Source organism: Oryza glaberrima, chromosome 3 (assembly GCF_000147395.1).
Source record: "Oryza glaberrima chromosome 3, OglaRS2, whole genome shotgun sequence".
In the NCBI taxonomy this organism is placed as follows: Eukaryota; Viridiplantae; Streptophyta; class Magnoliopsida; order Poales; family Poaceae; genus Oryza; species Oryza glaberrima.
In genome coordinates, this window is record NC_068328.1 from 4460189 (window position 1) to 4596597 (window position 136409).

The window sequence follows — 136409 nt, forward strand, 5'->3', positions numbered from 1 at the left end:
TCTACTTGCTACACACCCCACTAGCTCTAGCTAAAAGAAAAGAGTAAATTTTACCTTTGCTAGTTTTTATTACCGACTGTTTAGTTTGGATCACCTTTTAATCTGGGGCGGACGTAGAATAAAAATTGACTGGGGGCATGCATAACTCATATTACAAGTTAAATCTGAAAGCTAAGTGAAACTCACGTGCATGCATAACTCATATAACGAGAAAAAAAGCTAAGTGTAATTTTTGAGTGGGGTCCAAGGCCCCCATTAATTATACATTAAATCCGCCCCTGCTTTTAATCAACGTTTTTATTTTTGATTGGATAAACTTGTATTTGTTTCACTTTGGACTATCTTGAACCACCCAAACTCTCTTCTCAAGCTATAAACGATCTTAAGTACGTCGGCTCATACTCGTCAATGAACTTCCGTAGCTATATTAGATTTTTTTTTTAACATATGATGAGTTGAATGTAGATGGATAAAATTGTTGAGGATGGTTTAAAGTGACATAGGGATAAAAATATCCGATCAAAAATAAAAGTATTAGTTAAAAGGTGATCCAAACGGAAACATTGATAAGCAAAGGTGACCAAAGTGAGATTTACCGAAAAGAAACAATCTCCGAACAATCAATTCAATCTGTACTGCCGATACTAGTACACTCTACTTGGTGCAACATTTTTTTTTCCGAACGGGTGCAACATGCAATTATGCAATCAATTAGTTGTAATGATGAGATAGATGTAGTAATTAGTAGTACCTGTCTTTTGCTTTTAACAGTACGTTCAGGGTTCACCTAATTGTCCTTGAAATAGCTCGTAAAAGAGATCTGCCCGTAGTTTCTGTATTTGTTTCCAATCACGCTCTTCCCCTCTCCTCGTTGTAAATCTGAACATTGATGACACACACTGATCCAGCGAGTGTGAGGCATCATACACTTTCACTTATGTCATGTTTAGTTCCAAAATAATTCTTCAAACTTCTAACTTTCATCACATTAAAACTTTTTTACACGCACAAACTTATACCTTTTCCGTCACATCGTTCTAATTTCAACTAAATTTTTAATTCTAGTTTAAACTAAACACAGCCAGATTCAGTCTTTGCTAAGACAGGCCATGCAGATGTTCCTTCTACACACCGGTCATTGTCATCCATCAACGCGGAATATCATCAATATTTTGCATGGATCTGAATGAAGGGCGGTGAATTCCGTCCATTGGGATGTTGTGTGCGAGGAAGTGAATGCTGGTACTACAATGAGATGGTGTTCTCCTTTTGAAGATCCCCAGGATGCTAGAACAAGTAGTGTGTGCCTCACTTCTGGATCTGCTATACCAGCTTTGAGAGGTAAATTTGGGAGCTGGACATGTGTCAGGGCCTCAGAGGTGTAATTGCTGGCAGATGGAGACGATCAGAAATCAACAAAATTGGTTGGGCGGAAATGAGAAAAGGACTGGTTTCTACATTACGAAGGTTTGCCATGATCAGAAGCTGCCGTGCAAATACACCCCCATACTTCCAATTAAAGGGGGCAGTACATATATAGGCACAAGTTTTTTTTACACCATAGGGGTACCCTCGCATTAACTGTAGTTCGTTTTATTGGTAAAAACATTTAATTTCGCTTGTCAGGAAAAAAAACCATCCACTTGATTATACTAACATCAGTACACATTATACACCTGCATGGTCTCCACTACAATTAAGCTTGGACCGTTTTGTTTTTATTAATTACCTATGCTCTCCCTGCATGTATCAATCACAGTGTATGTTTTATTTTTAATCTAATCGTCATTGTATTTCATTTCTCAAATATTTGTTTTTAAAAAATTCTAGACCATAAAAGTTGTACTCTCTGTAACTATATATCTGTATGACTGCAACTCGATATACTTAAAAAGGAGCAAGGTTGTTAAAATTACTATCCTAAATTAATTAGAAATGAAATTTTTAGTTATGATTGTAATCATAGAATTGTATATCAAAAATTGTGAAATCGTATAGATGACAAATATAAAATCTTAAAATCAGCCACCTTAATTAAGATCGTAATAGAAGTCGTAAAGTAATCAAGATTTTTGACAACCTTAAAAGGGATTAGAGTAGGTGGGGATGGGAGGAAGAAACAATCTTTAAAGGCTTAAAGTCTACTCTCTCCATAAAAAAAACTCAATATAGGAAGAGATGTGATCCCTCCTAGTACAATAAGGTAGGGCGATAGCAAGCCTTAGGGATAGTCCATAAGCACGGTAGTGAATAGGGATACAAATAGACAGTTATACTATGGAATAAAAAGTCATGATTAATAGTTAATTTCCTTTATAGTAGTATAAAATTTGGAAAAAGGAAAATATTAGAATTGTTATAGACGGGGAAAAAAATTCGTAGCCGTGAACTATATATCTAAAACATGCTAATAATAATATAGCATAGCAAAATCGACCGAAAATGCCATGTGTAGGAAGTTGGCATGAAATTCATCGATGAGGAAGAAGATAGGAGGAGAGGTGATCAGGTATACCGGGACCATATATATGCATATGAGAACAGCCTAGATTTGGGTACAAGTGGGGATATTTTTGAACCTTGCATCCTTACGAGAAAACAAAAGTGTTTAGTTCACGTTAAAATTGGAATTTGGTTGAAATTGAAACGATGTGATGGAAAAATTAAAAGTTTATGTGTGTAGAAAAATTTTAATGTGATGGAAAAGTTAGAAATTTAAAAAAAAAGTTTCGATCTAAACTCGGCCCGTCAAGAGGGGGGAAATTAAGAACTCGACCCCCCTCTCTCGCGCAACATTTAAATGCTGGAAGTATATAGGTCATGGCGTCATGCTGCTGCTCCGAGTCCACCGGCTCCCATTAACTTCCCCTTCAATTCTCGCTTCAATGCGCGTCCGCGCACGCAACGTCGGCGCCCCATTCAACCTGCCAGCACGCAACGCAACATGGCATGGCGACGAGACGATCGACGACGTTGATCTCGCTAACCAGAGAGAGGCAGAAACCACGTAATATAATCCTGACCGTCCGATGCGTCGCGGCCGTCTCAGATCAATAGATCATCGTCGTGGAGCGCGCCCATGCATGTCCGTGCCACGATCGCACGTGCGCTAGCTAGATTTGCTAGCTGCTGCTCTGATGATCTGATCTGATCTGATCGATCTCTCTCCTGATGACTCCTGTTGACGCATGTGTCGAACCGGAGTATATGATGGCGTTGATTGCACTCTCAGTTTCCTGTTCTTGTGATGGATAATAAAAAATTACATATTTTCTTCCACTCATCCATTGTTGCAATATAATACTACTCTCAATGCCATTACGATGGAGGGTTCGATCGCGAGCCTTCGAGGTTATAGATACCACTAACTTCGTCTTAAAATGTAAACATTTTTAATTATAAATCTAGATAAAAATAGCTAAAAATACTTATATTTTAGACCAGAGGTAGTACTATGCTTTTACTGTACGTAGTTTTTGGATGACCGGCGCTTGTGTAGGTACCGACGTTGATCTGAAACATTCATATTAACTGCTGCACGACCTAGCGACAAAAACTAATTAAGCCCTGTTTTTTTTATATGCACACAGTAGAAATCAATCCATAGGAAATTTCTGCGTACGGAAATATGTCGCAAACGCAAGTACTACTCATGCGCGCTAGTACTCTCTATCAATGATAGCTTTGCTATTAGCTAGCCACTGTGTACGCTGGAATGCATGCATGCATATGCACACGCCAATGATGTTCTGTTAGCAAGTCGATCTAGCCAGCATTTCTACTGCATCTAGGGATATATGCATGCATGTACGCGATCGAGCATGAACCTGCCGAACTTAACAGTCCATTAATTAATTAGGTTTGGACTGCCAATGACCTGCCGACGCATGCAGATGAGTAAGTAGATGCCATGAAATCGAACACGATCGACGACTGAATCTCTGAATATGTATCGCACAAACAGGAGACATGATACCGACGTACACTCCGATCAGTTCCTCTCCAAATACAATAATTCCCCACGTACGTACAATACTATTTACTCGCGATCAATTACTACTGCTGCTGCTAATAACTTGATGATAGTACTGTACGAACGACGACTGGTGTGTGCAGTGCAGGAGTAGGAGAGCTCAATTATACTCGAGAGACAATAAATTCGGAGGAGTGGCTAGTTACTTGTCGCCGTTGCTGCACACACTGCATGCACAGCGTACAGCGCTAGCTAGCTCTATAGCTACCGGGTGTGGCCGGCCGGTCAGAGGCTTAAGTTGGGTTGCCGTATTTAAGGCTGCGATAACTACGGCCCCCCGTACGCGTACGTGCACCGGCCGGCCGCGCTCGTCGACGGCGCGCGTACACTGACCCCCGCCGCCCGCCGTAACTTCGTCGGCGAACGGAGCCGGCCGACTAGCACCGGATATTAAGATTTTCTGACGAGGTCACTGGCATGTAAATCCTCTATTTTATCAGTAACTCAAAATTAAGGAGAAGTAATTAAATTTTAGATGATCTCCTTCTTCGCCGGCACCTCCTACGGACCTGCAATGTGTGCCTGCGCCGCACTGTTGATACGGACGCGACTAGTGACTGTGAATCGATCAATCGAGTGCTTGCAGTTGCAGCAGCGGATAATGCATGGAATACACGCATGCATCGATCGATCACCCTCACACCCACTCTCTCTGGCTCGCCTATATCTATATCGATTGTACATCCTGGCGTATCAACATGCGTGGGCGTATAATGTGGAGCACAGTGTATAATGTATAGTACTAGTATTTGTCTAGTAGACTACGTCTATACTAGTTACTCTGCTGAGTACTACTGTTACTGTTGATCGATGGTTGAGATGCCGTTTTGCCCCTATGTTGTTACGCTAACGCACTGTTTGTGTCACTGTTATCAGGCCCGACTAGCTAGTTAAAGTATATAGACGTATATGTGCATCTACTTTGGCGTGCCAATTAATCCACCCGTGTCCGTGTCCGTTTTTATGCTGCACAGTTTATTTACTGTCAAGTGTATCTGTCAGCTGTAACGCTAGCTTAATACAGTTCCCCTACTAAATCAGTTTTTATTGAGACCCGACCAAATCAGTTAAGACTTTTAAGTTGCCAAATCAGTTAAGACTTCTGAGTTAGGCAGGGCGCGCCTCGGTAGTTCTGTTCTGTACACGCCGAGTCGCTGGAATTTTTTTCATTTTTAAATTTTTATTTTTTTAATATTTACAGAAATATTGTACCATCCAAAATATTTACAGAAATGGCCCCTGCCGCTCAAGTGGAGGGCGTCAAGGTGTGCACATGTTGCACTGAGGTCCCTTGCCGCCCTCTACAAGGGTTGCAAGGGGGCAAATGTAATTTCACTATGCCAAAAATGTATTTTTCTAGTTTTTTTTTCATCTTATCCGTCCCTCATATCACCCTGCCGCCCTCCCCGAGGGCTGCAGGGTCTACTTCTGTAAATATTTTCACCGGTACAATATTTCTGTAAATATTAAAAAAATAAAAATTTTAAAATGAAAAAAATTCGAGTCGCTGACCGTCTCGTACTTTCGCTCGGCCTGTTTGACATCCACTGGCATTCTACACGGGCTCATTTTCCGGCCCAGCTAGGACGGTGCGTTTGGACGGGCCCGGCTTAGAGTTTTGGGCTGGCCCGTTTGGCCCGCACGAGTCGTGGTCCGTTTTGGCACGAGGGTTTTGAGTTTATTTTCTTTTTCATGGTATATATATCTTGCTGGCTGAAAAATATGTGCTGGGGTCAGCCATCGGAAGAAAAGATCAACTTGGTCGAGTAGGCTGCTGCGATTGTAGTACACGCAAGCAGCATCTCTGGAAACGAAGAAACTGTCGTCTTACGGCGGTTACAGCTGAAAACCAACTGTTTTTGAAAGAAATTCATGAGAATTCAAACATGAACATGTAACGTTTCGTATGGTTCATAGATAGAGTCAACGCCCGGACTCCCCAAGGTTGAACGTATTCTCACTCTATTACATCGACCTACCAACTCTTTTTTTTATTATAAAAAAAACAAAAACAAAAGCTTCGAAACGCAAAAGTCGCCTCTTTCCTTCTCCGTTCAAAGCAAGCCCACCTCGTTCCTCCTCCTTTACACCTTCCTCTTTTCCATCATCTGCACGCGTTCGTCCAAACTCCGAAACAAGAAAGCTCAAACTCGATTTCGAAATTTTCGAAGCCCCAATTCTCTCCTCCCACACGCGGAATCGATCAGCGCAGCGCAGGGTAGGCTAGGCGTCGGCGTGCTGTGATGGCGCCGGTGGTGTCGGCGCTGGCCAAGTACAAGCTGGTGTTCCTCGGCGACCAGGCGGTGGGGAAGACGGCCATCATCACCCGCTTCATGTACGACAAGTTCGACGCCACCTACCAGGTTCGTTGATGTCGCGCGCGTCCCCGATCGATCGATCTTACGCGCTGGAGAGAGTTCCAGTTTTTTTTCTTTTTTGGGCAAGGTTTGTTCGATGAATTTGATGGTGTTCATGTTGTTGCGGCGGCGGCGGCGGCGTGCAGGCGACGATCGGGATCGATTTCCTCTCCAAGACGATGTACCTCGAGGACCGAACCGTACGGCTGCAGCTTTGGTATCTGAGATTCTGAGAACTCTCTCTCTTTGTTTTTCCCCTATCATCATACTCTGCTTATCAAGCTTGTCCTGCTTACGAGAATTCAGTTGGTGCAGCTTAGCTGCTGTTACTTGTCCGATCACCGATTTTACTCTGCACAACCTGCTTTATTACCATATAATCCTAGTGCCTACTAGTTTCGAAGTCTTGATTTTTAGTCTCAGTTCCACCCTCAATTACGTTGATTTCGTTTTGCTGATGGAGGCAATATTAATGCTCAATTGTTGCCCTTTTTTTATCCTTTCCTGGTGAACTGAAATCACGCGCACAAGACAATTCAGCTAGTGAAAACTGGGAGGTTTTCAGCTAGTAAAAACCGGGAGAGTTTTATGGTGATGATAATGTGCAGGGATACAGCTGGGCAGGAGAGGTTCCGGAGCTTGATCCCAAGTTACATCAGGGATTCTTCTGTGGCAGTGATCGTTTACGATGTGACTGGCAAGTTAACTTCATCTACACCCTTTTCTCTCTGCTGTTGTAACTAGAAAGAATTTGTGATCCTTTGCCCTCCAGTGCTCTTGTAAACTACAGTGCTTTTGCTCTAACAAGGTTGGCACCTATTCTGAACATGTCACCGAATCAGGAATTGGCGAATTGCCGATACCCTTGGAATACAAATTTATCAGAAAATATAATATAATCCACTGTATATTTGTTTTGTGGTCTCATATCGTCCTTGTTTTCAGACAGGCAGTCCTTTTTGAGTATATCGAAGTGGATTGAAGAGGTAAATACACAACGAGGCGGAGATGTGATCATCGTCCTTGTTGGAAATAAAACAGACCTTGTTGACAAGAGGTTAGTATCTGTCGGTATTTAGTTCTTAAATCAGCAGTTCATTAAGTTTACATAAAAGTACCAGCTGCTCCCAAAATTAAATAGATCCTCTGTTCTGTTCTGATGGATAGTATTCACTGATCAAATGAAATAACGATATAACTCTGTCTTCAATTTGACAATTTTAATTCAATCTTCTGGTCTTGGTAATGTCCACACGTCAACAAAGTACGAAATATCATTTTGGCTAATACTCCCTCCATTTTTAAAATACAAAACACTGTTGAGTTTTTGACATATGTTCACCATTAGTTTATTCAAAAGAAATTATATAATTATCATTTATTTTATAACTTGATTTATGGTCAAATGTTTTTTTAAAGCATAACTCGAATTTTTTTATATTTTCACAAAAAAAATTTGAATAATGACTTGATTTATCGTTAAATATTTTTTAAGTATGACTTAATTTTTTATTAAAAATGAATAATGACTTGATTTATGGTTAAATGTTATTTAAGCATGACTTGATTTTTTTTATTTTTTTTAAAAAAATTGAATAAGACGAAAGATAATTATTTTTTTTTGAAAAAAACGAACAGTCAAAAGTATATAAAAAGTCAACGGTGTGATATATTAAAAAATTAAGGTATATCAGTTAACCTACTCCTTTCTGTCGATTGGAATGTCAACAGGCAAATATCCACTGACGAAGGAGAAGCCAAGGCACAGGAGCACGGCGCCATGTTCATGGAAACCAGCGCAAAAGCTGGATTCAACATCAAGGTCTCCAGCCTTTACTTTGTTTCACTTTGACAAGCAAATCTACCACTGTTCTTGTCCATCATTGCTCAAAACACCTGATGGTAACTGATTGAAAACTTGAACCACAGCCACTGTTTCGCAAGATCGCTGCATCGCTGCCTGGAATGGAGGCGCTCTCATCGGCAAAGCAGGAAGACATGGTGGACATAAACCTACGGCCTGCTGCCTCCGGGCAAATACCTTCAGGGGCAGAAGCACAAGAAGAACAGAAAGCAGGCGGTTGTTCCTGCTGAGAGTTTTGTATTCAGGGAAATCGAGGTCGCTTCAGAGTTCAGACTTCAAATTAGTACACACAGTGAATTTCAGGTAGCTTGGATTGTCAGTGCCGATTCGAGTATAGAGAATATTTATGTGTAATTTTTAACAGCGGCATCTAGGTTTGAAACAGACAAAAATTCCCTGAAGTTTCTTTGTTTTATACCGCATAATCTATGGCCAAAGCACCCCAAAAAGGGTAAAATAAAATAAAAATCGCCGTTGCCGGGGATCGAACCCGGGTCACCCGCGTGACAGGCGGGAATACTCACCACTATACTACAACGACATTATGTGCCGTACAAAGAACTGTTTAGTAATTGTCCTTAATTTGGGAAAAAAATAAACATGCTTATATAGAAAACCTATCTGTAATTCTGTACTGAAGTTTTTTAAAAAGTAAATTTCAGAGAACCTATAAGTTGTGCCAAAAGTTTAAAATACCATATATATTAGGATATATTATGATTTGTGGCAACCATAAACGGATAGCTACATATAAAATCAAACTAAAGTGAGTATTCTCTATAACAAAAAAGTGGGCAACAAATTTAACATAACTCTAAATGGTTAGTTGCGTATAAAATCAAACTAAAGTGAGTATTCTCTATAACAAAAAGAGGTCAACAAATTTAACATTACATACCAACTAACTATAAATGGATAGTTACATATAAAATCAAACTAAGGTGAGTATTCTCTATAACAAAAAGACGGAAACAAATTTCATGAAAATTATGATTTTATTTATTTTAGGCAATACTATGATATTTTTTTTCCTTCTAGCCGTATCAAAGCACAAGAACTTAGCTTTAGGATTATGAAATAATATTTCATTTAAATCTCAATTAGTTTTAGGATATATGAAACAATACTTTTTAAAGTAGTGAAGAGTCGTTAAAAACCAACTGCCTTAATCAAGAAATGAATAATTAAAATTTTCATAAACACTTTATATTTTCAAATTTTAAGTAAACAGCTACTGTACTTTACATGTATTGGGGTGGGCCATAATATATAGGGTCATACACCACTAGTCATATTATTTAGGGTGCTATGTAACTATTGACTATAAAACATGGGTTCTCTAAAATATATTCATTCATTAATTAATTATTTTGTGATGTGCTTGACTTGAAAATATCTCACTACATTTTATTTATTAACTATTTGTGCTCCTCCCATCAGCGACTCCATGGCCCAATGGATAAGGCGCTGGTCTACGGAACCAGAGATTCTGTGGGTTCGATCCCCAGTGGAGTCGTTCTTCTTTTTATTCACTCTCTTTATCTGTTTTTTTTTAAAAAAAAAAAATTTCTGTTGTCAACACTTTACATTGTAAGCATTGCCTTTGCATCCAAAGTAGGTGGTTGACTATACACAAAGCACACGAAAGTCACGTTCATCTTGGATTCATTTCCCCATCTATGGCGTGTTTAGATTAAAAAACTTTTAGCCAAAAAGTCACATCAAATATTTGACACATGTATGGGATATTAAATGTGGGAGAAAAAGCCAATTGCACAGTTCGCATGTAATTGTGAGACGACGCCATCATTTCATAATATGATGCTATAGTAAACATTTGCTAATAACAAATTAATTAGGCTTAATAAATTCGTCTTGCAGTTTACAAGCGGAATCTGTAATTTGTTTTGTTATTAGTCTACGTTTAATACTTCAAATGTGTGTCTATATACTTTAAAAACTTTACGCCAAAAAAACTAGGGAAAATTGGAACCATGCCATTATAATTTTGCAAAGTTAATTAACTTTGCAAAATTATAATGGCATGGTTCCAATTTTCCAAAAAAAAAAAAAACTAAACACACCCTATATGCATCAGCCGGCTAAAATGCCAATTCAAAGGGATACCAGAGTGAAACAGTCATGACTCCGTGAGCGTCAGGATTCAGGGTACCTTTGCATAGCAAGAAGTCGTACTTACACATAAAACAAATGCCAAGTCAAAGGGATACCAGAGTGAAACAGTCATGACTCCATGAGCGTCAGGATTCAGGATTTCAGGGTACCTTTGCATAGCAAGAAGTCGTACTTACTCACAAAACACTACTTACACACAAAACACCAGAAGTACGTTCGACGAGAGTGAAGCATGCCAATTTCTCCGACCCACACAACATTTCCAACGATGACTTGAGATGTTTTGGAAAGTGTACTCTTACCAAAACGCATAATTTTAGTTCGTTCGTTCAAAAGAAAAGTTCAAAATTTAAATACCTTGAGATGTTTTCTCAAGTACCTAAAATTTGTCTACCAAAATATGGTGACGAGGCAAATTTCTCTACCAAAATATGGTGATGAGTCACTCTTCACAGTTCAAAGTCCCAATAGCACAAGCATCTATTTCATTTAACCAAATTGAAGAGGAAATGCTCTTGGAAGATGCAACTATGTAATATAACACAGGTATGACAACTTTGACGAAATGTAATGGTCACTCCGTTTAGCACAACCAAAAAGAGTATTACAGAAGATACAGAACAGGCAGTTCAGAAAGAACTAGAAATTTTAAAGAAAATACAACGCTACAGCGTTACCGGCGTGCTGCAAAAACTACATGACGATTCTACAGCCTGGTTATAACCTATAACCAAAACCACCTCCTGAACTCCGAAGCTTGTATGGCAGATACATTATAGTTTAACAGCTAGTGCACATAAATAAACAACAAAGCCTTCTAGGTACCACAGATTGTACACATCTCATCTCCTGGAGAGGGCACTAGGCATTCACTTGCAACCTTCTTGGTACCACAGATTGTACACATCCCATCTCTTTCTTACCTCCTAGAGAGGACTTTAGAGATTCTCTTACAACAGGGATTGGTCCGAATAGCTTCCTCATGGGGGAGGATTGCGTTAACAAGAGCGCTGCGGAGATGGCCCTATCAAGAACAGTAAGATTAGAAGATGTTGAACATAATGCGCTGTCAAATTCAAAAGAACTAGTACTTACCCTGGTCTGCACAAGAGCCGTATGAATGACATAGTTTGCGTAAGGGTCTTGCAGCAGTTGCTCAAAATGGGAGGCTGAGATTAATTCCCATATTATGGCAGCTTTGTCATCATCTGGGAAAACCTTCAAGCATTTCTCCACCACATTGCTGCCCACCTTTTGCTTCGAAAGATACACATAATTTCCTTGAAACAGAGATGCCAGCTGTGCATTTGCAAAAGGAATTTTCAGATCCAGGACATATTGGATCACATAATTCCTGTAATAAGGGGAAACAGGAAAGATTTTTAGTTTGTGGATTTACATGTCAGCGAACATCATAAAAATATCAATAAACTAATCTCAAAGTACGAACATAAATAAAAATCCTTTATGTGGAGTCCTTGACTAATGACTACAAGATAGATTTGGTTGCAGATGTTTTCAACTCAAGTCAGCAAAGAGTACACGTTAAAACATTCAGAGAATTCTTGTAGTGAGTGTCAGTACCGTCATAAATGATCTGTTTGTGAGATGCAACAGATTACGTCAAGCACTGAGAATTTAACATGCATATATACATGAGTTATGAGTAATTTTTCAACAACACGTGTGAATGGCTAAGCTGCTATCAGAGTGGTTTGGGATGTTCAGAAGTTTTGAATTGTTATACATAATTGTCAAACAGAAAAAATAGCTTTTTAATGTGAGAAATGAGCTACAGCATTAAAAAGAAATAAAGCACTGACATGGTATATGGATAATCTACATTTTGAAGTTCTAATTCATATACAAGTGTTGAGGAAGTAGGAACATTTCAAGAAGCTACATACATACTGTAGGACTAACTCAGTACATAGGTGTTAAGAGAACAAAATTTGGCCAAAATTTTAAAACTTCCATCATTTATTTTATATTAGAACAAATTTATAAAATCTATTAATGTGTTTACACTTACCAATTGTTATGTTTTTAAACTAAGTATTTGAGAAATTATTGAAGATCAAAGATTTAAAGGTCATCAAATATTAAGAACCAGAGGGAGTACTAGACAGACAAATACAGTTTTAGAAACAAGCACAAAGTAGTAATTTCAACTCAGCAGTACATTATAAGATGCCTAACAATGAGAAAAGGTTTACCCAAATTGATCTTGAGCAAGATATAAGCCATCAGCACATATTTGCATAATTAACTTGATTTGATATTCACCATATGCATTTGATATGCAACTTTGTAACACACAGCAGCCATGGCGATTTATAGCCATTTCAACACAATGGGTTGCAGCAGCTTCAAATATGAACTGTTAAAAGAGAGTAAAGATCTTCACACATATTTTTTTGCAGAAGAATTTCATAAATTCCACACAGAATAGTGACTTCTCTGAATTTTCAACAAGAGCCAACAACTATGGAACTGAACTAGTGAACTTTATAACACAATATCTGTTCTCTAACAGAAGACATTGAGATATTTATCAATTGTTAAGAGATTGTATTTGCTCCATGAGCAAGTTTCTATGTAAACAGTATGAATATGTTTGTTCCTATAATTTTCTAAGTCAAACTTCTTTAAGTTAACCAAGTTTATAGAAAGATATAGTGACATCTACAACACCAAATTACTTTACTTCAATCTGATAGAGTATCGATGCAAGTTTCAGAACATGATGCTAGGTATAGCTACAGTTTCAGAAATGTTTTGCTCCAGATTGAGAAAATTGTATGCAGATTGAGAAAATTGTATGGGATAGGACACAGCCAATAAATTCCATGTGTTTAGAATGTTGCTCTAACTTATGGTGTGCAACTGTCAAAACTACAACAGATAATTCTCAAATCAATGGCATAACAAGTAGTAGTCAAGAAGAGTTAACAAAAATCAGTTTGCAAACTAGATATTTGCCAAAGTACCTTGTTCTCTTCTGCATCAAAATTTTTCAGGCATTTTTGTATAACATGATTACCATTAGGATCATTGACAAGATGAATAAAGCCTGGTTGTAGAGCCGAAATAATGAGCATGATCTGCTTCCTGGTTTTAACAGTCTCAATCAATTTCTGTATCGACCTTGTCCTGAAATAAATGAAAAGAAATCATCACCATTCATTGTGTCCAGTAGCTATTACAATGTTAGCATCAAAGTACACTTGTCCTGCCTAAAGTTACAACATTCTCCAATCAACAATCGACGCTTTCTTTTAGTAAGTTAATAATGGCAGATCATATTGAAGTACATATCAGTTTTTAACAAAAGATCATTACCCGTGCGAGTTTAGAGAGACTCTCAGCAGCTTCACAGGGTCCTCAGTCAGTACAGCAATGATTCTCAGCCTCTGCTCCTCATCACACACATCTAGTAGTTTCTGTACAAGATAATTTGCAAACGAGTTGGCCATAAGTTCAGGAATGTGGTCGATGATACCTTCAAATATCAGATCGGCTTGATCTTTCCCTTCCTCAAACTTTTGTTGCAAGAACCGGCACCCATTCTGGTCCTTGGCCATGAAGTAGATATAGCCCTTGGCTCCAACCATGTTCTCATACCTCAGCATCCTAGGACTCTCCAGCTCAACTATGTTCTCATACATCAGCATACCAGGACTCTCCAGCTCAACTGACCTATTGTTGACATGCTGCTTAAATCTCCTCTCCTTTGCACGGTTCAGAAAAGGCACATTCTTCCTCCCATCACAAAATGGCTCCATTTGATTGAAACCACCTTTCATGTACCCAATGTCTCTCGCTGCTGCAACACTGTATTCGTAGGGCGATTTTGGCAAACTTCTGCCACGGGAGTCCAGGGAAATCTGACCCGTACCAGCGTACCCCCAGTTGTGTTCTGCACCAGACTGTCCAGGAAGCAAGACCGGCCGAGCATGATCAGGGTGCACTAGCCCTTGTTCCCAACCAATACCGGAGCTGTTCCTAGTCCTAGTGTACATGAAGCTGCCAACACTGGTACCCAAGCTTGGAGGGAAGCCGCCGTAGCCATCCAAGCCGACGTCCACTGGAAAGCACTGAGATGGGGCGACATAGCCGGACGCCATGGCCTGATCAGCTAATACGCCGGGCTCATGGTGAAGCGAGTAACCCGGCGCCCCAAAGTTGTAGCCATTGTTATACGCACCGTGCACCGCGGAGACATCTGGCAGGTACACGTTCTTGGCGGCGGACGCCGGCGAGCCCTGCGGCGGCATGAGCGCTGCAGCGAGCGCGTCCGCGGCGGGCGCGTCCCCGACAAGCAAGCCGTCGAGCTGGCTCGCCAGCCTCTCCGTGTCCTCGTCGGTCGTCGCCTGCACCATCGGCGACGGCGAGCGGCCGACGAACCGGTCCGACCCCGGCGACGGCGCGCTACCGGCGGACGTGCTCGACGCCGGCGACGACGCGAAGCCCCCCGATAGCGGCACGTGGATGGCGCCGCGAGCGCCGCCCTGCTGGCCACCACCATCGTCGCGACGGTTCAAGACCAGGGGGAAGCACGGATCCCCGCCGTAGCGCGCGGGCGCCCCCGCGTGCGCATGGTAACGCGCAGGTCCATGCAAGCCGTAGCACTGGGCAGCACCACCACCACCACCGCCGCCGCCGCCGCGGCCACCGCGCTGCCCATGCGGCGCGGTGACCTGAGGGATCTCGCTGAGCAGCAACTCCATCTCCCTCTCCTCCGCCGCCGCCGCCGCCACCACCTTCGCACACATCATCGCCACCCAAAAAAGAAAACCCCACCGCAAAATCCGGTCAGATCAAAACTCCCTGGACTGAATCAAGAGTGGGGAGACGGCCAATCCGCAGATCGCGTAGACTCGGAGAAGGGGGGAAATCAAATCAATCGGGAGCAAGCAGCTAGAGCATTGGGAGGCGGAGGAGGAGGGGGAGGTGGAGAGGCCGGTGAGGCATGCAAAAGGGGAGATGCGCCGTGCCGCACTAGCGGCGGGGGGGTTTATATAGCCCCCCAACCCCCCCGAGATGCCTGGGGTTGCCTCCGCTCCGCGGCCGATATACGCGTATAACGATACAATCCGTTATTATACGGCGTTGCACGTACACATACGGTTGAGGTGATGAGAACAAAATATCTTAGATCTTTCTATCGGAATTTTCGAGTTTGTAGGAGGCATCAGACCTGAAGATTATTTACTGTTTTACAAGATTCAGCTAACATATGCTTGGCATCTAAAACGTGATTCACGATTTTTGTTTGAAAAAAATATTTACTGATGAGAAGCCTAACATGAAGGAGAGGCTTTTGGCGATAGTATGTGAATAGCCGTGTGCTGAGTTTTGTGCTAAATTCTATAGTAAGAAATAAAAAAAATACATCAGTGATTACCTATATATCAATATTATAGTATTTGGTATCACGTAAAGACTATGTGTGTAGTTTTTGGCGGGATAATTACGACCACTCGTAATTAAGCTGATGCATAACACACGATATGTGGGCCTTTGCCCTTCCGTACCAAGGGGTATCTTGCCTCATACTAAATTGTCTAATATAAATATTATGAGTTCTATCGGACCTAAATAATTTAAGGGACCTTTGATTTGTAGAAAAAATATAGGAATTTTAAAAGATTTCAATCATATGAAAAGAAACCCTATGAAAACCTTAGAAACAAAGGATTGAATTATATCATATCCTTCAAAATTCCTATGAAATGGGCAATCCTCTTAAAATAATTCCTTTAAATCTATCATCTCATCTGATTCATATATTTTTCCTGTGATCCAATCAAAAGGTCATTTATGTGTTTTACAATTCTCTGTTTTATATTTACATTTATATTAGAATCATTTTTTTTTCTATTTCTCGGTTTTTCCATTCTTATGATTCAAAGGCTAAAGTTAGTGTGGAGACATCGAATTGTCCTCTCAAAGGCTCATATAGCATATATCATGAGTTCTTAACCCTGCCCTGAGTATTTTATAGAAGGATTTTCCGCCTAAGTACAGATTATCCAATGATTATTTAGCGCTCCTTAAAATTAGTGGATTATCATGGTCCAGAAAATCTCCGCGAGAAGAGCCTCATTTTCTGGCAATCAAACACAGTACTCCTTTTATATATAACTTTTCTTATATATACAGGTAGCTTTTAAAAATAATGGAACAACAATCCAATTCACTGGACCGTACCATGCGTATAGGTGATGCTAAATCTACTGGTGGAAAATTAGGAGGCGCGGTTGGATATATGACTAGGGTGGTTTACTACATTTCCAACCTATCAATTTATCAATTTTTCGTGAGGAATAACCAATACCTTACCAGGATTCAACATCTATCTATCACCTACATACACAAAAAAAAAAAAACAACAACAAACCACACATACCCACAGATGACTCCTACAGTCTTTAACTTTACCAAAACTCATGGTATGAATCCTTACTAAAATTTAGCTACATTAACTTTTAGAAAGGTTTAATTTGTCCCCAAAACGAGACATACCTGGAGTAAACCCTGATAACCATAGTAAAAAAAGCCGGACCGGTAAGTGATCCGGCCGACCTCTTGGTTCAGCGGTCCGCCGGTCCGACCAGTGACCCGGGCGGTCGAACCGCGGTTCACAAAGTACATGTATATTACATATTCACTTATATACACCTGTTGTTGGATGGCCTGATGGCTAGTTCTTTGCTCTTGTAACCCTTGGACCCGGGTTCGAATCCCACGTAGCGCACCATTTCTTGTTATTTTTGCCAAAAAAAAAGACCACCAGCTGTACCAAATGGGCCTTTAAACAGCCAACTGTGGCCCATTAGTATGGCTAGCCGGTCCAACCAGTGCCGGTTTAGTGTCCGGTTCACCGAAAACCGGCCGGTTCAGAGCGGTTTGATTGCATGTTCGGTCTTTAAAGGAAACCGAACCGTGGTCACCTCTGGTTCCGATTTTTTCCGTCGAACCGCCGGTCCGGTCTGGTTTTTTCCACTATATGCTGATAACAGGACTCAGGCCAGGCACTCAGGCAGACTCAGCCCAACCAACTTTTACCAGATTTCACAAAGTTGGGCTCATCCCTGGATTTACAGCCCACAAGCTTTGCTGGGCCGGGCTTGGTTCTATTGGGCTGGGCCGAAAACGAATTTAGTGAACAAATCCCAAGCTCCGAACCCACCCACCACGTACGTACGCCGTCGGGCGGGCGCCGCGTCTGGCGACATGCAACCCGGCAAGGCGCCACCATCCAACAATAGGAGGGGAGTCGCTAAAAGCGTGTGCCGTTGGCGCGCACGGGCGGTCCCCTTTTCCCTCCAAATCGCCCGCGCGCCACCCGCCCCCGCCTGATGCGACGCCCTCCGCCACCTCGTTCTTCGCCTCTCCCTGCGCCTCCTCCCCTCCCCGCCTCGTCGTCTCTCCCATGGCGGAGAGGAGGGCCCTCCCCCCGCCCGTGCCACCCGCCTCGCCCGACCCCGCCGCCTCCTCCGGCGCCGTCTCCACCGCCTTCGGCTCCCCGCTCGACCCCGTGGCCGCGCGCCCGCACCAGCCGCGCGACACGTACGTCGTCCACGTCCAGAAGGACCAGGTATACCGCGTCCCGCCGCCCGAGAACGCCTACCTCGCCGAGCGGTACCGCGCAGAGGGCGGCGGCGGCGGCGGCGGGAAGGGCGGCGCGTGCTCCCCGTGCGCCCTGCGCACGCTCGGCGCGGTCCTCGCCGCCGCGCTGCTCCTCGGCGCCGCCGCCGTGCTGTCCACCGTCGTGCTGCGGCCGGACGCGCCGAGCTTCGTCGTCGACAACCTCTCCGTCCACACCAACGCGTCGCAGCAGCACCACGTGGCCTACGACTTCTTCCTCACGGCGATCAACCCGAACAAGGTGACCGCGCTGTGGTACGGCGGCCGCGGCACGGCGAGGCTGGCGCACAAGGGCAACGCCCTGGCGAAGGGCGGCGTCGGGGAGCCCGAGGACGGCGGGGAGGACGCCATGGGCTTCAACGTGCTGCTCCACGGGACGCAGCGCGACGGCCGCACGCCCAGGGCGGTGGAGAAGGCGCTCCGCGGCTCCAAGGGCGCCGTGACGCTCGACCTCGCCGTCGAGTTCGCCGTGCAGGTGCACGCCGGCGCGCTCGGCTTCGAGCGGAGGACGCTGGCCGTGTCGTGCCACATCACCGCCGCCGGGCTGAGGAAAGACGTGCACATCTCCTCGCAAACGTGCAAGAGCCGCTTTGGAAACTGACGACATGTACAACGAGCTTGGATAGGGTCATACGAATTCGTGTAAAAATTGCCAGACTCTTGATGAGATTTGCGTGTAAATTGTTTACGAACCAAATTCTGGGACTTGACTTGGCGTGAATTTTGGACAAATGTTCTCAAGCTTATGTTCAGCTCGGGGACTAAAGCATCGATTCAATTACACGCTGGGCTAGGCTGGACTCCGCTCCGTTTGGAAGTAGCTATAGTACTTTTGACAAATTTTCAGTTAGAAAACCTCTAAATATAAGTATAGTATGATTATAGGTGTAGTTATGTTGTAACTAAGACTCTAATTATATTGTAACTTATATATAAATAGCATATAATTACATGAAAAGCGTTCGTGGCCAAGTGGTTAGCCCATGCAGGCTCTGTATCTAAGGTCGCAGGATTGATTCCCTTCCTCGTGTGGGCAGTGTGATCTTTTTTCCTCACGCCGATCTGCACGAATCGTAGACACGATCTAACGGTCGACAATTCGAAATTTTTTAAGGGGAAAAAATTGCCGTACGTAGTATTAGCAAATCCGCTCCATTTTGGGCTTCTCGAAAAGAAAGACTACTTTTGGGCTGGAATTCTTCGTGAATTCGTGTAGTTTTTAAGTTGGAATAAGCACGTGGGTAGTTCATAATTCGGAAGTTTTTTTTAGCAAAAATGCTGTCACAAGTAGTATAGTTTTGCGTCAAAAAAATTATTTTTTAAAAAAAATGCGTAAAAAAAAAGTAGTATAGCAAATCCGATCCCTTTTTGGCTTATCGAAAAGAAATACTACTTTTGGTTCTTCGTGGATTCGTGTAGTTTTTAGTTGGAACAAACGTGTGGGTCTCACGTACTGACTTAGCACGTCAACATATCACGTGAGCAGAAATTGGTTTTTAAACTATCCAATGAGTCGATTTGTATCGATTTTCAGAGATGCAAGAGGCATTATACCCCTTTTTAGTATTGAGGGAGGCGATTCAATCGGAACAACAAAGAAGGAAAGTAAAATAGACTTTGCTTTTCAGCTCAGTCAGTTCGCGAGGTCCTGAGCTATTGGGCCTGGCATACCAAGTATATTCAGGCCCAACACGAAGCAACAAGAATCGCATGCAATAGATCGATCGATCGCCTTGTCAGGAACCATGCGAGGCCTTGCTCTGCCGGCATGGTGACTGACAATGACAGTAAAATTTATGCGCTGCCGACATGGATGGCTGATGGCTCTCGATCGACGTTGATATGCGTGTATTTGTCCAGGACCATGATAATTGTTAAGATCAGCAGCATGGTACGCACATGATGGCAGGTTCACTGTTCCAATCTGCAGGTGCAGAGTTTATCATAGCTGAGGTTCATGCATCATCATGGTCATTTCATCAGACACCTGTCTCATTCTGAATCTTGAAGCAAATCCGACTACTGAATTTACATTTTTCCCCTTTCCAATGTATGAGAAGGAGAGACGGTAAGGACAACTCTGAAGTCTGAAAACGCATATAAACTGTCTCTCTTTTTTCTCTGACTTTCAGAGTTCGGCTAGTGGAAACCAAAGCTAGTCGACCAGATCAACATTCTCCGGCTGGTGCTCCTCGCAGTTCCGGCCACAAACCTGAGATCAAAATCCGCCGTTTGCTGCGCCAATCTCTCACTGGTGATCTGGTCAACCAGGCAAATCAAATCCAAACAGCTTATGGAGTCCTAGCTTAACAGTTAACATTATGATTAAAAAACTGAAAAGAATGAACATCTCTCCTTTTCCTTTTTCTTATTCGAAGAAAAAGCATGGAGAGCTCGTTCACTAGAGTCAACGGCTACTGAGCTGAGGTACACTGTGTCACTGTTGTTGTAGTGTTATGTCGTGATCAGATAATTTGTAAATTGTAATTAGATACATCATCCCTAAGGTTAGCCTTTTCCTTTGTCAAGTGTATCTTCTTGTCATGACCAACTCATGGCCTGGTCTGGATCATGGTTGGGTAATGGTTTCTCCCTCCATAGCAGCTACCTTTTTCAAGAGATCATTTATTTAAGCGTTGAACTAATCCTTGCATTAGCTCATAACCTTTTCCTTTTTTCATATTCTGCCCTTTGAAATCACCCAACAAGTCAACCCAAAGCTGTGACAGTGGACCATCAGGGATTGGTATGGCAGTGGCAGGTGGCAACATAGTGGACTTCTCTGTCCAATCTCCTTGAGTGCCTCTGCAGCTCTGCTAATATAGCACCGTGTTGACTTTGGGCCATGGGTGATTATGGGGGTTGACCTGACAATGGCTGAGCATTAATGCTTTTCTGCAATCTCTGGCTAGCGCCATGAGAGGATATGCATAAAAAAAACATGAAAGGTTCATTCCATGATGGACTAAAGCATGAAAATGACCACCAAAAGAAAGTTTGAGATAGACCATACTGATCTGTAAAGTGACATATACCAGCCGGAAATGTAAGTTGAGCATTAGTAGTTTACAATTAAGAAAATATATCATCACTCGTAAGGGCCTTGATGTTGATGTTCACACCTTCTCACTTTCTCAGTAGGGCTAGAATTTATGGCTGTAAAATATAACTCTTTGTTGTAGCTAAGATTGTGATTACTGAAAGTAGACACAAGATTATTATGTAAATGTGTTTTTCCTTAATTAAACTATTTTTTTGGGAAGAAATTAAACTCTCCTTTTGATATTACAGATAAGACAAGGGTGCTGATCAAACTCATGTGAAGTCCTCCAATGCATCAAAGATAGAGCTAACAGCCATCTTCACGAATGCGTTTCTCAAGGTTCATGCATCGTCCAAAAGCAAGCAATTGTTTTGCAGCAACGACAAAGTTAAGCTGAACTCTGAACAGTGTACAAGTACAATGAACTAGGAGAGGAACTATGTCCGTTGTGGTTATTGGCAGCTAATTACAACTTAGCTTCTCTCTCCTGTTGGGGAATTGGATTAGCATTATATTAAGCCAAAGCAAAGTAGTGATAACGTGGAGAACTGACTTGCCCACATGACTCGTTAGTCCTAGACAATCATAAGCAAAACAGAGATCCAGATGCTTGCACTTCTCTGCAGTCACAGATAAATATTTAGCACTGTTAATCAGAAAGTAAGTGCATTTGTTACAACGGCCAACAAGCCAGCATTTAGACTAGGTTTTCAGTCTTGAATTCAAATTTTATAGCCTCCATCAAATGTAAAGAAAGCGCAACAATGAAACTAGTCTAGTTGGAATCGTATAGTTCCAGCGGACAGAGATACGGATAGCAGTATAGCACCATAGGAATGACATGCTTGAATCATCAAGGAAAAAAAAGGTAAAGATAATTGCCAAGTGATGTCTAAGAAGCTTACATTTGTAGAAGAATATCAAAGTTTACGTACTTTTGTACATTTCAAAGAACCGCAACATCTCTAGAGAAAAAAAGCAAGCACCTTTTTGTTTCAGAAAAGTTCAGTTGACATCTGCGCAGGTGAGTACTGGGACTTAACTCTATCATACTGAGAAGAAATCTGAATTTGGTTTGTTCATATCTTCAAATAGGCGAAACGGCAAACTGTCTGCTATTTTCTGTGTTAATATAATATCGAAACATATAATTCTCCTGCATATTCTTGTAAATATACTTCATCGTTCAGATACCAGTGGGTAAATACTAGTGCATGTTGAATAGACGGCGGGCAACTCAAATTTGACTCTCTATGTTTTTCTGTTAGGAATAAAACTGCACAATATACTTTTTTACTAAATAATTTCTTATAAACTCGTATATCACATTCGATTTTTCCATCTCTCGTTTGAACTGCAACATATATATGTACAGAATATGATCCATTAGACGTTTGAATGTGCTAAAATGGTTCTTTATTGGATATATGAACTACTACAATGTAGAGTTCAAATATTTGGTATATACAATGAAGAGTTTGCATGCAGGGTTGCACAACTCGCAGAAACCAAAGCACTGAGACCTCCTTCCTGGCAATGCCATTGAAAAAACCAAGCAGACCAGGGGCTGATGCTACAGAATCGATGGCATGATCAAACCCAAAACCTAGATTAACATGTAGCTAATCAAGGAGAGCATCACTCTCTGAGTTGTGAAAATGTTCAGGACACCAAGAGCTGGATCAAGAACAGGGAGAGGAAGAAGATTCAGCCACTGCATCAGGAAAGGATCGCGTCCCAGTCGATCTCCAGCGACGGGTACTTGTGCAGCAGGAAGCTCTCGGACTCGTCCCATGGCGCCTCCGAGAAGTCGAGCAGCTGCATCTCCGGGACGACGTCGGAGGAGCCCGTCGATGACACGTCGCCGTCGGCCGAGGAAGAGCTCTCGGAGGCGGAGCAGTCGGGCTCGCTCTTGACCACCGGGCTCTCCGAGGAGAAGAAGGGGCTTGGGGTGTTCGTCGCCGTCGTCGACATCGTCGTCGTCGTCGCATTGCTCTGGGTTTGGGGTTGGGGTTGGGGCAGGTCCATCCCGTGGCAGATGGCGTGGAGCTTGGCGTCGACCGCGGCGTGGAGCGGCGGGCCGAGGTGGGCGCCGCCGCGGCGGAGCTCGGGGAAGTTGAGCCTCGCGGACTCGCCGCGGAGGCGGAACGCGGCGCTGTCGTACGCCAGCGCGGCCTCCTCGGCGGTGTCGAAGGTGCCCAGCCAGAGGCGGGTGCGGTTGCGCGGCAAGCGGATCTCCGCCACCCACTTGCCCCAATGCCGCTGCCTGACGCCGCGGTACAGCTTGACCGGCGCCCGCGCCGCCGCCGCCGCCGCCGCCGCCACCGCCACCGCGCCATGCCGCTTCATCGGCAGCGGCGGCGCCGCGGCGAGGCAGCCGCTCGCCGCGCCCGGGCGGCGCAGGCGCTGTAGCTGCGCCTGGACATGGAGCACCTGCGCGGGAGTCAGGTAGTTGGCGCCAGCAAGAAGCGAGCTCGCGCTCTGCTCGGAACACGGGTAGGAGAAGGACACCATGGACGGAGCAAGCGCGCCCATTAGCTCCTTGCTATCCACCACCATGTCATACATCGCAGCAGGAAGATTGCTGCCACGGCCACACCAATCCACTGTCGTCGCCATGGATGGATCAAGAAATCAAGAAACGAAACACCGATGATGATTTGAAACGAGCAATCAACAGATTTACTGAGCTGAATTCTAAGCTGTTGCTGAAGAGGGAAATGGTAGATGAGCAAGAGCAGCCATGCCGGGCTCTTTTATAAGCACGCGGAGCGGCGGGAAAGTGGGTGCTAGCCAATGGCTTGACGCCAGGTGTCCACGCTGATTTGTTACCGCCACCTGCCGATCCTTCTCCGCACTAGGACAATGGCTCTCCAGGCAGGTGCCGGTAAAACGGTGGACACCTGGCGGATGCTGATTGGTCGAGAAGTGGTTTTGACCTGGTAAATCACACGGATCTAGCTGTCACATGGTTGTCGAGTATACCAGTGGCCAATGGGCGTGAACTACGCGGCAACCTGCGTGCCACCGGTGAGCTCGCCGAGGAGTGTTAGATCTCGTCGCCGTGATCGAGCTAAAAAACCATATTTCTTCAGCCAGTCAGATCCTAGGATTTGCGAGGCAAACAAAGCTGAAGTATTTCCTCTATTTTAAATCAGCTATCGTTCTAAATTTATCCTAATTTAAATATTTATATTTTTAACGACTACTTTTTAAAAATTCACACAGTTTAACAAACATCATAAGATCTACCAATCACCATTATAAATACTTCTATAGCATATAATTCTTACTACACGATTTTTTAAAAATTAATGGCCAAGATAAGTTTAATTTAGAACAAACCTCTAAATTGATAAGTATAAATTGTAACGGAATGATTACACATAGTCAGAGATGTGTCATGTGTGGCAATATAAAAGTAGTGCTAGTACTCCCTCCATACTCGTAAAGGAAGTCCTTTAGCACAGCGACACGGTCTACAAAATACAACTTTGACTTTTTATTTCTATAAAAATATTTATTGAAAAGTGATATATGTTTACTTCTATGAAAGTATTTTTCAATACAAATCTATTCATATAATTTTTACATTTTCAAACTCAATAACTTAAGAGTTATTTATGATTTATATTCTCAAGGTTTAACTTAAACATTGTCTTAAATGACTTCCTTTACGAGTACCGAGGGATTACGTACTACTAGTACTCTGTGTATTTGTGTATTTTACTCTACTGGCTACTACTACTATTAGATACGATTGCGATGTTAAAGGCAATTCGGTTTCATGATTTGATCCAACAAGGTCATTTATTTATGAGCGATGGCGCCAGCACACATCTGATTTGCTCGTCTGGTTTACTTACTATTCATTCATGACCCATTTCCCTTTTCTTTGTGTGAAGCGAAAAAAAAATTGCAGGCAAACGATTCTCTTTTCTCTTCCAGAAACAACACTGTACACTTGCCAACGGGTTGGATAGTAACGGCCTGGCAATTAGCATGTGCAGCCATTTTTTGTGACCAAGCAAACAAAGCGATCAGCAACAGTGGCTCACTGTTTACAGCCTCTTCCGTTTGGGCAACCAAACAGTTCGGTGCAATCTAATCCAGAGAAAAGGAATACAATAACAATAAAGCAAACATCAGTGCAGTTGCGAACGTTGTGTCGCTGCAGAAAGTGGCTTTTGCAAAATTGGTCATGGAGCTCCTGTTTGGGGGCAAGATGAGATGACAGCACGCGTGTTCTGGCCGCTGCGAGAATGGTCGATCGGCGACGAAGGGGAAGAAAAAAGGAGGTAGGGATCGGAGAAGAAAGAGGCTGGAGCAATCAAGAGCCACAGAATGATTTGGTGAGGGAGAATATCCACGTGTCTGGCTTCCATCGGCAGGATTAGGGCTTGAAAGAACGAGTCGTTAGTGGCTTTCTTTCAGATCCACGATCCGAGAAATTGCCTAACCATGAGGTATGTCTTGTAGTATTGTCATCATCTTTAGCTTAAGATGATAAGATCTTTGTTTGTTGTAAGGTTGGAGAGAACGGGTACCCAAATCTAAAAATGTTTTTTCTTTTATAGAAATGACTTCATATGCTCAAACAATTAGAGGATGAACCTCTTTAGGGCTCTTTGAAACCTAGGCATAGGATTGTTTTTTTCAATTACACGGCAGATGCATACATACATCACTACACATGTAATATCACACCCACACCCCTACGAAACCTAACACATGCTTTAATAGATAAAAACCAGCGACCCATCTCTGATCTCAAAAAAATCCTCTACGAAATCTAACACATGCTTTAGTAGATAAAAACCAGCGACACATCTCTCATCTCAGAAAAATCCTTTTTGAAAGCTCATCCACATGTGTGTAATATTTCTTGTGAGCACTAGGATTTCTTGTGAACCCTGGTGGATAGAGTCATACACCCACAACTCTACCACCACAACGTTGGTGCTTCCTCGTAGGAATAATTCTCCTATAGAACTGGAGGCATAGAAGGCCAATAGGAACTTTAACATCCTATTCCTTTGTTCCAGATGACCTCATATGAAAAAATTTCCAAGGATTTGAAACCTTCAAAATTTTCATGAATCCTTCAATCCAAAGGAGGCGTTAGAGTTATATCTCTGATCTTCTCACGAGGAAGAAATAAAAAAGGTAACACTTTGACCAACTTAGTAGCCATGCTCATAGCCAATAGCACAATAGCCATAATCGAGCATTGACGTTGAAGGGAAAAAACGAGAAAAAGGAGGCAGTCAGACAGGCAATACTTGTCAGTCTAGCGCAGTTGGTCCATCAGCAAGTGATGATAATGTTCTAAACTGGAAACCAAAAAGTATTACACGCAGATGAAATGTTTTAATATAACCGGTGGCTGGTGTTCCACAACGGGAGTAAAGAAGTGGACAAGAATTAGTGGTCATTACGCTGTCCTAGGGGAAATTTTTAAGCCGTAATGACGCAGCATATACCAAATTGGCAGCACCTCTAATCATTTAGTGCAGCATATCTTTAGGTCCTAATGCCCCATCAGGAAACATGTGATAAATTTGATGATGGCATGCGGCTCAGCAACAGTTCAACAAGATAAACAAGGGATTAAAGCAAACAAGCCAATGGCAGAATTGACGAATCGAATTACTGCCGCAGCACTACACAAAGGTCATGTTCACAGCCTGCCCAGAGGCTGAAGATTGAACTTGGTACTCTTCAGGAGATAGATTATAGGACGCCGTTCTTTTCCTCCCACATATAGCAGTACAAACGATCACATGTACGTTTCAAAAACCCCTAAACGCAACGATTTTTTTCAAAAAGAATTATATATAAGGCTAAATATTGTTTAAAAAATATGTTTTCAACCTTGCAATAGTTAATTCATTCATTTATAATCTTGTAAATATTATCACAAAATTAGATAATCTATCATCTATTCGGAGCAAAATAACTGTGCAGTGGTATTTTTGCGAGTAAATCGTACTTCGGACTACAAATTCCTACCAAAGTTTCACTTTGTACCACTCTCACAATGTTTTTTTTACTTTACACTAGGTATTGTCATCAAATGTTACACTTTGGACCGGGTAGCCCATATGTCAATGAAACTAACCACCTCTAATGTCAATGTGTCACTTACATGTGGGCCACCCGGTCCAAAGCGTAACATTTAACGACAATACCTAGTGTAAAGTGAAAAAAACATTGTAAGGGTAGTACTTCACTTTGGTAAGAATTTGTGGTCCGAAGTACAATTTACTCTGTTTTTGCACAGTTAAGAACTGCAACCTAATTAGATGTTTACATTTACGTACACAGCCAAAAAGAAAAGAAACAAACAAAAAGAGCGAAGTGATCAGACACCGGACTACAGGAGCCATTGCTGATATAAACGAAACGCTCACATCTTTAGGTTGGACCATGACAATGACAGGAAGAAGCCAAGATCACGTTGTATAAAATAAATATGGGAGCAAAAATAAATAGATAGATGAATCCAGTGGAAGATTCATTTTTTTTTCGACTATAAAATTACCATGTCACAGAAACCCATGAGATATTCAAAATTAAATATAGCAAACAGAGATCTTTTGCCCTGGTTCATTTCTGTGGGAAAATAGATGAACAATCAAACGTGAAATTGCATATAATGGTTTATTGTTGACAAATAAGAAAAGAAAGCATGTTCCTGTTAAAAAAATCAAAATAACTGCAATATCATGCTGATGCCGACCTTCACATTTCCAAGAAGCAAAGGAATTGAATATCATCAACCATACAATTTCTGGTCAAAGGATACGTATCAGATCGAATTGGATATCCATTAACTATATATTAGCTTCTTGTTATAATGGTCATAAGTTTAAGTTGGATATTATGGACAGGTCTGTTCCAATGGACAGGGTATGAACCTCACACTCAACTAGCAAAGTGGAACTACCCTCCCTCCTACCACTTGCACTCATAACTACAGCATGGACCATATAGGCTCAATTCATAGACTGGGCCTCACAATTGACAACACACACAATGTACATAAGCAATCAGGACAGTTCTGATTAGAATTGAAAAGGAGACATATACAGGAGAGTATATGTGTGCTTCACTGATACACCCGTGAAGAAATGAGTATTCTCCATTAAAAAACCAGTAGCATACTTGCATGCTCTAATTATGTGCAGCTCTTGACAAGCTGTTAAATTACCAAAGGAATATTCATTCTTGATTAAATGTTAATGACTTATCAATTCTATATCATCTCTACTTTTAGCAACACCATCACTAACTGATAAAATATGTATTAGATCTATGGGCTGTTAAGAACATAGCAAAATATAAATGTTGAGTTGCAAAACACATTCCAGATAAAGGGAACACCCATTGTTCAAGGTAGTCATGCATTTGAGATTATCTTTTACCTACGCAATGGGCAAGCTTCAATCTTACCTCCTCAAGTTCCACTTCTTCCATGCCATTGTTACTTAACCAAGAAGATAAGCACAGATTAACAATATCCATACCAGAACCCGTTGATGAAAAACCATTAAAATTAATGAGTTCTCCAAACATAACCATCTTTCCCAGATTAGTCGTAGATGGTTCCTCTGCAAACTTCAGTAGAATGTCTTTCATGGCACTACACCAGATAGGCCGAGCCATCTTCAAGAAGGAACACAAAGTAGTAATAGCAAGCTTAACTGTTCCAATATCAGATTCATCCTTTCCACCTCTTCCATGGAAATCTGAACCTCCGATCTTCAAAAGGTCATACTTCTCAGCTAATTCACTAAATCCTGTGGAATAGAGTCCATACGTGTCAGCAACGATCCTGTAATTGGATATGAACTAACAAATAACAAACATATGCTGCTTTCAAATAAGATTTGAAATGATTTATGTATGGTACAAGAGACATACCATCAACTTTTCCGTCACTTCTGTAGACTTCCAGAGCATTAAGGCCAGCACCTTTCAATGCTTGGATGACTGCATCTGGGTTCTTCAATGCCCATGGATGAGCTAATGCAGATATACCCCCTGTACGATTAATCAACTGCACCACAGTCTCAGCGAATGGTTCACTTCCTCTGCACAAAATATGGGCCCCATTATTTAACAAAGACATTCCTCCGCGTGAAACAATCACCAGGATGAATTTTTCGTACATTATCAATAGCACTTACGTGGCATATGCAGGGCCATCATCACCAATGTAATTGTTGAATGCTTGCCTAATGTTCTCTATATGACCCATTTCAACCATAGCCCTTGCTATATGCAATCTGCCAGGTGCTACTCCCTCACCAGCAATTTTAGTTACATGTTCCCACTTTATTGGCACCTTTAGTCTATCTAGCTTTGCCAGCATATTCCTTGCACGCAAGTATCGCCCATCTCTAATGTTTGATAGCATCCTTTCCAGATCATCAAACCTTGAAGGTCCGCACATACCATAGTATGCAAGAATATGAACATGCTCACCAGTACCAGTGATTTCCCTTTAAGACAATGAAGATCAGTGATGGATAAGTCTTTGTGGTCCTTGTTTGTGATCCTTTCTTTTGCTTTTGGGTAGTTTCACCTTTTTCAGGACAGCATCTACTCCTTTAGCATATTTTTCAGTTGCTAGGACAGCTGCGGTTAGTAGGACAGCAGCGGTTAGCATCTCCTTTATGCCCCCCCTTTATGCTTTATTCAGTTGGGATGCCCTCTAGGACAGCATCCCTTTCAAATTTCGAATTTTAGACTAGAAGAGTGCAGCAATAGGCTTGCAGCCAGCTATGGCTATATATATATGTATCCAACCTTCCTCGGGGAGGTATGGCTTTGTGTTTGTGAATGAGAGAAAACCAGAAAATTGCCCCATTTCTTGTGCCATCCTCTTCTCAATGAGAGTAACCATTGAGGTTCTAACATTTGGTATCAGAGCCACACTTTCCTGTAGGCTAAACATCTCCTGTTCCACCCCTTCCCAAGCTCGGTTGAGCTCTCAGCCAACAGCAGCAGCACCGGCTGCTCCTTCCCCTCTCCCTTCCCCCTCTCCACGCAGCAGCCTCCCGGAGGCACGCCATGTCCGACGTTCGGTCTCGGCGTTCGGTCGCCTCGAGCACTCGGCGTCAGCAGGACGCCGAGCTCGCCGCAGCAGAAGAGCGCAGGCGAGCAACGGCTCAGACCGCTGCAGCAGCAGCGAGGGCGGCCAGACTGGCGGCAGCGGAGTTGGCAGCAGCCAGGGCGGAGGCGGAAGCAGAGGCGGCGGAAGATGCGGCACGTGCGGCGGAGGTAGAGGTTGAGACCTTGCGCAGCAGCATCAACGGCTCCATCGCCGGCGACATCACCGCCGACAGGGAGCTTGAGGAGCTGGCAAGAGGAAGGGCGCGGGAGCGGGCAGAGCGGTGGGCAGCAGCCCACCCCCACGGCGGCGGCGGCGGTCCAAGGGACCGCGCACCCGCCGACGGGAACCTAGACGGGCGCTGGCGTGCCGGCGGCAGCCCGGAGCCCGCGCGCGGCCCTCGTAGGCAGCGCGGCTCTCCCTCCCCTGACCGGCGGCATGGTCACCACGGCGTCCAGACGGTGGTCAGGGACTTTGGTCCCGGCGGTGGGTGGCCTACCCTCACCAAAACCAACTACATCGAGTGGGCCGCGGTGATGAGGGTGAGGCTCCAGGTGCGGCACATGTGGGAGGCAGTCCGGTACGGCGACGTCGACTACGATGAGGATCGGCGGGCACTGGATGCCCTCATCGCTGCAGTCCCGCCCGAGATGCAGTTCTCGCTTTCCCAGAAGCGGACTGCCAAGGAGGCCTGGGACGCCATCGCTGCGGCACGCATCGGCAGCGACCGCGCCCGCAAGTCCACACTGCAGGCACTCCGCAAGGAGTGGGAGAACCTGGCCTTCAAGCCGGGTGAGGATGTTGATGACTTTGCCCTCCGTCTCAACACTCTTTTGCAGAAGATGGTGCAGTACGGCGACGACACCTACGACGAGGAGAGAGCTGTCGAGAAGCTCTTTCGCTGCGTCCCAGAGAAGTACAGGCAGATCGCTCGCTCGATCGAGTCTCTGCTGGACCTCTCCACGATGTCGATAGAGGAGGCGTTAGGTCGCCTCAAGGTCGTCGATGGTGACGAGCCACAGCCTCTCTCGGGGCCTATCACCATCGGCGGGAAGCTCCATCTCACTCGAGAACAGTGGGAGGCCTCTCAGAGCGACGGGAGGAAGGGGGAGTCTTCCCCCTCGACAGGCGGCCGCAAGCCGCGCAAGGGGCGCGGAGGTGTCCAGTTGCGGTGGGCGCAAAGACGCGCCGAGGGTGGTGCTCGCAGAGGCGCCCAAGGCGGCGCCGCTGGCAACCACAAGCCGGCACGAGACGACACCTGCCGCAACTGTGGCAAGCTTGGCCATTGGGCCAAAGACTGTCGCCAGCCACGACGCGGCCAGGCCCACGTTGCACGGGTGGAGGAGGAAGAACCGGCTCTGCTCCTGGCTCACGCAAGCATCGAGCTACCTCCAGCGGCACCGGCCGCAACGGCTTTTCTCCACCTCGATGAGCCGAAGGTACTCGTCTCCCTCTGCAACGGCTCCAGCAACGACAAGGCTGATGGGTGGTACCTCGACACCGGCGCCACCCATCACATGACCGGCCGACGGGAGTTCTTCACCGAGTTCGACTCCAGCGTCCGAGGCTCTGTCAAGTTTGGGGACGCCTCCGGCGTGGAGATCAAGGGCGTTGGCTCCGTCACCTTCACCGCCAAGTCCGGTGAGCACAGGCTGCTCACCGGGGTCTACTACATCCCCGCGTTGAGGAATTCTATCATCAGCGTGGGACAGCTGGATGAGAACGGCTCACGCGTGTTGGTCGAGGACGGACTCATGAGGATTTGGGATCGCCGTCGTCGCCTTCTTGCCAAGGTAACCAGAGGCACTAATCGACTCTACATCCTCAGCGCGCAGGTCGCACAACCAGTTTGCCTCGCTGCTCGTCGGGACGACGAGGCGTGGCAGTGGCACGAGCGCTTCGGGCACCTCCACTTCGAGGCCCTGAAGCAGCTCAGTGCCAAGGAGATGGTGCGAGGCATGCCGTGCCTTGACCACGTGGAGCAGCTCTGCGACGTCTGCGTGGTGACGAAGCAGCGGCGGCTCCCCTTTCCCCAGCAGACGAGCTTCCGAGCCAAGGAACGGCTCGAGCTCGTGCACGGGGACTTGTGTGGCCCAGTGACACCGGCCACACCAGGAGGACGACGTTTCTTCCTGCTGCTCGTCGACGACCTCTCCCGCTACATGTGGGTGATGGTCCTCGGCAGCAAGGGAGAGGCTGCGGACGCCATCAGGCACGCGCAGGCTGCTGCAGAGGCGGAGTGTGGCCGCAAGCTGCGCGTGCTGCGCACCGACAACGGCGGCGAATTCACGGCGGCTGAATTCGCGTCGTACTGCGCTGATGAGGGCATTCAGCGCCACTACACCGCGCCGTACAGCCCGCAGCAGAACGGCGTCGTCGAGCGGCGCAACCAGACGGTTGTGGGGATGGCTCGGGCTCTCCTCAAGCAGAGGGGGATGCCGGCCATCTTCTGGGGAGAGGCGGTGGTGACGGCCGTCTACATCCTCAACCGCTCGCCTACCAAGGCTCTCAATGGCAGGACACCGTACGAGGCTTGGCATGGGCGCAAGCCGGCGGTCTCCCACCTGCGGGCCTTCGGCTGCCTCGCGTTCGCCAAGGAGCTTGGACACATCGGCAAGCTCGATGACAGGAGCACCCCAGGGGTGTTCATCGGCTACGCGGAGGGCTCGAAGGCCTACCGCATTCTCGACCCGGAGACACAGCGTGTGCGCACGGCGCGCGACGTAGTGTTCGACGAAGGGCGAGGGTGGGTATGGGACAAGGCGGTGGACGATGGTTCGACTCCGACGTACGACGACTTCACCATCGAGTACGTCCACTTCGAGGGAGCTGGGGGAGTAGGCAGCTCTTCTTCACCGAGCGTGTCTACCCCAGTCCCCGAGCCTCCACCGACTTCGACACCAACACATCCTCGGACCACGACTTCAACTACGACGAGCTCTTCGCCGACACCGCCCCAGCCGGTGACCCCACGCGCTCCAGCACCAACAGCCACTCCTCCGGGCACGTCTACTCCGACGCCAGCTCGTGTTGAGCGCAGCCCGGTGGAGTTCGCTACTCCGCTCTCCCACGACGGGGAGCGCATCGACGCGTACCACGACGGCGAGCAGCTACGGTACCGTACGATGGAGGATCTTCTCGGCGATCAGCCGGTGCCGGGACAGGTGCCTCGCGACCTGGAGGCGCAGTTGCACCTTGCGTGCGACGACGGTGAGCCTCGGTCTTTCGCAGAGGCCGAGAAACACGCGGCATGGCGTGCCGCGATGCAGTCGGAGATGGACGCGGTTCAGGAGAACCGCACTTGGGAGCTTGCTGACCTCCCTCGTGGTCACCGCGCGATTACCCTTAAGTGGGTGTTCAAGCTGAAGAGGGATGAAGCCGGAGCCATCGTCAAGCACAAGGCTCGCTTGGTGGCACGCGGTTTCGTGCAGCAGGAGGGGATCGACTACGACGATGCCTTCGCTCCCGTGGCACGGATGGAGTCTGTGCGACTCCTCCTTGCGCTGGCTGCTCAGGAAGGCTGGGGTGTCCATCACATGGATGTCAAGTCGGCGTTTCTGAACGGCGACTTGAAGGAGGAGGTCTACGTGCACCAGCCTCCGGGATTCGTGCTCCCCGGCAAGGAGGGCAAGGTGCTACGCCTGCACAAGGCCCTCTACGGCTTGCGGCAGGCACCGAGGGCGTGGAATGCCAAGTTGGATTCCACACTCAAGGGGATGGGCTTCGAGCAAAGCCCACACGAGGCGGCCATCTACCGGCGGGGCAATGGAGGAAATGCCTTGCTGGTGGGTGTCTACGTCGACGACTTGGTGATCACCGGCACCAAGGATGCGGAGGTGGCGGCGTTCAAGGAGGAGATGAAGGCCACCTTCCAGATGAGTGATCTGGGGCCTCTCTCCTTCTACCTGGGGATCGAAGTGCACCAGGACGACTCCGGGATCACGCTTCGACAGACCGCCTACGCCAAGCGCGTCGTTGAGCTAGCTGGGCTCACCGATTGCAACCCAGCTCTCACTCCGATGGAGGAGAGACTGAAGCTGAGCCGCGATAGCACGACGGAGGAGGTGGATGCTACACAGTACCGGCGTCTTGTGGGGAGTCTTCGCTACCTCACCCACACACGGCCGGACTTGGCCTTCTCCGTCGGCTACGTCAGTCGGTTCATGCAGCGACCGACGACGGAGCACCAGCAGGCTGTGAAGAGGATCATCCGCTACGTTGCGGGGACTCTCGACCACGGTCTCTACTACCCGAGGTGTCCTGGCAAGGCACACTTCGTCGGGTACAGCGACAGCGACCACGCCGGCGACATCGACACCAGCAAGAGCACGAGCGGGATTCTCTTCTTCCTCGGCGAGTGCCTCATTAGCTGGCAGTCGATCAAGCAGCAGGTGGTGGCCCTGTCCAGCTGCGAGGCCGAGTACATGGCGGCATCCGCCGCTTCGACCCAGGCGCTCTGGCTTGCTCGACTGCTTGGTGATCTCCTCGGCAGAGACATTGGAGCGGTAGAGCTCAGGGTGGACAGCAAGTCCGCTCTGGCCCTGGCAAAGAACCCCGTTTTTCACGAACGGAGCAAGCACATCCGGGTGAGGTACCACTTCATCCGAAGCTACTTGGAGGAAGGGAGCATCAAGGCGAGCTACATCAACACCAAGGACCAGCTTGCGGACTTGCTCACCAAGCCTCTTGGGAGGATCAAGTTCCTCGAGCTCTGCTCCAGGATTGGGATGGCCCAACTTCCCCACAAGACGACGCACAAGACTTCACAAGACGACGCACAAGACTTAGGGGGAGAATGATGGATAAGTCTTTGTGGTCCTTGTTTGTGATCCTTTCTTTTGCTTTTGGGTAGTTTCACCTTTTTCAGGACAGCATCTACTCCTTTAGCATATTTTTCAGTTGCTAGGACAGCTGCGGTTAGTAGGACAGCAGCGGTTAGCATCTCCTTTATGCCCCCCCTTTATGCTTTATTCAGTTGGGATGCCCTCTAGGACAGCATCCCTTTCAAATTTCGAATTTTAGACTAGAAGAGTGCAGCAATAGGCTTGCAGCCAGCTATGGCTATATATATATGTATCCAACCTTCCTCGGGGAGGTATGGCTTTGTGTTTGTGAATGAGAGAAAACCAGAAAATTGCCCCATTTCTTGTGCCATCCTCTTCTCAATGAGAGTAACCATTGAGGTTCTAACAATCAGGGACAGCTATATGAACATACAAGGACAAAATGCAACATATATAATGCTCGGTTAAAGTGACCATTGATAACAGATTGGCATATTTGGTTTGTAGTTAATAGTCATTTATATAAGGTGAATAGATGAGAGGAGCTAGTATTCCTTGGCGCATTTTTATAAGGTGATTAATCTTGATCCTCACGCTTGATTTTACCTTGCTCTGTTAAGCTGACATGTAAACACCAACAGAGCTCTCTTGGTCTTTAGAATCAAGATAGCTCAATGATATGTCAAAAAGGTACTAGACTAGCTAGCACAATTTTACGGAAAAGATGCGACAATGAAGTCTTGTTCACTACAATTATCAGTAATGGTACAGGAATCTCTGAACGAAACAACTTCACTCGTATTGTGATTACTTAAATGTTGTTTACAACAAAGTAACATAACAGAATATTATAAGATGGAACAGGCATATAGTGCGATGATAGTTCCTGAGTTATGAGGGCATGAACCAACTACGATTATTTGTTAAAATTCCATCGCATTGCTATTTTTTATTCAAAAGATGGATGGGAAACAAGAAATATCTTACTTTGGAGAATATAGTGCACTGATTTCAACTCCTGGGATTATTCTCATGCCAAATCTGTGAGCCGCTGACACAGCTTCAGGTATACCAGCCATGGTATCATGATCTGTCAGGGCAAGTACTTTCACCTGTAGTACCGACATATACAATTTAGCCATTCTAACTCTTCTTCTTTTTCTACCATTCAAAATTGTGGCATGCACATGGTAAGATATAACATCTGAACAAGCACCCAATACATAAGACAAACTTTGGGACAATGAGATATAGCATATACATGAAGATCACTTCACTAGAAAAAGGGATGCTGCACTGTCAAGCAAAGCACGGTCTGAACTCTGAACTACCCAACGCAATCAGCCGATGGCCGCTTCCATGATCATTGAAGGGGTACTGATTCAAGGGCATAAGTACCCTCCAAGAGTACGAGTGATCACAGCATTTAAATATAGTTAACAGATTAAGGAAACACGGAGGCTATGCGGCTGGCATCCAATATCAAACCCAGTAGGCACATTACCTACTGCTTCACAGGAAACTGGAAAACAGATTGGAAGGTGTCAAGGTGATGCTTGGAAGTGCAACCCTTGGTCCCTTAGAGCACGTTTAATTACTAGTAGGCTATATAAGCCATCTATAAACTTATATGAATGAGAAAGAACCCAAAAAAAAAAGGGTGCTAGCTCTCATGCAAGATCTAGATCTATATATGCTCCAAGGTAAATGCATTAATTACATAAGTGAGAAAAAGAGAGAGGAGAAGAGAATTAGAGGCAACCTTATAGCTAATCCATTGTATATGTTAGCTCTAATACATGTTAGTTCTCACTGTTAAACTAGCTCTTACTCCCTTACACAACGAAGCAGCTCTGAGGAGCCCATTTATCGCACAATATAACCGCTATACGAGTTACAGACCTCACAGGCATTTCCTCAAACACCTACCGGCTACCAGGCAAACGGAGGAGAGTCCAGATCGTGTACTTACTCCGTTGCGGTGGGCGCGCTCCACGAGCTCGGAGGGGGAGAGGAACCCGTCGCTGTGGTTGGAGTGGGAGTGGAGCTCGAACAGCACGCTCCCTCCGCCTCCAGAGGCCATGCGCGCGGCCTGGTGCGGCAGGAAGTCGTCCCCGGCGGCATCGGCAGCCGAGGGCTCCGGCGGCGGCGCGGAGGCAGCGGGATGCGCCCAGGCGCGGACGTAGTCGAGGGCCACGGCCTGGTCGGGGCTCGGCTTCGCCTTCTTCCTGCTCCTGCTCGGCTTCGCCTTCTTCCTGCTCCCCATGGCGGGTTCTGGGAGGGAGAGAGAGATCGGCGCCTCCGCTGTGCGCCCGTGCGCTCACCTCGTCGCCGCGTCACGGCGTCAGCTCGCCGCTCTAGGGCCTAGGCTTCTGGTTGTCTGGCGAATTTGGGCCGGGCTTGATCTCATTATCTATGGGCCTTTAGTTTTCCTTTCCGATCTAACAAATCAGTAGTAGTATTGTTTATCCACATTTTTAAAATTTTTGAACTAAACATTTAAAATTTTAATTTGGAGTGATAATAAGGTAAAGTTTAACGGGCAATAAAGTGCTTAAAATAGTCAACCAGCTCATCAGGAAAGAACAGTCTATTATCGGCAAGGACGTCCTTAAATTTGGGAGGGTCTTGAAAGAGAAGAATCAAAGACGAACGTGGCATCCGCGGTTCAACTGAATAACCAGAAAACAGGCACAAAATTTTGTTTCTTGCTATAAATCCGCTGTTTGCCAATAATCTGCATTCGCCATTGTTTTTTTTCCTCTTCCTCTGTTTCCCAATGATGATGATGAACTACAGGGCGTTGTGGTTGTGGCTCTCCATCGCAATCGTCTTCTCCGTGCAATCATGCCGGGCTCTCGCCGCCGGCGAGGGCTCCAAGGAAGCGGACAAGATCGCCGCGCTGCCGGGCCAGCCACCGGACGTGAAGCTACAGCAATATTCAGGCTACATCAACGTCAATGAGACTTCCGGGAAGTCGCTCTTCTACTACTTTGTGGAAGCCTCCGTTGATGCTGCCCACAAACCGCTTCTTTTGTGGCTCAACGGAGGTAATTTTTCCGTATCCAATTGCGTTCCCAATCAGTATGTTCGGAATAGTGATCGAAACAGATCGAGAACATGTTGGAATTCTTCATCAAATTACTGCTGTGTTTACAGGGCCTGGCTGCTCATCCATGGGCATCGGAGCGTTCCAGGAGATCGGGCCCTTCCGCGTGGACACGGACGGCAAGACGCTCTGCCGGAACCCGCACTCCTGGATTACTGGTCAGGATACGTTTCTCGGTCACGTTACATTATTACATCGGTATATAAAAAAAACAAAAAAAAGCCATAGTTTGGCTGGTTTTAAGCATAAGCCAGACGGCATATTTATAAATAAAAATTAATTTGTGAAGTGACAAAACTTTGATATGCGTGTTTTTAGCGATCTAAAAATAATGGTTGAAAAATAAACTCTGATAAAAAAACCCTCAAAATCAACTTCAAATTTAAGTTTGAAAATTCAAATTTTGACCGGTAAACATAAGCATAAGCAACGGACACGGATTTTCTACACCTAGGTGCCATGGCACCCATCGTTTGCATGCGACATAAATAGTTATAGAAAAAATTTTAAAAAATTAGTAATATCAATTATGATGATATAAGTCTATACACAAACATGCAGGACTAAATTTGATCTACAATTAGAGAAACAAAAATAATAAAATCAGACAGTGAATAGTATCCGTACAACGTAGATAAAATTTGTTATTTTTATTTCTTCATATGTCGATCGAATTTAAACTTGCATGTTTGTATATTGTCTTATATTATCAAAGTCCATCTTATCAAATTTTATATTTTTTTATATAACTGTTTAAATTACATATATATACACCTAGGTGACATGGCACTAGGTGCAGAAAATACTTTCTCCTTCCTTGTGCGTGAGCGTGACTGACAATCGGTTGAACCGCGGGTTGGCGCAGCGGCGAACCTGCTGTTCCTGGAGAGCCCCGTGGGCGTGGGCTTCTCGTACGCGGCGGTGAAGCCGCAGGAGGTGTACAGCACCATAGGGGACAACATGACGGCGCACGACTCGCACACCTTCCTGCTCCGGTGGCTCGACCGGTTCCCGGAATACAAGACCCGGGACCTCTTCATCGTCGGCGAGAGCTACGCCGGCCACTACGTCCCGGAGCTCGCCGTCACCATCCTCGACAACAACTTGCTCCCGCACGCGACCCCCATCAAGCTCAAAGGAATCGCCGTGAGTATGCAGGATTCGCCATGCATGGCCATGTTCAGATAGCCGCGAAGCTGTAATGTTTTCTGAATTCTGGTGATGTTCTACGTTCAGATCGGGAACGGCATACTGGAGTTCGCGGCTGAGCAAACGCAGCTGTACGAGTACCTGTGGCAGCACGCGTTCATATCGGACTCGGCGCACGCGCTCATCACGCAGAGCTGCAAGTACCCCGACGACCACCCGTCGGCGCTCTGCGAGTCGGCGAGGAAAGCGGCGTATAGCCGGATTGGCAACATCGACATCTACAACATATACTCGTCCACCTGCCACGAACAGAAAGTCAGGCCCTCAGCCTCCAAGTGCATGGTACGGATGATATATTACTGCACGCTTTTGCAGGTTGAATTTAATTATCAAACCGCATGAAACACCCGCATTTGCATGCAGGATTTGGCTGATCCGTGCTCCCAATACTTCGTGGAGGCGTACATGAACCAGCCCCAGGTACAGAAGACGATCCATGCGAACACGGAGTTGAAGTATCCCTGGACTAGATGCAGGTATTTATGGTGTCAAGCTCACGCAAGCACGCTCTTGCTTTCCCATCTCTGACGTTGGAGGATGGAAATGTGACAGGGTTTACAACCTAGACCACTTCGGCGACTCGCCAAAGTCAATGCTGCCATACATCAAGGCAGTGATAACCGGCCGCATCCGCATCTGGATATTCAGGTCCGTCAAATGCTGCGTGTTCGATCGCTAGCTCTTCCGTTCATCCTGCCTAGCATCGTCATGTACTCTTCTTTGGTGACAATGTACATATATTTGTGTGTGCTGCAGCGGCGACTTGGATGCGATGGTGCCGGTGACGGCGACGAGGCAGTCGATGGAGAGGCTCCAGCTGCGGGTGGCGGCGGACTGGCGGCCGTGGTCGGCGGACGGCAAGGACGTTGCCGGGTACGTGATCGCGTACGACGGGCTGGTGTTCGCGACGGTGCGCGGGTCCGGGCACATGGCCCCGATCGACCAGCCGGAGCGAGCGCTGGTGCTCGTCTCCTCCTTCATCCGGGGGCAGCCGCTCCCACCGCCGCAACCTCAACACGACGCCTAGCGCGCGTGTGCCCCACCGCTGCACCAGTTGCCATACGTAGCTAGGGAGATTGGCATGGCATGGCCGAGCTGAGGAGCTCAACGTGTCGTCGTGCACTCGTGCGTCGTCGGATCGGAAGTGAATTCTCGCTGTACTCTTGGTGTCTTTCGAGACTCGATCGCAACTGTGTTTATGTGTGTAGGGTGACGCATATTTCAGTCAATCCGTGACAACCTCCAAACCTCGATCTGTAGCCAACCCGTTTTTCCCACCGGTTTTCTAGCCATATGCCCATACGAGCGCTGGGCGATACACAATCAGGCAAAAGCTAGGACGCGCGTGCAACACAGTCAGAGCTCATCAACTCAGGACGATGGAGCACGAATTTATGGAGCGGATGCAATGCATCGGGGCCTATTCATTGCCATCCTTTACGCAGTGGACCCAAGAGCGTCACACACCGCCCCATACTACCATCTGTTACCAAGCACATCTGGCATCAGCATGCTGACCTCGTTCATCATATTTTCACCGAGAAAGGAAACCAAACAAGCAGAATCAATCCCCTACTCTACTCTCTGAACTGAGTGATGAATGACTTCAACATTCCAGATCTACCAGCAACATGTAGTAATACAGTGAGTAGTCTCCTTTAATTCCTCTTAGAAAAGTACAACTAGCTAGATTAATGTTCTACTCAGTAGTTCCTGAAAATCTGAATGATGGTTGGAGTGCACCTAGCTAAGTTACTTGTGCTGCTTCTTCCTGCCCGGGATGCATCTCCCCCTGATCATCCCTTCCTCCCCTTCCATCTGCTCATCCGTCGTTGATCTCTCCTCGCTGACACCAAGCCTCGAACTCCTGAGGTTAAAAACCAAAAGTTATTTGCAAATGCCATAAAGTTTACAGGCAAAAGCGCATACCGATCTGTAAAAGTGTAACACAGCCTTGATCGAGCTCCTGAGGTTAAAAACCAAAAGTTATTTGCAAATAAATGCCTTTAAAGTTTACAGGCAAAAGCATACGATGTGTAAAGGTGTAACACAGAGAGATTCGATTCTGTCCGTACGTTTACAGTACTATGTACACCAACGTCGTACGCTGACACAGTAGAACCTAGTACAGAATCCATCAGCGATTGAGCTTGACGAGAGCCATGAGTGGACCTGGACGATGGCCCATACCAATATGCACACACAGTCTACAGTTGTGCAGCACGATTACATGACGCGTCGACGAAGCACGAAAGAACCTACTGTCTTCATGCCAAAACGCACCGGCGCACAGCATGCAACCAAACGAGATACTGTACACGTTTGATCGAGTATTTTCCGGCAAAAAATGCGAATTCGAAGTACTACAACTCGCTGCACACACCCGTGCATACGCCATGCCTGGTTAACTTCAATTCCTTCTAAACGGCAAGCATGCATGCCGGTTGCTGTCTTCTGCAGTTTTTGCTGTCGTTTTTTTTTTCCCAACATAAAAAAGGACGTGCTCATTCGTTGACCTCTATTATGTTGTGTCATGTGTCATGGCTAAATTCCAAGATTTCCGTTTAGTCTAGACAAGCATTGCATGCTACGTCTACACATGACCTACGCATTCGACAATTAGACAAGAGATGTGACGAATCGAGTGATGAGATATCAGGAAAAAGCCATACGCATTCGACAATCGCGATGTCAGTCAGTCAGTCACTCGATCGGCCAGATGCAAGCTAGCTACGGCAGGTTAGGCGATCGAAGACTTTGCAAAGGATTTTACCACTTCCGGTAATGGTAAGGTTTACCTCTCCTCGTTGTACGAGTTGGAGCGTTTGAGCGAGCTGGATGGCAGTGGAGTGCCCCTGACTCCGCTCTCCACGATGCTGCCGCTGAAGTACTCCTTCTCCTCCACCGCCAGGTGGCCGAACCGCCGGTTCAGCTCGCCGCCGCCGCCGGCCTCCTCGTCGTCGTCGACCTCCGTGCCGGCGCGTGAGGCCGCCGCCAGCCGGCTCACCAGGCCGCAGCTCCGCCTCGGCTCGGTCCGGCACTTGGCCGAGCCGCCGCCGGCCGCCGACCCGCAGGCGATGAGCTGCAGGAGCATCGAGCCGGCCCTGTTCGACTCGGTCTCGTCACTACCGCGGCCGCCGCCCGGCTGCAGCTGCGGCGCGGCAGGGGGCTTGTCGGAGGAGGTCGACGACGGCGGCGAGGTCTCCTCCACGGGCAGCTCCACCGGGCGGCTCCGGTTGGTGCGCGCCGAAACGGGCTTCGCGGCGAGGCGAGCGCCGCCGGCTCGCCGGTGGTAGCCGTACCCCAGCTCGTCGTCCTCGGGATCCTCCGCGGCGTCGTCCCGGTAGCTGTCCACGTACTGCTTGTGGCTGGGCGGCAACGCCAGCCGCTTCGCCGGAGACCTATCGGTGACACGAAGGTGTGGGAACCGATCTGCAAATTTTAGAGGAGAAAAAAACAATTGAACAGTTTACACAGCAGGTTTGGCAGAGACAGGTGACCATTATAATTCAGATGATGGATGCTGCTACAGTATGAGAGACTTCTTCTACCGCCACGCATTAATTAACTGATTAACCTCAGACAGTAGGGTCGTAGTGAAGTCTTCACACACGATTTACGATGTGGGTGCAGCAAGGAAACGTGCAAGGTGTAAGAAAGCTGTACTTGTGTTTTACTATCAGCACCCATCATGGCCCATTTTCACATTTGAAAAACGAGTTGACAATGTGAAGTGAGAACAAAGAAAAAAATTACTCCCTTCGTGTCAAAATAAATACAGTTTTAACTCATGCTCAACGTTTGATTGTTCGTCTTATTTAAAAAAGAATTATAATTAGTATTGTTATTGTTATTAGATGATAATACATGAATATTATTTTATGTGTGACTAATATTATTAATTTTTTTCATAATATTTTTAAATAAGACGGACGGTAAAAAAATACTGGACATGCATATCTATGGCTGTACTTATTTTAGAAAGATAGTAGCCTTTTTCAGATTGATAAGATGGCCTCTTTCTTGTGAGTTCTGAAAAAGACGATAAATTATTGCTGTACATGCACCATGACCATGGTGTCCATGCAAAGTCATGGCAGTTCCAGTACTACTCCCAGTACTTTTTTTTTGAACGACCTCTCCCAGTGCAATCAAACGGCGAGTCCATCAATAATAGTTTCACATGAAAAAGATACGGAGTAGTGATAGCAGGTGGAGTTGGCCGAGTGAGTGCTTTGTAGAGTGATGGCCTGATGAGTACATACCGGAAGAACAGCCAGGGAAGATTTCGGAGCCCTTGAGAACGTACTCCACGCCGTCCGACGGGTAGATCACATCGTTCTCAGATAGATCGTTCCACACATACCCATTCTTGTAGTTCCTTCATGTTTGCACACAAATGAGCAGCAATGTTACTACTACATCAAGCTCAAGTAAGTGTTGTACTACTAAAAGATAGAGAAACAAGTGGGAAGCATGCATGAATGACCGCAGTTTTCAGTTAGGTACCTCTTGCAAGACCATGAGAAGAGAGCAGGCATGCCTTTTCCCCTAAGCAGCGTGAGCCTATCCATCACATCTTCAGGCACGCACACCGCCAAAGAAAAAGAGAAAAGAATCAGAACCGGTGATCACCATAGAAGATTTAACTAAACTAAGCACCATATGCATTTAGCATGCAGATACAACAAGATGCAGGGATGTTCAGATGTGCACCTTTGAGGCGAAGTGGCTGGTGAGGATGCTGAGCCAGCTCCATGAAGTGCGGGTGCTCGAGCTGGCCGTTCCTGCAGAGGTAGTAGATGATCTGCACCTTCCTCATCGGCCTCGCCGGCGCCGACCTCACCGGCGGCGCGTACGCCGGCCGGCCCCGCTCCGGGCTCGCCTCCGCCCTGCCCACCACCTTCCTCCCTTCCACCGTCGCCTCCATTTGGCCTCTAGCTCTCACACTCTCACCACTGATGACCACACTCGCAGCGGCTTATATCACTCCTGACCGGTAGCGCCGGTGGCTAGTTGGGCCCACAGGTTTTAGTACTAGTACTCGAGTAGGAGTAGTAGAGGAGATATGGTTGGAATTGGAATGGGAATGGAAACATGCAAGTACCAAGCGCCCATCTCGAGTATTTACAGCACGCACCCTCCTTCTCTGTACATTTATTCATTACTCCTCCATTCCCGTGTAGTACTACTTGTGATTTTATAGGATGTGCTCATGAGCTCATCTGCAGTTGTGATTTTAGGATGTGCTCATGTGCAGTGCATCTAGCAACGCCAGCAATCGAGGGCAGAGGACGCAGAGAAAAATCCAGTAGAAAAACGGGTGCGGACAGCAGAGGGTATAGGCTGTGCGTGCGAGGCTGCATGCGACTGCAAGAGAGAAGAGAGCCGAGCGGGCGTCAGCGACATCGCTCCATCCATGCACGCACTGTTTGCGCAATAAGTGCGCGGTGTCCGGTGAGGTCTTGTATTCCGGTGCGGTCTAGTGCAGTTGCGCTTGTGCCGCGGGGTCTCCGCTTGTTGGTTAGTTGGGTCGTCGAGCGTCGAACGCGGCATGCGATCGGGGGAGCGGTTGGGGAGGGCACCGTGTTGTGTAGTGCAGCTCAGGGCGGTGCGGAGGTGTGGAGGGATGGATAAAAAGCTCTAAGCTAGAACTTGGTCAAGCTGAGCTAGGCTATGTTTGGAAGATTAGCCCAGAGCTAATTTTGAGAGTTAATGTTTAGTTATGAATTGGTAGGCTAAACATTAGTCTAAGTTGGTATGTTTGGATCCATGGACTAATTCAAGACTAAAAGGTGGAGAAAGAGTAAGAGAGAGAGAGAGCTGCTTTTTGATGGTCCCCACACAAAATTAGTCCCATTAGCATCCCTTGGAGGGGGCTAATGTTTTGAGGGTGGCTAATTCACTTTAGCCATAAATTAGCCCACCTTTTTAGATCTTTGGGGGCACACTTTGGTGGCAAAAAAAAACCTCACCTTTCATATTCAGGCTAAAAGATGGGGGCTAATAATTAGCCTATGAAACCAAACAACACCCTAGTGATAGAAGGTGAGATTTTTTTTTCGCCACCAAAGTGTGAGTATTTAATCAACAATTACAAATGTCATATCATTGATGTTTAGTGAGCTAAAGTTTGGAGATTTGAGACAATTGGCTATCAAGATAGAAGTGGCATGAGCTAAGACCATAGAAGGAGTGAATTTGTTGAGAAAATAGAAGTCCATAATGAAGTATTATGTCCAATTAAGTACATAGACATGTAATTGATCGACATATATTAAATTTTGCAGATTTTTTTGGTATTCCATAGAATATCCAGGATCCCTATTGCGTCCATAAGCTTAACGAGCTAGCTCGTTAGTATAAGATATCACCATATCTTTATATACTTAGTGATTATTAATTACCATTAAGTGTTATTATGTTAATATATGATAAAATAGTTTAGTATGATATAAATGAGATTGTTAATGAGCAGCTCATAAGTTAAGCCAAGCTAACATTTTGCTAGCTTGTTAATGAGTTGAGTCGACCTAGTTTGTCCCCCCCCCCTCCCCCCTCCCAATTGAGTGGTGTTAGAGCACTCACAGTGTATCGTACAAAATACAGCGCATGGGCTTCTAACTGGGCTACAGAACCATATTAGCTACATACTCCATAATACATGTTGTTGGGAGTGGGTCTCACCTATCTCTCTCCGCTCACTTTTATCTCTCCCTCTCTCTCCTCTCACACTTTCCCACCACTCTCTCCCGGGCAGACGAAGCTCCTCCCCAAGCCGACACCGAGCTCCACGCCTCCACCTCTCCTCGTCGGGGCCGAAGGCGGCGACGCGGCCCCTTCCTCTCCCTGTCCGGTCTCCTCCCTAGGAGGAGGAGGCGGCGGTGTGGGGCGGCCATCCTCCCCAAGCCGGCGCGCCAACGCTCGGATCTCGGCGCCTCCCCCTTCCTCCTTCAACCTCTGCGCCATGGCCCGAGCAGCGACAGCGTCGGGCGGCTGTGCTTTTGCTTATGCTGCTTTTCCCGCTCTCTCTCTCTCTCTCTCCTCTTCTTAGCTGCATCTGTGCGCTTTTTAGCCCAAGAACAGGTGACCAACTTTGGCTACTCGGTTCTCACTTGGTTACACATGTGGAGACGTGGCACCGAATATGCCGTTTCTTCCTCTAAGACTGAACGCAACGTAGATACATTGTAATTTGTAAACGCCCTTAAGGTGCGTGAGTTGTGACGGGATCAGGGACCAAGATTGTGGCGAGAATCCTAATACGTGTGTAAGCGTCGAAAACATGGCTCGCGTCAGCGAACGGTCCGATGGTTGGATGTAGTGGAAAATGAAATCGTACCGTTTTTTTTTCTATTACCGCTTCATTAATGATTCACGTAATTAAATTTGATTAGCACATTGCTTTTTTTTTGCACGGTTTGGACTTTTGACATTTAAAACTTGTAACCGAAATTTGAAAATTTTTAACTTAAATTTTAAAAACGTTCAAGTCAATTTGAAATTTTCACCTCAAGATTTGAAAACTTCCAACTCAAAATTTGAAAACATTTGACTCAGATCTTGAAAACTTTCGAGTTAATCTGAAAACGACAACTCAAATTTTGAAAATTTTTAACTCAAAATTCAAACTTCTCACATCAAAATTTGAAAACCTTCAACTTAAAACTTAAAACCTTTTAACTAAAATTTTCAAAACTGAGTTTAAAGTTTTCAAATCTTAGCTTGAAAGTTTTTAAACCAAAGTTAAAAATCTTGAAATCTTACTTAGCCCTGTTTAGTTCCCACGTAGAAACTTTTCACCCTGTTATATCGAATGTTTAGACACATGCATGGAGTATTAAATGTAGAAAAAAATCAATTACACAGTTCGCCCGAGACGAATCTTTTAAGCCTAATTGTGCTTTGATTTAACATGTGGTGCTATAATAAACATTTGCTAACGATTGATTAATTAGCCTTAATAAATTCGTCTCGTAGTTTCTTGGTGAAATTTGTATGTGTGTCCGTATATCTAATGTGACATCTAGCGCAAAATTTTTTGCCAACTAACAAGGCCTTATATAGGAGCCTCTGGATTGCAGCTTTTGGAAACTAGCCGGCCGAGCCGAGGGGAGGAATAGGATAGCGGGGTCCTTGGATCTGATTTGATGGGATGGGAAACGGCACTAACCTGCAGCTTTTCGATAATCTTGTTCGAACCAATCGTTTCGTGTCACCACCAATTGCACGCACACACGCAGGCATGCCTTGGCAGGACAATAATCAGGTTATCAAGTGGTCGCAGTAGCAGAAGAAAGTTTTGGTCTGATTAGAATCTCGTGAATTATGGAGCCATGATTAAGTTTGAACACTTTGACCTCCTTAGTTCAGTTTGAAGTGACATTGCTCGCAGTATTTTACTCTACCAGCAGTGCTCCTGTAACAGTGTCTAGTGGGTTGAGTTTTGGCTTTTAGGCCTTGCTTAGTTCGCGAAAAGAAAAATTTTTGAGTGTCACATCGGACGTTTGACCTGATGTCAAAAGGGTTTTCAGACACGAATGAAAAAACTAATTTCATAACTCGCTTGGAAACCGTGAGACGAATCTTTTGAGCCTAATTAATCCGTCATTAGTATATGTGGGTTACTGTAGCGCTTATGGCTAATCATGGTCTAATTATGCTCAAAAGATTCGTCTCGTGATTTTTCCCCTAACTGTATAATTAGGTTTTTTTAAATCTATATTTAATGCTCCATACATATGTCCAAAAATTCGATGTGATGTTTTTGGGGAAAAAAATTTGGAGAACTAAACCAGGCCTTAATAAACCTGGTCCCAGGTTAGTTTCACATTAACGATCTACTCTCTCCATTGCTAGTTCATTTTTGAATTGACCAATATCATAAAAAAGAAAAGAGACAGAGTACTCTCTTTGTCCTAAAAAGAATCAACCTAAGAGGGGTCACATCCAGATGCATTGTCCTAAAACGGGTCGCATATCCTTTTAGGCCATTCACAGTGCAAGCACCAGCTCCCGTAGCTTAGCCCTAAAAAAGACTCAAAGACACTCATTCTCACAATGCAAGGATCCTATTTTGTGTGACCTAGTTGGATGAAGGCACTGTACAAGGCAACGAGTGCCACAACGCGCGTGACCCGGCGCGTGACCACAAGGAAATAAATTTCCTTCACCTACCCTTCCTCCTCCTCCCGGTCACGAGCTCGGCTCCTCCCACTCCACCTCAGCCGTCGCTCCTCACCTCCCGCGCCACCACGCCTCCTCGCCTCCCATGCCACCGCGCCTCCTTCTCCTCTCCTCCCAAGCAACAGTGGGCGGCACGGTCTTCCACAGTGCACGCGGTGGCGGTGAGGAGGAGGAGGAGGTGGGGGAGTAGATCCGGTGGGCGGCAGCGGGTTCTTGGCGGCGGCGGCTGCGTCGGCCACCACTACCGGCGTCGGCTTCTTTTTCTTTTTCATCTTGTGGTGGACATACGCCTCGATCTGTTGGTTTTTCTATTGATTTTTATTTCTTCAATTTCTCGTTGTTTAACCTATAAACGATTCTCCTCTTTCAATCCGATCTGTGAGATGTTTCTGTTTGAATCCGATGTGTGTTTCTTGTTGAATCCGAAGATTTTCTTGCCTGTGGCGGGAGGGGAGGAATGGCTGTGGCGGGAGGGGAGTTTTCGTGGCCAAACCGGGGATTTCTTCACAAGAGGACACGGCGCATCGAAGCCACGCCCTCCACAGTGCAAGCGCTAGCCGTTTTCTTCTCCGCCCATGGACTCGCGAGAACGAGGTTTCGCGTCGCCCTCCATGGGTGCGAGCTCCTCTGCTAGGGTGCGATTCCTTCTGCCACGTAAGCGAAAATCCTCGCTAGCAAGGTGGAGCACCGGTCGATGTAGGTGCACTGTGAGAGGTTTTAGGTCGATTCTTTTTGGGACGGAGAGAGTACTTTACAAATAAAAATAATAAGGCGAAAAGCTTCTTGCATTCATTCCTGGCATTTTGCTATATTAGCATGCACATATCCAGAGTTCCAGACTCTAGTCTAGACACCCAATGGAAGACACTATTCAGACACTCATCAGACAGCGAGCATCAGCTGCATCAATGGCCGTCAAGACCAAACAGTGTCTCTCCTCTCCATGCATGCGCCACTGTAAAGTGTAAACACTGCAAGTCTGCAACAGACGTATATATAGCACCAGCTCAGAAATGTACGTCATCGCAGCAAGTATAAAAATCTAGTACTGGTATTTATTGTCTTCTTTTTCTTTAAAAATTCAAAAACATGACAGTAGCTACAGTGGTACTACGAGACATGTACTGTAGGAGTATAAAGGGTTGTTTGATACCTCATTTAGCTTTTGCATTTTTGCCATACACGAAACTATATAATCAATTTATTATTAACTATTATAAATTTTAAGTGGTGTTTATTTGATTTTTAAAGAAACCTTTGTATAGTATATATTTTTTTTAAAAAAAGCATATCGTTTATCAGTTTGAAAACGTGATGATCAGGTAATACATTTATGCGTCAAATTATTTCATCGCTACTGATACTCCAGAATGGAGAAAATGAGGCGGCATTACATTTTTTTCCTCTATGAATGTGTATATAAGTGCATTGAAGAGAGGAAAAAGAAAATCATACTCCGCTTCTATAATTCTTGATGTTTTGGACAACAACACATATCCAAAACATATTTTTACTATGATTTTCTATTGTAACATATTAAAATTTACGTAAATATTTAATTTTATTAAAGTACTCCCTCCGTCCCTAAAAGAATAGGACGAAGGCAATACTTTTGAAGTATAGTTTCTTCATTCTAAATATTTTAAAAGTTATTATCAGTCAAAGTTTTATTCATGAGATAAATAGTACTATGGAAATATTTATATTATATACTACCTCTATTTAAACGGCTAATGTTGACTATTTGTCTCGTAAAGAACTATGTACACGTGTTACTAGTTTTGTTATGCCTTATTTTATTAGTGACGGTATTTTATGAATGACTCATCTTTCTTTTTCATATTTACACTAAATTTTTAAATAATATGGATGGTCATACACTATCAGCCCCATCGTTTGGCCTAAACAGCCAAAGAATAAGCCAAAATTTGAATTTTTGAACTTGATTTTGAAGTTGATTTTGGAATGCTTTTAACGTAATTTTTGTTAATGTTGGCTTTTAAGTCGCTACGAATAAATCTACAAAAGTTTTACTTATAAATTAATTTTAATTTTCTAATAAGCCAAATAAGCCATTTTGGGTAAAATGGCAACCGATGGGAGCCTATGTTCAAAAGTTAACAACGCTATATACTTAAAATAGAAAAAGAGCACATGTTCTGAATCTTAAAAATGCTTAATATTACTGCGTGCTACAAATGCTATTATCTCATCCCCGATGGTCATGCATGTAGCTAGGAACAGGGTATTTAAGATCAGAGTAATCAGTAGCTTGTAGGTACTCCTTACTCTACTCCACTACACTGCGGTGCTACAAATGCTAGTGAATAAAAAGAAATGAAGCGCGCAATCCTGGCATCCCTTCTGTTCTTGATATTAATTCATGAAAAACGATGTAGGGTGACGAGCAGTATACAGTTTGCCCATTCTTACGTGTTGCTCTTCACAATGAATGCTCTGAAGATTCTGCTCCTCTGCTTCAATAAGGTTTGATCAATCTGACCATTTCCTGGAGAGTCGAGGGTTGAAGTGTGTCCCCTTATGCATTCGGTTTGTTAGCGTAAGGCAACGTACCGACGGTATGTTTAGTCCCTATACCATGCATTGCGCTAGATGTACCGTTCCAAACTTGCACGGATTATGCCATGTCGCCATGCAGCAATTCAGAAGCAGAACACAAGAGGGACGAAGTAGTTGGGTCGCTCAAGCAAATACTCTCCATCTATCAGCGTAGGCCAGGGCTGAACATGGGCTGGGTCGATAGGTTCATGTCTACTGTGATGGAGTAGAAGGCACAGCTAGCCAGAGCGAGTACCAGCATATTGCCTTTGCCCCTGTTCTATTGATGCAGAGCATTTCCACTGAGTAAACAGTAGTCCTACATGTAATACTACGTCGACATCAATTTTCATGGCCCCACCCAACCAATGCAATGCTTTAGCTGCCTGATTGCGACCAAGCCTGACCCACATGTCGCTCTGAACTCACCAGATCAATTACTGTACCATCCTTCTTGTATTGATGCTCAGACCGGGTGATGTACATGTAACTTAGGAGTACTATCAGTATCAACTTAGGAGTATGTTCAAAATACACCTAGCAAATCTAAATCCAACGTGTGTGTGCGCACTGTGCTGTTAGACTTGCTCACCACATTCTAGCCATCATTCGCGCAATCACATCCATGAATCCATCATGACCAGCAGGCGCAGGTCTGTTTGTCCGATGATCTAGCAGTTGCAGTACGTGGAGATCTTGTGTGGCCAAGTCTCGAGATTCTACTCATCCAGGAACAGGAAGCAAGAGAAGTTGGCAAGGACGACGAAATGGGAGTACTCACGTAAAAAGCGGAAGCCTGAAGCAGCATGGCTGCATGGGGCAATCGTTGGTTCGTAGCACTGCCTCATGGACTCACGCTTTTGGACTTTGCCGCGCCAGCTGCTGTAATAATGTTACTAATGCAGTAAATCACCAAATGGAACAACTGCACAGAAGAAGCAGAAGACCCAGCGAAAGAAAAAAGAGAGAGTAAAGGCTGCTACGGCTATTAATAAGGGCTAGTTTGGATTCAACCCTAAAATTTTACACCATATCACATCGAACGGTTAAATATCTGCACAAAGTATTAAATATAGGCTAATAAATAAATAATTACACAGATTATAACTAATTTGTGAGACGAATCTTTTAAGCCTAATTGCTCTATGATTTGGCAATGTGGTGCTACAGTAAATATTTACTAATGATAGATTAATTAGGCTTAATAAATTCATCTTGCGGTTTACCGACGAATTCTGTAATTAGTTTTTATTAGTATCCGAACACCCTATGTGATACCCTATATAATATCCGATGTGACACGCTAGAACTTAACGACATGATCTAAACACCCCTGAAGCTTTTAATCTGCACAATGAGCTCAGTGACGTCTTATCTGCTGCAGCCATTTCTCATGACACACCTCCACAATTATACTGTGGAGTAGACTGTGGAAACGTTTCGGAGGAAAGGAAGCAACAAGGCCCGGCCAGCGGCCAGCCGGCCAGGATCGATACATGGCAGAGGCACACGAGAAGCCAAGACGTCTTGTCAGATTAATAAATGTGCCGCAGTATTAACTGTACTACTGCCGCGCAGCTCCTGTCAGTTATTAGGACTCAGGCTCAGCCATGGCCAGACGGCTGGCACCTCCGATCACTTGTTTTATCGCTCCCTTTCCCTTGCAAATTGGCCACGATCAACTCGGCTTGCATGCATCTGCAAACTGTCTTCGGATCCTGTGCTGCTGCCTGTGACTTTTACAATGCCATCATGCAGTAAATGTTGGGTAGGGTATCGGCTCAACACAGGTCACGGAGCCAACAGAAGCCGCATGCAGCTAGCCATGCAAAGATCAGAATCGGGGTGGCGTTAACGAGCACTGAGGTCGTGTTTGCTTCACCCCTAACTTCTAACTTTCTATCACATCACATAATATCCAAAACTTTCCTACACACATAAACTTTTAATTTTTTTTCTAAACTACCAACTTTCCTCAAACTTTCAATTTTTTTACAGCAACTAAACACAGCATGAGAGCAGCGGCGAGTCAACGGCTCAACGCCTCCCTCAACGCAACGGTGCGCCAGGCGCAGAGCTAGGGGAGTCTAGGCGCAGCACGAACGCCATTTTCTGTTGTCATTATCACCTGTCCATCCTGCACCGAGGAAGAATAGCCTGCGGCGCGGCCGAGGGGGTCGACGGCGAGCTCGACAAACGTTAAGATTGAAAGTTTTAAAAAAAATAAAAGTTTATGTGTGTAGAAAAATTTTAATGTGATGGAAAAGTTGAAAGTTTAAATAGAAATTGGAAACTAAACAAGGGCAAACTTGGCCGGGGCCTGGGCTCCGATCAGCCGAATCGGAGGTCAGGTCATCTGATCTGCCTCTTTCTTCTTTTTTTTTTCCGCTCTGATTCCCATTCCAGTTCTACCGGGAAGTCAACACAGAAGGAGCCCAGCCCATCAAGGCCGAAACAATAAAGCCCAGGCTAGTTCAGCTAGGTGTTCTGAGGTCCGTACAATGGGCCTTTCTCAAAGCAATCTTCGCATTCCAATCTTCATCAAACCTAGTACAAAATCAAACTGTCAAAATGTGATACTTCCTCCGTATCACAATATAAAACTTTCTAACATTGCACACATTCATTTAGATATTAATGAATCTAGAAATATGTATGTGTTTAGATTCATTAACATCTATAAGTATGTGGGCAAGGCTAGAAAGTCTTACATTGTGAAACGAATGGAATACATATTATCGGTCGCCTTTTGCTTGTTCATTTATCTCCAGTACGCATGCAGTGGCGCTGTTTTGGCTCTTTGGCTCTCTCTATCTGATCACGTGCTTGATTCTGACTTCTTGAGTTGCCTTTTGCTTGTTCATTTATCTCTAGTACGCAGTGACACTGTTTTGGCTCTCTCTGATCACGGGCTTGATTCTGACTTCTTGAGTTTTCCGTTCACTATCTCGGTAATATACCCATCCGATCCAAGCGCTTGACATCGAATGTTCCTCCTGTGTCTTTGTCTAAAAAGACTGAATACATTCGAATGTTTACAGTAAGGTAAAGCACTGACCAAGAAGTGCTTAGTACAGAGTAGAAAAAAATAAAACATAGAGAAGGGAGAACATCAGGGCAAAACAGATGTTCCGTCCACAAAAGAGCATAGTTCATGTGAAACAAATGTCTGTTTGACATGTCCAATTATTAGCCAAGATTTCATCAACACAACAAATGCACAGCGAGTGCTTTAAGAGTGAGTTCCTCGTAGCAATTTTTTTTGGGTATTCTGGTTCAAAAGCCTTATGCATGCCCAAAAGACATGATGGCATCTTTGGTAGGCTGCGGCAAGCCCCTTGGATTTCATCAATCTTCACGACGCAGCTCGCCGGTGGCAGGAGGCATCCATTTCCCGGAATTATAGACACTTTGGCCGACCTTCCATCCAGGGACATCTTTCATAATTATTTCCTCCCACATAAGAGACTTTGTCCACTCTTTGACAAATCTAAGGAAGTACCATGGATCTTATGCGTAAGATGAAACTGAGGATGTTGTGGGAAAAATATAGAGTATGGCATCAATTGTTGAGCTGTACCTTTCATCTTCTTCAGCTTGGAGCACTGGCACTAAAGCGGTGCGGGCAGCAATTTTCTCCTCTTTGAGTGCGCTACAAAAACAATAGCACAGTCGATGAGACAATTGACAAATACAAAATGCAACAAAAAACAACATGAACTGCACCAGAAGACAAACATGAGCAAGTAATTTTGTCATAAACTGGGAGGGTGGGGAATGTAAACAGCATGGTTTGGCAAGATACTCATCAGAGCTACAGGCCTACTTGTAACAAACAACATAACAGGAAAGCATAGCAGGAATCAACACACTTGTTTTTTAATGTGTATGGTCATTAATAAAAAAAATAAACATTTAGATAAAAGGAGGATGATATCATTAGGTGCTGCACCTTGATTAAGGATTACTTTCACAATTAATCTAACCAGTCCAAAGTTATACTGTGACCTAACAAATGTCTCAGGATCACTAAATTGAATAAATAAGGCAACGGAACTCAGATGATGCCATTGCCACTGCAATCAAATCTGCATATAACTAGCTCAACGATGACAACAAAAAGTTATGGTTCACCCACACTGTCACATTAATGAAAATTTCTCCTGGAACTGAATACTGAAGAGTGGAGCACAGAGCACAAAAATCCTAGAATCCATGCCAAAAATACTGAAATGGTCACAAAGTATAGGAACTGATATAATTAACATAAATATGTGGAAGATCTCACATCATCAAAGGGGTTACTAAAGGAGTAGAATTGTAATACATGCATATGAATAGTAACATCCAGCTGTCCTAGACAGTCTACATACAAGACTATACCTATACTAATTGGGCACTCTGAGGGGACTCCCACGTTAACCAGATAGAGCTGGCCATTGGTTAGTTGGATTGAATTATCACAACCATAGATTGTATTAAAAGTTCGAGTTAAAAATATGCTATTGAAAATATTATAGATTCTTTAGTTTTTACTACAATGGAATCTTTAGTTTTAGATATCCTAAGGTTTTTCCTAAATTCGATAACAAAAAATGAAGCTGTATCAACCTTGGACTCTCATTTTACTAATCTAATGATTTAATTCCTAAATTCGAGATCAATAATTAGTTGGGACCCATTCTAAGCAAACTGTTGTGCAGAGTTCACTGGATTCCCAATTTTGCAATATATTTGCTCATAGGACTCCGATCGGTCTCGGGTTAGCTACTTGATTCTGAACTTATGCGGAGACAGACAAGTACGGAAGGGCAGCAAGAATCAGATTTCCTTCAGATTAACTAATCAGATAAGGTGCTGAATAGTAGTGTATCATTAACGCAGTTATTTCTTTTTTTGAGAAAATGCAGCAACTTCATCCATTCAGTGTGTGATACAACTACTACAACTCTAGTTCTTGCTAAATTCTTTGTATGTTGCATTTCCACCTCCATTACCGTACTTCGTGTAAAAGGTTTTTCTCAGACCAAATCGCCGGCTGCAACAATTCATTCGAAGTAGCGTAGAATATAGATAACAAGAAGCAGCTCTGGAAGGCATGATTTTTGGCGGGTGTCCCATACCAACGGAATTCGCGGCTAAACAGACACAGTAAAACGAATTGCAGTTTAACATAAACATGGATGCGCAAGGCGAACTTACCGGCGGACCTTGTTCCCCTGGCCAACCTGGTACATCCCCCAGGCGAAGGCGCCGAAGGTAGTGAGGAAGATGGCGATGGCGCTGGGCCCCTTGGTGGGGATCCGGCGCGCGTAGCGCACGGGCGCGAAGCCGCCCGGCGGCGGCCCGTCCTGCAGCACCGGCATGTGCTTGACGCTCGCCATCCCGGGCTTGTGCCGCACCCACGCCTCCGTCATCTTCGCCCCCGATTCGGAAACCCCACCGCCGGCGACGAGGTCGACTACCTCCCGCAGATCTGGAGCCTCCGGCGAGAGATCGAGCGGTTGGAGATCGCAGTTGCCGCTAGGGTTAGTGGACGGGACAAGGCGAGACGACGATGCGAAAGAAATGGGGGCCAAGTTTTTGGGGAATCTCCTCGACACCAGCGAGAAGAGTGGGCTTGCCATTTCGTTCCTCTCCAAGGTGCTTTTCGTAAAAGTGAATACGGGCCGGGCCCACTTCACATACCGGGCCGTAAGGCCTGCGCGTTAATGGGCTTACATACTAGTGGGCTTCCTTTTTGATACATACCGGCCCAACTGTGGCATCCGAGTCTGCTACTAGTAAAATTTTGTGTGGTCTCGAACACATCAAGTTCACGACAGCATTGCGTTGCGCATCGCAAAAAAATCTGATCTCACCGTCGCGTTGGGACGTTGCTTGCTTGCGCATGACTCGATCGCTTCCACGTCGCAGCTCTGAGGTCACAAGTTTTCGTTGGCTAACCGATTGGCCTGGCCAGGGCAGGCCACATCTCGACAGCCTCGGTCGACCAGGACGCCGCGGTTGTACATGATTTTCGCCAAGATACCGGACGCGGACAGGAGAAGCGACGCCATTTGGCTAAGGAGTGGCTAATAAGCAGTTAGGTTGTCACCGGTCACGCGACTCCTCCGCGATGCGCCTCGGTTAACCGCGACTCCGCGACGCGGGCGCGGCCTGTCGGTGTGCGCGAGTTTGCCTACGGATTTACACGCAATCTCTCCCCGATCCGTTGCCGCGCGTGTGCACCGGCACCGCGGCCGCTTTGGTTTGTGTTTCAGTGTACCTGCAATGGAAGGCAACATGAGAATCGGAGAGGAATCGATTCAGATGGGAAGGAATGGATGCTTCTGCTGCTCCTAGATCTGCGCAGATATTGGGCAGGAGGCATCTGCGTCCAAGAGAGAGACGCCGACAGCATGTGCCACGGGCCAGTAGCGACATGGCTTGTTGATTCCGGTCTTGTGCCATGGCAAACCTACCGAGGAGTACCGTGCTAGGCCATCGATTAGATACTTGCACTCTTACTGGCCCTTGGGTGGTTAGGAAAAGAGAAGGGAAAGCCGAGACTCATGCTCAAGCATTGGAGCAAGGGATCAGATGCAAGAAACATAAACACTGTGTTGTCCTGATTTCTTAAGACAAGAGGCAGCTGGGATCTTCTGGCTTCGATCTCAAGCCAGTAATAGTTCAGTGTTAGAATTATCTTTCCTGGTTCACTGGGGTGGCCGGTGGCATCGTAAGAGATAGGTTGTCGGAGTCCATCATCTCCTGCCGGCCACCGACACAGAAACTATCCAAAGTCACGGTTAAGCTGCTGCTGAAATTTATCTCTGCTCGTCAATTTTCGGAGTGTTTTTTTGACCTTTCTTTTCGTCCGCCTTTGGTCAAGGGAGGCAAAGTTAATTCAGAAACTTCTTGCGTAGTATGCTTCTCCCAGGTAGTCAGATTCAAATTCGCAGAAAGACAGCACCAAATTAATTATTTCTGCGTCTTCAGACAGAAGTATAGTCTAATGACGTTTTCAACTTTGCATTTTACATCTTCCTTCCAAACCGATCAACAAACTCTCCATTCCTATCTCCTGTAAACTGCATTTTATTCCGATGTACAGGCGAACAAATTAACTTTGCAGACCAAATATTCGTGCAACTTGCAACCAGGATAAAAGCAGCGGCCGTTACAGACTTACAGGTTCTTGTTCCTGCCACCAGAATTTTCACAGAACAAAGGCATCTTTCTCACGCCACAGCAACGGGCGCCGCGCACGTAGATGTCAAGCCAAGATCCGAGTTAGTCAAGAAATAAATATATAATAAATCTCATCTACGTAAAGTCACCATTAAAGAAAAACTTTCAGCTCCAGGACAATGTATGCACCATCACATGGACATGTGATAGAACAGTGAATCTTCCAAGAGACGAGTATTCTTTTTCAGGTTGCAACAAAGCAGCGATCCCATTTGGACACACCAATGGGCAGGGAATCTGTGAGTGGAGCAACACAGGTTTTGTCTCCTTTCAGAAGAAGAAGAACAATCGCCAATCGATCGCTAATTCGCTAGTGGGAGGCTGTGGCGAGCATGGTTTGCGCACCTGCAGCCGCATGCTGCGGAATCAAGCTGAAAAAGAATTAAGGACAGAATTAAAAGTCGGCAACATCATGGAACAGTGAAAGCAGGTTCGGCCATCCTATCCCTCATCTGCAGCCTGTACCACACACACAACTTGCATCAGAATCTTTTACGTTATCTGTCCAGTGCAACTCTCATATCGATCGATCATAGCAGTTGATTGATGCAATGACGGCAACCTAATATCTATCTGCATTGATTACATCTCGTATATACATATGGCATGACGTTTTCCGAATTCCGCTGCAGCTGGTTCTGTGGTTTGCATAATTGCATCACACCTTGTTCTTGTTCAGGCAGAAACCGCAAAAACATCTTGTTGCATTGCACGCAGCTGTTTCTGAATTTCTGACTATGGCAATGGTATGGCCAAGAAATGGAGCTGATCGGGCTGTTCCAGAAGCTAAGATAGCACATGCAACTTGATTACTTGCAGAGAAGAAATTTTCAGTTCGCCGCGTGCTCGAGCCGACGCGAGAATGGAAAATTCCTTTTTCTTTTGTGGTTGCGATCCTCTTCTTGATTCTGACAGGAAGATGAGGTTCGCAGTGAGGCATGTCATGTCTCCCGGAAACCAAATTCAGGATTAAATTCTCTTTCAGAGAGACAAGCCTTTCCTACTCTGATCCGCTAGCTAGTCTTTCTCAGCTCGCCCCAAGGATATCTATATCCGACCTAACAATAGAGTACAATATCCAATCCTGTGTTCATCACTTCATCCAAAAACTTTGTTGCCTAATCACTGTACTTGCCTTCTTTAAACAGTACATGCTACTATGATATCCAGATTCAGCTAACTTAGCTCATAGAATATGTCCAATGTTGAAATTTGTTCGTTTCAACATCTACCAAGAGAGCGATTAATTAGATGAACAGAACAGTAGGTGAGTTATGAGTAGCCAACAACAAGTTAAATTTAGCTGAACTGAAAAGAATGGGAAGAAAGCATCAATGATTGCCTGGAACGTATCCGTCAAGCAGAGAACAGTGCAGATCAATCCCTCCCGGTATTGAATACCGCAGACCTATGATACGGTATCCAACCAATACAAATTAAAAACACACTCATGATTTCTCATTAATCAACCAATCGATGAACTTAGGAATAAGTTTTGTTTTTTTTAATAATTGAGGGCCTTATCCGGAGGAGAGAAACAGATAAGCCTCCCTGTCTCGCTAATCACGCAGCCGTGGCGATCGGATCCGATCCACTCGCGGGAAACCCACTTGCAGCAGCTCGGTGGCATGGTTGGTCACGGGGTGGCCTCAGCGAGACTGTCAGGTGGGCCCGGCGCATCCTCCCGTTAGCTGGGGATGGCGGTGACACGTCCGGACGACGGGGACGACACGTGGAGGGTGTGGATCGATTGATAGTTTGCGGAAAGTGTGGACTTGTACGCACGAACCCATGTGGCGACCCTACCCGACTTTGCCGGTTTTGATATCCACAAAATTATCCGCAGACCGAAACTAGCGACGACTGATCAACGGCTCCTACTCCTTTTTGCAGTTTTGCCCGCGGGAAGATTGTGTATTAGACTTAGATGCCTGTCCCTTGGTGATTACAGAAGGTTTACTTTCTGTTTTGTTTTGAAAGGTACTCCCTGCGTTCCAGAGAAACGAAGCTGGACATAGAGTATGTACAGATTCATTATATTAGGATGTGTTACGTCGTGATACGAGGTTAGGTTTTTTTTGAGACGGAGAGAGTATACAAGGTCTACTCGTGTGACATTTGTGTTGTTGTGTGTTCGAGGATGGCTGAAACGATGAGAGTTTTGACCCTCGGAATGCATGAGAGATATTTGAATAAACACATTTCTAATCTACCATAGTGCCATATAAAGAACTTTTCCTCACAACAACTACGAGCCAATTCATTTATTTTTTTTCTATTTACTAACTTGAAAAAATAACTCATTGCTAACTTTTGAATATTTAAACATACTATATTGATCACTGTATCAGTTAATTACTTCTTATGTCTAAAATAACTTTTAATCATAGGAGCACTAAATTAAAATGAAACAAAAAGAAAAAAAAAAGTACATCTTATTAATGGAGATGTAGTACTGGTGAATGGTTGGATATGTAAGAGATATGGAAGAATAAAATTTGTCAATTTATGGACTGAGATAGACTAAGAGAAATCTTTTATGAAACAGAAAGGTCTGGCAAGACCTTCCCCTTTTCTCATATTAAAAAAGCATGTTAACTTATTTATGAACAATGGCATATGATAGAAATGAAGTTAGATAAAAGGAATGCTCATTCTGTCCCAGAAAAAACCAACATCGTATCAAGATATGACATAGTGTAGTACAACGAATTTGGACATATTCTTTTTTTATGGAGGAAGTATAACTTTGGCTTTAATTGTAGTACGATCATTTAATTAACAGCCCAAGTCGTAAAAAATAATGAACCAACAAATAAACAACCGGGAAGCCACCTACGGTCACGCCGGTTTACACGTGGGGCGGCCAAAGAGAGTAAAAAGAGACTGACTCCTACCCGCCAAATACAAACTTCTGGGAGGCCCTTTGTCCTAAACCGACAAAGACCAAAGCGGACACGGAAAAAAAAATTCCATAAAAAAAAAAACCGCGCGGAAAACCCCCACCCCACCGCGCACCGCCAGGGCGAGAGAAAACGTCGCCGCCGCCGAGCCGCGGAAGCCCGCGGCGCTGCCCCCCAACACCTCAAAACCTCCCACACAAGCCTCCTCCCCTCCCCCATTAACCTCTCCTCCCGTCCTCTCCCACCTCCATCTCGCGATCCCTAGCTCGCTCGCTCGCTCGCTCTCTCGCTGGGTGCTGATCCAAAGCCTTCGATCCCCTCGACTCAGGCTCTAGCTTAGCCATGGATGAAGAGGCGCGCGCCGCCGGATGCTCCCCAGCGCCGCCCCGCGCGCCGGCTGCTTCCTGTGGCGCTGCCGCCGAGCTCTGCCTCTGCTCCCCTACAGGTGTGGGTAAGGGGCATTCATGCTTGCTTAATCTCCTTCGGTTTTGGTTCTCGATTTGATTTGGTGTTGGTTTGGTTTGGTGTTGGTTTGGATGCAGAGGGTATCGAGCAGGTGCCTGGATGTCCGTGTTTTGAGGACGCCGGCGCTGTCGTGGTGAGTGGAGAGGCGCCGGAAGGACCGGGGGTTTTGTGCTCTGAGGATGGCGCTGAGCTCAAATTGGCTGAGCAGGGTGCCCTGGATGTGAGATTAGGTTCTCCGGCAGTCGGAATCCATGAGCAGCAGCTGTTGCATCGTGGTACTTCAGGTTCCGATGAAGCTGGTGCAATCAATGAGATTTCACCAGTTGAGGTGTCGCCGTCAGAGGCTAGTTCAAATTTGGATACTGCTGGGGCTATTGGTGGCTCCCCTCTCATGTTGGAGTCCCTGCCAGAGACCAGTGATACCCGAGGATGTGAACAAGAGGTTATGCCCGGTGTTGTTGTAGGGTCATCTAATAGGGATGCAGGTTCTGAGGTCGGTCTCGAGTCGGAGCGTGGCTCGGACGGTCGAAATGGCCTTGGTGAAGGGGAATTGGTGTCGAGCGTTGATGGAGGCGGCGCCGAGAAGAGCTCAAAGGTGACTGGCGTCTTGTCTGAAGAAGGTGTGGACGGGATGGAAACAGCCCTGGAGCCATGTGTGGCGTCTGATGGCTCCATCACGCAGGTTGAGGAAGGTGTGGACAGGATGGAGACGAGTTTGGATGACTCTGAGGCTTCAGACGGCTCAACCACGCAGGATTTTGATACTGACGTGGAGACTGAGTCGAGCGGTTCAAGTATAGAAGAACAAGACACGGGATACGGAGTGCACATCCCACACACGGTATTTCTTTTTCTGCAAACTCATGACCTAGATAGTTGTGAACGTGGCTATGCTTAATATCAGTAAGTTGATGCTGTATGTTTGTAACTCAGGTTTGCAGTTTATATGAATCAGTTTAGTTTTAATACAAAGATACAGCGTCTGAAAATTAGATACCTCATCCTAGTGAGTCATTTTTTCTTGCAATTATATGCTTTTATTGAGTGCTCTACATTTATTTTCACACTTCATATCAGTATTCAGTACCTTGTTAGTTATTTGGTTATCCTTTCATGATACGGTCATATATCACTTTTTCTGAAAGGTGTGTTTGTTCAACTAACTCAAGAGACTCAGATTTTGTGTGATATCAATGCACAATTTGGAAGTGACCCTGTTCATAGAAATTTATAGGCCGCAGGCTGCAGTAACTTTCGGGGAGCTTTTGCTGTCATATGAATAAGAATATACCATGGTAATGTTATTTTCTTCTGCTCAGATGTTTGTTCTTCCCCTTTGTAGGAACAAGCGATCTGTGAAGTGGCCAGGGGAAACAAGAGTTCAGAGGTGAAGAGCTCTGACAGGTACTACTTAGCTCTATTGCTTTTAGCATTTTAGAGTTTAAGGTTTTGACTCAGCTTGATCCTTTTGAATGAATATAAAGTTATTGAACTGAAGCCTCTGGTGTAATTTGTTTGCTTTTAAAGTTGGATGTTCCACATGGTTTTATCATTTTCCTTTTGAACCTGCAGAGATTCAAAGAGATCGCATATTCATTTTTTATGCTTAATTCTTATGTAGGATGTCTTCAGTAACCCTACCAACACTTATATTGGCTTCAGGTGCAGCAATGCTACCTCATCCTTCAAAGGTATTATGGTTTTTCTCTGACCCTTGTCTGTAAAATATATTTACTATGTCCTTCAAATAAAAAATGCACTTCAGAATGATGGTACCACTATCTTGATTTTTCACTTGAATGGGTTTGTGTATTTTTTGTATAGAGATGAAATAAGCTTTACTTTCATGCTGATAAAAGTTCATTCCACTCCACGCTATTTCCAAATATTTTACAAGAATAATAAACATTATTATCTCGCTTCTGGTTTATTTCTTGCTCCTTTCCCAGTCTATATGTGATCTATAGTTTTCATATTCCTTAAACCTTAGAAGTAAAGATAGAAACATCAACATAAGCTTTTGAAGCAAACACACAATTATAGCGTTCTATCTGCTTGTCCGAAACCCCTTTACGTGAAAGTACAAAGGTATAGCCTCTATCCAAACAAGTGTTGAAACTAATATAATTCATCAACATTTAGCCCAAGTATCCCATGTATTTTGATCGGTTGAATTCTTTGTGCAACTTTTTGATATCTGGTTTTATACCTGAAGTAACCGTCCACGTGTATTTGATTTGTTGAATATGTTAAGTTGTATTACCATCGAGATAACCTCGCATTTTTCTTCAGTCATTTTGACAATGTTATCTGCATAATATTCCAGGTGCTGACAGGTGGTGAAGATGCTTATTTTATAGCTTGTGACGGTTGGTTTGGTGTAGCAGATGGAGTAGGTCAATGGTCATTTGAAGGTAAACCAATTCTTCTTTCTCAACTACTATTTGTTGTGTAACCTCGTCGTTGCAGATGTGTTGAACTCCTGAGTTTTTTTGGTGACCAATACTAATGGCATAATTAATCTCCATGGGATGCAGAATATTTGTACACCAAATTAACTTAGAAATTGGGAAATTTTGTGATTAGGTTCATAGTGGCATAACTATAAAGGACGTGCCTATTTTCGATTACTACTGTAAGGCTCCAAAATTCATAAACAAGTTATAAGAATTCCAGGTAAAGTGGGAAGCGAGATCACATTTAATAGAGACTGACAGTGACTATCAACCTAAAAAATGATGGCTGCATTCCTTTTGTTTTTTTTTTTCTTTTCTGATGTTTAAGGCAAAGACAAATGATAAATAGAACTACTATAGTTTTCAATATCGCACTCTACATCATTTTTATTCATCATTTTATTATGGTATTTGCTTTGTTGTGATTTTTAAATTGTCACTCTATCTGTTGCTAGCTCAATTGAGTGTAAATGAACAACATCTTAACATGTAAAACCAAACAAAATTGTGGAATAATAGGTAATACACATGGAAATAGGACTAAATCATGTTGCTAAAAATATGCCATAGTCCAGTTATTAGTCCCAAATGTCATAAAACTTACCCTCGAGCAGAAAGGGGAATAGGAAAATTATGTAGGGGAGACTGAGAAACTATGGAATCTAAGTAAATGAGGCACTGAACTGAATTTCAGGGGGGCACAAGGCACTGCTAAAGAATCATTGTGTACAGCAAAATATTATTTGCTGCTCTAGTACAGCTCGTATATCACATAGTATATAGGGCGCTCCAGTCTGTAAGCCAGTTTGTTAGTATGTACTATTGGAGGATTTGAAGAGAATTATGGATAATATTTCTATCTTCACCTAATTTCACATTAAGTGTGGATTCCATTTCTCACCATTCTTGCTATCCTTTGGAATATGGCCACTTACATTTGTTGATTTGACTTCCGTCCTCAGGAATCAATGCAGGGCTGTATGCCAGAGAATTAATGGATGGTTGTAAGAAAGCTGTTATGGAGAGTCAAGGAGCTCCAGAGATGAGAACTGAGGAAGTTCTTGCTAAGGCTGCAGATGAAGCACGATCCCCTGGTTCTTCCACTGTTTTGGTTGCTCACTTTGATGGTCAAGTATGTTCGTAGATGTCTTGGATGCCCATTTCTCTTTTCTTTCACTGTTGGCGAATGGTGATTAATTGTGAACTCATTGGTTTCACAGGTACTACATGCATGTAATATAGGTGATTCTGGATTCTTGGTGATAAGAAACGGAGAAATATATAAAAAATCAAAGCCAATGACTTACGGCTTCAATTTTCCCTTGCAAATTGAGAAGGGGGATGATCCTTTCAAACTTGTACAGGTGCCACAGCACTTACCCTGTCATCCTTGCCCTGCTATCATTGGTTCCTCGTATAAAGTTCATATGAACTTAAAACTTATTTTGTCCCTCTTTGCTGGCAGAAATACACAATTGATCTACAAGAAGGAGATGCCATTGTGACAGCAACAGATGGCCTTTTTGACAATGTCTATGAGGAAGAAATAGCAGCTGTCATCTCCAAATCATTGGAAGCCGGCCTCAAGCCTTCGGTTAGATCCTAACACTTTTCTTCTGAAAATACTAGAGAAGACTCACCCATCTCATATAGAACTGTCCGTGAAGTGTCCTTACATGATCATTTTGCATAAAATCACAGGAGATTGCGGAGTTCCTGGTTGCTAGGGCGAAGGAAGTGGGCAGATCGGCAACCTGTAGAAGCCCCTTCTCTGACGCGGCTCTTGCAGTTGGGTATCTGGGTTACTCTGGGGGCAAGCTGGATGATGTAACAGTTGTTGTATCCGTTGTTCGGAAATCTGAAGTTTAAACTATAAGCCTCTTTTTGGCTTAAGTGAATGCAGCTCCTAGATTTTGCCAGAGCTGCGTTTGCTGGCGAATGTCCATGAGCATTCCATGCGAGGTACCCCCAACCTCACGTGTACATATGATAAGCTGTATGTTCCTCGTGGCCATGATCGCAGCTACTAAGTAAGTTGCGATTGCGCTTCTCTGTCTCGAGTGAAGCAGCTGTGTTTGTGTGACTACGGGCTAGTTTTGTTTGGTTTCATACAGGGTGTTGGGAGGGAGATGACACTGGCTTGGGTAAGGTCCATATAAATCTTGGCCTCCGAAATAAAGCAAACTGACACACCCAAACTATGGATGGGCTCAATCAATTTGAGAGAACAAAAGGAGGTGGGCCCAAACTAGTGCTTTAGGGCTTAGGCCAGCATCACTAGTTCACTAAAACAACAACAATTACTAGTTTACTTTGATCGTTCTAGGCCTTATCGATCTTACGCATCACGTCGTAAAACTGAGAATGCAACTAAAAAAGATTGATGATCTGTGAGAACCTTTGTCATGAACGTAAAAAATGCTGGTTTAAGTGTGTAGTAATATGGAGGGAAAAACTCTCACAAGATACATCTCGGTACATATGCAAACACACAAGTCAATAACAACTGCAACGACACGCTCGTTGGATGGACCCGTGCAGGCCAAAGCCTAACTAGGCACGGTGCGCGAGCAGAGTAGCGGCGGCGATTACAGCGGCAGAGAACAAGGCCGCCTTTGTCTCCTTGGGCCGGACAGCAGCCGACGGCGATGGGGCCGGAGCTCTTACGGTGGCGGCGGCGGAGTCGCTTCCTGTCCCAGCAGGCGATGCCGAAGGCGACGACCCCCCGAAGAACGGAGCCCCGGAGAATGGAGCGGGAGCTGGAATTAATGGAATGGAAGGACGCCAAGTTAACTGATCCATTTTGTCGGTGTTTGACTGTTTTCAGAAGGTATTTCTTTCTTTTTGAATTGAAAAGGCTATAGGTACAAAGCTTTACAAACTGTGAGTTAATTGAGATTTTCTGTAATTATTTTACAGTTAAATCAAATGGTTAAAAGCTTTGTTTGTAAATATTTTTTAAGCATGTGTAATATTTCCTTTTTTTGAAAGAGTTATTTAAAAGCATATTTTGTAATGTTACTTTTCAGAATAATTATACTCTGTAAAAACGATTATTTATAACATGCAGAAGCAATTTATCGCTCTACCTTTTTTTTCCCAACACATCAAAACCCATGCCAATTTTATTCAAAAATCTAAATCCTCTTGAACACGCGTTATGCATTTGCAGGTTAGGCAGGTACGTGCAGTGCGCGTGTGTAACGATGTGTGTGCATGTACTCCCTCCATTTCGAAATGTTTGACGTCGTTGACTTTTTAGCATATGTTTGACCGTTCGTCTTATTCAAAAAATTTAAGTAATTATTAATTCTTTTCTTATCATTTGATTCATTGTTAAATATATTTTTATGTAGGTATATAATTTTACATATTTCACAAAAGTTTTTGAATAAGACGAATGGTCAAACATGTGCTAAAAAGTCAACTGTGTCAAATATTTTGAAACGGAGGGAGTATCTTTTATGTAATCAGGAAAAAAAAAATAATGACTTTGTAATTGAGCAATCAATAACTTACCAGGAGCACCACCAGTCACGCCCGGAATAGAAACTGCAAGAGCGCACGAACGACATCATCAGATAAACAAACAAGAAGAAACGGAGACTCAGTTTTCTTTTCTTTTTTTTTTCCCCCCGAAGATAAGAAGAAGATCAAATTGTGAGCAGAAATTAATTTACTCACGGTGGCACTTGCTGAACGGCGGCGTCTTGACCTTGCACGCGGCGGGCAGCTGGAGCGCCTTGGTCATGTTGAGCGTGACGCCGAAGTTCTGGCTGCCCTGGAACGCCTGGCAAAGGCAGGCCACCTCCTTCTTCACCACGCCCTTGAGCCCCGAGCAGCACGGCGCGTCGGGCTTCGCCACCGTGCTCCCCTCCTGCACGTAGCTCAGGCAACCCGCCAGGCTCAGCAGCGCGTCCGTGCAGTCCGCCGCCGGCGCCGGCACCCCGGCACCGCCGCCGCCGGTCGTCGCCGCGCCGTCTAGTACGGCGACCATCGAGAGAAGCAGCAGCTGCAGCAGCAGCGACGAGTACGACCACGCCGCCATGGCCGTGCTCCTAGTCCTCCCAGCTCCTGCCATTCTTTGCTGCAGCCGATAGCGATGACGATCTAGTGCTAATTGGGGTTGGAATGGAAGGGTTTATGTGCTGATGGACTGCTACTCTGCTAGTGGGAGTTTGGTTGGCGTTTACACTGCGGCGACCTCACTGACAAAGTCACGCACACCCTAGCGAAGTCTAAGAAAATGGCGCCTTGCCACGGTGCGTAGCTAGTGGAGGATCGCACGCGCGCGGGCGCGCGCGGGGCATGGCAAATTGGCAATGTATTGATTGGAAAATCTTTGGCAGATGGATGCATGCATTGGGGATGAGCCGGGGACGGCGAGCGTATAAACTACAGCGAAGTGGCGGGCGTGCGTGCGGTGGCAGCGGCGGTGCGCCTGGAATGATGAGGCCGCGGCGCTAGCTTTGTGGAATGTGGATGTGGGTTGATTTTAGCCCATCTTTTCAAAAAGCTTTCGATTGGGATCGGTCACTGATTGACTGACCTTCTCCTCTCTTTCACATTGTTTTTTTTCTCCTGCAGCCCTGAAACCCAGTTGGATGGTTCCTCTGTTTTTGTTCCCTGCAGCACAAAACTCTTTTTTTATTTTTCTGCAGAACAAAACGGGCATGGTTAATTGTGCAGGTAGTTATAGAAAAACTAAATATACTCACAGCATGACACGTAGCGTTAGCAAGAATTTAATAAAACAAAATAAGAATTTAATAAAACAAAATTTAATACGTATAGATTTTTCCTTATATTAACTGGCAATTGGATGGTTCCTCTCTTTCTATTTTTCTGCAAACGGGCAGTGTTAGTTCTATAGCTACATTAAACAAGTATATGCTCGTCTAATCCATCGTGACAGGGCTGACGTTTGGTGACACATCGTGTGGTCTTTTGGAAAGCTTTTTTTTTTTTTTGCATGAGAGAAAAAAAAAAAGCCGTGCACGCACGATGGCACGAGAAGTGGAATCCAAAGACCTTTTCAAGCCATGCCCGGGACCCAAATGCGGTGCACGCCAAACGCGGCTGGAGTGGAGTGGTTGCTTACGCTGCCTCGTCGAATCGCTTACATCACATTCAGATTCAGACATTCACCAACAGATCACGCCGTAAGCGTTGCGAGATGCACTTCTATATTGATGCTGAAAATACTATACATGAGAAACAAATGCGCCCGTGAAACGCCTTTGTTCTCCCTATTTAGAGAGAGAGAGAGAGCAAAGGGCAGTCATACATGTACACTAGAGATATACTCTACAATAAAGCTTGCGAAAGTGCATGTAACCTAATGGTTGCAGTGACCTGAGTAATATTTTATGGTCCTGAGTCTATATTTCTATAAAAGCGAATTTCAGATTGGGTTGCTTGAGGGCTTGGTTGGATACTATTCTCTAAAAAGAAACTCTAAAGTAGTCCTGCTATTTGGCGCTGAAACAGGCGATGAAGATCCCCGTGCTGACGAGTTTATTATAGAACGGAGGGAGTAGTCGTGATATATGGCGCTGAAACAGGCGATCGAGATCCCAGTGGGGACGGCGGTGTGGCCGGCGCAGGAGTTGGCGATAATGGGAGCGCTGGAGCTGCACAACATTAACCAGCCAGATTCTCTCTGAGGGCCACTTTCTTTTCAGCAAGGCAATGCGCGTCAACTGCAGTAGTACCAGGTTCCGGAGGCTGCGCGTTGTACGTCGGAGCACGGAGCTGCACAAGCACAACGACAGGCAAAACCGGAACTAACACCAGATTTTTCACCACGCCGAGAAAAGAAAAGAAATGCAAAATGGGAAACCTACGCAGGCCGACTTGGGCCACCGCGAGACACGACGGCCCAAACCGCCCAAAACGGTCGCAACTCGCAAGACCATCCGTCTAATAAACCGATCGGACGCCCGTGTAAACGTACTACTCCGCACGTCACGTCTCGTACCGTGGCGAAAGCTGAAGGGAAGGGAAACCCCAGAGGCAACCGGGCGCAGGAGGCAGCGGCATCGGCGACGGCGCGGGCGGATCCGACGGGGAGGAAACGGCTACAGCGCGCGGAGCACACCGAGATGCTACACCATACTCCGCTCCGCACGTCACGGGATTATCTGCACGAACGTCAGAGGGGAAAACACAGATGTCAAGGCGCGCGCTACACGTTACGCACGAACTCGCGGAACTCATGTGATTCGCCTTGCTGTCTGTCTGTTTGGAAAATTCTAATTTTGTTAGAGCATCTTCAACATACTAGTTAAAATAGACTCTCTAAATACCTATATAGCCAGTTAACCAATTAATTTGGTCAGTCAAACTCATTGTTAACTCTAACAACCTCTCCATCTAAACTCTCTATTCCGAACCTATGACATTAGGACCCATATATCAGTCTCTATTATCCCTCCTTCCTCTTTCTTCCCCTCTTCCTCTAGATTTTCTCCCCCTCCTCTTCCTCAACACTGGCGAATGGAAACGACGACGGCTACCTCAGTGGATGGGGATGGTGGCGGCGGCGAATGGCAAGGCGGCAACGACAAGACGGCGGAGGCCGCGTGAATCCACGTCACGCCGGTGGGGACAGAGGCAACAGAGGTCGGTCGCCGCTGGATCCAGACGACGGCAACGGCAACCTCGGGGACGACTGGCGACGGTGCAGACGACGGCGACAGCGGCTAGCGACCTCGACAACGATGGTGACGCTCCGGCGTGAGTTCAAGATGCTCGCCGTCGTGCTCTCCGTCGCCGGCTCCCCAACAACCCCGCCACGGCCCCTTCCTTGCCGCCGACGGCGGCCTAGCGCCCGCGCCGAGGAGCTCCGCCGTACCATCCTGGTGCACGGAAGCCGATGCTTGCGGCGGTGGCGAGGTCTTGGCTGCCTGCGCCATCCGAGCCAAAGGAGAGGGGGGGAGGAATCTGTGTGGGACCCACGGTTGGCCAGAAATCATCCGAGCCAAAGGAGAGGGGGGGGAGGAATCTGTGTGGGACCCACGGTTGGCCAATGATTTCTGGCTGATCAAATTTGACTAGTGGATGGGAGGTTTTGGCCAGTTGAAGAGGCTATTGGAGCACGTTTTTGGGCTAGAATGGCTAAAATTTGGCTTGTAGAGTGAGATGGAGAGACTGTTGGAGATGCTCTTATGAGGAGGATATAGGAGTATACTCATATAGGCGTATGATAGAAAATCTAGTTTGATGCGGTAAGGGCATCACCTATAAATTTCGCCATCTGCCCGCGGTTTTCAGTTTTGATCACACCATCCTCTACTCCTCTTCGTTGCATAATAGTTGGCTAATAACGCGAACAACGAAGCATATAGTGCAGTTCTGCATAAACCATCTTGTTTACAAAATCACAAGAAGATGCTATGCCTAGTTTCCTGCATTGTTTGCCTCGCGGATTAGCAGTTTAGCACACAACAGAGAAGGGGGAATTGGTTATGTTACAAGGCGAGAAAATAATAAAACGCTCAGCACAAAGTCAGCGATGAACTGAAATCTCCGATACTAATAAGTTATAAATAGAGGGGAACTAGCTAACATTCTCCATAACATCATCCAGTACCATAGTAAGGCTGCTGCTAGTTGCATAGCCCGATAAGAGTCTCACACAAAGCACAGAAGGCTAAGAATGGGAAAGACCGAAAAATCACAAGAGAAGCTAAAACAATTCTTAGAGCTAGCTAATCACGTCTTTCTTGCTCCATCCCATTCGCCTCTTTGCCACATGCCACGGCTGCTCGGCCTCGGCAGCCTCCCTCACTTGTACTCCAGGATCATGTTGTTCTCGGGGGCCAGCCCAACGCAGGCCCTCATGATGTTCTCAAGCATTGCCCTCTGCTTTGCCAGGGCGTTCACCACTGGTGTGCCAGGAGGAACCTGTTCCAGGAGACGAATTTTTCGTGACATAAGTAAATCAGTTGGTATATCATGAAAGAACATAACGGTTAATAGGCAGTACAGATGAATGTATGCACTCACAAGGGGTGCCTTGGTGAGGTAGCTCAGGATGGTAGCCACTGGATGGAAGGAATGGAACTTCTCCTGCACAGGATAACAAGTGAAACAACAACATAGTCAATTTTGCTGGCAAAAAGGGTGGCAATTGCAGAGCAGCAGAGAGTCAATTGATCTCAGTCCATCAGAACTCTTACCTCCCCCTCGGCTTTCAGCTGAATCCTGGTGCTGAGCTCGGCAAGGAGCACCAGATCAAGAATGATCGGCGCGGCAAGGAGTGAGTCCTCACAGGTGTTGTGCAGAACGATGGTGCTCTTACCCCCCATGAAGATCTCTGAGGTGTACTCGTCCATTGCCCTCTTGCTGTCTCCAACATACGGCACATACTGCAGAAGAATACATGGACAAGTTTTAATCCAAAACTAAGTTTTTATTTTTTAATGGCATACTGCTGCAGAAGAATCCATGGACAAATTGCAAACCTTGATCACAACAACATGATCAGGATGCTCGCCAGGCTCATAGAGGATGGCATTGCTTGAGACCATGTCATCGACCACATTGCTCTTGGAGATCTCCTTGGATCGGAATGTTTGAGGTGCGGAAAGGTTCATGCCATCATTATTCCCCAAGTGGTTGTAGCTGACAATTGAGGTGGGCTACGAAAACAAAAGCCAAAGTTCTTATCAGGTTATATATATAAAAAAAAGTTTCCGGAAGAATATCGACGTTTCAATGCGAAAAGCTAGCCAAAGGATTTGATATATGGTTGGTACCTTTATTCCAGCACCAACTAGGAAATCAACCAAGACAGACTTCATCTTTGTCTGTCCACTCTTGAAATCATCACCACCAATCAGGCAGTTGTTCTTAATAGCAAGATCGATCAGCCCTGTACACAGTAAACAAATAAGCCATGAACCTGAGAAAATAAACCGCATACTACTCTACACAGAAAATTACATACCAGGCACAAAGGTGTTCTGAGGACTCCCGTTAATGAACGGTATACCCTCCATGACGCAGGCAATGGCATACAGTGTCGATGGTGATATCTCCGCCTCGTTCTTGTCCACAGACGCCAGGAGGTTCTCCATTGTGTCATTGAGCCCAACACAGACATTGCTGTACCTTTCAGTGTTTGCAGTCCACAACACCACCACCTTGTCCACTTTGCTCTTTTCCTTGAACTCCCTATTTAAGTAATAAAAAAAATATCATGTCTAATGTTTACAGCATTCATAGTCACAAGTTTGTCATGTTGTTCCAACCATCTTAATGCAGACTGGAACTAATCTTACGAAACAAGTTCACTTCAGTAGTATAACTCTTCGGGGAGCCCTTTTGATATATGAAAGTGCCAATATATATTTAGTGATTTGACATGTGAATACTATTTTCTGTTATAAGCTGGTGCCTGAAGGTATTCCGTTATTTCTGCCCCTAGTGTTCATGCCTCGTAGACATAACTAATTCAGAATACTATTCCTTTTTGTTATGAAGTAAAATGGGCTCAATTCCATGCATGCCAGTATACCTGATGTCCTTGATGATCTGCTCCATCTGCTCCTTCTTGGTGCCCTTGATGACATTGTTCGCGCGGGATCCCTGGTTGGCGGCGATGAAGTCGGGGTCATAGATGCCGGGGAGAGGCACCATGGACTCCATGTAAGGTCTGAGCTGCTTCTGCAGATCAATGTCAAGTACCTTTGCCCTGGTCATAGCATCAGCCAGGTTCATGTTGCTAATGTCCCAGCCCCCGAACACAAGGTCATCAGGGTTCACCTGAATTTTTTTCATAACCATCAGAAAACGGAAAAACAGGTTCTGCAAATCTGAAAACTATTTGTGGATGTATTCAACAGATCAATCATTGTCCAAAGATGCTGGAACCTTGTGGTTGTACCACAACATTTTGACTTGCATCATCACAACATGACAAAGGTGACACACGATGGTCACCTTTTGACACCCTTTTATGACAGGACTTATCTTTTGATACCCTTCTGTGACAGGACTTATCTTTTTCTTTTTTAGGACATGACCACAAGTCAAAGTTTCTTCTTTTCATTTAGAACCTTCGCCTTTAAAACAGGCCAAGGCCATGTTATGATTGTACTAGCACTACTACTATCACATTAGCAGTGTATTACTACTACCATCTTTTCCGTGGTTAGCATGTCAAAGAAAACAGGACAGATTACCATGGGCAGGAGGCTCTTGAAGGGCGCGTAGATCTCCTCCCCGTTGTAGCTCCCGACCCTGATGGTGGACGCCTGGGTGAGTGAGCCATAGTAGTTGGCTTGCTGCACCTTGTCCTTGGTCGCCCATGAGATTCCCCTGATTAAACTCACACCATCATCAGTTAAATTCAGAAAAGAAAAAACAGATGAAGCTAGCTTAGGCAGAAAAGTAGAGCGTGAGTGATCACTTACTCCCTGTTGGCGATGACCCCAGCCGTCAGCGTTGAGCCGTTGTTGCCGCCCCACCCCACGAGCATCACCCTGCACCCACAGCCATAAAACTGGGTCAAGAAACATGATCGACAAGTGTGCTGGCACGTAGCCAACATGGACAGAAAAAAAAACAAAACAAATGGGGTGAACTAATAAAAGAAGCTAATAAACAGTCATAAATTTGGGAGTTCTTGCCAGTGGTATATATGGTACTAGGTAGGTCCCCCTGCTCGATCTTGCAGATGCAAAATTTTAATGGAAACCTCACATGCAGTGCAGGTGCAGCCATGGGATAAAGCCATAATAATAAAAACTAGCGGATATAAAAAAAAACTCAGAAGAAATGTCGTTTTGAGCAGACGGGATCGAATCCCAGAGACAGGCAAATTTCCACGGTGGCCGAGCAGCAAGGCAACCAAAGGCGCCGCAGACTCGCAGTCCCCCTCTTTGGCCTTTTGCCATCCCACATCTCGCTGGATCGGGCGCTAGCTATAGCTAGGAAAAACACGGAGACCAAACGGGAGACGAAAACGAAAACGAGAACAGGACGGACGCCGGATCGAAAGCGATCGGTGGACAGATCGATCGATCGGCGAGGGTAATGGGTGCGTACCCGAGCTTGGGGACGGTGGTGGTGGTCCGGAAGTTGTAGCGGACGGACTTGGGGCGGACGACCCAGCGGGAGGCGCCGTCGTGGCTCTCGTGCACCAGCTCCGTCGTGTCGTACCGGTAGTCCGACTCGATCTCCGCCGCGCCGTACCGCACGTGCGGGCTCTCCACGCGGAAGCTCTCGATGAACATCTCGCCCCGCTCCGCGGAAGCTAGCGGCGGCGGCGGGTTTGTGGCTAGACTTATGCGGGCGAAGCGAGCGAGAAGGAGAAGCTAGGTAGGCTGTGGAATCGGAGGCTGGTGGAGCGTGGGGGATTTATAGCGGGTTTCGGCGGCCACGTGGCCGGGCTGCTCGGGCCCACCGAGCAGGAGGGTGGTCCCCACCTTGGGTCGGATTGGGAGACGACTCCGGCCGCCGGTGGGAGCGCAATGGGGGAGTCAAGCGGCGAGGCGAGGAGTATCATCTATCTATCCACCGGTGAGAGCTGAGAAGGTTCGTGCGTTGTGCGTGGGGGGAATCGGTAAAATCAGTTTTTCTCAGGGAGAAAATCTCAAGTTGAAGGTAGTAGGTAGAACCGTAGGAGTACGTGGGCAGGCATACAGTTCTGTGTTTGCAAGTTCGTCCTCTCCGGATGGGTTTTCTACAAACTGCGGTTCCGTTTTCTGAGTGATTATTATGTTTTGTCTCTGCTTTCTTTTCTAGGGCTATTTGCATTTGATCGCTGGAAACTACTATAGTAAAAGATCAGTTACAAAATTAGAAAAGCTTGTTTGATACCAGTACTGATATGTCCCGTGCGTCGCAATGTTATTGACCTATTGTTTGGCCTAAACAGCCAAAGAATAAGTCAAAATTTGAATTTTTAAATTTGATTTTGAAATGCTTTTAACGTAATTTTTGTTAATGTTGGCTTTTAAGTCGTTACGAATAGATCTACAAAAGTTTTACTTACAAATTAATTTTAATTTTCTAATAAGCCAAATAAGCTATTTTGGCCAAATGGGCAACCAATGGGAGCTTAAACGGGAGAGGTTTGGAGTTCAAATTTTCCACTGAAATTCAGCAAACCTAAGGGTGAAAGAGAGTCTGATGATAAATCACTGCTGATAAAAATACAAACAGGGTGATCATGTTTCCATCACCACGAAAAATTGTAGAGGGATTACTATATAAATAATTAATGGTTTTTTTAATACATATAGGAGCAACAACTAATTAAATAGATAAATATGAATGTTTTTTCCGATAATGGTAACGGAAATAACTATGATTCTTTTAATATGTAATAGCGATAGCTAGACAAATAAATATGTATATTTTGGATAATGGTAAAGGAAATTGAAATGATAAATGGATTACGATATATAAGTAAGAGATTAATTCCTAGTCTAGCCTTCTATTCTATTTTGGAAGAGACCTCTAGGCCTTGTTTAGTTGGAGAATAATTTTGGGTTTGGTTGTCACATCGGATATACGGGTACACATTTGAAGTATTAACCACAATCTAATAACAAAACAAATTACAGATTCCGCCAGGAAATTGTGATACGAATTTATTAAACCTAATTAATCCGTCATTAGTAAATGTTTACTGTAGCACCACATTGTCAAATCATGACGCAATTATACTTAAAAGATTTATCTCGCAATTTACACGCAATTCATGTAATTGTTTTTTTCCCTATATTTAATGTTCCATGCATGTGTCCAAACATTCGATGTAATAACATACAAATTTTTGTTTTGGAAACTAAACAGAACCTAACTCTCTAAGTGAAGGACATTATTATATACAAATAAATATAAATCGGTTGTACCGTTTTTGCATTAGAGGCATTATTGGTTACTATGTGTTCTGGATGAAGGGTGAATTCTTGGATTAGTTATTTACCTAGGGAACAATTATGTTCTACAACAAAATAGGGCCTTGTTTAAAGGAGCATAAGATTATAAGAATCTGTTGTTGGTAGATAGTTTTTCAGAATACGGTTTCAGCTTCTAGCTTTTAATTTATTTTTTTTATTCTACGATTACTGGTACTTAGAATCTATGTGATAATCTAAACCCTTTGGGGAGTCAAAAAATAAGTGAGAAGCAACAGCTGCTATAAACTCCCCCAAACGGACCAACGGGCCTATCTAGGAGTTTATAGTGACTACTGCTTTTAGAAATCTTTAGCTTCTTTAAACGGTTTGGATTTTAAGAACGTATAATCTATCTAGCGAGGCCTCTCGCGATAGTCTTAACGCGCGACCCAACCGTGTGAACAGTGGAGTGGAGAAGCCAGTACACATGCATGCCTTTTTTCATTACACATGCATGTTTTTTCCCTTTCTTATAAATTTTTCTCTCAAATTACTTATCCAATCTATAATCCGATTACACCATTGTGTTCGTTACAATTAAATATTCACAACAAGATCTTACACGATTATATTACGATGAAAAAATATTTATATTTGTAATTTACTTTTATTACATATGAACGTTACTTTTATAATATATATATAAGTTACTTTTAGATTTGACTAAATTACTTCTTAGACATATAAAAGTAAATTCAATATAGTCTAAAAGTAATTTACATATATTATAAAAGTAACTTAAAACAAAACGGAAGTAACTTTGTCAAGACATTAGAAGTAAATTCGTTGTAGGGATAACAATATGAATTTATCTAGAAATAAAATTTAATCAGCACGGATCAACACATGTAAGTTTAACAATTTTGAAAAGTAACTTCAATGTTAATTGGTAGTAACTTTTGCATTGTTCAAAAGTAACTCTCTATAAATCTATTTAATCATCGATTGTTTTTTCCTTTCTTTTTAGCTGTGTAGTCACGTCCAATGAAAAAGGCATTCACTAAAGTTACTTTCTTTTTGTTATAAGTTATTTCTATAATATATGTAAATTACTTTTAGGCTTTATTGAATTTACTTTCATATGTCTAAAAAGTAATTTAGTGAAATCTAAAAGTAATTTAGATATATTATAAAAGTAATTTATAATTTTTCATCAAAATATAATCATGTGGGATCTTGTTATAAATATTTAATTATTACGAACACAACGGTGTAATCGGATCGTAGATCGGATGAGTAGTTTAAGAGAAAATTGTATTTAAAGTATAGGTGGATAGTGTCTCATATATGGAGTGGTAGCTAGTTTGTAACCAGCTACCACTAGCTATGTAGTCACGTCCTTTTAAGAATTAGTGGCTATAGATGAGAATATCTAGAAAATGAATTAGAGGTCAAAGGTCTAAATTTCAGCTTTAACAAAAGGGCATGTACCCCAGTGGTTACAGTGACATAAGTAATACCCTAAGGTTGAATCTAGAGGCCGGGTAATATAACCTTCTCTAAAAATAATAATAAAAAAATCAGCTTTATTTTTTTCAGTCTCACCAGTTGCCTACTCGATCAGGAGGTGTTTATCATAATCTTAAGCATCCTCAAACAAAATCAATTAAGGTGTTAGTAGGAAAATTATTTAACTCTAAATTATCCTCGTTTCTAGCAAATGGCTCAAGCAATTATGAAAAGTTAAACACCATACAAGTGATGTTATATATTACTACTATATCAATGTAAGGTTAAATTTAATCTGTGCATGAAGAGAGAAGAAAACTAACAAAGCAAATTACGAAAAGTACGATCACATTTGCATTATATTTGTTATTTATTTTCATGTGTGTATTGAATTTAACCTTGCATTGATATAGTAGTAATTAACCATATATGATCACGCATAAAATGAGTGCATATATTCTAGTAGCTTACTCGGGTACGTATTCCTGTTCTCCAATCGTACCTATTTTCTGGTATTTGAAAATTTGCTTTTCGTCCAACGAAAAGGCTGATCGTTTATGCTCGCAGCTGCAGCCCGCAAGCTGCACAAACGATCAAAGCCGAAGTATAGGACTAAACTTCGCTAATTTTCACTCTACGGTGACTCGAACGAAGTACATCGCGGTACTTTCTTCACACCGTGTAGACGATGAAGTACACTAGTACGTGCTGATGTAGTACACAGTACTACTCCTACATGGGAAAGGCAACGTCGACGTGCCATGTATCAAGGAACGTACTCCCTCCCCCTTGGTTAAAAAAAAAAAAAAAAACAAACCCTAGATTTCCATATCCAACATTTGAGTGCCTATTTTATATGCAATTTTTTTATAATTAGTATTTTCATTGTTGTTAGATGATAAAACATGATTAATACTTTATGCGTGACCTATCTTTTTAATTTTTTTCATAATTTTTTTAAATAAGACGAACGGTCAAACGTTGGACACGGAAAAATAGGGTTTGTCTTTTTTTTTTTTTTTTGAACGGAGGGAGTATAGGGTATACTGCTCTTCCATATACGTCCCCCCAAGAAAAACATCTTCCACATTAATTAATTTCTCGAAAGCAAAAAAAACACACAGAAATCTGAGGGGGCAAACCGCAAAACAGCCACCCGTCGTGGGCTGTGCGGCCGAGAATCGCCAAGTGGCGCTTTTGGCTGCGTGGAGGCCCGCTGGCGCCGTCACGTGGACCGCGCCGGGGCCCACCGCGTCTCGACCGTGGCGGAACCTCCTGGAGGGAACCGAAGCGGCTCACGTCTCGTCTACTCTACTCCCCCGCTCCCTGGACGCGGTCCACGCACCGCTGCGGGGGTGGGGTGCCGCGCAGCTGCGAGCCACAAAACCCACAGGATGACACAAGCGGTGGCTGGCCCATAGGCAACGCGCACCATGTGGTGGCGGGCAGTGGCTCTGTCACCGGGTTGCGTGATCCCGAGGGGAGCCGCGTGGCGGGGGACGTTGGCCCACGTGGGAAGGGGTTTGTCCTTGCATGTAGCGAAATGGAGTAGCCGTGTCCTTGCTTGTAAAATGGACCTGTCCTTGCATGTAATAGCCCTTGTCCTTGCATGTAAAAGCTTTTTTGGTTAGTACTGCTACACGGGACGCTCGCCACGTTCCTGTACGTGTTGCGTTCGGCCGTTCAGGCGTGTACTGTAGTATATCGCCGCATGATCTCCAACGCCAGAGAAGGTCCAGAAAAATTGAGTGAAACAGCTACTTGACGCTGTGAATTAGAGGCAGGAAAAATGTTCTTACGAATTTACGTACGTGAAGTACGTAAATTTGAAAGGAAAATGCAGTGTTCAGCATAAATATGGGGATCAGTTTTTTTAAGGTAATTTGTAACCATACCATTATAATTTTTCAAAGTTTGAGATATGCCATCGGTATCTAAATGATATATAAGACCCACATGAGTCAATGATATGTGGATCAGAATGGCATATATCAAATTTTGTAAAATTATAACGGTATGATTACAATTTTAAAATGGCGGTTGTTTCTTTGGAGACTAGGAGAGGGAATTTTTTTTCCTTTTTCCCTTTTGATATAAATGGCCAATCATTCGCCAAGGCAAGCCAATCAAGTCAAAAGAACGGAGAACTCGAGAAGAGGCACTATTCGGTTCTCTGTGGCAGCTGCTACAGTGCAAACCCAACGCTGCTGTAAAATATGGGCGACGTCGACCTGAAAGATTCTTGCACATTCATATGCGCGATCGCGACGATTCCCGATCGCACATTCGCACTCCCTTTCTGGTGTCTCCAGTAAATCTCAACCGCTAGCTAAGCCGCTGGTTGCAAGCTCGGCCCTATTTGATTTTATGGGTTAATTATTAGCCTCCACCTTTTAACTCTTAATTAGTCCTTGAGAATTTAAATAGGTGGGCTAATTTGAGGCTAAAGTGAATTAGCCCTCCTTAAAACATTAGCCCCTCCAAGAAATGCTAATGGGACTAATTTTATGTGGGGAGTATCAAAAAGCAGCTCTCTCTCATCTCTTTCTACTCTCTCTTCACCTTTTAACCTTGAATTAGCCCATAGATTTAAACATACTATCCTAAACTAATGTTTAGCTTATCAATTTATAACTAAACATTAGCTCTTAGAATTAATACTGGGCTAATCTTTCAAACAAACAGAGCCGTCAGTCGTCACTGTGCTAATGGAGTAACCCACCCCTAGCCCTAGCAAGCGTCCTGCTTTCGAATTCACGTGTTAATTGATTTTGCGACGTCACGGTCAGGCCGTCAGGGTAGAGAGGTCGGTGGTTGGTGGATGCCTGTGAGTGACGAAAAGTTCCTTTGCATCCAAGCTATGATTGCCGCGCGCGCGGGCACGTTCTGGCGAGTTCTTTTTGGATGTAGCTAGTTTGTTCGGTGAATTCTGGTTTTACTACCATTGGCCACCTAAGGTGTGTTTAGTTCACGCTAAAATTAAAAATTTAGTTAAAATTGGAATGATGTGACGGGAAAGTTAAAAGTTTATGTGTGTAGGAAAGTTTTGATGTGATGAAAAAGTTGAAAATTTAAAAATAAAGTTTGGAACTAAACATTCTTTAATTACATAAGTAGAATGGAATGCCGCACCACATTCTTTAATTGCTATCGTGCTAAACATTTCATTCCGAGTTTTACGATAGGCCATTATTTAATTCTACGTTCTAATATGCTTGTCAGGTTGATATACAACTTTTAGTTTTGGTCTGAGATAATTTCTTTTCCATTTCCCCATTCCTTTTGCAGCCGTTCCTTGATCAGTAAATATACCTATTCTGCTCATTTTGCCCTTGCTGGAGTTGAGCTCACGTATCTTCACGTCCCGGCTCAGCGGATTGCCTCCTGGTCCAACACCTGCTCCATCCGCCGCTCCTACTTCTGGGCCCATGCTTCTGGCCTGACCCATCGTGCAAAGTGCGAACGGGCTATCTCAGGCTTGCCGATATACAGCATCAATTCAGCCCAACCATAACACAACTCCCGGACTGCAAAATTTGATGGGCCATACTACCACTACTTCCAATTACAAATGTAGGCCCATTCGCAGATTCGCTATTGATGCAGATCGATCACATTACGGGCACTAGAGAGATCCAGTTTTGTTATCCGAATTTCGTATCTTGAGCTTTGATTCCGGAAGATAACAACAAAATCTTCTAGATTCACACGGCGATTAGCGAAGAGATTGGGCCTTCTAGCTTTGACATCGCAACGTATGGCTACGAGTCGACCCAAAAAAATCTTCCATCATTTATTTTCTTAGAGGAAAAGGCCAAACAAAATAAAAAGGAAAAAAAATCTCCAAGCATTAATGACGCTTTAAATTACTACCCCTTCCGTGCCTATCCATCCAAAATTTCCCGTTTCGTTTAAACTTCGTTGCGAGCTCGAGCCCGAACCCGAGCTCACCGCACCCGTCGCACCGCACCGCACCGAACCGCACGCGGCAGGAGGAGACCACCGTCCTTTCCTCTCCGCCTCGGCCTCGCTCCCTCCGGCCCCGACCGACGGCGACCCCCGCGACCGCCGCTTCCTCCCCGCCCCCGCCGCCGATCTCCGCTCCGGCTGCTCCAGGCGGCGACCTTCTCCCCCTCGCGCCACTGGGGGGATCCACCCCGGAGTACTGAGCATCTGTTCCAGGTAATCCCTAACCCCCACTGGCGGCGGGTTTCAGCGATCGAATCATCAGTATGACCGCGAGATTCCGCGTAGTTCCTGCATGTTTCGGAGTATCGGAGTAGGTGTTGGATTTGGTTCCCTGCGCGCTGATGTGCTAATGCTGTAGCCTCCGCTTGTTTCCATCTACAGGGAAGGGGAGCGGCGGCGGCGGTTTTGGTTTGGCGTTGGTGAGTTGATTTTGATGGTACAATGAGCAGGCCAAACACACGAAATAAGAGCAAGAGGCCGCGGGCTGATGACTGCGAGAGCCCGTCTGCTGTTTTCAAGTATGTCTGCATTGCCTTGTTGCCTTGGCCAAAGCTGTGGAGATTTGATATGCTAGTGTTGAGGTGCCGCTGCCTTTGTTTGCTGATGATTTTTTTTTTTTTGAAAAAAAATTGGTGTCTGCTATGCAGGAAGATACATTCCACTGGAGCAATCACAAAAGGCGATATTAAACAACTTTATATGGTGTGGAAACCTGTTTGTCATGGTTGCCATGGGAACTCCAAGGACTCACCCAATTGTTTCTGCGGGTTGATCCCTGCTGCTAATGGGGTGAGGAAATCTGGCCTGTGGCAGAGAACAAACGAGATCATTCGCGCCCTTGGTCCTAACCCGTCGACGGATCTTCGTGACTCCACTGAGACGCCTGCTGGATTGACTAACCTGGGAGCTACCTGTTATGCAAACAGCATACTGCAGTGCCTTTACATGAACACCTCCTTCCGCTTGGGCATTTTCTCTCTAGAGCCCGACATCTTGAAGATGCACCCTGTGCTGGATCAGCTTGCTCGGTTATTCGCTCAGCTACACTCCAGCAAAATGGCTTTCATTGATTCGGCGCCTTTTATAAAAACCTTGGAATTAGATAATGGTGTCCAGCAGGACAGCCATGAATTCCTCACATTATTTTTGTCTTTGCTCGAGGGTTCACTAAGTCATTCCAAGGTTCCAGGGGCTAGAACCATTGTGCAGCATTTGTTCCGTGGAAGTGTGTCCCATGTTACTCGGTAGGGTAAATGCTATATGCTTCTCATGCGATCTTTGAGTCTTATTCCTAGAATGGTCTTATGTTAGGCTTTGGAAAGGAAAGGGAAATAAGCTTTCTAGTTTGTAGAAGTTCCTTTTTTTCCAAGGTTATTATGCTTGTTGGTTTGTACTATCATCTTTTCAAACATATCTTTTTTTTTGTTAGTGTTTTTTGTTGTGTAGAAGTTCTAAAAAATTCTTAGCTGCATGAATCTAGTTATGCCAGATAGTTATATTGTTTTACTACTTAAAAACATGTGTGCAGTGTATTGATTGATAAGACTGATGTTGTGTTCTTATATTGATTGAAAAGATCAAGTAGATTTGTGCTTTCCGGTAGCAAGATCTTTGCTTCCCATGCACTTATTATGTTCACATTCACATAGCCTGCAGATGTTAAAGGGAATGATATACTTAGTTCATAGTACATTTAATTTTGCGTAGAGCTGAAGTTTATTCATCCTATGCTTTAGGTGCTCATCATGTGGAAGGGATTCCGAAGCATCTTCAAAGATGGAAGACTTTTACGAACTGGAGCTTAACATTAAAGGTTTAAATAATCTAGAACAAAGTTTGGATGACTATTTGAGTACTGAGGCACTGGATGGAGAGAACCAGTACTTCTGTGAGTCATGTCAGAAAAGGGTAGATGCCACTCGTTGCATAAAACTTCGCTCACTTCCTCCTGTTGTTAATTTTCAGCTGAAACGCTATGTATTCCTCCCAAAGGTGTAGCTTGCTTTATATTCCTTCTGTTTGTTTGTTCGTTTGATTGTGTATTTGAGCAAGAAATTTGTCTAACTCGTTTCGTCCACAGACAACAACAAAGAAAAAGATTTCTTCGGCATTCAGTTTCCCAGGACAGCTAGATATGGGGAAGCGGTTATCCAATCCTTCATCTAGTTATACGTATGGCCTGTCTGCTATTTTGATCCACAAGGGTAGTGCTGCCAATAGTGGGCACTATGTAGCACATGTAAAGGACGAAAGCTATGGTCAATGGTGGGAGTTTGATGATGAGCATGTATCCAAGCTTGGTCTTCATCCCTTTGGTGAAAAACCAGGCAAATCATCCAATAAAACTGATCAGAAACCCCAGGGTAGTTCTACAGCAGATTCTGTTACGAATGATGACAACAATAGCTGTCATGAGGCTGCATTCACTTCTACTATGGAAGAGATGTTTTCTTCTACAGATGCTTATATGCTGATGTACAAACGCATTGCTAAGGATGAGAATGGTATCGAAAGCAATAATATAAGCAGTAATAATTCACTTCCACACCATTTTGTGGATGAAATTGATGAACGTAATACATCATATGTAAAGGAATGTGAAGAATACGAAAGCAAGAAAGACGTCCATTTGGCATATATAACAGAGAGGCGCCAAGAAGTAAAATCTGTTCTGACAGAAGCGCCTGCAACTCCAGAGGAGGATTCTTATTTTTGGATTTCAACAGATTGGCTTCGCCAATGGGCGGACAACGTTAATCCTCCCTCGTAAGTTTACTTGAGAGCATGTTTGCTTTATTTTATGTAGTCCTTTACAGTGAATTTTCAACCTTTGTAAATTGTGCTTGCCTCATTACTACATTATGTAGTAGCCTCCGCTACTCTGACCATTTTGAACCATTGCACTATCAAATGTTTAACTAGCAGGACCAGTACATTTTGAATCGTTGCACTGCCATTAGCTTTCATGTCTTGCAGTAACAAGTTCTATATGTCACAGTTCTTCAGTAATATCTTTTTGGTATCACTTTATGTTTCTGAATCCAAATTTAGACCTATTATAACTGGAGTTCGTGTCCACAGCTCTATTGACAACAGTCCGATTCAATGTGAACATGGAAAAGTTCCAGCGTCAAAAGTTACATCCATGAAACGACTATCAGCTGGAGCTTGGCATAAGCTATTTTCTAAAGTAAGAAACTTCTATTTCTTGGTTTTTATTTCTGAAGAGTAATTTGCCTTAGATTACCTAATTGTAGTGTTTCCTGCCGATTTTTGAGAAAACTATTTTTGTGCTCAATTCTATGCTTCTGGAATATTTCTGATGAGTTCCTTTCTTTTTTTTTTTTTTGGTACCGTGGTTGCATAATAATACAAGTATGGAGGGGGGCCAACATTGAGCAGTGATGATTTTTGCATGGAGTGCCTTAAGGATGGAGCAAAAAATTCAGTATCTGCAGATGTTTATCGTGATCGGAAGGCATCATTAAGAAGTATTGCAGAAGCAGCGCTTGCTGGAAATAATCCAGATGGTCCTTTGTACTTTGTTTCCAGGCCATGGTAAGAGAATTACATTCAACAATAAGTTGTGGATTTATTTTTTTATGAAATACTATATGTATTACTATACCTATTACAGTGTGCCACGCCCTAAGATTATGTTGTCTTTTAGATGGCAATATAGTGATATGGTCAATCATGTCTTTCTCTACGAGTCATCACACCTTAAATATTTATTGCAGCTAATCCATTTGTTCTACTTTGCTCTATTCCATGTATACGCTGGAACACTCGCGAAATTTCCATTTAGCCCTTTGGCTAAATAGTCTTTTTTCTTTGTTTGCTCCTAGGTTGACCCAATGGTTGCGCAGAAAAAATGTGGATATCCCTTCAGATGCTGACAGTGGACCAACAATTGCTCTAACGTGCACCCATGGAAATCTTCTTCCGGAACATGCTTCAGGCGCAAAGCGGGTCACTGTGCCAGAGGACCTATGGTTATTTCTCTATGAAACCAGTGGAATGAAGATTGATGATATTGTGACTTTTCCGTCAGATAGTCAACCATGCGGAATTTGTAGCCAGCAATTATCAGTTGTTGCTTCTGTTGAGGATAATCTTAGGTTAGATAACAATGCCAGACAATGAATTCCTGCAATCGACTGTTTACTTAAAGTTCTGGGCTAATATTGACTTTCTTGTGCGTGTTTTGCTACTCAGAGCGGTGAAACTCAAGCAACGACAAAGCCATGAAAAGTTAACTTCTGGGAAAAGTCTTGCACTTCATCCTGGGCAAAAATATTATTTAGTTCCTTCCTCATGGTTGTCAGAGTGGAGAGCTTACATTACAGCGACTGGGAAAAATATTTCTTCGTTACCAGAACCTCAATCTCTTGAAGTTACCATCAATTCACTAATCTGTGAAAAGGTAATACTAACTTTATCTTGGTTCAAAGCCAATGCATGCTATGCACACTCACAGCTACTATGGTATACATGCTTAATTGATGTAAGAATTCATGGCAAGCTGTTAATTTTGTTTACTTCATCTGGGGTTCAATGGAATTTTGTGAAAATTTTGTTTGTTTATTGAATGCCTGTTAATTTGATTTTTAACTGATTGCTGATGCCTAGTGAGTTGGCGAATCCATTCATTTTTATTTTTATAATTTGCTTGTTGAATTTAATGATTGGTAATTTTTCAGCATTCAAGATTGTTGCAAAGGCCCTTGGATCTAGTTTGCAAGCGTGGGACTATCACTCAGAAAGCATCAAATGTAAGCCCATTCTTTTTGGAGTTATTTCTTCCTCTTCTCTTTTGTTTTACATTATGACCTGTGGCATATGCGCCATTAGCCCATTACTGTTGTGTTACTCCTCTACTATGAATATAATACCTTATAGTTTTAAGTTAGCTGTTATGAAAGTTGGTAACCCCTTTTGGAAATGTTTGTCTTTATCTGTGTATCTGTCTTAAGTTTGTGCATAGTGTTTTCTCATCGTGCCAACTGTGCTTGAGCTCCAACTGTACTGCATTAGTTCACAACCATGAGTGGATGATTGCAATCATGTTTTCTCCTCATTCAAATGTGTGTCTTCTCAGTAATCTAACTGGCAAAACTAGTTTCATCTTTTAACTGTGGGTCTGGAACAACAGTACAAGTGAAGGACCTTTCATTATATCGTTGCTGTTATCTGTTTTATTTGGGCCCTTATTGCTGATATATGTATGCTGAAAGATAAAAAAAATTGACACCGGGTTAATTGTCTTTGTTTTCAGACTGATGGATTAACAATGATATCAGAATCTGATTGGATTTTATTCTCTGAAGAGTGGAATGTAGCACATGGAAAAGGTTTATGTGCTGAAATTGTTTTTAGCAAGAGCTCTCAAGATAACCTGCAGTCATCTGAAGCAGTGCCAATTTTGGTTGAAGATCTGGACCAGTCAACAAATGATTTAAGCAATGACTTGGGGGGCAGAGAACCCTATGTCAGAACTGATCCTGAGGTAAGTGACGAGTCAATGAACTGTGCACAGGCCTCGATCTAATTGGGTAATAGTTTTACATTTATTGGTTTCCATGGTTGAAAAAAACTTCTTATGTTGGGAAGATTGATAGGGAGTGATCGCCTCACTGGTTCACATATAATGCATCCAATGTTTGCATACTTGCATCAACATCATCATTATCATCAACAACAACATCATCAGCCTTTAGTTCCAAGCAAGTTAGGACAACATTTTATAGTTACTAGTTAAAATAGTGAAGGTAAAGGGTAGCAAATGCAGTACATATGAAATTAACAGGTGGATCCTCTACAGAATAGGATTATGTTGTACTGGCATGCTATTAGCATTTTGCAAACTTGCAGATGAAACAATGTCTTGGCATTTAATTTTGTTGGAACTGTTTATAACATATAACCACTGAGTAGAGCATTGTTCTGAAGAACAATGAGACCATACCATGGATTTTGAATGGCTGCATATCACTTTAGTCTCAGTTGCAAAAACAGATACAGCCTATATACCTTTTTTATGTTCTCACATCCTGCTGGGCAAGGCTAAACTATCCCACTGCTTATAGCTGAGGTTAATGATTGGGTTGAGTTCATCATATAAAAAATTATACTTTAGCGGAACACTGGCTCCAGAAAGTAAATATGCCTATGATTGTTTCTTCAAACCCAGACTTCTGGAGAATAAACTGCTTTCAATCACTATAAATATCTGGCACCTACCTGATTTGTGCATATGTTTCTTTCTGTTTTGCCCTTACCTCAGCTCTGCTTGTGAATGTGTAAATCTGTGATAGGTTTGTGAAGAATGTATTGGAGAAAAAGAGAGCTGTGCATTGGTTGAGAAGCTCAATTATCAGAATGAAGATATCCAGGTTTATCTTGTCCGTGGTAAAGAAGCGCCAAAGTCAATTAGAGAGGCATCGGCAGCTGTTCCTGTACCAGATCGTAGGACTTCAAAGCGTTCCCGGAGAACAACCTCAGGAAATTCGATCAGTTTGAAAGTCTCTGGTTCTACAACCGTATATCAGTTGAAACTCATGATATGGGAATCTTTAGGGGTATGAGACGGACTGAAACCATAAATTTTTTTTTGCAAGAACTGTTATTGTTTACTTGTTGCGATTCAGATAATAAAGAGACCATAAAAGAAATAAGCCTATAGGTTCTGTTAATTGTCACTTCTACAACTTTATGTTATTTCAGCTTAAAAGTTTGCAGAGTTGTCAATCCTAACTAATGAGTAATCATAAGTTGTGAGACTTGTGATTGGTACTACATACTTTCAAACATTTAGAAGAAGCTAACTTCGTTTGCAACTTGAACAAACAGTTATAGTTGTCAATTTGAGATCCTTTAGGACCTGCATGATCAGTTGATCACACCTTTTGGTCTTTACCGTGCTTCTATTTTCAAGTATAATTAATATTCCAGGTTTTAAGTCAGTCAGCTACAGTTATGGGCTTACCTATCCAGTATTTTTTTGGGTTGCAAATTAAATTTTCATATATTATTGTCAAAAGTTATTGTATGTAGTTTGCTGTAGATAACTGCCCCTTTCTCCATTTTTTTTTATTGAACCTTGCTCCTTATTTGATTTACATTATGCTTGTTTACTTTAGATTGCATTCAAATTATTACTGTTGCCATATTCAGATTGTTAAGGAGAACCAGGAGCTTCACAAAGGCTCTGTTGAGATTGAAGATGATTTTGCTACTCTTGCTGACAAGTGTATTTTTCCTGGAGATGTTCTATGGGTTAAAGATTCCGAAATCTACGAGAACCGTGACATAGCAGGTGAAGCAACAATTGTAATGTGCTGAACATTTCTGAAAAATGATATTGTTGATGGTTCATTTTTTTCTTTGCCCTTGATGTTTCAGATGAAATTTCGGAGCAGAAGGTTGTAGTACAGACTGAGGAAGGCTTTCGTGGGACTCTGTTGACATCTAGTGCTTCAGCTCAGCTTTGCCAGGATATATCATTTAGCGATTGAGTTCTCCAATGTCAGCTACATCACTGCCTGCATATGCTTGCTTCAGCTAGTTAAGCTTGCTTGGAGGTCAGATTGACTTTCTTCCTAGTTTTTCTTAGTTGAAAAATCAGCCTGCAGTTTCACCTGATTCCAAACAAAGGTTATTGCATGTATGCAATGTCGTTAATATTTTATTTTGTCCATTTTGACACCAAATACCCAGCTTACATTTAAGTTTCCTAATCAGAAATGTACTAACTTGCTCTCATGACATGCAGGAGTATGCTGAGGATTAAGTCACAACAAGTTGTTCTAAATACATGGCGGTTCTGCACTTGCCGTCACCGTGGGTGAAAAGTTTTGTCTGCCCCTTATCTCCATACTCTGTTTCCACCTTAGGGTGTGCGTCCTGCTGTTGTATCAGCATGCCAAAATGAGCGGAAAAAGAGGGTATGTAATTATTTAGGTAGTTAATCCTTGTACTACCTTTTAGTGGCTATGCAGAGGTTTTATGAAGGAGAGCCGGAAACTATATGTAGAGCAGTTCGCTGTGTGTTCTTACGTTGTGGGATCTGCAATTCTTCAGATCTCATCCCTGCAGCTTTTCTCCCGTTTATTTGTTTGTGGGCTCGCCCCTTTCCTAAGCCTTTCCTTGGGTGCATGCATATTCAATTCTACTACCGAGAAGTTCTGGTTAAGTTTTACTCACTTTGGTTGGTTTATTTTAGGACTGGGACGGAGATAGTAGATGATAAAATTTCGTCCTATTATTTTAGCACGGAGGGGGTGGATGATAAAGAAAACAACTCTGCGTGTCACACTGAAAACATGATTTGTTTTAGCTAATAATACCATTCTCTAAATCTCCTCTCTTAAAATATTTGTCACGGTTATGCCTGTACTTGTTTATTGTCATCGGGGATGAGCATTAGGGAAACAATTCTTGTAGGAAATATAAAAAAAAAAACATTTGCCTACCTTGACTTCAGCCCATTCCCATCAAAGTAGTGGGGTATAAAAAAGATTAAGCAAGATGGATTTTTCCAAAGGAAAATGATGGCATCATTCTGGTGGCTTGACGCAAGGGACTGCGCATAAAATAGCGGCGTATTAGGCGCGACCAAATCGGCAAAAAGGCACGAGATGATATGAAGTCCTAAAAGAAACAGTAGAGTGGAATGCTAGTCTTTTGTTGTGGCAGTTGCGAACGGCTCGACACGAACACGAGGCAGCCGTGGCCACGCGGTTTTGTTGCTCACATCGTTGTTGGAATCGAGTCAGTTTCGGGTTTGCCGGTTTCGTGGAAGACTAGTGCTCCGCCTCCAAAACAAGCTGCGGCCCCTAGCCTGTGGCGATCCAGCTTACGCACGCGTGCACTCATGCTCTCGTCATCGCCTTGCTCCGTTGTTCTTAAATACTGGGGTTGAAATTTGACAGGAAAGGAAATACTCCTATTTGGTTGAGTTTCATCGAAACATATAATAGTAGCGGTTGGTTCGGAGGGATGAGATCGGTACAACTGTACAAGGCTGGAGTGTTTATTTTAGAAACGATTAATGTTCCGTATTTGGTTCGATACTAGTTTGGACAAAACTTAAAGCAAGGTGCACTGTAGTACTTTTCACGGCCTTTGGTAGGAAATCAAATTCCTTCCAAGTTTTGGTCAAATTCTTATCTTGTACAGTACATATCATGGTTTATATGGTCACTTGGATTGATGCCAAAATATATCTTATCAGTTTTCTATTTGAATAGTATATGTGATGGTTTAGTTTCAAGCCAAAATTATTGGTATGATGATGTTCAATTTGGCATAATTCTATAAGTTGCTTCACCATAATACTAATATAGAATTTGGTTTCTAATTGATATCAACCCAAACACATTAATTTACAATGGTACCATATTAAAACATTGGTTTTGGTAAGGTACTCTAAACAAGCTCATACTTTTTTCTCTACATTGTACACGGGTACATGAAGGCATGAAGCTGCAGTGATGAGGAGACACTGACCATTTTCAGTAATAGTATGAAGAATTGGGACCTAAGACCTGTATCGGACGAAAAGGACCTGCATCACCGGGGAGGAGTCACAAGAGACATAAATACTGTAGTACACGAAAATCCCATCCACCCCCATGGCGACAAAAGTATCTGTCCAAAGCTCGATCGTCGACTGGACAACGAGCCATGCTCTACTAGGATTGTGACACACGTGTGGGACTACCGACTACCTCGTTTTAATCCCAGCCAAGTTAGCTGAGGATTTTCATGTGGCCCCTCTGATCAGTGATCACCTGATGAGGGACACACAAATAAATCTAACAGTTTACACTTGTCGGCTTAAACAGTGTTATAAGAGGCTATTAGAGCAGGTACAATAGCAGACTAGTAGCCAGCTATAAACATATTTTAATGAGATAAAAGATAAGAGAGAAGAGCAGCGGGCTACAGATCTGTAGCCAGCTGTAGCACGGACTCCAAGACACTGTGTATGTATGACAGGTGGGACCATATATTAATAGTACAGTAAGTAATTATATGAATTGGCTATTAGATTAACTATAGATGAATTACAGCTAGTAGTGGGCTATACTACTATTTAACTTGCTCTTAGCAGCTTCTTGGAAAGCTCTACTAGGTGCACAAGTACCAGCGTTATAAAAGTGGAGGAAGAAGAATCTCATTCATCTCTCAACACTACTGTAGAACATTATACACAGAAGTACGGAACACAAGGCGTTTGGTAAGAGAGCACTTGCAAACTGCAGTTGTCATCTTATCTGTAATAAGAAAGGAGGCCTTCGGATGGCTCGTTGGAGGAATAAGCCAAACAACAAATTTATAAATAAAAAATAATTTTACGAATATTTATGTGTTTTTAATGATCTAAAAGCAAAGATTGAAAAGTAAATTTCGATAAAAAACCTTAAAATCAACTACAAATTTAAGGTTGAAAATTTAAAATTTAGCTGATAATCATAAGCATAAAAAAATGAGACCATCAAATTTGGTGGCCCCCAGCAAAATGGCCGTCAAATTTTACAAAATATCTCGACGCATAGTACTACAATGCATCATTACATTTTTTATGCTAGTAACTGGTCCACAACGATCATATCAACCCTACTGATTACTACTAATACCACAATAGTTTTCTCTTATGGTCTGTTTGGCACGATTCCAGCTCCAACTCCATTTCTAGAATTGAAGTGAAGCTAGTTGGAACGCCCTCCTAAAATATACTAGAGATATAAAATTAGGTTTAGGTCGCTTTATAACTTTAATTCAGACTTAACTTCTAAAGTTAAATATAAAAGTTGGAGCTCTACTAAATTTACTGTATTTAAGTAAAATTCACGGTTCGCTGATTCGTGAAAAAAAAAAACTACAGCTACCACAGCCGTACGACGGAGGGTAGCGATTAGTGAACAGACGTGTGATTAAAAGAGAGCATGTGGGGCGCAGCAACATTTGTTACCTGTACTACTGATTAAACTAAACTGTTTAATTGCAACCACCAGGTGCGTTAGCTGGCCATCATTATTCTCTCCCTTTGCTGGGTTAAGTTACTGTTTATGCTTAATTTGCTTCCATTTTGTTTATTACTCCTACAAGAAATTGATGAGGGGGTTCGCTTGCCGTTGCAGCACACCACATCCCCCTCATCCACCTGTCCGTGATGATACTCCTATAGTTGAGACTTGAGATTGCCCTTCTCCTCAATCTTGTTGATCTCTTCTCCCACCTCGCGCCTTCGAGCTAGTCGTGTTTAGGTTTAGCCCCATTAATCTTGGTAAGGGTGGTAGTGGTTGTTGCTGTTGTTGTTGTTGCCCTGAAGCTTTCTTCCTCAAGGTACAAGCCTCTGTCTCCCTCTGGCTCCCTGTGTCTCTCTCTTTCTCGGAGTTGAAGCGTAGGAGGAGGAGGAGGAGTAGGTTTGGTTGTTTGGTGCGGTGCCGCGCGTGAGATTGAGCGCGTCATGTTTGTTTGTTAATGGCGGAATCGGTTTCGGGTTTAGGTAGTTGCGTTCTTGTTCGCGATGGCCTGCCGAATCGAGGTCTGGCCACCCTCCGCCACCGCCGGCCGGAGCTGCCTTTTCATCAGCCGAAGCGGCGGCGGCGGTGAGCAGCCGGGGAGGTGATTAGGAAAATTTTCCAGTTTGTTTTCCTTTTCGATTTCATTTTGATTTTTTTTCTTCAATTGGTACTATAATTTTTGCCCTGAAATGGAAGTCTTTAATCGGGGATCGAACGTTTCTAGCCCAAGTTTGGAAGTTTTTAATTATGGGTTGAAATGGAAGCCTTTAATGGGGAATCAATAGTTTTGAGCCCCGGGTTTTGCTTATGAGTTGAAATGACTCCAGTTTGGGAGATTGTGTAGTTGGTGGGGAAGCCGGTAGATAGAAGAAGGGCGCCGGAGGTGTGAGAGGTGGAGGCAACGTGTCGTGCAATAGATCCGATTTGGTTTCTCCGTTTCTAATGAATGTCCTCAAGGTGAACTTTGCTCATATCAACAATGTATCTCCACTTCTTGTATTTAGAAATACGCCTGTATTTTGACGTTTTTTGTACAGATTATACAATTTGTTGCCAGAAGAAATACTATTGACTGAGATTTGGAACAGGTTAAAAGTTGATTCATCTTAACTATGGAAAGAGGAATGGTATCTGCATCTCTGTTTTGATTCCTTGTTTGGTGACTGTAATTCTGATAGTATGCTCCAGTATGTGTATCCCAATATCATCCTACAACCATGATTCAGGAGTGAAGCAATAGCATGAGACTCAGACTGCCTTTCAAAGTTTCAGACCAATCTAGTCTTTTTGGATATTATGGAATCCAACAAAATGATTCTTATTAAGTCCAATGGTCAGGAACACCAGATCTCTCTTGTCTTATTTCCACTACTCTTTTGGTTTTGTTCCAAAATGGCACCATAGAATCCTAATCATATAATTCCATCCAAGAAGTTCCAGTCATCTAAATTCCGAGGGGAGTTGGACCATAGTACCATACACCTTGATGGCTTGCCGATGCACTAATCATGTAAATATTCAGAATCTATAATCAAATTAATGAGTGTTTCTTTTTTCCGGGGAAAATTAATGAGTGTTAACTTAAATGAATCGAGATTGATGCTCTGTTTTAATCATGTGAAATCCTGCAGTATTATTTTCTGTGCTCATCATACATGTTTGTATTGAATTCTTCCCTGTCTTTTTTAACTGTAATCAAATTAGGTTGCCTCCAAAACTTTCTGTATCCAGCGCTTGCAATACAGGACTTCCAAATGCCCCCAAAGCTGTGTTTCTTTGTCCAGTTCTTGCATTACAGGATTGAGCTGTGAGGTATTTCCGTAATACTAGGATAATGAAAAGGCACAACACACAACATTTACACACAAATAGCATAGGCAATGTCATGGGTGACCTCGGGTCATGACAGGCAAGAAGATACATCATTTCTTTGTGTTAATTTTTTTTTATTTAGCCACTAAGAATATTCATCTTTTATTTGCCACTAATACAAAAATCCCACTTTTGGCACTCATTTGTGCTAGCCGCCAGTGGCAAAGCAAAATACGCATGACAAGAGATTTCATCACTCCTTAAGTGGCAGAGACAAATTTAGCCCTTTCTTTAAAACTGCGGAGTGCTGACACAGTGACATATAACTATATAATGAATATGCAAAACTGTAAAAGTGTTCCATACACATTTTTTGCTAACCCCCCTGGCGTTGATTTATCACATGCTATACTTTATTACAAATAATTTTATAATGATCACTTTCAAATAGCATAAACCACATTTCAGTTAAGTGCTAATCTATGAGGCACAAAAGCAATGTACTTGTGTTAACAATGCGACGATGGAATTATTCGTGATATACTTCTGTGCACCACGATGGCGAAGCATTATTTTAAAACAAAGGTTTTTCGACACTTGGTAGTTACAAGCTTGCAAACATGTTCGGTTGAGAGTTACATATGATAGTGGCTCTGATAACATGTAAGCAAACACGGAGTGTCTGGCCCTGTCGCAGTCATGGCCATGCTGTTTAGTTGGATTGTGGATGCATTGTAGATTATATTTCTATTTGTGGCAAAATTATGTATTCCTTTGCATGCCATCTGAACTACAGTTCTGCATCAGCGTGAATTTGTATTATTTATTTATTTTACATTGCTAATTTGGATCCACGCCCAAATGTATAAAAGAATATATTATGCAGCTTATGTGTTTTGTTGGGCCAATTCCTTTGACCCTACACCTCTCTACCTCCATCTGCCATTGCTTGATCTAACACTCTTCTTTTTGTTTGTGAGCTTATCAGCTATTACTCATACCGTGACAATAAATTTATTTTATATTGTGTGTCATCAACAAAATTGTCCATGTGTGGATCTTATGTTTGTGTGAAAACTTTGTGGCCTTGGATTCTAAAGTATGCTAACTCATACTTTCTATTTTTAAAAATGCCTATCTAACTTTGGTGGTGACTATTTGCTGAAATTTCACCTCTTTCTTATTGTTAGGACCAGAATTTGTCTTCAGCTGCTAAAGGAGGGCCTACCACTAAAGATTTGTGATCAATCCCACTTTGATGTAAGTGTTTTTTAGTCGAAAGATTTCTTCAGACTCCTCTCGTTGTAGTTTATTTCTTTCCTTAAGTGTCAAGGAAAGTCCCAGGAGTCAAACAAGAGATGTAAATCCCAGAGGAAGAATACACCGATTAATGATTCTGTCAAGTTGAAGTTGGGTTAATTTTTCAGTGAAAGAAAGTTACTTAAACATTTTATTTTGTGAAACAAACTGTCACGTCCTTTGAATTGTTCCATTGTACATTACCATGAAACAACTCAAACAAGATTATTTCTTTTGGGCTGATAATTGGCACTTACATTCATGTGTTGAGCTGAGAATACTTTCCTAGTTTTAACCTCAAACTGCTCAGATTATTTTAGTTCCGTAATTCATTATTAAACATCTATTATTATTATAACTTCCATTTATATTCTCTTTGTCATAATCAGCTATTACCATTGTGGCGCTGAATATTCAGTGATAACAACGGCAAGATCAACTCCCTATTAATTGTTCGGAAGTGCATCATCCCTCAGCGACTCCAGCATATAAATAAAATCCAGAAGGTTGCACCAGAGAATATGTCAATGCAGGCCTCTAACCGACCATACAGATATCCAGACAATTCTCAAATACCATACTACAGCCGGAGTTCAATGCATGTGGGGCAAAATGGTACTTACCATGTGCAACAAAATCATGAGGATCTTTACGCGTCATCTGATGATGGTTCACAGAACGGCAATTCTAAGGCTCAGGGGTTGCAAGCACAGTACTGCACTCTAGATTCATCCTCAGGCAATTTTGTGTATCCAGCACATAGCTCTACATCCTCCCACATAAGTGGGAGCCCCATTTCTCAGCAAGATAGCCACTCAGAGCACACATCTGGTTCCCCTGCAAGTGCTTCATGTGTTACTGAAGTTCCAGGCTTGAGGTTTACAACAATTGAGGAGATAGAGAATGCAATGTTTGGACCTGAACCTGACACAGTTAGCTCGGACTGCTCCTTACTTACTGATTCTGCTTTTTACCAAGATAACTGGAGGGAGCATCTGGGAATCAATACAGGGGACTTGAAGCAGGTAATTGCAGCATGCGGTAAGGCTGTTGATGAGAATAGTTGGTATAGGGACTTGCTGATATCTGAGTTAAGGAACATGGTTTCCATTTCTGGAGAGCCGATGCAACGCCTTGGAGCCTATATGTTGGAAGGCCTTGTTGCCAGGCTTTCTTCGACTGGGCATGCCTTATATAAATCCCTGAAGTGTAAAGAACCTACTAGCTTTGAGCTCATGTCTTATATGCATCTCCTCTATGAGATATGCCCGTTTTTCAAGTTTGGTTACATGTCTGCCAATGGAGCAATTGCAGAGGCTGTTAAGGGCGAGAACTTTGTTCACATCATCGACTTCCAAATTGCTCAAGGTAGCCAGTGGGCAACTATGATACAGGCCCTTGCTGCAAGGCCTGGGGGACCACCATACCTGAGGATTACTGGTATAGATGACTCGAATTCTGCCCATGCCCGAGGTGGTGGACTGGATATAGTCGGACGGCGGTTATTCAATATTGCCCAGTCATGTGGTCTGCCCTTTGAGTTCAATGCTGTCCCAGCAGCTAGTCATGAGGTTATGCTTGAACATCTTGATATAAGATCTGGGGAGGTTATTGTTGTTAATTTTGCCTACCAGCTGCATCACACTCCTGATGAGAGTGTGGGCATAGAAAATCACCGGGACAGGATATTGAGAATGGTCAAGGGGCTCTCTCCGAGGGTGGTAACTCTTGTAGAACAGGAAGCAAACACAAACACTGCACCTTTCTTCAATAGATACTTGGAAACTCTTGATTATTACACAGCTATGTTTGAAGCTTTAGATGTTGCTTGCCCAAGGGATGACAAGAAGCGGATTAGCACTGAGCAACACTGTGTTGCAAGAGATATTGTTAATTTGATTGCATGTGAAGGTGCAGAAAGGGTGGAGAGGCACGAGCCTTTTGGAAAATGGAGGGCAAGGCTTTCAATGGCTGGCTTTAGGCCGTACCCACTAAGTGCACTGGTGAACAACACTATCAAAAAGTTGCTGGATAGTTACCACAGTTACTACAAGCTAGAGGAGAGAGATGGTGCCCTTTATCTTGGATGGAAGAACAGAAAGCTGGTTGTATCTTCTGCATGGCGGTGACATCTCCGTGTTAATTTGGAAGAAGCTTCTTTAGGTATGTTGTTGGCATCTCATACTTAACGCAGTGAATATGCCAAATTTTATCACAGGAAATAAAATTAACTATTGATAGTTTGTAGTTCCAAAAGAAAAAAAAAAGGGAAATGCATCAGGTTTTCATGTGACAGTGTAGGCTTTCCATCTAGGCAATTAAAAATAAGCATGCACAATTTATTACAGTTTCTAAACTTGGTATTGCACCATTGACTGATGCGTTTAGTTAATTTGATATGGAATGATTATATGAAGATCTCATGCACCATTACAACATTATAGTGCCTACACATGGAAGGAAACAAATCACCTATATGATTTATTCCCTCAGTCCCAAAATAAACAAATCTACTATGGGATGTCACAAAATAATCAAACCTTATTGTACTAGGTTTGTTTATTTTAGATGCAATCAAGAAGAGTATCCTACTGTGAATGTTACGTTATCCAGTGGTAAACGCTACTGGGCATCATTGATGTGTGCAATCTCATTACATTTAAAATATTACCAGGATACCTCCATCCCAAAATAGATGCCGTTTTAGAAATCATCATTTTGCTTAAATTCTTCTTGTATTGGATTCCTAATAAGCGTTATGGACCAAATGAACCTATTAATTACCTTTTGTTCTCAGTAATTTGCTAGAGAGATGGATATATAATGAATATGGTTAGACATATGTCAAAACATAAGGCACTAATTCTTTGCCTAGTCTATGGCTGGACCGGAAATGGTATCTAAGTTTGATCCGAGGCAGTATGTTCTATAGTTAATGCCATAACTCAAATGGTGGTTAGTGTTTTGCTGTTTATTGTGTCATCTTATGGTTAAGCACATATGCTTGTGCCATGGACTAGAAATTCAGTGCTCAACCTGTTCCAATTTTATTGGCTGCAGGTTCTTTCGTGGCTTCTTGGTGGACGCATGAATCCAAGGTGGAACCTGATCTTCATAGAGACAGAGAGAACTCCATAGTCCAGAACAATGTGGTCGCTTGCTTGTTGGCACCCATCTCTAAACCCTCGTATGCTTACCATCCATCAGATTTAATCGCCATAGGCAGAATACTCTTCCTGACTTCCCATAGTCCAGTCCAGTCGCAATATAGGTGTACACTGTACTGTTTTACCTGCTCATGGTAGAATGTCCGTTTTATGTCGATCAGTCAAGTAGAGTCTGGTCACCAGAATCCCCGTCTTAATAGAACGTCTGTTTTAAAAGTCAGTCAAGAAGAGAGTCTGGTCACCAGAGTCCGTTTCTTGATCCTGCTCGTTGTACAATACAATGACGTCTCAATGTGAATTCTGGATCCTATGCTACTACAATGATGATATGCCTCACTGAATTCTGGATCTGCTGCTGCTCGGCTATACAATCTCGGTGTTTTTAGGTCCCGTTATTCTCTCCAACAAGAGTTGAATGAAGATTTTTTATGGCACAGCTTTTCAAACCGCTAAACGGTGCGTTTCGTGCGAAAACATTTTATATAAAAGTTACTCTAAAATATCATATTAATCTATTTTTCAAGTATGTAATAATTAAAACTTAATCAATCATATGTTAATATCACTTGTTTTGCGTAAAAACTTAATCTTCATCTTCATCTCCTCCAGTAGATTATCAGGAGAAAAGAACACAACCTTGCTACCCAAACACCAAAAATTGCACCTGATGCGTGACCAAACGGCGTGCCCGGCCCGTTTGCATCGCGGCGGAACGCGTGATTGGCTTGCGAATCGCGCGCGGCAAGCAGCACGGAAAGGAGTGGATTCCGCGGCGGAAAAACGGTGCGGTTTCTGTTCTTCTCCCACTCCCCTCACCGTGTCGCGTTGGGCCCTCGTCTTCTTCTCCTCCTACGACTCGAACCGGCACCCGACGCGGCCGCGGCGCACGCAGCGCGACACGGTACACTGGGTTCGCTGCCGTGCCGTGCCCCACGCCGCATTCATTCGTTCGCTTCATCGCTCGTCTCTCACCTCCTCCCCCTTTTTTTTCTCTCGTTTCGTTTCCGGTTTCCTTTCCCCTCCCAACCCGCCGCCGTTTCTTCAACTCCAAGGGAAGGGGGAAAGGCGACGCGACGCTTTCTTGGGCGCCGCGTCTCCCCTTCCCTTCCCTCACGAGTCTCGTCTACTGATTTGATTTGATCCTCGCGAGCGTTGCGGGGATTTTGATCCATCATCGATCTGGACGTTTTGGTTTTTTTGGGGGGGAATTGTGGTGTTGGTTGGGGGGGATGGGGTTGCTGTTCGTGCAGCGACTGGACGGGAACGGGGTGTTCAAGTGCAGGCGATGCCGCGTCGACGCCGCGTCCAAGGACGCCATCATCTCCAAGGAGTTCCAGGGCAGCTCCGGCCGCGCCTACCTCTTCGATCATGTGTGCGTCCCCTTCCGATCCCCTGCTCTCTCTCTCTCCTTAATCTCTTCGCTGTGTTTGCGTCGTCGAGTGTGCCAGTTACGTGGATCAAAATGATCTGCTGTGGTTGTGGTTGGAGGCTGACCCGCTTCGGAATTCCTTTTGAATTAGGAGTCTCTGCGTTGCAATAGACGGGCCAAGATTTGGCAATGCTGCTCTGCAGTCCAAGAATTTTCAGTCGTTTGTTCATGATATCTGCTTTCCAGCGAGTTGAGTGTGTGATGGAGAAATGTTAACGATACAGTTTTTATCGTCGACAAAATTGACAATTGCTATGAAATATTATGTTCCTATCGATGTTATGGTACAAGAAACACTCGCATGGTTCAACGAATCAATCAGATGTAAATAAGCTGGAATGCCAATTCATTTAGAATACATTCAATTGCAGTAGTTTGTTTAATATGATACATCCCTTCTGTCATCAGTATGGACCTTTGTGTTGGCAGTTAATTAGCATACAAAATGTTGTATCTTGTATAATTGTTCTTTTCAGACGTTTTTCCGATCTTGCCAACATATTTGCTCGTCATACCATTGCATGATTTACTTGTCATTACCATTCAAAATACCTTTTTTTTTTTACTTCAATAACATGTAGCAATAACAGACAAAAACATGTCTTCAGGGTTCAGGCTATATTCTTTTGATTCATATACTCTTTTTCACATATGCTTATTATTTTGTTTACTCGTGACATTTCAGAGTGAACATATGCTTAGGCCCTAACGAGGATCGTTATCTTATAACTGGACTGCACACGGTGAATGACATCTACTGTAGCTGCTGCCAACAGATTCTTGGCTGGCGATATGTAAGTAAACATAAATTGTTTATCATGAATGTGCATTTTTCATATTCTCAATTGCATGATTGCCAGTAGATAAAATAGCATTGCTATTCAGTGAGAAACAAACGTAGTTAAGAAACTCATATACTGTTCAGCTAAGTGAACTCTGTTTCACCGTGTAGGCTTGATCAATTATTATTTCTCTTCTCATGTTATTGAAACATAGCCATCTCAGCTAGGTACATGGTTTAGCTGACATCTATGCCACTGTTGGTGTTCTTGCTCATTTCAACTTTCAGTTCCCTGTTCTTGTATATTGTTTCTATTTTTCAGAAGAAAATTTATGTGCATATTTGTAACGTCAGATCTTGCCATTGTATCAGTCAACATTGCAAATCACATATTTAATCCATGTGTAAATGTTTTTGCTTATCAGAACTGAATTTCTTTTTCTGCTAATTAGTTATTTGTTACTCGTGGTCCTTCAACCCAACTTCTCTCCCTTTTTTTTCTACCAAACTTCACTCTTTCATTAGTGTTTCCAGAATACACGGTTCATCCATCCGAACTGAATAGTAGCTGTAGCAGACTAATACTCCGTATTTCCCTTCCATATAGTAGCTCTATGTCTATTTTCGTGTATCCATCTATGCTCGTTTATCTGTTGACATACTTTCACTCCATTCCGTGGATAATACTCCCTTCAGTCATAAAAACATACTAACAAGTTAAACTTTCAAGTTTGAACATAGATATATTTTAAATCATTAAGATTGGATGCATGAAAAACCCTGAAAATAGTACATTGGATTTCATAAATAAATTGCAATAACAAATAGGGATCAAAGCTGTGTTTTCAAGATCGTGTTAATATGCAAAACGACATGTTTTTATGACCATTGGGAGTAATGTTCAGGTTTTCAGTTTCGACAGCTCACACATACTACATTCTATTGAATGCATTTATACAGTCGTGCACCTTATTCCGCCATAACCATTAGTAAAGCATTTTATTTGAATTAATGCATCCTAATTCCAGCGTGTTTTACCACAGGAGAAAGCCTACGACCAAAGCCAGAAATACAAGGAAGGGAAGTTCATTCTCGAAAGAGCAAGAATGTGGAAGGACAGCTAATGATGGTGGAATGCTTGTCAACAGCCAAACACGGAACTTGTATATGTTTTTTTTTATCAGTTGCCAATATTAGTAGTCTAGACAAATTTGAAATCAATCTGCCATTTGATTGATGAACATTGAACTCAAAAGAAAGGTAGTTTGTACCGAATGTTATTTGACACATAATGATAGCATCTTGGTTTTCAGTTACCACCTGTTTATCTCATCTGTTACACGTTGATTATGTACACGACGATTCTGTTTTTTTTCTTTGTGCGGGGATACGGTGCAGTCGTTTTTACTTTGCAGATAAAATAATATTTTTTCGGTTTGTGTTGTACGAGTGATTCTACAGATATTCCGGTTTAGTTCGTTGAATGGGATAATGCGATCAGCTTTACTTTGCTGATAAAACAATTTTTTTTTTGTTTTGTTTGTTGTACTAGTGATTCTATAGATATCCCGGTTTGGTTAGTTAAATAGGAGATTTATTGTTATCCCGTAAATCAAAGTCGAGTCAGGTACAAAGAAAAAAAAAAAGTAAATCCAATCTGTAGTATTTGGAAAGAGAAAAAGCACGGGTCAATGGGAGTCGTATCTCTTTCAGTTTCAACGGAGAGACCGGCAACTCGCCGATTCTTCCGATTCGATTCAGGTTTCGTGCATGCGGGCGCGTGCGCGTCCCCCCTATATAAGCACCGCTGCACGCCTCCCCCCCGATTCGATATTTCGATCCCCTCCGCGGCGACACACCCACAAATCCAGGAAAAAAAAAATCCAGCCGCGATTCGATCTCCTCGCCGCCGCCGCCGCCGCCATGGATCGGGGCAAGCAGCCCGCCGCCAGCCCGCCGCCGCTGCAGCAGCAGCGCACCGCGTACCCCGCCAGCTTCGAGGCCTATTTCAGCGCGATGGGCCTCGGCGGCGCCTCGTCGTTGGGGCAGGAGCCGCAGACGCCGCGGCAGGCGCAGCTGCAGCAGAGGTACGCGACGCCGAACTCGCCGCTGATGCTGCCCCAGCCGCCGCCTTCGCAGGGTGGTGGTGGTGGTGGGCAGGGCGGCGTGCACCCGCTGATGCAGCAGCACCAGATGATGCTCGCCCAGATGCGCGCGACGCAGCTGCAGCAGCAGCAGCAGCAGCAGCAGACGTCGAGCTACTGCGTGGGCGAGCAGGGCTCGTCGACCAACGGGTATTTCTGGCCGGTCGGCCACGGCGGCGTCTCTCCGGCGGAGGCGGCCGCCCACGCGCAGGGCTCGTCGGACTACGCCATGCTGCTGGCCGCCGATCGCCCCATGCCATTAGCCGCCGACCGCATCTTGCCATCGGCCGCCGACGGCAGTAGCAGCGACTACCTCTCGCGCTTCGCCAATGGCTACGCCAATAACGCCACCGCCGCCGCCCCGGCCGCGCCTCGCCCGCCCGTGGCGCCGAGGCCGTGCACACTGAGAGCCAACGCGAGCCAGTATCAGCCCATCGGTGCCTCGTCCCGCTCCGCGGTGGCGTCACCTTCGCCGCCGAGAACCAGACGGCACCCGTACCCTCATCCGGCCAACAACTACAACCCCAGCGCCGCCATCGCCGATTACCAAGAGCGCCTCGTCGTGATGAACGCGCTGCGCGCTAACCCCAAGGACCCTCTATGGAGGGGCGTGTCGCGGATTAGCCAGGGCCGGACGCCGGAGGAGATCCGGTCGGACATGCTCCGCGGCCCGATGCCGCTGCAGCTCGTGTTCTTCCAGGAGTCGGCGGCGCACGTGATCCGCCTCCTCGACGAGGGCGCCGAGACGGGCGTCGACCAGTACCGCCTGAGCGCGCTCGCCGCGATCAAGAGCGACGTGCACAGGGTCATGGAGGACAGGGAGGGGTGCCAGGTGTTAATGGCGCTGGTGCGCGCCTGCGCCGAGCAGGAGGACGAGATCCACGCCATCATCGCCGCCGCCGCCGCCGCCAGCGCGCCGCCCGTCGACGGCAATGGGAAGCACAAGACCACCCAGCTCTTGCGTGTCACCGGGCAGGATTACGGGTATCTTCTTCTGCCCCACCCAATCAATCTATCTATCTATTATTAACCCCATTGCATCAATTTCTCAAACAAAAAATGTTGAGATGTTTCATGGGTGCAGGGAGGCTTCTCTGAGGTCGCTGATCTTGGCGGCGGCGAGATACCCCGACCTGTGCAAGCTGCTCACCGACTGCCTCGTGTGCGAGCGCGTCATGGATCATGCCAAAGGGGATCGACTTCTTCACGACTGCTTCAGGGCGATGAACTACGAGGATTCCAAGGTAAACTGATCACAAACCAAACCATACGAGATTGAGATCGAATTGCTGGAATGTAAAGAGTACATACATTGCTAATTTCCCTTTTTTTGGGGGCAGATTCTGATCAAGTTCGCGTGCTACCACGCCAACAAGATGCTCCTGGCGTCGTCGGGGTCCCGGTGCCTGGTGGAATGCTTCATGAACGCGAGGGGCGAGGAGCTGGAGCACCTCGAGCAGCTCATCCTCGCGAACGCCACCATGATCGCCAAGGGCCACTACAGCAACTACTTCATGCAGAAGGTGCTGGAGCACGGCAGCGAGGCGCTCAAGCGGGAGCTTGTGGCGCTCCTCATGGCCGACGTGGTGAGCCTCTCCCGGCAGCAGTTCGGCAGCTACGTCGTCGAGGCCTGCTTCCTCAAGGGCTCGTCGGACCTCAAGCGCATCGTGATCTCCACCTTCGTCAGCCTCACCAACGACCAGCTCGCCGACGTCGTGCAGTGCGGCTACGGCAACTACGTCATTCAGAAGCTGGTCGAAGCCTGCAAGGACGTAAGTTATACGGTCCAAAAAAAATCCAATCCTAACAACGAACCTCTGTTTTATTAGTAGAAGATGCCGTTGATTTTTAGACACCCGTTTCGTGTTTCTCTAACTGTTGATAATGGGTAGGATTACCCGGAGGAGACGATACTGCTGGCGAGGAGAATCGAGAGGCTGCCGGGGGAAGTGCTGGACCGGATGAGCGCGAAGCAGGTGATGAAGGTCGTCAGGAGGTTGTTCCCCCGGCACCGCATCTACTAGGCGCATTGTTCTGTTTTGTTTTTTTGTAGCTGTCTGTCACGATTGTTAGTGACAATTTATACGAGTGTCTGTGATCAACTGTCGATGTAGCCACCCAAGGCGGGGAAATTAGGGAGAAATACCTCTAGGATTTTGTGTCGGTATTTGTGTGTTTGTTGAATTTAGCCTGTGTTTGTGATTGTTAGACCGAACTGTTGCTTAGGGGATTTTGGGGTCTGTGGCCTGAATTTGTATGTCAGTATTTGTCATCTTAATAAAGTTTTAGTGTACCGTGTGCTATGATTATTGTCAAGATGATACTTTGTTATGCAATATTTGGATATTATACGATGTTTGGCTAAAAATACGTGATGTGCTCTGATGCTGTGCAATAATCACTCAATGCATGTTGCCGCGTTGATCTTATAATACGTGTACTACCCTACTACGTCTTGGACAGTAAGACCTGAAAAGTTTAAAAGGTATGTTCCTCATGTGAAGAATGTGTGCGATGAATTCAAATTTTCCTCCATTATTTGTATTTGCCCTTTAGTTAAAATTGTCAATTTCATTATGAAAAACTCAATAGAAAAATGAAATGTAAAAATAGATAGAATTCCTAGTTTTGATTCAAATTCTAAAAAAAGGTTGCCTGTTCAGCATTGGATAAAAAAGGGCAAGATACAATTGACCATTTTATTTATTTTGAGTGTTCAAACCATTAACCATTTTCTTTATTATGAGTGTTCTGTATCAGATAAATTTGACATCAGCTATTTTTTGTTTAGAGTATTTTGATAGTAATACTAATATAGTTGTAGAAAGATTACCTTTAACTGTGTTGATGTTCTCACATTATTGGTTTATTATAGTGAATCAAAATTGGTTTACCTAGTTCACAATGTGCTTTGGTATAATGTAAGTAATGGTGTATGCGTTATATGTGCATGTAATTGTAAAAAAAAAATGTATTTACAAAACCGTATCGAACTATCAATGATCTATCGCAAGCAGATAAAAACGATGAATTTCACATATTTTAACCCTTATATTATTGCTTATTTTTTTCATATCTTTTTTCTACTATCACTATATCCCGTCTTTTTTAAGAGGGGTATTTCTAATACTCCACCCGTCACATAATATAAGGGATTTTGAGTTTTTACATGTAACGTTTGACTACTCGTCTTATTCAAAATTTTTTGAAATTATTATTTATTTTATTTGTGACTTACTTTATTATCTACAGTACTTTAAGCACAACTTTTTGTTTTTTATATTTGCAAAAAAAAATTGAATAAGACGAGTGGTCAAACGTTACAATCAAAAACTCAAAATCCCTTATATTGTGGGACGGAGGGAGTAGTAAACTTCTAAGATATTTGTAATATCCTAACCAGCTCCTAAATAATTAAGATTAACCTTGTAGTGTCCTTTTAGCCTTTCTCAGCACATACCAGATAAGTTCATGCACCAAAAACAAACATTTTTCATGCACCAAAACAAACATTTTATAAATCTGTGCACTAGATTGCACCTACAAGTTCGTGTGTTACCGATACAATTTAATAATAAAAAGGAAAAATCAAGAAAATCCCATTATCCGTAACAACTACTAAAAACAATAGTTACAGGAAACACAATTTTAGAGAACGAGGAAAACGACATGTTAGAGAGTAACTAAATGATTGGAAATGATTGTTACAAAAAAAAAGTTTTAACAACGACCAACAACCGGTAGTTAAGATGCTGGATGAACTAGTTTTAGAGAACAATGACCAACGACCAGTAGTTTAAATCCTGGATCAACTATTAGAATCAGAAACGTAAAAACCAGCAAAATATCATTAGACCAATCCAAATGTCACAAGAATTAACAGTCCACGGATGATATAGCCAAGCATTTATATTAATCTATATGAATATTTGGAATTTACACAGGATCAGCAGCCTCTGCTTGGCCTCAAACTAAAATTTACATGTTAGTCCCCCAGGGGGAGGGGGCATAAGAACCATATCGAGGTTATTTATGGATTAGGATTATATGTCGACATACTTGACAACGAATAGTTGTAAGACGAACCCTTCTTATCTGATGCTCGGGAGACAGCAGCCAGGGGATCTGCAGAATAGAGCTTTGATCTGGAAGATGTGTGTGCACTCGTAACACTTGATCCAGGAGATACAGAGTCGGGCCTAGGTCTGCCGGAGGACAGTCCATAGTAGTCAGCCAAGCCACCATACCGAGTCTGAACAGGCGGTGTATTCAGGGTCTGATTCTTGATGCCAACGGGATGTTGGCTCAGTGGGCTCGGACTAATAGCCGGAATTATATTCTGGCTTGAAGCAGCTTGGTACAAATTTAATACTCCTGAGATACCCATGCTCTGGCTCGACATGAGCGGTCGACTGAGGGAATCAACCGAATGGATGTTTTGGCTTAAGGAATTTTGTGCTGCTTTACCTGGAACCCGTGATCGCATAGCTGACTGCACCTGCTGCTGTTGCTTCTCTTGCTTCTGAATCTTCTTACTTACTTCATGAGCTGCTTCAATAGCAGCACTAGCTGCTCGCTTTCTCTCCACACTTTTCTTCTCCAAATGTGCCAGCCGCTGTTTAACTATTTCCAAAATAGGTAGTTCTTCTAGCTTCTGGTCTTTGATGAACTTCTGCAATACTCCGAGCAGCATGCGCTCTTTTGCATCGGCTTCAGTCTGCAGTTCCGTTTTAAGATTTAACTAGCTTATACGGTTTTTAATGCCTAAAGTACCTAATGTGAAACTGCAGCATAAATGTACCTGACAAGCAGAATCATCTCCTCTGATGCGGATCATGTTCCCAGCTTTTGCAGCATCACTGATGTACGACCTCAGAACAGGCAATAAAGGATATTTTTCCACCAAATTAAGAGCTTGAATGAATTTAACCGCCTCCAGCTGTTTGCCTTTCTTTATCATTGTATGAATGAAAACTGGTGGAAAGAGAGTTTTCATGTTAATGTTCACACATACGGACATACCTCAAAGAACAAAAAAACATTAAATGTAGAGCAGAAAACATCATGCCATGGATGATGGACTTATAGAACAGAAAGCTACCATGGATCACGACAGAATAGGGTGGGGGTGAACAAATTGACAGATACATGAGCCAAAAAATAAAAAGCACCAGATATATTGAAAAATATTATTCATCGACGTTGCTAAAAGGTACAAAGCACTCATGAACATTATTTGATGTTGAGAAGAGCTTTCTAAGATCCATTATCTCCTGAAAAGGAATCCAAAATCTGCATAAACTACAACGTACTTACATAAGCTGCAATAAATAATGATAACATAACAGGATGGAAATAAGAAAGCTGCAAATCCCTCTAAGAATGCAGATCTAGATGCTGAACGGATAACTTATAAAAAACCTTTGTAAATTTCAAAAAGAAATAATATACCGTAGGGGAACCCCCTACTGTTTCACGATCAAGAAAATAGCACAGGAAAGATTGCTAAAAGCCTAAATAGGCAGTACTCCCTCTGTGCATGATTCTTCTACATATAACCTTTTTGTATTTTTCCAGAACTGATCTACATACTCGCTTGCCATTTCTCATTTTTGCCGCTGCGTCAGATTGGTTTGCGGCCGTAGGGATCATTTCTCGCACGGCCCGAGCCCACAAGCATGCATGCATGCAAGCAGACTTCGCGACATAAACCAATTTGCATGAGTGCAAATTCACACCAATATGCAAATTCACTGATGGAGTGATGGGTCCAGGCATGCAACGCGGGCCATCATGCAAATCCAGTCAGTGGCGAGCAAGCGACGCAGCGCAAAGACCGCAAGACACAACCGAAACGAATCGACACGGGGGCTAACTCGATGCGGATGGCGAGAAGATTAATTGAGTTAGGCTACGACTTAACCAAGCCTTGGTCTCAATGCCCAAGCCAGAAACGCAGATGAATCATGGAAGGAGGAAAGCATTTGGCAGCAGCTGACAAGTTATGAGAAGAGAAATGACTGCACGCTTGTACATACCAACAAGGTCATAACCTCAGAAATTGTAGTGACAATATGGCTGGTTGCCAATCAGGCCCGAAAGATGGTATTTTCACAAAGGTATCATCACAGGTCACACGGTGCAGTCTTAAAGACAAACTATTCAATGATTCATTGAATTGAAGTGCATCAAGAAGACTAAAAAACTAGCAGTGCAATTAGAGAACAGTATTTAACAAAGAAAAAAAAGAGGCTTAGTCAATGGAGATATATAACATGGAGTCATGGACATGGAAATTGCAGAATGGCAGCATGGCAGAGAAATGCCAATCAGTGCCAAAAGATTATATTTTGTGAACAATTTATCATCATTGTCCACATAATTCATAAAATCCATGTATACCATAAAACCAGATGACAGGATAACATACTCATCATGGAGCATTCCACTTTAAATTCACAAAAACGTGCTATAAAACTCGATGATAGAAGACAGCATACAATAGAATATAGACATAAGAGAAAAGTATAAACAACAAACTTGCTTTTTAAGGACACCACCATTCAAGTATCGGTCTTTCTAAAAGGCTGAGGAAAAAGCAATACAGACCTTTGAACTCCAAATGTCAATATGGCAATGAACCTAATCAGTACAGGGAAATGGTTTCATTGGATTGTTTTATCTAGATAGAAGGATATACAAGCACAGAAATAAATTATGTCATGAATTTAGGGCAAGTAAAGAAGAAGTGTCCCTAACGAAGTAACGAATCATGCAGTAGCAGCTCAAGAGTGGCGTGCTAATTTTACAAAAGTAGTTCCATTTAGCATCATTCGGATGAATACACAAAACAAAGCAAAAACCATTACAAAGACGTATCTGTGATGTTTCTCTAGTAATAGCAACTCAAGAGTGGCGTGCTAATTTTAAAAAAGTAGTTCCATTTAGCATCATTCGGATGAATACACAAAACAAAGCAAAAACCATTACAAAGACATATTTGTGATGTTTCTCTAGTAAGAAAGATTTGTGTGGGAATTGTAATGGCATCTGGAAACAAGAGGTTTGACCAGAATATAAATAAAAGTGAAAGCAGCATCATTTCATCTTGCACATCAAAGAAGATGAGCATCTCCAAATTTAAGAACAAAGACACCAATACAAAGGAAAGAACAAAGACAGATTGTCCCTAGCAAATTTGTAGCATCATAACTACAAGAACCGAATGGATGAGAATATGTACTTAGTACTCATATGTTCGCATCGAACTCACAAACTGCTGGTCTGGGGATCTCCAAATATAAACAGAAGTGACGAAACCCAACATCAAAGAACATTGTGCGGAACCTACTGATCTAAAACTTAACAAGAGGAGTACGCTGGCTATACTTGCAGGGAAAAGTCCAATATACTGATAAAATAAATAGCATGAACATACCTCTATCAACTTTGATAGAGCAAATGTTGCACAAATAAAACTTAGTTGGGAGTACTGCAGTATTAAGGGTACTGAGACACCGTAACACTGCAAACCAGTGATCATCCTAAACCAGTTAGGAGGTGAGTAAATGATTACCATGACTGAACATTTCTTCACATAAGTTCTATATAAGACCACAGTAAAATCAACAATTTTGTAAACCGAAAAATTTGTTAACCGAGTGAATCTTACCTGGCATGTGCTTCTCAAGATCGAGCCCAAGGCCGACGAAAGCCTCAACGGCGCGCTCCCGGCCAGACACCGACATGACCAGATCGAGCACCTCGCTCGCGCCGCCGACATCATCCACCAACCCAAACGCCCCCACGAGGAGCAGGAAGGCGATCGTCTCCTTCTTAAGCACGGCCTGCGGCCCGATCCGCTTGCTCCGCTTCCAGTCGGCCGCGATAGCCCTGGCCTCGTCGCGCGCCTCAGGCGAGGGCTTCACGCCGAGCGCGCGCAGCCGGTCGAGCAGGTCGACGAGCAGGCGGCACGCCACCTTGGCCGCACCTTCCGTAGGCGGCGCGCGGCAGAAGCCCGCCGCCGCGGAGAGCACCAGGCGCCCCGGGTCGGGGGCCACCAGGAGGGCGGCATCGAGGGCCGGCAGGGACGAGTCCTGCAGCGCGTCCCTGTGCTCGGTGAGGTACGCGCGGAGGCCTGGCCCGTCCATGGCGGAGCACAGCAGGTCGAGCTCGGAGAAGCCCTCGAGGCGGGACGCGAGGGTTGAGTCGAGCGCGGTGGCGTCGGAGTAGAGAGCCCGCCATGCGGAGGTGAATGCGGAGAGCGCGGAGGAGTAGGTCTGGAGCGAGGCGAGCGCGGCGAGGACGGGGGCCGCGGCGGCGGCGGAGGAGGAGGGGGGCGTCTCGCCCTCAGCCATGGCTGCTGCGGTGGAAAGAGATATCTCAACCTTGTGAATTGGGGGCAAGTAGGGAGGTCCGGAGGTGGAAGATGACAGGAATACGTGGGCCTGAGGTCCGAGTCCGACCCGAGTTATTGTCCAAGGAATAAGTCTATTTTACACCCCTCATGCCCTCAACCTTAAAATAGGGTATGATGTACTCCAGTTTTTAAAGATAGGGGAGGCGTTATGAGAGACCATTCGACAGAAAGGGATACATGATAGACTTATTCATTGTCCAAGTCGGGTAGAAGCCTACAACTACTGTCCTAAGACATGAAGGCACAAATACATATAGCCCATAGCACCAAATTTGCACGGAATAAGTTCATCTGACATCCCTCAATTACTACTGTCCTAAGACATGAAGGCCCAAATACATATAGCCCATAGCACCAAATTTGCACGGAATAAGTTCATCTGACATCCCTCAACTTTGCGTCGAGTCTATCAGAGGTCCCTAATTCCCAATAAAAAAAAATCTTCACCCATAAACTATACAACACTGTACAATTTCGGTCCCATGGTAGTATGGATTTGTGGTTTCGCTGATATGGCATCCTAGTCAGTAAAATAAAAAATAAAAAAGTTATGGGACCCACATGTAAGTGGGAAGAAAAAATGTGGGCCCGCATCACTTCTTTTCCTCTTTTTTCTCCCCTCTTATGTTTTCTTTCCTCTCTTCTCTTCTCTTTTCTTCTCTTCAGCGGTGGTAAAGTGGGGAGAGGCTGCCGGCGAGCTCCGCCATCTCGAGTGCCTTGTGACGGGAGGAGGGAATGGGGGAGAGGGGAGGCGATCAGCGAGAGATGGGGAGGGGAGAGGAGCGGCGATGAGGACAGTGAGGCGATAGGGGACGAAGGGCGTGGTGCGGCGACAGAGATGGCGAGGTGATGGGGGACGGAGCGAGGGGCGGGTGGGCGTCGTGAAGGAGGTAGTTGCTGACCTTGGCAACAGACGCCTCCCCAGGCGTGGCGGGCACGGCGGCGATGGCCCGTGTAGGGAGCGCCCAAAAGCCTTGGCTGGGAGCAAGCTAGGGGGAGGCGGTGTGGTTGTCGGTGGCACGAAGGCGCTTGCCGAGGATAAAGGGGGCAGTGCGGGTAAGGAGGTGCCAGGGTGGTGCCGGTGCTAATGGTGGCGATGATGGATGGCTCAGGCTGACGGAGAAGCCACTCAACGGTCTAGCCGTCGGACTTGTGGCCGAGCTCGTGGTTGAGCTGGAAGATGTGGGCAGCGTAAATGATGTGCATGCGGATGCGGCAACCGAGGGCGTCGACCTTGCTGTGGCAATCCTTGGAGGGAGGCTTGCGGATGGCGAGAGCGGTGCCATTGTCGTTGGAGGCATCGGGGACGAGCTGCTTGTCCAGAGCAGCGCCACCACCGCCGTCGCCATGGAGCTGACGAGGCACTCGGGCACAATGCCCGTCTCGCCCTCTATTACCACTTCGTCGCCACTGACACCTACTACCTGGACCAACGCTTTGCCCACGCCCGCCTCCCGGACTTCGTGCAGCCGACTGCCACCAACACCACCTGCATCACCCCTTTCTGCTGTTTGGCGGGGTCACAGCGACCCCCTTTCTGTTGTTCCCTCCTCCCGTCATGAGGCGCTCGAGGCGGTGGAGCTCGCCGGCCGCCTCTCCCCTCTCTACTGCCGCTGAAGAGAAGAGAGGAAGAAAAGATAGGAGAGGAGAAGAAAAGAGAAAAAGAAGTGACGCGGGTCCCGCATTTTTTTTATAATTCGTAACAACCCTTCGCTGGACACAGATGAGAGTTTCACATCACTAACCAATAATCTCTTACCACTCACTTTTCCGACACAACGGACGGGTACTTTTTCTAGTGTTCAGATAAATCGGTATACGATTGGTCACGGTTCATACAACTTTAACTCTCTTATACTTTCGTCATCGCTTTGAAAAAAAAATAAACCGGAGTTAATAACTTATAAACTAGAAACTACTATTCCTCTCCTCAAACTAGCGATTTGGGACTATAACTTGTTACAGGTGCTGCTGCAAACTTCAGATCCTGCTTTGCCTATCTGCTGCTTGCTCGCATGGGCTGGCCAAGGCCCAAGGCCAACGCTGCTGCTGCTGCAAGCTATGCTAGCTTGCTTTGCTAGGCTCACAACCAAAGAAATCAGCCCACCAGCTCTCTCTTTTTCTCCCTCCAATTATTCTAGGGCGTCACAGTTCACATGTCATTGACAAGTTTGTGTGTCGTAACGAACATCGTTCAACAAGTTCATATACTAACTTACACCTACTTGATAAATTCATGTAACACCAATGTAATTTACTCCTCTTTAAAAGATTGCTCACTTTGAGCACAGGGGCAAGTTCCCAGTATTAATAAGCTGCTACCTTGATCTCTAACACCAAGACACAAAAGCTATACATAGATGATGACAAATGACACACGTGGCACTCACCACCCAAATAACCATGTCTATCCTTTTTAGGTATCCTTTCTTAAAAATATAAGACTTGGACACCATACCTACTACTTACATTGTCTTGAATCTCCTTAGACCTTGACGCACAACAATGGTGCTTTTCATCTCATTTCTTCCCGGAGACATTGTCTAGGAGACCCCTTTATCACCAAAACAACTCTAAGATAGTTTATGCGAAGTCATTATATGTTGGCGGGTCTGTGCGAGGAAGAGAGCTTTCTTCTCTCTCGCCCTCTCCCTCTACAACCTTTCGCTCCGGGGACATCTAGGAGCCTAGGCTCACCTATTTCGAGTCGGTGTTGGGGTACAATTGTAGCTCTTTGTTGTTATAGAGGCAGCCAATGACATTTAGCAGCAACTAGTTCTGTTCTAGTTTCTTGCTCAGTTATGTGGGAAGGTGTCGTTAGTATGTGACTGTGGTGTTTTTATTTTTATTTTTTAGGGTTATATAGTTTTGTATTTTTTCTGCTAATTTCAATAAGACTTAAAAAAAACACTCGTATCTGAAGCCCCAAGACCCAACTAAAAAAACTATGGTTGTAAAAGAAATCAAGCTTCCAAACATTAGGAAGGTCCACCAAATTAACATCCTAGGATGGTCCAGCAAACATCCTAGGATATCTGCTCCCGCCGCCACTCTGTTCTCTCAACTTTGCACATGGCCACATGGCTATATGGGTATGGTCCAGCACTCCAGCTAGTGACTCATCAGCTGTGCTCCTCGGACACACCCCAGTATCCCACCCAATAATAATCAATCAAAACAATGGTCGGCAAAAAAAAAAAAAAATCGAGCTATGGGGTTTTCTATTACCTCCATTCCATAATAATTATATTTCTAGAATTTAAATTTATCCTAAAATAGTTGTCACGATAGAGTACTAATTGTTCCATCAATCACTTCTCATTTAAATTTCTCTCTATTCTACCCTCAATCACCCTCCCATTTTTTTCTATACATCATTTAATAAGGGACATCATATAGTCTTTCTTCTAAAACCTTAATATATACTACCAAACAACATATGATTATAATTATTTAGAGACAGAGGTAGTACTAGTAGTATTAGGGTGTGTTTAGTTCATGCCAAAATTAAAAGTTTGGTTGAAATTGGAACGATGCAACGGAAAAGTTGAAAGTTTATGTGTGTAGAAAAGTTTTGATGCGATGGAAAAGTTGAAAGTTTGAAGAAAAAGTTTGGAACTAAACAATGGCTTAAACTACTAGTAGAAATGATCAGAACCATTAGTAACTAATGGTTAATTAGTAATTTACTAATACATTAATTAGGGATAATTTTGTCATTTATTTTTTCTTTACCTAGATCCATATGTGGTTATCTATTGCACCGACATTACTCATATTGCATTGAAAAGCAAAAAAAAAAGGTTTAGTCACTACTAAAATGATGATTATACCCCTCTAAACAGTTTTTTTAATAATAATACACCTTAACATTTGTACTACCGCTCGACCGCTAACTAAATTGTTAGTAAGATAGATTTATACCTTTCGACCGCTAACTAAATTGTTAGTAAGATAGATTTATACCTTTCGATCAAATAAGATCAATAATTAAGATTCATCTCTATTAGCAGTAGAGCATCGTACCTGGACTCTCCAAACATTAGGAAGGTCCACCAAATCACTAACATCCTAGGATTTCTGCTCCCACCGCCACTCTTATCTGAACTTTGCACAAGGCCACATGGCCATATGGGTATGGTCCAGCAGGACTCCAGCTAGCGACTCATCAGCTGTCTCCTCGGACAAACACCCCAGTACCCCCACCCAATAATAATCAATCAAAACCACCTCACAAAGTCACAATCACACAACCGGCCAGCAGCCGTTTGATGATCTTTTTGCCGGAAATAGCGTTCGGAAATACTCCCTTAGTTTACAATATCGTTTCATATTATCAGGCATTTAACTTTTTTTCTTAGCTAAAACTCTTTAGGTTTGAATAAGTTTATAAGAAAAAAATTAGCAACATATATAACACTAAATTAGTTTCATTAAATTTAATATTAAATATATTTGATAAAATGTATGTTTTGTATTAGAAATGTTACTATATATGTTTTTTTACAAATTTAGTCAAACTTAATGAAGTTTAACTTAAAAAAATTTAAACGACTTATAATATGAAACGAAGAGGGTAGCATTTAACCCTTTTCCTTTCAGTCGCTCAATCACCTTGCCTGCCCCCTTTCCTCCTCCATTCCCATCCACCAATTTTACTCTCTTTTTTTTTCCTTTTTTATGTATTCCGACGCGTGCCGTCTCAGTATATCTCCCGGTACCCATGGCGAATTGACGATGTGCAGGGCTCAGCAACCGGGGTCGATCACCTAATTAACATCATATTCTCAAATATGTATTTTATAAAGAGAAACAAAGTAGATAATTATAAGTAATGGAGCAAAATGAACCATTTCCAGTAATTCAAAGGGCAAAGTGAGAATCGAACAGAATTTAAAAGTTCAGAGCACTAACAAAATAGTTAAGGAGAGTTACATCGTCGTTTTTTAATTTAGGGGAAAGTCAATTTTACTCTCCAAAACTAATGCAATGGATCGCGCATAACCCCTTGAATTATTTTTTTTTACTCATTGTTACCCCTAAACTATTGAAAATAGTTCACTTCACTCTTAATAGTATTCCTTTTTTTTATTCGTTATACAAGTTGTATTTTGAGCTAAAATTTGTTAGATTCATAGATGGACCATTATCAATGTTTAAAAATATTTTTAATTTTTTCGTGGTTGTTTGTTTGAACTTTAAAGTTTTGATATTTAGTAAAATTTGCAATAAATAAAAAAGAATAGTCTAGAGGGTTAAGTGCTGCGATGAAATAGTTCAGTGGAGTAAAATGAACTTTTTATTTCCTTTTATATATAAAGACAACATCAGAGCTGCTCTCAAACCATTTCAGTTACATACATATTTTTTTTCTTAGAATCAATGAAAATATACCTTTGATTAATTGCTGGGGATGGTATATATATGTATGTATGCCCGTGTAAGTTTGTGACGCATGATGTATATATATATGGTTGGTGTGTACGCATGGTATATTGTACTTATGTTGTATCAACAAAGACAACCATACTAGCATGCATAGGATTCATATAGTCACGTGAATGGGATAAGGGAGGGGCATACATATAGTTTCGTCGGGTATATGGCGTATACGGCCTTCACGTAGTCACGTGTGGTCTGCCTCTTGTCTCTTCTGTTCGCGGCGACGAGGGTTCGACGCGCTTGGACAATGACTGTCAATGAGGGTGTGGGGGGAGATGGAACAGATGGTGAATGGAGGAGGGAGGGCATGCATGCAAGGAGGAGGGGAGCTGAGGAGGGAGTCGGACGGCCACCACACGAGCACTATCCATATTTTTGTTTGAAAACGTATAATGTGCATACTCACTTCTATAAACACATATGCACATTATATTTCTATGAACACTAAGTAAATGGCATATGATGCAAGCGCTCATATAACGTGCGTACACTTACCCGTACACCCTATCCCTGGCTTTATAAGACGATGGGGCCATTTGTATGGCTCTATAAGACGATGGGGCCATTTGTATATTAAGATTCACGAAGTTACTATAGGTGTCTCGTTGTCGAGGATAATTAATCGTAATACGAGCACATATTGTTAAGTATAGGATTTAAACCCGTCTGAACATATTTCACCGCTAGGAATTTAACCAATTTAGTTACACGTAGTTTGCATCGATATTTTTTGTGCCACTTACGAATTAAAAAAAGTGAATGTATTGTTTTCAAAATAAGTCCCATTTAAAAATGAGATTTTTGTGGATTTATCGGGTTCTTATTGGGCCCCATCGAGACTTGTATTTATATGCGTGGTCACATGAGACAGCGACCTTCTTTATTTATTCTTTTTACTGGAAATACTGCCAGGACTTTACCTCGCAGTGTGATTTTTATAAAAGGAATATAAAGTTATTTACAATTTACAAGAGACTGAGAAGGAAACAAAATAATTACACCGATTGTAACCAATCAAAAACTGTCTGTTTTAGCGACCTTCTTTATTGCACAATGAAGCTGTTCGAGAATCCAATAGAAGGAAGATTAAGTTTTGGATTTTCGTGGCACGCTTTTCAAACTGCTAAACGATACGTTTCGTGCGAAAACTTTCTATATGAAAGTTGCTCTAAAATATCAGATAAGCCATTTTTCAAGTTTGTAATAATTAAAACTCAATTAATCACACGTTATTACCACCTCGTTTTGCGTGAAACACTTAATATTTATCTTCATCTTCAGAAGATTCAAACACCATCGAAATCTGGAAGATCACGAATTTTTATGTATGGAGTCGGATGAAGATCACGAATCATAGCTTGGGATTTGCAATGTTTTGTTACATAAGAGCGGGTACAATAGCAAACTATAAACCAGCTATAAACACATTTCGAGGAGATAAGAGATGAGAGAGGAGCAACAGGCTACAGATTTGTAGCCAGCTGCAGCATAGACTCCAAGATGCATGTGTGTATGACACGTGGGACTAAATATTAATTGCATAGTATATGTTTATAGATAACTATTGTTTGAATTGACTTAAATTGACTATTAAATTCACTATAGATGATTTGTAGCTGGTAGTTGGCTATACTATTAAATTTGCTCTAATTGTCGAAGTACCTATAATGAATCCTAAATAATTGATATAAGTTTCTCACCTTATTTTATTCCTTTAATTGGCTTAGCTCCGACTTGACTCAGTTTCGTAGGGGTTCATCCGTGGAAATTATGTAACAAACATAATTGATTCGGTTTCCAACTTTGTACTATATTACATTGAAAGGAAAAAGTCAAAGCGACCACTAGCTTAGAATGAATGTAGTATTTTTTAAAAAAAATAGTAAATACTTAGCTAATTACGGACCGCTCCATTTTCCGTGCCGGAGGGTAGCGTTTCCAACCAAAAAAAAATGAACGCAGCCCAGGCAAGATGTCGTCGTTGCCATTGGAATCGCTGAATAATCCTCCGAGATATTCGTGTGCTGCAGATTCAATCTGTTCAACGCTGCCGCTACTACTACTTGATGATGCTGCTGTCATGTTGAACCAGTTCAGACAGGTCCCAACAGGAACAGTACACACGGAAAATGGTATAATACATTAACGCGTGATTAATTAAGTATTAGCTATTTTTTTTTTCAAAATTGGATAATATGATTTTTAAGCAACTTTCCTATATAAACTTTTTTTAAAAAAAAAACACCGTTTAGCAGTTTGAAAAGCGTGCGCGTGGAAAACAAGAGGAGAGAGTTGGGAAAACATAGTGCTGAACACACCCCTTTATTTTTTCTATTCTTTTGATTTGAAAATCCTACAAATCGAATAAGCCCTAAAATCCCTTAAATTTTCCAATGCTCCAAAGGAGCACTAACACTTAGGAGAAAAGAAGAAACATCTCTACATACTCTTAGCTGTCAATATGTAGGTGTTAAAAATCTCTATCCAAACACATCACTCTTATCGTCTTACCATCAAGTACTTGATGTTTAGATTTAAGATGTTATTCTTTTGACTTCACTTTCCGAAACATATAATGTTTATTTAGTCCATTATACATGTGTTTAGTTTGGAAACGAGGTGGGATGAGTTGGACTCATTCATATTTTTAGAAAGGGTTGGTCCCATTTATCTGTTTGGTATGATGAGGTATGAGATAGTCTTATTTTTTAAGGGATGGCTCATATGTTAACGAGAAAAGGTGGGTTGGATTGGTCCGTCGGTTTTCGAGGGACCAAGCCAATCCGGATTTTAGGGGAATATCAGGAATCATCTAATTCTGCCTGTCCCCAAAATAAACATCCTGAAAAATGTGTTCAACCTAACCTGACCCATCCCAACCCTTTAACCAGACACATGCATGATTTCAAATAAAAAATTGAGTAAATTGCATCGCTGGTACACGAACTTGTCAGGTGGGTACAATTCAGTGCACGAACTTGTAAAATGCTCGTTTTGGCCGGTATATGAACTTGTCTGGTACGTGCGGAGGAAAGAGAAAAGGATACTACATGGCTAATCTTATTAATTTAGGGGTTATTAGGATACTACGTAAACATATATATGAGAAGGTTGATATTAGACATACACCTCTTCAATGAAAAATAGAATAGGATATAGTGATAGTGGAAAAAGTTTTTAAAAAACTGAGCAATGTTATAAGGGTTAGAAATATATGAAAGCCATCATTTCTATGATAAAGGATACAGTTGGGACCAAAATTATAAATATTGCATGTCTTATGCATACTCACTACACGTATGCATGTCACATCCTAATCAATATCAGCTTCGTAAAATTAACATTGCCAAGTAATTTTGGTCCTTGTTCGCACGAAGAAACGAACATTTCATAAATTTATGTACTAAATTGCACCCACCTAACATGTTTATGTACCACCAATGTAATTTACTCTAAAAAAAAATTATCAATTACAAAGTTGTAAATCTATTCTAGATACAACTCCTATATAAAGCACGTCTTAATCAAAGGTTGTTTAAAATAAGTGATTTTGTAAAAATAGATTTAAGATATTGTAATGAATATTTGGGCCTCTAAATGATCTGAAAAATAGAAATGTTGTCAACTATAAAGATGTAGATCTCATCAAGATGTACAATTTTGATATAAAATTTGTCTTCATCCAACTTTATATGTAAAAGTTAGGCATAGATATATTTTTTATAATGATACTTTTTATATAAAGATGTCATAATGGCCGTGTGTAAAAAATTGATTTTTACATTCGGACAGCCTGGTTGAGCCTAGCCTGTACAAGAAGATGAACTTAAGTTTGTTTTGTTGTTTGTACTGGCTAGATTAGGTTCGATGTTGTTTGGTTGTTTGCACACATGCATCCATGTCGCTACAACTACCCTCTTTATTTGGGTGGTGATGTTACCACGCACCTGCATGCTACGGATATGACAATGAATAACATCTGGTTCAGTCCATTTAGCACTTGAACATATTAGTACAAAATTATGATTTCAGTAGCATGTTATGTTAATGTCAGTTATGCTAACTCAGGTTTCGTAATAGGATTTCCAGGCTTGGCAATGGTTCGTAGAACAGCATGCCAATATAATACTAATACATCACTCAAGCTGATCCCAAAATCCATAAATCACATTTGATCCATCGAAAAAGTTCAATGTACTGCATTGCATCTTTTATAACTATTCCTGCTGGAACACCAAAAAAGGACGCTGGAAGAAACATTAGCCATGAGCCACCTCCTTTGATTTATAAGATTAAAACAAATGTGTGGGTAAATATCGGCATCATCAAAGACCAGATCCACCATAATTTACTGCCAACCACTATGCATAAATATCAAATCTGACCACTTGCTCCGGAGATTGAAACGACAAAAGTCAAAGAGAAATATCAAATCTGGCCACTTGCGCCAGAGATTGAAGCGAGAAAAATTAAAGAGAGAAACTTTTTTTTTATGCGAAGCAAGAATATATCTTTTTCCCCGCAGATTCATCTTGTCGGTTACTAGTTTCGGGCAGCAATCCTTGCGTACGTGGAGGTGACGCCTCAAGAACTAGAGAGAAGCTTGTCGCATTACGATTAGATCTAGGGCTTCGACCTGAGAACGAAAAAGGGTGAAATGAAGGAAAAATTGGAGGGATAAGAACTAGCATAGCAGCCGGAGTTTTTTTTTTTTTTTTTTTTTTTTTGGGTGAGTAGCAGCAAGATCCATCATCTTCCATGGTGAATAGGGTGGCCGCGGCAACCTGGGCAGCATGAGGGGAGCAGCAGAAAGAGGAGTACGGGAAAGAAAGAACGTGGGAGGAAGGTGAGCGGAGCAGAAGCGCGCCTGCACGAGTTGAACTTGAACCAGACTGAGGAGCGAAGCTCGGTCGCTCGGAAGTTGTGTTTTCCTCGGGCCAGGCTCCGAGGTTACTTTTTCACGGGTTCATCCATGCCCATGGACCAGTGCAGGCAACCGAACACCATGCGGCATGCAATGTAAAAGCAGTTACAATAGCAGGCTATAAGCCAGCTATAAACATATTTTAAGAAGATAAATAAGAAAAGAGAAGAGGAGCGAGCTATAAATTTGTAGCTAGCTGTAGCACGGATTTCAAAACACAGTGTGTATGTCATGTGGGACCAAGTATTAATAATATAGTATGTAACTATTATATGAATGAGCTATTAGATTGGCTATAGATGAATTGGAGCTAGTAGTTAGCTATACTATTAAACTTGCTCTAAGTGTGGTGCGGGCAACCAAACAGCCCTAGGTGGCGTTCGTTTCTACTCATTCCATCCCATAATATAAGGGATTATTCCCATTTGGGAAAGATTAGGGAGAGAAAAAAAGACTACAATATTCCTATTAAATGTGATTTTGGTTATGGTGAGTGGGTAGTTGAGGGTTAAGGGCAAATTCAGATTGTAGCCAAAATAAACCTTACCAGTTTTGGCAATGCCAAAATTTTAGCAAGATGGCGATATTGCTAAAATTTTGGCATGGTTTCTTATGTATTGACTAAATTTAGCAACAAACTAAACGTTAACATTTTTTTCATAACTTTGCCAAAAAAAATAGTATGGTTGATAATGACATCAAAGTGAACAGACACTAAAATAGATAGAAATTTGAATTAGAGTCGATAGATGTGACAAGTAATATAGCAAAATTATTTATATTATGGGACTAGTAGAAGGAAAAAATCCATAGGATGGAAGGAGTAATGATGAAGTTAGAGCATGAAAACAAATATTGGCACATGATTAATTAAGTTTTAATTATTACAAGTTTTAAAATAGATTTATCTGATATTTTAGAACAACTCCTATGTAAAAAGTTTTCATACAAATACACAATTTAGCAGTTTAATAAGAAAAACCGAGGTATAATCTAAATCTTAATCCGAAAAAAAACGGGGCCATATATGGGTGAACCGACGACACAGTTTACTAGCGTTGGGTTTTGCATGGGTGAGCTGTTGCATATTGGGCCTTTTATAAATCTTCGGCCCGTGGCCTGTGCGTTAGGCCTAAAGTTCAAAAACCTGGCCTGGCAGATCCACAGAAACAAGGTCGGCGTGGTGTGCTGATCAACGATCACTGATACTTACAGTGATACTAGTAAGCGTGCACGTGCAAGGCACGTTAATACCTATTGAATGGAATCAAATTTGAAAGAGAGTATTGAGTCTTGGTACTAACAAAAATTGCGATTTTTCATACGAACACAGTGGTGATAAATAGAGAAAAAAATCATGTTTCGAAGATCCAAATACCATGTTATTATGTATTCAAGTAAAAAATAGAAGTCCAAAAATTATCTGATAAGATGCTTTATTTAATATGCAATATCCCTTTTTATTATACAAACAGATTATATATGCCAATTGATGGACTTCTGCATTAAAGCAAGACTAACTGTTTGTATACACTGGCAATTAAATGTCAGAATGTACTTAAAGAAAAGGAAAATCACATAATACAGTTTGAAATTTGAAACAATAAGGATATGTTCACAGCCATTGGCCAAGCCGAGTTCTTCTACAATCAGTCTCCAGATTGCATGAGAAGCTTGTGCTCCGCTTTCGCTCTTGTTACGGTGTCGCTTGGAAGCTATCTTAGTTCATTCATACTGACCCTGGTTTCATATTTGACAACTCGAAATGATAATCCAGGTTGGATCCCTGATAACTTGAATGAAGGCCATCTTGACCGCTTTTTCTGGCTCATAGCTGGCCTTAGTTTTCTGAATCTTCTTCTTTTCATCTACTATATGCACAGCAATACAAGTGCAAGAAAGCAGCTGCAATTTAATCTCAGCCCTCATAGAGCAATATTACTTGGATAAAGGAATTTATTGTACAACAAATTGTATGTACACATTTTTGGGCACAATGAACCATTTCATTTAGGTATACTGATTAAATATCGAAAAGCAATATGCCAACCTATCTAGAAATCAGCCACTTTACAAATAAATTTGTGCCTGTATTGACTCAAACTATTTGGATCACTGCAGGCTACAATAATATGAACTGTTAATTTCATAAAAGAGTGTACACGTCAATTTTATCAGCATTGGTCAGAAAATAACCTAACTAATCACTTTGCACCAATCAAAAACTCGGGATGAGATGAAAGAGCAATCTGCAATATTATGGTAGCTTCGACGTATAATTTGAAAAAAAAAATTATATTAGAGCAAGTACCCATATACCATAATAGTCTTCTGAACATTAAATCACAATATGAGGTACAAAATATCCTGAACTGTGATTTGCATTGAGGAAAGACCAATGATATGAATTAGGAAATAAATACACGAATCTATAATGCTAACATCAAGTAATGTAAATCTTAATTGATCATGATGGCAGAAAAACTCAAAAACCATTGTTGGAAGGTTTACCTTAGTATAAGTAGAAGGGTGAAGGTCCCCTGCAAACAGTACAAAGTGCAAATTCGACATCCCCTGCAACTGAATTTTTTAGAAGAACTTCTATCTACACTGCAGAAAAGCCACAAACTCATATATTTTGGAGTGCAAAATATCTATATCATAATCTATTTTGAACAAATATTGGGCCCGTAATATTGCTCTTACCTTTACAAAGAATCCTCCTGCTAGCATGAATGCCATGACTCATGACTGTAACTGAAGGTACAGTTTTTGCATTTTTTTATGTCCAAGAGGGTAGCTCCAATTGCCAATCCTAATCCCTGCATACTACTTCCTGAGTCACAGATTTCTAATTTCCAGGTAATATATAAATTTAAAGATGAACTAAACTAATTGCCAGCCAATATATAATACTTGCATATTACCTTAGCTATATGATGTAGAAGCTGAATTAAATTATCCTGAGAGCCGTTGTTGAATCCAGCCTAGACGTTGGCTCATCAACAATGGTAGATTATGAAAACTACCTTTCAAGGCGAAGTAGTTCATATATGATATGGCTCAGCGAGGATGCTGTGCAAGGAGTTGGGTGCGACCCTCGTCGCGTTCCACCTAGTCGTGCCAACCACAGACCACCTCGCGAACATAGAATATACAATGAAAGATTGGCACTTCATCGAACTGCTATTTAAATGAAAATTAGTGTAAATATTAGTTTATAACTTAATGCAAAGCTTATTTAAATGAAAATTATTCTGTTTTACATAACTAACGTTGCATCACAGATCTGTAATGTTCTTTTTAAACTTTCAGCATTCATTGACCTTGGGCGTGCTGTAGCTGTGGAACTGATCTCAGTACTGACGCCCATAATATCTGTTTGCATATGAAAGTCGAATAGATCACAGTCTTATAAGGCAATGTACAAATAGATAAATGAAAATATTATAGTAATATATCATACCAACATAGAATATGTTTTTATCAACAAGAGAGGGGATTTGTTGGAAAGACGTCAATGAAAATGTTATGGCGGGGAAATCAGCTGGGATGTCAATGCATTCTTCTAAGGTTGTCCATTTACTGAATAAAATCATGAAGTCGTTTGAAATTGTTATAAACTAAAACTAACTAAGAGAAGAGCATTATCCAAATCTCGAAGAGAAGTTATGGTTAACGCAATAAAATTCCAGACAAAAATGGGTGGCAGAATCAGAGCTACAAGCGCTATTGCAATTTCTACAAGACCAAAGACCCACCTCAGAGGTAACAGACACAAGGGATTTCCTGTTCCCTGCACCTAAAATCTCAACTGCGAATGCTTATCAGCTGCTGACATACCATGGATCCCTTTGGAAACCGGCTGATTGTATCTGGATCCACACAATCCCACAAAACTGTAAAGTTTTCTTATGGCTGGCCTTCAGAGACAGATTGAACACCAAAGCTAATATGGTAAAAAAGAATTGGGATGACAATCCCCACTGCTCAATGTGCCCTGCCCTAGAATCAGCAGATCATATCATTTTAAGATGCAAAAATGCCAACAACTTATGGAAAAAAATTGGGCCTGCTGCAGCTTGGCAACAATTCAGAATCAATCTCAACCTTCCTGCAAGCTGTCATTGACAGGAAAAATGTCATCTCACAGATTATATATGATGTGTATATGAATTTGGTGGTGATATATAAAACTAAGTTGGGATAGTAATTAAGGGCTACTACAAAAGGCAATTGAGGGCCATAGACCTCCCTATTATTCCTATGTGATTGCAAGTTTTCAGACTTCCCTGTCTTATATTTTTCAGAAACTTCGCGCTGTTGAAATATATAACGTTGCATCCCAATGTTTGCCTATATGAAAATATATACATGTAGCCGTAGATAATTTAGTACTGGATATGCATATACACACAAGAGACATGACACTGTCATTCACGATCACGTCAACTGACTTTGCAAATTTGCATTTCAACTGTAAAATAGCAAACAAATATATGGAATGGTTCAAGGAACGGGATGGCAAGATGCTTACCTTGTCACAGGCGGGATCGATGGCTTGCGGGGGCGAGGAGTCCCAGTGGCGGCGTGATGGATAGCGGAAGATGCAGGATCCATGGCGGCGCGGTGGAGAGGGATCCCGTGGTGCCGAAGGTGGGATTGTCACCAGCAAAAGGTGGGGGAGAGTGAAGGGGCGGCGGCGAGATGAGGTGATTCGTCGCCGGCGTCGCGGTGGAGATGGAGGGATCGCCATTCGCCCTGGCATGCACGGTGGAGACCCCAGCACCGTCGAGCGATTCGTGCAGGACCATCCGTGGCGGACGCGGGAAGTTCCCCTCCGGTTCCCATGTCACCGGGAATTGAAGCGGCGCAGTAGATGCAGGTGCAGCATTGGCTGGGGGCTGTCATGCCGGGGATTGGCGCGATAGGGATTGGGGAGGCGTTGAGGTGGGGAGAAGCGAGATCAATAGGGGTTGGGGGTGAGATGAACTAATGCGGTGGGGGAGGAGGAGCGACGGGTGGCGGCGACGGCGAGTGGCCGGCGGGATCGGGCACGGCGATGATGTGGCGGCGGCGGGATGATGACGGCCGGAGAAGGCGGCGCGGGTTTAGCGGGATGGGGAGGCGGCGAGTGGCCGGCGGGATAACGCACGACGACGATGTGGCGGCGACGGGACGACGGCGTGGGTTGGACGGGATGGGCAGGCGAGGCGGCGTGTTGTTTGTGGTGGGGGGAGGAGACGGCGTGGCGAGGAGGCGGGATGGGGAGGCGGCGCCGCGAGGAGGAGGGGATGGGGGCGCCGGGGACGGATGCGTGCTGGGGAGGGGGAGCGATGGGTTTCTGCGAGAGGAGGTTCGATAGGAGGATCGTGGGAGGAATCTCGTCCGTTTTTCACGCGAAGGAGAAGGAAAAGTGAAAGGATTGCGCGTGGGAGGATGGTGGAAGGAATCTCGTCCGTAGGATCTCACATCAAAGGGTTAGAAATAAAAGTGGTAGGAATCACGACCACCAAATTAGTTTATTCCTCTCTTCCTTTTCGTTACCGCAGAATAGTGGAGGCGGGATCGCTAATTGTAAGGGTGATCAACTCTTAATATAAACCGTTGGATGAATAGATCTAGGATTAAGAAAGACAGGTATTTAATGAACTCGTACTTTTTACAGTAGTATAGATATATTCTTTCTTTTCTGCTGTAAGATTGAGAAAAGTTGTATCTGTTGATGACTGCGTACGTGCAAATGCAATGGACAGTTTGCCAAATGGCCCGTCGTCGCCGGTAGACATGGTGGTAGACTACTACCTGTACGACTACGAGTACGCCGAGCCGCCGCGCGTGACCAGCCTGCAGAACGCCGTTCCCCAGAGGACCTTCAGCGACTTCGGAGATGACGTCTACTTCGTCGCCGACCAACGGGGCTACGAGTCCGTCGTCCACTACCTCGCCGGCCAGTACCTCAACACCGACGACTCCGGCAACGTCGCCGACCCCCGCCTGCAGCTCAACAAGGTTGCCACTTCTCTGTAACCCATACATATCACTACTGTCAGAAAAGAAAGGAATGCATCATCGATCCATGGTTAATCGTGCGGTTATAGTTACTCGATCGTGAGACACTTGTAAATTTACAAGCACGTCATGGGTGGTGAATTTTATAGGTGGTGCGAGAGATCTCATACTCCTCGAGCGGAGTCACCGTCAAGACGGAGGACGGCTCAGTGTACCAGGCAGACTATCGTCATGGTCTCTGCCAGCTTGGGAGTCCTGCAGAGCGATCTTATACAGTTCAAGCCACAGCTGCCTGTAAGTTTCGAGTTCTCTGTCCTGCGCGCTTCTCCCGAATAGCATCTGATCGATGTGTTCTGCATGTATTTGATCAGAAATGGAAGATTCTTGCAATCTACGAATTCGACATGGCTGTGTACACCAAGATATTCGTCAAGTTCCCAAAGAGATTCTGGCCCGAAGGGAAAGGGAGGGAGTTCTTCCTCTACGCGAGCACCAGGAGAGGTTACTATGGAATATGGCAGGTACACAAGTCAGCGATACAAATAGCTGAATGCATATCTCAAAAATTTACAAGAGTTACACCGTGTTTAGTTCCAAAATATTTCTTCAAACTTTCAACTTTTCCATCACATCAAAACTTTTCTACACACATAAGCTTCTAACTTTTTCACCACATCGTTCCAATTTCAACCAAACTTCTAATTTTAACGTGAACTAAACACAGCCTTAGTATATCATTCGTACTACTGTAGCAAAACCACTGACCATGAATTGAAATACAGTTAACAGAACTGAAACCTTTGTATTCAATTATCAATGCTCCTTCTCGGTCGCGCGGGGGGAGGGGAAAAAAATCAGTCGCTCCCCCTCCCCCCATCACGTGCACACCAGCAGCCCCTCTGGCCCCCACCACATGTCTCCTGTCCCCACCTGCCACCGATCCACACACACTACTCCATTGCAACAAATCACCCACATATTTTGAAAACCATCTATTAAGAGAATTTGGTTTATTTTTTGTTCCACCAAAAATATTTCACCTAGTGTACTCACAATGTTTCACTATGTATAGATCTAATGTTGCTGCAGTGAACTAAAATATTCCATTGCAAAAAAAAACCCACATATTTTAGAAACTCCCTATTAAGGGAATTCGTTTTATTTTTTGTTCTACCAAAAAAAATGTTTCAGCTAGTGTACTTATAATGTTTCACTATGTATGAATCAAATGTTGAAGTGAACTGAAACATTTTTTCGCTATTTACTGAAACATTGTTTTTATATAAGGTAAAACAACATTCGATTTAAACGAGTGAAATATTTTCGATCTACTTAGTGAAACAATTCCGATATACTGGTGGAACATCGTGCAACATTTAAAAATAATTCAATAATAAGCTAAAAAAATTCGTCGGAATATATCCATGTGTGCTCTTGTTTTGAAGATTTAATTGCAACGAATTTAATGATGCAATCGGATCATGATTTTGGATAAGTAATTTAAAAGAAAAATCAGTTTAAATTAGTTTTGCACGTAAATCGGACACTGATGTCATACTGACATCAGCACCCGATTTTTCTCCAAACGGATCGGACGTCCGACCGTACACTCTCCCTAATTTTGCGTGTGTTTATTCAGGAGTGGAGTTCGAGAAGCAATACCCAGATTCCAATGTTCTTCTTGTCACGGTCACCGACAAGGAGTCGAGGCGGATCGAGCAGCAGTCGGACAACCAGACCAAGGCAGAGATCATGGAGGTGCTGAGGAACATGTTCCCTGACCAGGACGTCCCTGACGCCACTGACATCCTCGTCCCAAGATGGTGGTCAAACAGGTTCTACAAGGGCACCTTCTCCAACTGGCCCATTGGCGTCAACCGCTACGAATATGACCAGCTCAGGGTACTCCACAAAAATTGCTAATCACATCATAATGTTAATTGCAAATGTGATTTTATGATTATAGCAAGTGCAGTTAAATTTGAGCTTAATTTGGTTCTGAAATTGTCTGTTTTGTGTGTACATAAGGCCCCGGTTGAGAGGGTTTACTTCACCGGTGAGCACACAAGCGAGTACTACAATGGCTATGTCCATGGAGGTTATCTTGCAGGTATACATATCTATGCCTACTCAAGAGCCTGACAAGATTTCTAATGCTAAAGTTTTGTGCTTAATTATTCGCTTTTCTGCGTCAGGTATTGACTCTGCGGAAATTCTGATCGACTGCGCGCAGAACCAGATGTGCAAGTATCACGTTCAGGGCAAGTACGACTAGTTTATAAATGTAAGTTTTGACTACAACTTTTTCCTAAGGAAAAACAGCACGAGAGCTTACCTGCTTGTTTGTTAGCATAGTTTGACCGTATTTTTTACTACTAAAAACTAGCTTCGTTAATCGTGTAAATGTGTGATATTTCAACATATTCGTATATCTTCAGGTGCCTAATCCTAAATGTTTATTTTACTTCCAGATGCAGAGGTATCTTAATGAAGGAATTGAAATCGTGATGTGCCAAAGTTCGATCATCGAGTAATAAGGCAATTTGTGTGGAATGTCGTGTAGCCTCCTACCGTTAAGTGTTAAGTAGTTCAGCAATTAAGCTGATATATTCATGTGATTTTCTTCCCGGATTGAATAAAAATATTGCATGGAATGCAAAATATTTGTAATTTCTCATGGCTATATAAATATATAACCAATATAAATATTCGTTTGTGTGGAATGTCGTGTACCACCTACCGTTAAGTGTTAAGTTGTTCAGCAATTAAGCTGATATATTCTTGTGATTTTCTTCCTGGGTTGAATAAAAATATTGCATGGAATGCAAAATATTTGTAATTTCTCATGGCTATATAAATCTATAACTAATATAAATATTCGTATTTTTCCGTTCGTCACATATAATTTCGTCCGAGTTTTCATCCATACGCAATCCGATTAGGTTAGCAATAGCGATGGAAAAAAAGTTGCAAAAAAAAAAACGGCACCACCACCGCCCGCCTCCACGCCGTCCGGGCCGCTGCCCCTCCCGCCCCGTCGGGCCGCAGCTGCCTCCATGCCACCGGATCTGGAGGAGGCGAGGCCCGGCCCGCCGCCTCCACGCCGTCCTGACCGCAGCGCTGCCGGATCTGGCGGAGGCGAGGTCCGGCCGGCCGCCTCCACGTCGTCCGACCCGTCGCCTCCATGTCGTCCACCACCGCCGCCGCCACACCTCCCCTCCCCCCCCCCGATCTAGCGGAGGGGAGGGCGTCGCTGGCCCTCCCGCCGCCGCCACACAAAGAGAAAGGGGGAGAAGTGGAGAGAGTGAGGGGGGTGGAAGGGCGCGCCGCCACTTGCGAAGGGGAGGGTGCCGACGCCGCCGCCGCTCGCTAGGGGGAGGGCGCGCCGCCGCTTGCGGGGAGGAGGGTGCCGCCGCTGCCCCTGCTCGGTGTGGGAGGGGGGAGGCGTCGCCGCCGCTCGGTGGGGGAGCCGCCGCCGCTGCCGCTCGGTGGGGGAGCCATCGCCGCCACCGCCGCCGCTGCTCGGTTGGGTTTCAGGGGGTGGGGGTGGGGTGGGGAGCGGGGAATGTATTCTAGAGTTAGGTTTTGGGTATTTATTTAGGTTAGGATCGAGCTAGACCGTCCATTCAATTGGACGGCTCCAGCTGCTCCCGCATCGGGCCGTCAGCCTATTGGGCCACCGCATTACTGGGCCGCCGAATGGACCGCGTGATTGCATAAGGACGTAAAATGAACTTCAACGGATAAAAGAAACTGTCCAGATACATAGGATAGGCAAAAGGGAGGGGATATAAACTTTTCCATATTCGGCCCAAACCTAAAAGGGAGGATTTTTATTCTTTTTCCCATTAAATAATTGTTAAATGATGTTTGTATTATTAAAATTAGCAATTAAGCTCTGAAAATTTAAATAAAATTCCAAAGAGCGAATTAATCATGGAGAATTTAATAAAATTAAATTTAACCATGTCATTTTATTTCTCACACTTACTTTACTTGTAAATTAATTTATTTTTACACCTACCTACTTAAAATATTAAATATTACAGCAAACTTGTATTTTAATTTATTATATAGTGTAGATTTTTCTTAACTTTTCCTCAATTTTCTGGTCTATACACTTCCCGTTGCAACGCACGGGCACTTTTGCTATAATTTCAAAGAGTGCAATTAATATTGCAGAAAATTTATATTTCATTAAATTAGAATTTAATATGTTTTAATTCAATTTTCTCGTTTTTTCTTTCGCGATGCGAGCTAAGCAGGAATATTTTTATCCATCTTGATTATCAATAGTGCAATGAATAATTTACCTATCTTGGAACATTATTATATGCATGTTAACGGTGTACTTTATAGAATTTAACAGTTCCTTTACCCGTAGCGAAGCACGGACACTTTGCTAGTAAGATATATATATACATATATATGTAACGCTATTAATTTTTCATAACATTTTACCATTCGTCTAATGTAAAAATTTATTATAAACTATTAATATGCCCGTACTACGCCACAGTGGCATAATATTTTGGTTAATAAATCATTAAATTTCATTCAAATAAAATTAAGTATCCTATAATCGGTCCAATTGGGTGCTAATTCGATACAGGTTATATAAAAATATATTTAAGGCAAAGTGCAATTCAAGAGCACCAACCATTATATCCAAGGCAAATTTTGCTACATGACATCGCGACTTTGTTGTTTTAGTCGTAGGACACTGCGCGAAGTGACTTTTGGGTGAAGACACTCTGAAATATTGGATATTTGCTGGTGGACATTGTACTCATTAAAATAATAATTTCTGGTTGAAAATGAGAGAGAAATCGCGTGAAATGTCAAAAATACCCTTGGGCCCACATGTCAGCTCTCTTATCTATCTTCTTTTCTCTCTCTATCTTCCTCCTTCCAGCGTCGCGCTACGAGGCGAGGTGGTGTGTGGAGACCCGACGCGGGCGCGACGTTGTGCGGGCAGCACTCCGAGGCAAGGCGGCGAGCGGAGGCCCCGCCCAGTGCGGGTGCGGCGGCCGTGCGGGCGGCGCGGCAAGGCGTAGTGGTGCGGTGGCAGCAGCTCGCGGCGACTAATCCAACTAGAGAGATGCTGGATAGAATATTGGTGACTTTTTCTTAGGATGATATTTATCCTTTAGTTGCATCTCTTTCTTTACTAAAAGTTGGGTCTGACCATAACCCTCTTCTGGTAACTTTAGAAAGGGGCATGACAAAACAGAAAAAGTTTTTAAGTTTGATCCAACCAAGCTGAAGGAATAGCATTTTAAATCAGAGGTGATTAATAAATGGCCAAAGAGAGTTAAATCACACATTTTGGATCACTGGAGGTGTCAGGGTTCAATTCTAAGAAGGAAAATAAAAGGTTGGAGTTGGAATAGAGAAAGTGAGAAAAGGAAAATAGAAGGAAGATTTACATAGGAAACTGGAACAGGTGAAGAGGGAGGCAGATGTGGCCGATATTTCCCCAGATAGATGGGAAAAAAGATATAAATGGTAGGAAGAGTTAAATAATCTATACCAAGAAGAAGGAATTTATTGGCAAATAAGGAGTGACGAACAATGGACTTTAGAGGGTGACTCAAATTCTTCTTCCTTTCATGGGGTTGCTAGTGGAAAGAAGAGGAAGATGACTATTCTATTGTTAGAAATCGCTAGTAGAGAAGGATTGAAGGCACACATTTATGAGTTTTATAAAGAGTTATTTGGCTACTCTACCCTTCCAAAGATACATATGAGTGAAAATATCCAGAGGATAAAAGGGGAGTAGATGAGCACGATAACATAGAGCTAGTTAAGGAGTTCACTATAGAAGAGATTGCAATTGCCCTAAAAGAGACAAAGACAAATACAGCCCTAGGGCCAAATGGTTTCTCTGTGAGTTTCTATAAAGCATTTTGGCCTCAGATAAAGGATCAGATTAAAGAAATGATGGACTTGCTTTACAAAGGGGAGTTAGATTTAAGTAGGTTGAATTATGAGGCGATCATTTTGATTCCAAAAATCAAATATGCTAATATTCTCAAACACTTCCAATTTGCCTTTTGAATGTGCGCTTTAAGCTAATAACCAAGAGGCTAACAAGGGTAGCTTATAAAGTGATAGACCCTTGCCAAACTACTTTTATTCCAGGGAGAAACATTTTAGATGGGGTGGTAATCTTGCATGAAACTATTCATGAGTTGATATATACACAACAATATGGTATTATCTTGAATTTAGATTTTGAGAAAGCCTACGACAAAGTGAATAGAAGTTTCCTGAAAGAGGTGCTTAAAAGTAAGGGTTTTCATGAGAAGTGGATTAATTAGATGATGGGGGCTGTTGAGAATGGGAAGGTAGCAGTTAATATGAATGGGGAGCAAATGGATTTATTTAAGACTCAAAGGGGTTTGAGACAAGAAGACCCATTATCTCCTTTGCTTTTTAAGATAGTTGGGGATGCTTTATCAGAAATGATTAAGTCAGCTAGAGACCAGGGTCATCTGGTGGGTTTGGTTCCACATTTGGTTCCAGGAGGGCTTACACATCTGCAGTATGTTGATGATACTGTGTTGTTTATGATAAAGGATGATGCTAATATTGTTACAATCAAGTTTCTCTTGTATTGTTTGGAGGAGATGTCAGGTCTGAAAATAAATTACCAAAAGAGTGAGATGATTGTGTAGGAGCCGAAGAGGCAGAGTCAGTAAGGGTTGCTAACCTGCTAAACTGTCAACTTGGAACTTTGCCAATGAAATACTTGGGCTTACCTGTTAAAGGTGAGAGATTGATAGTAGCTAAATTGAGAGGAGATTCAAATAAACTGGAAAAGAGGTTGGCAACATGGTTGTGTAGACATTTATCTTTTGGAGGGAGATTTGTGCTGATAAATTCATGTCTTCGTAGCATCCCAACTTACACCATGGGGGTGTATTTGCTGCCAGAGGGGGTTCATCATGAATTTGATTCTATTAAGGCAAGATTTTTTTGGGAGGGGCTTGAAAACAAGAGGAAGTATCATATAGTGAAATGGGATGCTTTATGTAGGCCAAAAGATTTTAGGAGTTTGGGTTTTATAAACACAAGAGTGATGAATATAGCTCTTTTGGGGACATGGATAGCAAGAATTGAATCAGATTCTGAGGATCCAGTCTGTCAGCTGCTGAGGAGAAAATATTGTAATGAGTGGTTTTTTTCAATCATCTGAATTGAGAACCTCTCAGTTCTAGAAAGGATTGCATAGTATAAAGAATTTTATGAAGTTAGGGAGTGCATATCAAGTTAAAGATGGAAGAGCTATGAGTTTTGGGGATGATGTGTGGCTGGGAGAAACTCCTGTCAAGATTCAATTTTCATACATTTACATTATCACAGCAGACCCTGGAGTGACTCTAAAAGAAAAATTCAATGAGGGAGAATGGTCCATCCCTTTAAGGAGACCAGTTTCGGTAGAAGATGTAGAAGAATGGGAAGAGTTGATGAGAGTCCTTGAGGGTATCTCGTTAGAAAG

At 43.6% G+C, this 136409-nt stretch overlaps 17 protein-coding genes, 1 long non-coding RNA gene and 3 other non-coding genes across 35 annotated transcripts; 10 read left to right on the top strand and 11 right to left on the bottom strand.

Annotated features, from left to right (window-relative positions):
- The first annotated feature begins 6054 nt into the window (after positions 1-6054).
- On the top strand, positions 6055-8679 carry LOC127765903 (ras-related protein RABH1e-like). The gene is made up of 6 exons (XM_052290872.1): positions 6055-6396; positions 6537-6607; positions 6999-7091; positions 7340-7447; positions 8122-8212; positions 8320-8679. Exons 1-6 carry the CDS (start codon positions 6277-6279, stop codon positions 8482-8484), a joined length of 648 nt encoding a protein of 215 aa, XP_052146832.1. The 5' UTR covers positions 6055-6276; the 3' UTR covers positions 8485-8679.
- Positions 8680-8723: 44 nt separating this feature from the next.
- On the bottom strand, positions 8724-8795 carry TRNAD-GUC (transfer RNA aspartic acid (anticodon GUC)). Its single transcript has one exon. It is a non-coding gene; the product is annotated as a tRNA-Asp (tRNA).
- A 900-nt stretch (positions 8796-9695) lies between these two features.
- On the top strand, positions 9696-9770 carry TRNAR-ACG (transfer RNA arginine (anticodon ACG)). Its single transcript has one exon. It is a non-coding gene; the product is annotated as a tRNA-Arg (tRNA).
- Positions 9771-10993: 1223 nt separating this feature from the next.
- Positions 10994-15168, bottom strand: LOC127768430 (putative pumilio homolog 7, chloroplastic). Its single transcript, XM_052294010.1, has 5 exons — positions 13733-15168; positions 13381-13543; positions 12607-12770; positions 11486-11744; positions 10994-11414 (listed from the first exon to the last, which is right to left on the bottom strand). Exons 1-5 carry the CDS (start codon positions 15166-15168, stop codon positions 11310-11312), a joined length of 2127 nt encoding a protein of 708 aa, XP_052149970.1. The 3' UTR covers positions 10994-11309.
- Positions 15169-17756: 2588 nt separating this feature from the next.
- Positions 17757-19005, top strand: LOC127768378 (NDR1/HIN1-like protein 13). Its single transcript, XM_052293937.1, has one exon. It carries the CDS (start codon positions 17829-17831, stop codon positions 18642-18644), a length of 816 nt encoding a protein of 271 aa, XP_052149897.1. The 5' UTR covers positions 17757-17828; the 3' UTR covers positions 18645-19005.
- Positions 19006-22485: 3480 nt separating this feature from the next.
- Positions 22486-23803, bottom strand: LOC127768262 (ethylene-responsive transcription factor RAP2-13-like). Its single transcript, XM_052293806.1, has one exon. The coding sequence runs from the start codon at positions 23703-23705 to the stop codon at positions 22806-22808; it is 900 nt and encodes a 299-aa protein (XP_052149766.1). The 5' UTR covers positions 23706-23803; the 3' UTR covers positions 22486-22805.
- Positions 23804-25268: 1465 nt separating this feature from the next.
- LOC127768259 (serine carboxypeptidase 1-like) lies at positions 25269-40753 on the top strand. 2 transcript variants are annotated; one of them, XM_052293801.1, is made up of 8 exons: positions 25269-25552; positions 37788-38038; positions 38148-38255; positions 38963-39243; positions 39334-39588; positions 39670-39782; positions 39859-39954; positions 40063-40753. In XM_052293801.1, the coding sequence occupies exons 1-8, from the start codon at positions 25548-25550 to the stop codon at positions 40331-40333; spliced, it is 1380 nt and encodes a 459-aa protein (XP_052149761.1). In that variant the 5' UTR covers positions 25269-25547; the 3' UTR covers positions 40334-40753. The 2 variants fall into 2 exon arrangements, with proteins under 2 accessions (XP_052149761.1, XP_052149760.1); XM_052293800.1 differs by lacking the exon at positions 25269-25552 and having other exon boundaries at positions 37649-38038.
- Positions 28219-37319, bottom strand: LOC127768260 (uncharacterized). The gene is made up of 5 exons (XM_052293802.1): positions 36961-37319; positions 35976-36100; positions 29279-29593; positions 29013-29182; positions 28219-28888 (listed from the first exon to the last, which is right to left on the bottom strand). Exons 1-5 carry the CDS (start codon positions 37252-37254, stop codon positions 28503-28505), a joined length of 1290 nt encoding a protein of 429 aa, XP_052149762.1. The 5' UTR covers positions 37255-37319; the 3' UTR covers positions 28219-28502.
- A 110-nt stretch (positions 40754-40863) lies between the features above and the next one.
- LOC127768261 (protein SOSEKI 2-like) lies at positions 40864-44264 on the bottom strand. The gene is made up of 5 exons (XM_052293805.1): positions 44023-44264; positions 43816-43885; positions 43572-43687; positions 42105-42738; positions 40864-41173 (listed from the first exon to the last, which is right to left on the bottom strand). The coding sequence occupies exons 1-5, from the start codon at positions 44234-44236 to the stop codon at positions 41059-41061; spliced, it is 1149 nt and encodes a 382-aa protein (XP_052149765.1). The 5' UTR covers positions 44237-44264; the 3' UTR covers positions 40864-41058.
- Positions 44265-54163: 9899 nt separating this feature from the next.
- On the bottom strand, positions 54164-56693 carry LOC127768635 (NADH dehydrogenase [ubiquinone] 1 alpha subcomplex subunit 13-B-like). The gene is made up of 3 exons (XM_052294253.1): positions 56254-56693; positions 54632-54703; positions 54164-54541 (listed from the first exon to the last, which is right to left on the bottom strand). Exons 1-3 carry the CDS (start codon positions 56676-56678, stop codon positions 54400-54402), a joined length of 639 nt encoding a protein of 212 aa, XP_052150213.1. The 5' UTR covers positions 56679-56693; the 3' UTR covers positions 54164-54399.
- Positions 56694-61293: 4600 nt separating this feature from the next.
- Positions 61294-66194, top strand: LOC127766649 (probable protein phosphatase 2C BIPP2C1). 2 transcript variants are annotated; one of them, XM_052291759.1, is made up of 9 exons: positions 61294-61638; positions 61730-62493; positions 62995-63056; positions 63274-63343; positions 63979-64066; positions 65071-65240; positions 65329-65472; positions 65574-65702; positions 65810-66194. In XM_052291759.1, exons 1-9 carry the CDS (start codon positions 61530-61532, stop codon positions 65975-65977), a joined length of 1704 nt encoding a protein of 567 aa, XP_052147719.1. In that variant the 5' UTR covers positions 61294-61529; the 3' UTR covers positions 65978-66194. The 2 variants fall into 2 exon arrangements, with proteins under 2 accessions (XP_052147719.1, XP_052147720.1); XM_052291760.1 differs by having other exon boundaries at positions 61294-61632.
- A 294-nt stretch (positions 66195-66488) lies between these two features.
- On the bottom strand, positions 66489-68555 carry LOC127766650 (non-specific lipid transfer protein GPI-anchored 11-like). The gene is made up of 3 exons (XM_052291762.1): positions 67793-68555; positions 67628-67660; positions 66489-66867 (listed from the first exon to the last, which is right to left on the bottom strand). Exons 1-3 carry the CDS (start codon positions 68187-68189, stop codon positions 66662-66664), a joined length of 636 nt encoding a protein of 211 aa, XP_052147722.1. The 5' UTR covers positions 68190-68555; the 3' UTR covers positions 66489-66661.
- Positions 68556-71625: 3070 nt separating this feature from the next.
- LOC127767473 (inositol-3-phosphate synthase 1) lies at positions 71626-75552 on the bottom strand. Its single transcript, XM_052292824.1, has 10 exons — positions 75164-75552; positions 74530-74598; positions 74299-74434; positions 73632-73879; positions 73062-73288; positions 72871-72986; positions 72577-72753; positions 72292-72480; positions 72119-72181; positions 71626-72016 (listed from the first exon to the last, which is right to left on the bottom strand). Exons 1-10 carry the CDS (start codon positions 75349-75351, stop codon positions 71897-71899), a joined length of 1533 nt encoding a protein of 510 aa, XP_052148784.1. The 5' UTR covers positions 75352-75552; the 3' UTR covers positions 71626-71896.
- A 6858-nt stretch (positions 75553-82410) lies between these two features.
- Positions 82411-90583, top strand: LOC127766889 (ubiquitin carboxyl-terminal hydrolase 26). The gene is made up of 15 exons (XM_052292054.1): positions 82411-82656; positions 82825-82961; positions 83091-83687; positions 84180-84435; positions 84524-85209; positions 85525-85633; positions 85820-86001; positions 86292-86564; positions 86662-86869; positions 87147-87218; positions 87722-87952; positions 88761-89024; positions 89620-89761; positions 89848-90026; positions 90218-90583. Exons 2-14 carry the CDS (start codon positions 82885-82887, stop codon positions 89958-89960), a joined length of 3210 nt encoding a protein of 1069 aa, XP_052148014.1. The 5' UTR covers positions 82411-82656; positions 82825-82884; the 3' UTR covers positions 89961-90026; positions 90218-90583.
- Positions 90584-93445: 2862 nt separating this feature from the next.
- Positions 93446-100162, top strand: LOC127767082 (scarecrow-like protein 21). Of its 5 annotated transcripts, XM_052292300.1 has the most exons (5): positions 93507-93795; positions 94321-94433; positions 96479-96548; positions 96977-98750; positions 99648-100162. In XM_052292300.1, the coding sequence occupies exon 4, from the start codon at positions 97109-97111 to the stop codon at positions 98714-98716; it is 1608 nt and encodes a 535-aa protein (XP_052148260.1). In that variant the 5' UTR covers positions 93507-93795; positions 94321-94433; positions 96479-96548; positions 96977-97108; the 3' UTR covers positions 98717-98750; positions 99648-100162. The 5 variants fall into 5 exon arrangements, with proteins under 5 accessions (XP_052148263.1, XP_052148260.1, XP_052148259.1 ...); XM_052292303.1 differs by lacking the exons at positions 93507-93795; positions 94321-94433 and adding an exon at positions 93446-93464; XM_052292299.1 differs by lacking the exon at positions 94321-94433.
- A 428-nt stretch (positions 100163-100590) lies between these two features.
- LOC127765712 (putative yippee-like protein Os10g0369500) lies at positions 100591-103280 on the top strand. The gene is made up of 3 exons (XM_052290653.1): positions 100591-101126; positions 101869-101977; positions 103008-103280. The coding sequence occupies exons 1-3, from the start codon at positions 100984-100986 to the stop codon at positions 103086-103088; spliced, it is 333 nt and encodes a 110-aa protein (XP_052146613.1). The 5' UTR covers positions 100591-100983; the 3' UTR covers positions 103089-103280.
- A 417-nt stretch (positions 103281-103697) lies between these two features.
- LOC127768432 (uncharacterized) lies at positions 103698-106402 on the top strand. Its single transcript, XM_052294012.1, has 4 exons — positions 103698-105092; positions 105193-105352; positions 105449-105880; positions 106001-106402. The coding sequence occupies exons 1-4, from the start codon at positions 103735-103737 to the stop codon at positions 106130-106132; spliced, it is 2082 nt and encodes a 693-aa protein (XP_052149972.1). The 5' UTR covers positions 103698-103734; the 3' UTR covers positions 106133-106402.
- A 1602-nt stretch (positions 106403-108004) lies between these two features.
- Positions 108005-112499, bottom strand: LOC127768433 (FRIGIDA-like protein 3). Its single transcript, XM_052294013.1, has 3 exons — positions 111781-112499; positions 108910-109082; positions 108005-108825 (listed from the first exon to the last, which is right to left on the bottom strand). Exons 1-3 carry the CDS (start codon positions 112463-112465, stop codon positions 108139-108141), a joined length of 1545 nt encoding a protein of 514 aa, XP_052149973.1. The 5' UTR covers positions 112466-112499; the 3' UTR covers positions 108005-108138.
- Positions 110158-110243, bottom strand: LOC127769146 (small nucleolar RNA SNORD96 family). Its single transcript, XR_008016713.1, has one exon. It is a non-coding gene; the product is annotated as a small nucleolar RNA SNORD96 family (small nucleolar RNA).
- An 11770-nt stretch (positions 112500-124269) lies between the features above and the next one.
- On the bottom strand, positions 124270-128242 carry LOC127768843 (uncharacterized). 9 transcript variants are annotated; one of them, XR_008016624.1, is made up of 7 exons: positions 127431-128242; positions 126655-127014; positions 126169-126271; positions 125821-126079; positions 125600-125715; positions 125405-125503; positions 124272-124798 (listed from the first exon to the last, which is right to left on the bottom strand). It is a non-coding gene; the product is annotated as an uncharacterized LOC127768843 (long non-coding RNA). The 9 variants fall into 9 exon arrangements; XR_008016620.1 differs by having other exon boundaries at positions 124273-124761; XR_008016619.1 differs by having other exon boundaries at positions 124273-124764.
- A 399-nt stretch (positions 128243-128641) lies between these two features.
- On the top strand, positions 128642-131180 carry LOC127768975 (polyamine oxidase 1-like). Its single transcript, XM_052294649.1, is given in 7 exon segments — positions 128642-128905; positions 129055-129132; positions 129134-129199; positions 129277-129426; positions 130553-130807; positions 130934-131015; positions 131101-131180. Coding segments are annotated over 7 exon segments (975 nt in total).
- The last annotated feature ends 5229 nt before the right edge of the window (positions 131181-136409 follow it).

What these genes read in the sequence shown, in the direction of transcription:
- LOC127768261 (XM_052293805.1), bottom strand. Translation starts at nt 44,236, where the DNA reads ATGGAGGCGACGGTGGAAGGGAGGAAGGTGGTGGGCAGGGCGGAGGCG. An exon ending in CTTCCCTGGCTGTTCTTCCG is followed by an intron (nt 42,739 to 43,571) that starts GTATGTACTCAT and finishes TAAAATTTGCAG; the next exon opens with ATCGGTTCCCACACCTTCGT. An exon ending in AACTCGTACAACGAGGAGAG is followed by an intron (nt 41,174 to 42,104) that starts GTAAACCTTACC and finishes TTTTAACCTCAG; the next exon opens with GAGTTCGAGGCTTGGTGTCA.
- LOC127768430 (XM_052294010.1), bottom strand. Translation starts at nt 15,168, where the DNA reads ATGATGTGTGCGAAGGTGGTGGCGGCGGCGGCGGCGGAGGAGAGGGAG. An exon ending in GTCTCTCTAAACTCGCACGG is followed by an intron (nt 13,544 to 13,732) that starts GTAATGATCTTT and finishes CATTTATTTCAG; the next exon opens with GACAAGGTCGATACAGAAAT. An exon ending in CGGCTCTTGTGCAGACCAGG is followed by an intron (nt 11,415 to 11,485) that starts GTAAGTACTAGT and finishes TGTTCTTGATAG; the next exon opens with GGCCATCTCCGCAGCGCTCT.
- LOC127768433 (XM_052294013.1), bottom strand. Translation starts at nt 112,465, where the DNA reads ATGGCTGAGGGCGAGACGCCCCCCTCCTCCTCCGCCGCCGCCGCGGCC. An exon ending in TCTTGAGAAGCACATGCCAG is followed by an intron (nt 109,083 to 111,780) that starts GTAAGATTCACT and finishes TCTTTCCACCAG; the next exon opens with TTTTCATTCATACAATGATA. An exon ending in GAGATGATTCTGCTTGTCAG is followed by an intron (nt 108,826 to 108,909) that starts GTACATTTATGC and finishes ACGGAACTGCAG; the next exon opens with ACTGAAGCCGATGCAAAAGA.
- LOC127766649 (XM_052291759.1), top strand. Translation starts at nt 61,530, where the DNA reads ATGGATGAAGAGGCGCGCGCCGCCGGATGCTCCCCAGCGCCGCCCCGC. An exon ending in TTGCTCACTTTGATGGTCAA is followed by an intron (nt 65,241 to 65,328) that starts GTATGTTCGTAG and finishes TTGGTTTCACAG; the next exon opens with GTACTACATGCATGTAATAT. An exon ending in AAGCCGGCCTCAAGCCTTCG is followed by an intron (nt 65,703 to 65,809) that starts GTTAGATCCTAA and finishes ATAAAATCACAG; the next exon opens with GAGATTGCGGAGTTCCTGGT.
- LOC127766889 (XM_052292054.1), top strand. Translation starts at nt 82,885, where the DNA reads ATGAGCAGGCCAAACACACGAAATAAGAGCAAGAGGCCGCGGGCTGAT. An exon ending in AGCCCGTCTGCTGTTTTCAA is followed by an intron (nt 82,962 to 83,090) that starts GTATGTCTGCAT and finishes TCTGCTATGCAG; the next exon opens with GAAGATACATTCCACTGGAG. An exon ending in GACAACGTTAATCCTCCCTC is followed by an intron (nt 85,210 to 85,524) that starts GTAAGTTTACTT and finishes TCGTGTCCACAG; the next exon opens with CTCTATTGACAACAGTCCGA.
- LOC127768378 (XM_052293937.1), top strand. Translation starts at nt 17,829, where the DNA reads ATGGCGGAGAGGAGGGCCCTCCCCCCGCCCGTGCCACCCGCCTCGCCC.
- LOC127765903 (XM_052290872.1), top strand. Translation starts at nt 6,277, where the DNA reads ATGGCGCCGGTGGTGTCGGCGCTGGCCAAGTACAAGCTGGTGTTCCTC. An exon ending in GTTTACGATGTGACTGGCAA is followed by an intron (nt 7,092 to 7,339) that starts GTTAACTTCATC and finishes GTTTTCAGACAG; the next exon opens with GCAGTCCTTTTTGAGTATAT. An exon ending in ACAGACCTTGTTGACAAGAG is followed by an intron (nt 7,448 to 8,121) that starts GTTAGTATCTGT and finishes GAATGTCAACAG; the next exon opens with GCAAATATCCACTGACGAAG.
- LOC127766650 (XM_052291762.1), bottom strand. Translation starts at nt 68,189, where the DNA reads ATGGCAGGAGCTGGGAGGACTAGGAGCACGGCCATGGCGGCGTGGTCG. An exon ending in GCCGTTCAGCAAGTGCCACC is followed by an intron (nt 67,661 to 67,792) that starts GTGAGTAAATTA and finishes GCGCTCTTGCAG; the next exon opens with TTTCTATTCCGGGCGTGACT. An exon ending in CGTGACTGGTGGTGCTCCTG is followed by an intron (nt 66,868 to 67,627) that starts GTAAGTTATTGA and finishes CATTAATTCCAG; the next exon opens with CTCCCGCTCCATTCTCCGGG.
- LOC127765712 (XM_052290653.1), top strand. Translation starts at nt 100,984, where the DNA reads ATGGGGTTGCTGTTCGTGCAGCGACTGGACGGGAACGGGGTGTTCAAG. An exon ending in GCCTACCTCTTCGATCATGT is followed by an intron (nt 101,127 to 101,868) that starts GTGCGTCCCCTT and finishes GTGACATTTCAG; the next exon opens with AGTGAACATATGCTTAGGCC. An exon ending in AGATTCTTGGCTGGCGATAT is followed by an intron (nt 101,978 to 103,007) that starts GTAAGTAAACAT and finishes GTTTTACCACAG; the next exon opens with GAGAAAGCCTACGACCAAAG.
- LOC127767473 (XM_052292824.1), bottom strand. Translation starts at nt 75,351, where the DNA reads ATGTTCATCGAGAGCTTCCGCGTGGAGAGCCCGCACGTGCGGTACGGC. An exon ending in GGGGTCATCGCCAACAGGGA is followed by an intron (nt 74,435 to 74,529) that starts GTAAGTGATCAC and finishes GAGTTTAATCAG; the next exon opens with GGGAATCTCATGGGCGACCA. An exon ending in CAGATCATCAAGGACATCAG is followed by an intron (nt 73,289 to 73,631) that starts GTATACTGGCAT and finishes TTACTTAAATAG; the next exon opens with GGAGTTCAAGGAAAAGAGCA.
- LOC127768635 (XM_052294253.1), bottom strand. Translation starts at nt 56,678, where the DNA reads ATGGCAAGCCCACTCTTCTCGCTGGTGTCGAGGAGATTCCCCAAAAAC. An exon ending in CAGGGGAACAAGGTCCGCCG is followed by an intron (nt 54,704 to 56,253) that starts GTAAGTTCGCCT and finishes TTGTTTTTGTAG; the next exon opens with CGCACTCAAAGAGGAGAAAA. An exon ending in CAAGCTGAAGAAGATGAAAG is followed by an intron (nt 54,542 to 54,631) that starts GTACAGCTCAAC and finishes GTACTTCCTTAG; the next exon opens with ATTTGTCAAAGAGTGGACAA.
- LOC127767082 (XM_052292303.1), top strand. Translation starts at nt 97,109, where the DNA reads ATGTCAATGCAGGCCTCTAACCGACCATACAGATATCCAGACAATTCT.
- LOC127768259 (XM_052293800.1), top strand. Translation starts at nt 37,768, where the DNA reads ATGATGATGATGAACTACAGGGCGTTGTGGTTGTGGCTCTCCATCGCA. An exon ending in CCCGCACTCCTGGATTACTG is followed by an intron (nt 38,256 to 38,962) that starts GTCAGGATACGT and finishes GGGTTGGCGCAG; the next exon opens with CGGCGAACCTGCTGTTCCTG. An exon ending in ATCCGCATCTGGATATTCAG is followed by an intron (nt 39,955 to 40,062) that starts GTCCGTCAAATG and finishes TGTGTGCTGCAG; the next exon opens with CGGCGACTTGGATGCGATGG.
- LOC127768260 (XM_052293802.1), bottom strand. Translation starts at nt 37,254, where the DNA reads ATGGGGAGCAGGAAGAAGGCGAAGCCGAGCAGGAGCAGGAAGAAGGCG. An exon ending in AGTGCACTATATTCTCCAAA is followed by an intron (nt 29,594 to 35,975) that starts GTAAGATATTTC and finishes ATTGTCTTAAAG; the next exon opens with GGAAATCACTGGTACTGGTG. An exon ending in GATGGCCCTGCATATGCCAC is followed by an intron (nt 29,183 to 29,278) that starts GTAAGTGCTATT and finishes TATTTTGTGCAG; the next exon opens with AGGAAGTGAACCATTCGCTG.
- LOC127768262 (XM_052293806.1), bottom strand. Translation starts at nt 23,705, where the DNA reads ATGGCGACGACAGTGGATTGGTGTGGCCGTGGCAGCAATCTTCCTGCT.
- LOC127768432 (XM_052294012.1), top strand. Translation starts at nt 103,735, where the DNA reads ATGCGGGCGCGTGCGCGTCCCCCCTATATAAGCACCGCTGCACGCCTC. An exon ending in GTCACCGGGCAGGATTACGG is followed by an intron (nt 105,093 to 105,192) that starts GTATCTTCTTCT and finishes TCATGGGTGCAG; the next exon opens with GGAGGCTTCTCTGAGGTCGC. An exon ending in TGAACTACGAGGATTCCAAG is followed by an intron (nt 105,353 to 105,448) that starts GTAAACTGATCA and finishes TTTTGGGGGCAG; the next exon opens with ATTCTGATCAAGTTCGCGTG.